A 144,179-nucleotide genomic window follows, 5' to 3' on the forward strand; every position below is an offset into this window, starting at 1 on the left:
ATAGTACTATCAATAGTTTTGCACCACTACGTCATGTGCCAGAAAGGAGAAGTACGGAAAGGGGAAAATGAGAAAGAAAGAAAGAGAGGGACGGGGAAGGTGAAGCGTTTGCTCGTTGGCTTGTGGATGACATCGATCTTTAGCCGGTTTTGTGGCCAGCGCAGTTTGTGAGCGTGTGTCTTGCGCGTTCAACAAGCATGCTAATAACGGTCACAAAATAGGATTCGAGGTCGCGAACAGACGTGTCCAAGAACCTTAGGTAGTACCGTTTCTTGTTTGTTTCTTGTATTTAGTCAATTTATGATCCTATATACCCGAGGAAGTCAAATTAGAACCAAAAAATTATATCATTTGGGAAATCTGGATATCGTGTGGTGCGGCACTTTCCAAACAGGTGCCAGGCTTAGGCATCACTACGCGGTTACTTTGTTTTCACCTGACATCTTTGCGCCCATATCATCCTCGAGAAGACGTCAGTTCTAGGCCTCACTGCTGGTTGTTCTGCTCTGACCTGGTATATTTGTTTCAAGTGTGCTGCTCTCGTACTGTTTTGGTTGAACCATTCCATAGCCAAGCTTCGGCTTTTCCCTGGCTCGTTAAGGCGAAGGCAAAGTACCATAGCTTTAGCTTGCCTTTTGGATCAAACCCCTAACAGACCCATTTAAGTTGCTAAACTTGGGTCATGTTAAGCTTTACACTGACGCGCGCTCCCTGGGACTTAAACATGAGGGTCATGTCGCAATTGTTCCCCTGTGAGCTTCAAAAGTAGATCCCCGTAGTCTTGGAGCAAAATTTGGCTCTTCAAAGGAATTATGGGTTTTGGCAGGATATGTTTTTTTTTTTTATTAACACCTGTTTGAGGAATGGCCCTATATTTGAAATATTTCGTCTGATTCCTATTTATTAAGCAGGAAAAGTTACAAACCTTTAGTTAATTACATAAATTTGTGACTGAAGTTTCACCGACAGAAAGTAGTAAACCATATACCTGCTAACGTTCATTGATAACATTTTTACAAGGTACTCTTCACTCCAGAGTTATAACGTACCAATAAAGGTAATGTGTATATATATATTTTTTTTCAAGATAATGTCTCAAGAATGTTTAAGGTAGCCAGACATTTTAGTATTGCCATCACGACACGGAGGAATATCGAAAAAAAAATTAAATGTATGAATCTGAAATATCACTGGCTAGATAGAGGTTATATCCGGGATGTAGCTTTGATCTAGGGAGTCAAAATTTTCCAGTGATATAGAATCAATGTAATATATATATTTATCGTTGACTATTGGTGAAAATGGAAAAATCAGGCGCTCTTATAATAAAGCACATTAGCCGTGAACTGCGAAAAGATAAGCTCTAAAATTTATAAAAAAAGCTGGCATTGGAAAAATTATTATCGCCAGAAGGAAGGTAAAAACTATATCAAGAACAGACATGGTATTGCGTGAAAAGTGTTAGTAAATAAATAAAACCGGAACAGAATATTTATAGCTCCACCCAGAACGCTCTTGTCTGATCTTTTTGTAACCGAAGGAAGCCAAAAATAGAAGCAGCCAGTTTAAGACAAAAACAAAAACTTTTTTTCAGATTCACGCACGGATTGATTTACTTTTTCTAACCGCGTACTGTGTAAAGGCGTCGTTTGATACAACTTTTTAAAGAATTAGATTTGTATAGTTTAGAGCATGTATATAATTCCTTTGGCATACGAGCGATAAAGGAGCATTTCCATAGGCGATGATTATCACGTGGCGCTTTTGCTTCTAAATAGAAGTGAGAAACCAAAACCCAGAACACGAGGAAACGGAAGCTACGTCCCCGTCAATACGTGAATTGTTCGGCTGAAGCAAAACAAAAAATATAAAAAAGATATAAAGAAAATAAGAGGAAAAGTACTGAAGAGAAAATAAAAGCCAGTGAAATGTTTAGAGAACACCGAAATCGGTGAGGAAAGTGCAGATGTCACAAAGACGCAAAGTTTCTAGACAAAAACTCGCCAGCCTTTGCATAACTTCAATCGTCAGAATTTTAGGGGCGTAAACAAAACAAAATGGCATCATTTAATAAGGGTGGCGATGTGGGTTAGTTGGTTTATACTGACGAAAAGGCAAACAGCGCACAGTTAACGGGGACTAGAGGAAGTGCAAACAAGACAAGCGCTGACTCTCAACTGAAATTTAATCACATGAAAACAAAACAAAGAACTCCGCTCATGTCACATATGCTACATTCACCACGTGTCCAAAAAAACCATCTCTTTGCTACTCAGGCCCAGTGACCTTTGGCTTACGCAGTTCGTGCCTGCTTTTATAATTGCATGCGCCTCTAAAATTTCTCGATTAACTCTGTCCATTGTTTTGTTTTCATGTGATTAAATTTCAGTTGGCAGTCAGCGCTTGTCCTGTTTGCACTTCCTTTAGTCCCCGTTAACTGTGCGCTGTTTGCCTTTTCGTCGGCATCATTTATGCGGAACTGAGCGTGCGCTAACTACAGAAACGTATAGATGATTGAGTGATAAGCCTTGTGCTTTTGAAGTTAGGTCTCAAAAATATTCGCTCTCATAAATCTTAGCTCATACACTGAATATATATCTGAGTTTATGGGCAGCTGTTCGGCATAGGCCTTAGGATTCTGGTTTATCAAGTTTTCGACTGCAATGAAAAGGATAACTTTGAATATTGCCACTTGCAACCATTGATAAACTTTGTATTCTGTGATATCACAGGTGTTTTTTAATTGCCGTCATTGACATGTTTAAAACGAGGCTTGTTTTTGGTAAAAAACCGATAGCACATGCAGGAGGAAATTATTTCTAGAGTTTACATTTTCACGTACGAGGTGCGCCAAATTTTGTGAGTTAAATCTTGCTGATCTTCAGAACTAGCAAAAACGGATTGACGACACTTGGAGACACCGCTCAAAAACGTAATTATATCTAGCAATCAGCACTCTATGTAGCAACCATATGTTCTCACCTGCAACGCATTTAGCCATTACAAAACATATATCCTACCTGATTGCAGGTCACATACTTTTCCTGGTAATGAAAACACGGAGAGGTTTGGGCGGTGCTCGTACTTTGTTTAGGATCCGGAAGAAGAAAAAAAAACGTTATAAACTACCATATTTATTAAACAACCTATCAGTCTGTTCGTTGTAATTTATACATTTGCACAAGCTTAATCTGCTTTGAAAATACCGCAAAATGGTAATATTATGAAAACGGCTACAGAACGTATTCTTCGTTTTGGAGGGTTTTATTTCATTTTTCTATATGCATTTCCTGGCTGCACAGCTGCTCTTTTTAAGACCTGGACTATTGACCCGTCTAGTATTACAGAGACAGAGAGAGATTCTACAATCCCCTTCATTAGTATCTCTGCAAGGAAAAAAAGTGACGTTGCATCTTTTGTCATCACCTCTCGGAATTAAAGTAACAAGTTGTCTATACCAAGAATTTGTCGATGCAACATTAACTAACAAAAAAGGAGATAACCCGAACTCTTCAAGCGCTCAACAGCACGACACAAAACTTTGGCTTCCAGCGAATACATCCGATGGATAAATCACCATCTGCGTGTTTACAATCATACGCTAAACATATCACGCAAAGTGAATGTGGCGCAATTCTACGCTTTTTCTTTCTGTGCGTGAATAATTTATGAGGTGACAGCAAACCAGAAAGCGCACAAAGGAAACTGGCGCCATGACGAGGCACTTTTTAGCTGGTTTGATGGGGTCTATCAAATAGTAGTGTTCCTGGAGATCAGGCGTAATGTAAAACGGAGTTGCTAAGATATCTTTTGTAAAGTTATTGCTCTAACGCTTTTATTTAATGTTCCTTTTTTTTTCTAAGTCAATTGTTTGTTTGTTTTTTCAGTTCCTAACGTTTACGTTCACCACAATGCCGGATCGACATCTTATTGATTGCTTCGTATCAGGGCGTATGGCTATATATACTGCTTGGTAAGCGCTGTTTCACATTCTACTGCTTACTTTTAAGGCCACTCTCTACGGCGGGCGAGTTTGCCGGGTCCTTGCACTTACTTCTCCTGGTGTTTGCCTACCCCCTTATGCACCAAAGTAATTTTACCACCCTTTCTCCCGCCCTGCCCCCCCCTATCAGCTCAGGACGGTGCGCAATTCACTGCCACGTCATCGAGCGTTGCCTGAACATTCTGAGGATGGATGGATGATGGACATTAATCGCCAGTCCCTTTGTAATGGGTGGTAACTTGCGTCACCTGGCCTAAGTTTCTTTTTTTTTATTGGCGTGACACTCATTGTGCGGTTCTGATGCGCCAGACTCGACTTTGAACACTTGCTCGCCGTATACGAAAACAAAAATGGACATTGACCTCAAAAGTTCTAAAGCGCTTGATGTCTAGTATTTGTGAAGCAATTGTTTAAATTTGGTTATAAGTCGTTTCCTAAAGTAAATCACATTTTTATTGTCTTAATTTATGCGTCCAATTCAACATGAAATCTGATATCTTAATTGGTGCGATTGTCACGTGACGTCACTTTTACCTCTAAATTTAGCGGGAAACTAAATTGGCGCAATTGCTCCAGTGACGGTAGGTCACGTAATATTCCTCTTCACATTAAATTTATTGGGGAAACTGAATTGATGTACAGGTCTCATGACGAAAGGTCCCGTAATATCACTTTCCCGCTAAAATTAGCGGGAAATCTGGAGTGGTGTACAGGTCACGTGGCGTAAATGTCCCCACTAAATTTAGCGGGACATGCACGGATGGGCGGGCGGACAAAGTATTAGGATGCGGGGGGGGGGGGGGGGGGAGGGGTTCTGTTAAGATACATTATATGCTTTTAAATTAAGACATTCTTTAGAAGCGCAGCTTTCTATCTTGAGAAACTCACGATGGTAAGTGAGTGTGGCAGATAAACAACAAATAACGATAAGAGAGCGTACGCGGTGTAGCGGAACAGGACTATAGGGCGAGCAAAGAAAGGCGGGAATACCCGTGCGTTCAAAGCGCAGGGAAGACTACGTGCCCATGTCCCCAGTCGACAAAAGCTGAGCACAAAGGTAAGATCTACCAATCCTCTCTAGTGCATCAGTCAAGAGGAAGCGGGCAAGGAGAATAAGCAATTTAAAAACAAAGTCAACCAAACTACTTCTGTACTAGGGCTTCTAATACCAAGGCGAAGCAGCTGGGTACCAACTGAATTGACGCGGCCATGATTACAAGTTTATTGATTTGCTAAACGGCCTATTTTTTCTCCCGTTTCTATTTTCCCGCAAACAGTTACTTTCCTATTAGCCTTCAATCCCAAGAAAAAAGGCCAAGCTATAAGAACATCAAAGGCGACACAAAAAATAATCTTGCTCTTCGCGATAAGTCTCGGCAAGTATTGCGTCGCCCCTCCAATGACTCTCTCCTCTTACAGAAAATTTCCTATAAGTAGACTACGAAACGGGTGGGGGGGGGGGGGCGGGAGGGGGGAGGGAGGGAGGGGGAGGGGGACAAAGGGTGGAGGGGGAGGGGTGGGGGAACAAAAGCAACTGACCGAAAGGGTAGCGTGCACCTGATTTACTTTTGTTTGAAAAAATAAAACTATGTGGAAAATTTGTGTGTTCCAAGACGCTTTCACTTATCGAGGGGGTGTTGAGAAAAAAAGAAACAAGAAAGGAATCAAAAGTACTAAGCCTGAAGAAGCCGAAAGTTAAAAAAAAACGATCTGAACGCTGTTTTTGTATTTTATTTTAGCTTAACTGGGGAAAGATGAAGGGTGCCATTGGAGTGAGCAAATCGGAGCATTGGAGCAGGCATGTTATGCTTTACCGTTGAACGAACTCCTGCGGACTGCTGCGACCTGTTTGCTTTGTCACTCTGATTGTGAGGGCCGCATCGCTTGTTGATTTTATTTTATTAAATTACATTACATTATATTGTACTGTATTATAATGACCTTAAGCGTATTCAAAAGAGAATGTGCTTCCTGCCTCTTTATTATCTTTGGAGTAACGCAGTACATGAATGTATGAAGCATTCGTAGCTGCAAACTAACCTTCACGGCTGCCTCAAAAATAAATAATACCTGACTTTAACCGCTCCAAATTCAAACATTTAATGACCACTTTAACAGGAAGAAAAAGAACTATAGCAGTTGTTTATACACTTTGACAGCGTCTGGGAAACTTAAACAGCGTAAAGGTATTGATATTGAAACCTGCATCACGACCACAAATCGTTATATGGCCGCAATGACTGGAGAAACTTAAAGCGCTGTTCATGTACATTTCCCAACCTTGACAGCGTTCAGAAAACTTAAGGCAAAAAAAATGTCTCAGCCTGAAGGCTGCAACTCTAATTTGGGAAAGAGTAACTCCCAGTCGTTTTGCATTACAAAAGTAGTAAACTTCCGCTTGAGGAGTCGAAATAATTAATGTTTAATTATTTTATATTACACTATGCGATAATTAGTTTGCAGACATTCCTTTTATTTAACAGTTATTTATTACAGACGTCTGAAACACGTTTGACGTACAATTATAAATACGGTTCAGCGAACCAATAAATATGACATGAAAGCGTTTTTACAATTTGGATGAGCAATCCCCTGCTAATTTCTCGTCTTGATAATGAGTTTCACCCTGGGTATCACTGAAGAAAAAAAAAACATACTTTGAGACGCACATCTTAAATACCGAGTGTGCGAAAGTTTGTTCAATTACAGCTTCCGGACAGCAACAAGAGTTAGAAGATTTACACGATGCATACAAACGAATAATGTTTACAACCAAGTTATTAACGCAGGAAATTAGATTCGGTGCTGCAAAATATATATTTTTTCACGTGTGGTTGTTTTTTATTTGAAGGAGCTAATTAAACTTTCTGAAGTGAAGCAAAAAAAAAACATTATTGTTCGCGAGGCTCTAAATTCACCGCTTCCACCAACTTGCAGCCCCCCTCCCCTCCGTCTCATATTAATAATCTTCTGAAGAGAATTATGGGCTGTTATAACTTGCTACTAGAGTTGCACGCGAAATTTTCCACGCGTAGTTCTCGCAGCTCTTGAGTTTAAATTTACCACACTTGAGCACTCTCCGCGTTGACGTCACACTCGAAACTATAATTAATCCTCAGTCCTCTTCTGGGGTGAGCGAAATGTCCATCGATGTTTTGGCACGAAAATCCCCCAAATTTGACTTTTGACCATAAAATCTACAACTCGTGTCCGCAGCATATAGCTAACAAAAAATTGGAGCAAACTTCTTGCTCAAAATTACAGACGAATATCATTAATTAGCCCATGTTCTAAGTTGCGAGAACATGTATTCACCAGTCGCATCAGCATATTTTTTAGAAACCCACAACATATTAGTAACCTTTCAACATCTGTTTAGAAATAACTGTCTACCACTACGCAAATACTTTCAGTAGTGCACGACTTAGGCCTTGTGAATAATAACAAAGAACAAATTGATGCAATATTTTAAACCCATCAGAGGCTTTTGAGGGGGTACCGCATCACCTACTATTAACAAAATTGCAGCGGTTTGGCAATGCCCCTCGCCTTGTGACATGGATCGCTGCTTATTTGCAAAATAGAGTGCGATTTGTTGAAATCAACAGATATGAATAAGTACATCTTGACGTGTTGTCTAGTGTCCCACAAGGGTCGGTTTTAAGACCACTCTTATTTTTAATTTATGTCAACGACATAGCCGACTACATTGGCAGAAATGTGACTGTGAAAATGTTTGCTGATGACTGCGCTTTTTAGAGAACTGTAAGAAACACGTTGAGTCAAGTATCGCTTAACGAAAACTTCTGCAAAATTTACGAATGACGTGAGAGGTGGCCAATGGCTATTAATCACTTTAAAACATGTACTCTCATAAAAACACACAAAAAATCCCCTTTAGCTTTTGCATACCACATAAGAGACAAATACATCCAAGCAGTAAACGAGGTAAAGTATCTGGGCCTAAATCTCAAATTAAAACTAAATTGGGAAACATAAATAGACATTATAACTACAAAAGCTTAAAAAAAGTTTTGTTATCTCAGACGGAAGATGGGATCTTGTGACTCGTCGGTAAAACTTGTGGCATATAAAAGTGTAATTCGGTTACTGCTGGAATATGCGTCTGCTGTGTGGGGCCCGTACTTAATAAAATTAATTGAAAAAGTTGAGAAAATTCAGCGCCTCGGTGCTCGATTTGTTTCTTCCGATTTTAGGCGCCTATCCTCAGTGTCGGGAATGACACGCAAATGCGGACTTGAGTCGCTCAGATCTAAGCGAAAAATTGCTAAACTGTTTTTGTTTTGTTTATTTTTTTTTTTACAATTATGAGTGATTTAGACAAAACCTCATCCCTTTTGCCACAACCCCAGCGCCCTGCAAGGTTGAATCACACAAAAAATGTCAGACCATATGCTTCTAAAAATAACACGTTTATATACTCCATTTTGTGCCCACGAATTATTATTGGAACTTACTGCCCTCCGATTGTCTGCATGCCCCAAATGGTGACTGTTTTGACTGCTCTGTTCGAAATCCTATGTAACCGATTGTGTGCATGCCCCAAATATTGACGGTTCTGCTGTTCTGTTTGAAACTTTATGGAACCCTCTCCTGCTTGGATGGCACAAAAGCATCTGCAATTTTTTAATTAAAAAGAAATAACAGATATTTTTATTTTATTATTTTTGGTATCCCGTAATATTTTGAACGAAGTGTGTTTGCGGCCGAGGCTTGTGGCAAAAGCGTAGTTTGTTTGGATAATGAAACAAAATAACGGTTGTCCCCTTCAACATACTCAGCTCCCTACATATTCAGCGTTTCCTACAATGTTCAGTTGCTAGAAACAATGTTGCTGGACGCTTGATGTCAACCCATTCCTTAACGCTGCAGTTATCTCCTTTACCTGGTCCGCAGTTTATGGCGGTGGTTTCCAAAACTTTAGGAACTGCTCCTGCATTTGAATAGCAGTTATAGCAGCCCACCGCAAAAACCGATGAACGTACTAGAAAAGTTGATATGTCAGTGCGGAGAATCTCACGCGCATGTCAACATCGCCGGAGTTCTTACCTTCGTTTTTATGGCAGCGTGTATGTGGCGTGTGGCGATTTCGGCGGATACAAAACAAGGACGAGTCTGCGACAAATTTGGGGCAAAGCAAATAAAATGTTACGGAGACCCTGAAAATGATTCAACAAGTGTTTGAAGAAAAAAAAGCACGAGCCGCACACAGGTGTTTGAATCGCAAGCTCGGTTTCGGGCCGGTAAGACTTCCGATGACGATGACGAGTACATGGAGAGGCCCATCAATTGCAAAACGCTTAACACTGTTGCCAGAATTCAACAGATGGTTTGGGAGGATCGGGGTAGAACCATCGAAGGTTTAGCTGGTTAGGTGGAAATGGGTTACGGGACATGGCCAACGAATTATGACACTAAATTTAAACATGCACCGTGTGGCTGTCGAAATAGTGCCGAGTGTCCTGACAGTTAAGAAGCAGGGCCTTGTGTTAGAATCTTCGAGCGTGGTCAGATAATCTTTGAAGATGTAGCCTTTTTGTCCAGGGTTATGACTGGTGATAAAAGCTGGTGATTTGGTTGCGGCCCTAAAATCAAGCAATAATCCCCCAACAGAAAAGTCGAGGCTCACCGAGAGACAAAAGGTGAGACAGGTGAAGAGCAATGTCAAATCCAAGCTCATAATTTTTATTTGTATCAAGAACACTGTGCAAAAAGAGGTTGTCCCAGCAATCCAAAGGGTCAGTTTCACCTACTGCCGCAAACTTTTGCAGCGGTTGTGGAAACAGTGAAAACACATCGCCTGAACTTTGGCCACAAATCGGGTGCATCATGGCAATGCACCGTCTCACACGTCCGTGTTCAACAGGGATGTTATGATCAATAAAAACATCAGTGTTTCCCCCCCCCCCCCCCCCCCCTCACCGTACTCACCAGATTTGACCCCTCCGAGATTTATTTTTTCGCGACTGAAGCTGAAGTTGAAATACCGCCTGTTCGACACGATTGAAATAATCGAAGCAGAAACGCAGGCAGTACTCGAGACCTTCACCAAACACGACTTCCAGGATGCATTCCAGAAATAGCAGAAATGCCGAGGACAGTATATAAGTGCGGCTGGCGACTACTTCGAGGGTGATTGCAACGAAAATATCAAAGCCAAAAGATTTTAGAAACGACAGCATCACTCCCACAAATATTCGATACTACCTAGTATTTTTAGTCGAACCATATATATTTTTGTGCCCTTTTTTGCTCCTGCGAGGTAACTATCTGTTCCGCAGCACCTCAACTTCGCGGAAAAGGAACGTCTCCAGTTTATGCAGTCATGCAGCCGAGGGGAAAAATCGACAGCAACGTTTTGAGGAAAGAGCGAATCAATGCGAGATGCATTTGCGCAAAGATCGAGGGGCACGAAGCAACAAAAGGCAGTGAAACGGACCAAGAACGGCAACTTTGGCTGCAATGCAAGCGAGACGCTAAGAAAATAAAGAGTTGTGTTTCGAAATGGACAAAAGACGTCAACTTCGTCTGCAATGAAAGCAGAACGCTAAGCAGGCGACCACCTCTTCCAAACCTAACGAAGAACGCCAACTTCGGCTGCAACGCAATCAAGAAGCCCTAAAAGGCGAACACCGCTTCCCAAACGGACGAAGAACATGGACTTCGGCCGCAACGCATGCCGGACGTTGAACAGGCGAAGAAGTCCCTCGAATGTGGCAAAGCGGACGACGCCAAGCAGGCAAGACGAGCGTTGGCAACGGAACAGCGCAACGACGAGCGAATGAAAAACGTACGCTTCGGCCAAAAATTACTTTAAGAAGCATTTTCTCAACGAATCGTTCGGCGTGGAGTCCAACTTGTGTAACCTCCTGTGCTTTCCGTCGGCCGTTAATGTTGCGAAGGACCGCTTCGCGGCAGTGCTTCAAACGGCGTCCCCCGACAGGTCGGGAAACGGGTTAGTAGTGTACGCAATGTGCAAGACAAGCCTAAACATCAGTATGATGCTGACCTGCATCAACGCAGTACAAGAAGGTGCAATAGGCTATGGCATTTACTCGACAATCTGGGCAGCGATTTGTGCAAACATTTTTATACTGTGTGATGGAGTATTTTTTTAGTGGATTGACTGTCCCTTTTTTTCAAATGATGCTGGGAAATATACACCTTGTCACAGGTAATCATCAATGCTCACTAATGGGCGAGTGAATGCTGAGCCTTTGAAAACATTGTTGCGCTCCTTGACACAGACAAGAGGGTGGAACAATACAACACAATGTGCTAAGTGTTGTCTTGTTTCCGTGACGATTTTCTTCGGCCAGTCAGGCTTTGCAACGGTTTCTTCTACAAAGTGTGTACAAGTTTATTTTAGTGTGTCTTCCTCTTTTGAACGAACAAACCACTGTGAAAGCTTGGGATCTTGGTCTCAACAAGCGGCGATTAAGTATTGTGGTCATAGCAGTCAAGATGCAAAATGATAAAAAAAAAACTGCGACGCATTTTACGCGACCAATTAGATATGCGCAAAATTTGCACGAAATGGTGCCCAGGATCATCAGTTAGCTACAGAATTATCAGTTAGCTGCAGAAAGACCCCCGAAAACATATTTTCATTGATTCCATGGAGTTGCACACAGCAGAACCTAACTTGCTGGAAAATATAAACTCACGTTACGAGAAAAAAAAAAAAAATTGCGAGCACAATCTGTAAACAAAAACACAATGATTCTTGACATTTTAAGTAAATTACTCAATGAAATAAAGAAAAAATTATACATTCGAAACAGCTGGAGCGAAAATAAAAATGCACGTTTCCAAAATATTTAAGGTTGCAAGAGTGAAAGGAACTGAATATTTAACTTCCATTAAGAAAGCATTCAAACTTTTTACACTGGTATTAAACCCGATGTCCGTTATGGTCGATGAAGATATTATGAGAAGTTATTTCTTGGTTTCAAGTGCATTATTTTGAAACAATTCACCTCACTTTTTGTGATATTCTGTATATAGGTACATATATATAAAATCAATATGTTACAAATTAAAGGAAAGAATTGGCTGCACTTCTATGGTTTAAATTGGTCAGGGTATTTTTGCAAAAAAAAATTATATTATACAAAAATATCAAAAACCTTCTTGATGTTTATTGGCTCTTTATTATATTTTTGGCATGTAAATAATTATAATCAAAAATATCAAAAACCTTCTAATGTTTTTAGGCTACCAGAAAAAGAAAGCGTATTTTATCTCACTTCGGTACTTGATGAAATAGAAAGTAACCGATCTCCTTTAGCAATACCCGGCGACATCGATTGTGAAATGGTTCCCTCCCTCCCTCCCCCCCCCCCTTTCCTACCCAAATAAAAAACTCAGATTGACGTGAGGCTGCTGATTTTTTCCTCGGAGTTTCTTCAATATATTGCACAACCATGGTGTCCCAATAAACTTCCGAATAAGTGCCCTGACAACTTCTTGAGGCACCCCTTATTAAATCAAGATGTTCGCTGTAGGTTTAGAAACGCGACCGCACCACCGATCGGGGAGATTGGCGCAATGCCCAAGAAAACAATGAGACAAAATAAGAAATATTGAGCCTAGCAATCTTCTGATCAGGTAGAATTTAAAAAAAACGCAGTGACTAATAGGGAATGGCTGATAACACATCGCACACGTCGCAATTCCTTGTCACTGTCATACATTTGTGACATGGGCAGACATACAGGTACGCGATTTCGCCACAAAGTTAACTCAGCCGTAGCGCGACATTATTCTGCCTAATTGGGGCGAGCAATTCCCTTGGCGATAATAGCCTGATTTCTTCGTTGCGTCAGCGACACCGCGGTCTTGGAAGAAAGGAACCAATTCAATTAGTACCCAAAAAACAGAAATATAACTGTCCATATACCCTAGCGAGAGAAAAGGAAACGCAATGGCGTCTGATAAAGAAAAGTACACATACAAATTCGTGATGGCGGCTCGATCGAACAGCAGGACTCTTCCACTAAGATTGAATGGTCTAAGTGTCTAATTGAGGAAAGGAATGTGGCTGGTATGGTCTTAAGGAAATAAAGAGTAAGAAAATATTGACATCTTCTGTCGTACCGCAAGGCAAAAATTACCCCCATAAAACGTCGCGATTATGTAGATTAATTTTTCAGAGAAATTGCAAAACCAATGTAACTGCTAAAGGCGGGCTCGCAAATGTAACTTTTCTTTAGCACAGTCTAAAGACAATTTTTGTTGCCTTCCTGATGCCGACCTGTAAGCAAAAAAAAAAACAAGCAGTCCACAGACTTCCGTGTACGTACCTTAATCACCTTTCAAGACCAAACAACAACATTTGGTAGCTTCGTGCGAATTAGATCTCAACTCAAGATTACATAAAATATTATTTTACCTTTTTTTACAGATTTTGTAAGAGGCTCCATTTGCATGTTTATGCTATCCTTTGTTATTATAAACATCTAAAAAGATATTAAATTCCCGAACTTGCATTAGGTTACTACTATGAGAAAAGTGCTCAGAAACAAATATTTTGCCAAACCGCACTCATCGTCAGACGCGTTAATATTTCTGGCAATATCTTGCAGTGCTTGCATTCGCTTACGAGATTTGTATTGATATTGCATGTATGTGTGTTGAATATTATGTCAACATATAGATACAGCAACACAATTCCTGAGTAGTCTTATACAAAGACTTCTAAAATGTTCATTCGCTTTTGATAGAATGTTTTCATTAAACCAAGTCCAAAAAAAGAAATTTATTTTGTAAATGTACTTCACGCATATCGCTTGTAAATTGCAATTGCTATTTTATGTTATTGGTGCATATTTATGCGTAATTTTTGGCAACTCTATAAATAAGTATAATTATTGCACTCGAAGAGCATTCGAGTTAGCATTTTTGTTGCGTTGACATGTGTAATCGCAGATTTGCCTTTTTTTAGGGGAAGGGGTGGAGGGAGAGGGGATTCTGGATCTACAGTGACTTTCCAAGTATAACAACCTTCTTCTCAAGGCATTTGCATAGTCTGCGTAATTGACGATGGATCCGATCCGAGGCTCCTTTAAGTGCAACCCTTTTACATTGAATTTTTTGAGTAAGATGGTTTTGAAACGTTTGAACACATTTTCAACATTTTTCAGCATATATTTAAAATGTTTGAATTTAGTTGTACAAACGACCCTCGAACAAGTAATGTCAAACAGCCTAGTGCATCAGAAAAAAAAAAATGAAAGCCATTTGCAACTCCCTGTAATGCCGAATTAGAGCGCAGCTCTTCAGGAGGAGGAGGGAAGGGTACCGAGGGTCACGGGTTCTCGGGGCGGGGGTCACGTGACCTCGGGGGGGGGGGGGGGTCGCACGTGATTTTGGGGGGTCACGTGACCTCGGGGGCGGGGGGGGGGGTTACGTGACCTCACGGTTACGCCGACGCCGCTGAAGCCGGAAACGGGCGCCTAAGAGCTGCGTTCTAAAACAAGGCTTGCTTTCTGCGGTGCTTTGCCGCAGACCACACGAAATCCTATAGCGTTGCTTGTCTTGCATGAAGGCTATATTCTACAGATTATATCGCGATGAACCCTACGGTGGGTCACGAAGCATGAAATGCCAAGAAGTGTTTTGCTCACTATGCCGTCGCTTCTATTCAGCCATCAGCTATTCTTCCCGGTCCTACTCTTACACGGTTTCGAATTTAGTGCACAACGCTGTAAATGCTGCTGGGGCGATCATGGGGTTCAATATCGCGTACCATTTGCACGAGCTCTCGCGTAAACAAAACCACATATAATGCCACGGGCTCGCATCAGTAGCTTTGAAAGCGTTGTATATTTTGCATGAAAGGGACTTGAGTTGTGTGTCGTAAATACTGCAGCCTATTCAATAAGCACCTTGTACCGGGACCTGCACATGGGCGGAATGAAGAGAGAAGAACATCTGTGCAAGCGGTTCGATGTGATGACCAAAATTCTCAAAATGGGTGACCTAAAGAAATGTTACCCCCTTTAAAATCAAATAATGGTATAATTTACATTCGTTATGCATGATTAAGTACTTGCCACTAAACAGTTACAATTTGTGTTCTCGTTTTTGTTTGAGACGACATTCTAAAAAGTTCTGAACTTTCGTAGCGGCATTTTTGATTTCGTATTTTACCTTTGCACAATATAAATTATAAATTTTGAGAGATTTTTGTGCTCTTTTATTTAAAAGTTCTTAAGGACCTAACTGAAAAACATCCTTTGCCGAGAGAAGAAAAACAAAACAAGAAAATATTAGGGACACTTATGAGTAGCCAGGTTTCTGTGGGTTTTCAGGATTTGAGAGGAATTTACTCGCAGCTAAAATATTTTCTCACGCCCGGCTTTCATTTTGACTTGGTATAGCTTAGTCGTTCCGCACAACTTCCACTCTCCTAAAACAGAGCAGACAAGATTTACGGCCTCATTCCGCTCGAGGCGTAAGTTGACCAAGGAAGACTCTTAAAGCAATCTTGAACACGCGGAAGCGACGCAATCTAGCTCTACATTAAAATTTATGACCACGGACTGTACCCGCGCACTCGCGTGGTCCGATACCGAGTTAAATTTGCGAAAGAATATGCTATAATAATGCTTGGGTAGGTGAATATCGCATTATCTCCAGCGATCATTTTTCACTAGACATTTTTAAAGTACGCACCATACAGAAATGTAGGGTAAACAAGCAAAACAGGTTTTTGATATCTCCTATTGCATATGTCTATAAAGGAATTATCATTCATATTCATTAGTTATTGCCCGTTAACCGTCCAATATAGAATAGCAAGAAGTCCGCGTCACGTAAAACAGTGTGCGTTTTACCTAAGGTAGATTTCGTAAATTGTTTTAGCATATCAGTTAATGCGGTTATTTAAGAACAGTACACAACAAGAAGAGAGGAGGTCAGTACGACTAATTTGCTCGAGGAAAAAAACAAATGACGGATCTCTTCCTTGGACTGCTTTACAATACTCAAATCGAAACTTTTGTATTTCAAATTTCAGTTCTTGTGATACCTTCTTGTATGAATTAAAAAGTGAACAAGATCAGCCAGCAGTTGTTGGCAGCGGTGCTGTTAATCCATCCCTACGCTCCGATTGAATTACAAAATATTAGGAATACTTGATAGTCCGAAGCCCAATCTTGATGATGTAGCCTTCGACAGAATACATTTCCCTACCAATCCCTATTTTGTTAAACGACAGAATACATTTCCCTACCAATCCCTATTTTGCTAAATAACGATAAACTCTACATGAAAAGGAAACATACATTTCACAACGAGGAACCTATTTTCTTGCTTTGCTTCAACATCATTTGTGTAAATTTAGATAAGCTCGAACAGAGGATGGCTCGTCGACATTCGTAATCCACTTGATAGTTTTATAAGTCAATGCGTAAAGTATAGTATACACGATACTATACATATTGTTGAAAAGAGAGCAAATATCTAGGTACAAATTACATACTGGATCATAAATCCACACCAGCATTGATGCGCACAGAGTGTCTGATCATGTTTCATGATAAATAATTTAAGTATTATTAGTGCAAGTCCATTATGTTTTAGAGACAACGTATCGGTGGAGGTAAGTCAATGCAAATCATAGTAGTGTGTAATTGCGCTACATGCATTTTATTAAAAAAAAGCTTTATCTACATAAATTTCTCTTGGCGGGCCTGCATCATATGACATATACAAATGACACCAGCGAAATTTTTATTTGTGTTTTTTTTATTTACGGAAGGCTATAAAATAATATATATATTTACTTCAAGAAAACTGTGTCTGGGATATTAGCTCCAAAACACGTGATCACCCCGAAAACGGAGAAAATAATAATCCTGACAGTAACTAAACAACATACGTATATTGTTGTGAATTCGAATCACCTGCTTTGCTCATGTGGACCTTCATCCTCCTAAAAACACCGGTTGCGATATAATATTGAGGAAGATTACCAAAGCGTTTCTACGGATCCCCCCCCCCCTTTTTTTTTTGCTGCAAAGAAAGCGATTCTCACTGCTAGTTTTATCAAATTTAAAGCGGATTTTAAATTAGTATTTTAATTCTGCAATTAATGGGTAAATAAATAATTACCACATGAGTGTGGGAAATGATAATCGACAATAACTTAAATACAGATTGCAAAATGACCGCTTTATAAAATAGTGATTCGATCGTGCTGGCCGTTGGCCTGTAATAATACTGAATTTTTCCTTTCTATGTGTAAACAGCCCAATCATGTGAAGAAGAACTAAACCGATAGTACTTTTTCAGATATAAAAATACTTTATTACATTAGATTTGCCGAAACGTTAAGGTTTTACCTTCAAAAACATAGCGTTTGCGCAATAAGAATTCCTCTAACAGAACCTCGAATTTTTGTCCAACTTCATCAGCATCATGTTTCACTTGAAATAAGGGATGTCTATATCCTGTGATTTTGAGGAAGACGATTGGGATGTTAACCATTTTGTTCTTAGCCCAAGACTGAGGCAGGAAAAGAGGAAAGTTTCAAAGTAGAAGCAAAATGAACAGTCGAGGACACGTCTCTAACACAGCTCAAGCTGTGTTAGAGACGTGTCCTGACGTTTGGCATACCTGACGCGTACGTCAGGTATGCCAAAAAACACCAAGTTTGTCCTGCGGCTCCGATTTTCAAGGTCGTCTAGTCTTGCTTCCAGCTTTCTTCTATTTACTTCAACATCTGAGATCCGTTGTTCAAATTGCTCGTTTTTTGCAATTAAATTCTCTATTTTATTGTGAATCTCCGTTTGTTTTCTTTCAATAACATTTAACTTCGCGAGGACACTTCTTTGACCGTTTTGCAGTTCAGTGAACATAAATTGTATGAGTTCCATTTGTTCCTTAGTTGCAGGACCAGGATTAGTTTCTACGTCGCCACTCAACAACAGCAACAAGAGCACAAATATCACTTTTTTCTTGTAATAGAGTTTGCGTCTATTACCCACTATGGCATGAAAGTGCTTATTTCTAGTGCTCGCAATCAAGAATAGTTGGTTGGGTTGAGCTGGCAGGAAACTACCAACAGATCGGAAAGGGCCAGATGGCAAATCACTGACCTGCATCAAGAAAGGTTTTCGTGAGCACATGGCCTCGTTCCTGCCAGCTCCGAAACCCAGGGATTCCGTGACACGCGTCGGCTTATATGCTGACTCGAACAGTCCACTCGGTTGACTGGAGGGTGGGACGGGTGGAACCCTGAAGAACTCCGAAGAACTTGGAATCGTCTGACGGGAAGGCTGATAGGTCGTTGACGTCGCATGCAGCTGACGCTGCGCTGACGTTGGACTCAGGAAACTGATGCCAGCGGTGACGAGGCAGAACGGAACAATCGCCTGTATGAAGAAAGGTTTTCGTGAGCACATGGCCTCGTTCCTGTCAGCTCCGAAACCGAAAAGTAGTGGTAACACGTATCTTACGTGTCAATGAGACGGAAGGATTTCGCAATACATTTCTTGACATTCCAAAAGTTTGCATATGTGATCACTCACTTGCATAATTCTGAAATAACTTGAACTATTTCCCATCTTGTGCGAAATACAATTGAATACAAACATTTCTGGGACAACCGTGTTTCGATAAGCGTGCGGTACTAAATTAATACGCAAAATTGTCCTTAAAACACGACTTCGTATAGCTAATATTGATCGGAGAAGAAAACATCACCAAAAAGGCTATCGCGAGAACAAAAAAAAAGTAAATATAAACTACGTGGACGAAGAATTATGCTGTTGTTCTACGGTTGCTAAGTCCTCCAGTTGGCGATATTCCCGTCTAATTGCGGGAAGGGCAGTCAGTGTTAAAAGAATACATTATTCACTTCTTCTGATTTGTCTCATTTTTTTGCACTGTTTCTAGCGTTTTTTCTTGTTCGTATCATGTGTTCATCATTGTGATTCGTGGCGTTTTGCTTGAGATCCACCAAAGCAACCAGAAAGATTGCATTATCGTATCACAAAAGTGGCGGTGGAGAGGCCTATGAGCAGAATGTCAAACGAGAACAGATGACGAATATTTTGGCAATTAATGCTGTACTTAAAAATTACACAATGGGAGAGCTGAAATGTGTTGTACAGAGGCATCATATTTTTAATTAAAAGTTCAAAATAAATAGTCTCTTTTCACCGTTAAAAAAAGTAACACAAACTTTTTGTCGAAGTGATTCGGGGAGGGACATTTTAATAACTTTAAGATAAATACTTGAAATGTGGTTAAAAATTTCTTAAAATCATTCACCTTAAACTTAGCTAGAAAAGGCCTGAAGACCCTGGCAAAGATAAATTAAGGAAGCTAAGATCGAACATAAGTAAATAACTTTTAGGTATAAGTGTTCACAAGAAAACGAATAGAAAAAAGTTATATTCTATAAGGTCTGAGTAATATCAAAAGACAATTCATAGGTAAAAACGATTATCACCACGGCTCACAAGAAACAGCGTAGCGAATCAAACTCCAAAAAACTGCCATCATTGGGGCTTGGGCAAAAACGGGAGTGTATCTAACCGATAATTTTTAAAAGGTAAAAAAAAAAAATCTATTCTACGAACGGCCCACCACGCGGTGGCACGCCCATTCCATGGCGTCGGATGTGAATGCCATCACCATTCGCACGTATTCACGGGAGGCGAACTCAAAATGAAATTCAATCGCGTCTCCGAGAAAACGGGTGCGACAAATTCAAGGAGTGGCGAAACGGCAACTCCACGAAACGAACGTATCACCATGAATAGACTTAGTCCCAGCGCACTCTGGCATTTGGGAAAACGAATAGATTCAAAGCGACGCACGAGCAGCATTCTTAAGAACAACCGGGTCGAACGCAAACGCTAACACTAGAGCCCAACGGGTCCGGTTGCACCCCAGGACTGGGCGAGCCCAGGTCTTCGAACGACACCACAGACACCGCGGAACGGACTGCCACCGACAAAAAGGGGTGGAAAGCCGTCCCTCTCAGAATGAGACAAAATCCTAACGCCAAAAACCGAAACAACAGGGAGAATTTAATGATTTCCCCGAGCCTGAACCCCACAGCTTCAGTCGCGATCAGATGCATTGCCACCAAAACTGCCCTTGCGCCGGCATTCAGGCAACAGGTGTTCGGAGAAGATTAAGACAGGGGCATGTGCCGCGAGTGCGTCGTGCTAGCAACCCCAACACACCAAGCATGGGAGTGTCCAATGTACTACAAAGCCCGGTAACGGGCTCTTGGAGAAATACCGCAAGACCAGCGGCCCTCCAACTACCCGGAGGTGATTTTGCCGTATTACGCGATGCCCGGAATCGTGCACCTTCTGTGTCCGAAGCTCTACTACTACGTCCAGGTCGACGAATGATCGGGGCCTTAATACTACACACGTTTAACCGCCACTTCTCATGTCGTACGGAAAGAGCAGTATTGATATGGCAAATTGGAGATGTTTCAAAACGAAAACCGACCAATAAAAAACGGGATTATAAGACCATGCTCTCCTAAACTTAGTATGCTAGAGACCATTCGCAATAATATTAATAAAAAAAAACGTTTAACGTATGAAGCTGGCTTACTTAAAATATGGCAACATTCCGAAAATGTTCCAATATTCATATATTTAAAATAAAAAGAAACAAGTAAGCATAACAGAAAATACTTTCCTGCCAAAAGTGATTGGCGTGCCAACAAAAAACGAAAAACCACGGAGGTTTTCCTTGCGAAATGGCCAGACTGTCCAAACAGAAAATAAAATGCAGTGAATTGGCTCAAAATCGTAAGAAAAAAAAAAGTCTGGCGCGGTAAAGCCAGAAACATTTCCAAAACCTCATGAATATTTCAGAAGGGGGTCTTCCTGCTTAAGTAGCTTTCGCTGTCTGCCTGCGCTTCGAACCCCAACGCTGTTATAGGGAAAGGGGAATAGAAAGAGAAAGAGAGGGGAATTAAACGATACCATAGGCTGGCTAGGGGTTTTCTTAGGCAGCATGCGACCTTCTTTCTGTAGGGATGCTTTCGCAGTCGTACGTTTTAGTACCGGACTGCACCTCGATCACAGAGTAAGAAAACAGCCTGGTTCTGGTGTTTTGTCGGAACACGCTGAGGGAGGCCAATACAATTGAGAACCTTTTAAAGGCCAGCAGCGTACGTTCTTGAACTCTGCCACAAACCCAAAATATTATGCAGATCAACTATTTTTGTAAAGATATGATTTTTCCAAACGCCATAAATTACTACAATTTGAAATATAACTATTCAGCATGAAATAAAGATATTGGGATTCAAGTTTAAATGATTAACTTATTGATTATGTGTTTTTGTTTTACAGTACTTCATGACTTTGAAAATAGTTCATTGAAAGCGCTGTAGATATCTGTTTCCAATAAATTTATAACCAAATTAATTACGTCTATTACAGTACACCTATAAAGATTGCGCTCTCTTACTTCTCGCTAATGTAGAAATAGTAATTGGGTAATTAAAGGTGCTACCGATCTATAATTAAGTTTACCGAACACACAAAGTAAATACATGAGGCAATAAAAAAAATGTTCTTTGTATCTGCCACGGTTTTTCTCAAAGTTTACTACACCATAAGTTGAATATTTTATAACCAGTAATAAAGCAATCGCTTCACAAGGAGGCTAAATAATAAGCCTCGTTCATCGTTAACTTTGACATGGAGCTCATTACCCTGTGAAGGGTGCTCCACCGTGTTATTACCCCTCGTGTGGTAAAGCCATCAGACTGCAACTTTGGTCAGAGTTAATTATGGTTCGAAACTACACTTTTGCAATATGTTGTATGATGACTACCAATTCAGGATGAAAATAAACTTCTTCATTAGTTCCGGTAACCTAGCTTTTCTATTTTATGTTGCCTTAGCGAAGCGGTTCTCAGATCTATCATTCCAGCGAAAGCTCTGTGAAAGTTGTTACTTCAATACATTAAAATTATCCTTGAGTCAAAGCGAATTTTACGTGAAAACAGGCCTTTTCACAATATCGAGCGCAGTCTTCTAAACAAAACGACTATTTTTTTTTTTTTTTTTCGGCTGAGAGTGTTGTTTGAGTCAAGTGATTAGCGACCGCCCCTCTCGGTACGTATTTTCTGCCTGTGTGACCAATCTAACTTCGGAGGGTTCTAAGTCGCTTAGACCCCGAGCGTGCGAGGAGGATGTAAAATAGCCAGGTCAAAATGAGAAGGTGGAACGGAGGAAAAGAGAGAAAAATCTGCCTAGAAGAAGAAAGTATCGTTCATCGGGCTTAAAAGTAAAATGTAGTGTACAAAAGATTATTATATAACGTGTAATCGGAACAGTCATCTGCCGCCGCAGACAGTTTTATAAGGGCACGGCATGGCTTTTAGTGTTCACGCTTCTTGCTTCGGGATTTGTTCTAGGTTTTCTTTGATTAATAATTTATAACCTCGATCTCATTGGCTGCAGAGCCATAATTGGATTCACGGAACTGTCTACACTCCGCGTTCTTTAACTTGACTGGGACAATACCAGCATACTTGACGCGGTGTCCCTGACAACAGGTAGGATAACAGGGTAGCTCAGACAGAACACAAAACATCCTTCGATTTTTTTCCGGGGCACAATTTTGCAACCCACGGACTGTAGTTCTCTTTGCGCGCTCGACTGAGCGTGAGCTACACCGTGTCCGACCTCAAACGCAGGAAGGTGTTCTTTCTTCGAACAGCCCTTTGGGTGAGATTTCAATCAACTAGGCTGGACGTGAGATGTTAATCTCGCCACCAGTGTGAGCGTGTAGCTCCTTTCCCTGTTCCCCATCGCAACAGGACGCTCGAGGTCACGCAGCCGCCGTATGCCTGACAGCTCTGAGTGGCGTATCGAAATAATCTGCCCCTCAGAAGTCACGTCCACAGCGTCCGTCTGCTTATCCCGGATACCAGATACCGCGTCACATGGAGATAGGTTCAACCTTATTTTGGGTTCGGTATGCCAAAACCAACAGACGTCAAGAATAGCATTGGATCATGGTCGCAGCAGACGATAAACAAAACCGGCAGAGCGCAAACCCCCAATATAAATACAAACTCAAGGCTCGGGAGCGAAAGAAAACATAACTAAAAGAGGACGGCAGAGAGTTGTATGTTTTGGTTGCTGCCTGCTCCCGTGAGATGTAAATGTCTAGGATAGCGTTCAAGTAACCAGGAAGAAGAAACAAAAAGGACGAAACTAATCTTGTAGAGTCGACGACGTCTGGGGCAAACACTAGAAAGGCGGACGGATAGTTTGTCGGGTAAAGACTGGCTGTTTATGTTGACAGGGGGCAGTAGCTATGTTTTCATTGGTCATGTGTATTCATGACTCCTGCAGGCTTGCAGGATCTTGTATACATTTTTGAGAAAATGGATCGAAAAACAAACGAAAAAGTTAACTGTGGTCTGACGATCACTCAAAAGCTATTTACATGAAATGTCTGAGCTGTGAAATTCCGTCTCTCGTGAGCACGTACCACCGTGTTGGGGCAGCGATCTAATTTTAACAACCATAGATATGAGCCCGAACACTTTCACGTAACGTCTGTTGCTTTCTTTAATATATATTTTTGCAGTACTTCCGTCTAGTAAACAAGTTTAGAAAAACTGTGGGGAAAATAGAAAAAATATAACACAGCGCAAATGAGCTACGTTGCATATTTAAAATGCTTGGAATTGCGCGCAATTTCAAGTTTTTATGAAAGAATTATTAGACTAAAAACCGTTTCGGTCTGCTTTTCATGAAATATTGACTGACAGTTCTCGTGACAGAATGACTAGAAAGCTTAATATTCTGATGTTTCGACTTCACTTTTTCCCAAAAACAGCACTGGGAAGAATAAAGTAAAACATTAAATTTCAGTTTAGAAGAATTACACAAGCCGTATTTGACACTCAGGAAATGACCTCGAAAACAAATGCAGGGCTGCCAGAGGTGGTAAGAACAAACTCTCAAACGCAACAGAAGTCACGTGCTAGAGACAGACCTGACATATATTTACGTATTATATCTATATTAAAGTAATACCGGCCTAATACTGTCAGTTAAGGCATAAACTACAGATTTTCCCGCTCATTTTAATTTAAATTATGGTAAATATTTTCCAAGTGCCATTCAATTTATTTCAAGCGCCATTCAATTTAATCCCAGCGCTACGCAATTTAAAACCGGGGTCGTTCAATGTAATCCACAATACATACGTGCACGCTTTTGTCTTCGGTGGTTGTGTTTCGCTTACACTTTTCATAAATTAGAATAATTATTTATACAATTAGATTTTGTTGGGGACCACTGGTATAATCACCACTATTTCAATCACTTTGATTTCATAGTCGCACGATTGACATGTGAATTACTATTTTGGAAACGTCGAGTTTTAGTGGAGCACTCGCCTTAAGCTCATTCAACGTTTTGTTTCGTCGTTCTCATTACTTCGACTTATTCTTGATACAGTTCTGATGATATAAGTATAATTGCAATTTGTGATTACTCTTTTATTACTTCTGGTATTATCGAAACCGCTGATTTAGAATCACTTTTATTTCTAATGACTTCGACCTATTCATAAAACAATGTACATAATTAAAGTTCAACAAACATTTGTATTACTCTCTCGGTCACTTCAAGGAAATATTGTAAAAAAATACAACTTCGTAGAAACTCATTTGATGTTCTGATTACATTTTGAATGTATAGCTGTTATTGACACAAGCAACTTTTAGAAGCAAGCTCTTTGTTTCTTAGTCAGTCACTGAATTAATATGGACAAAGGCGACCTCATATAAGTTCAGCTAAGAGTTTGATTACTCCTTTGATATATCCGTGTCACTATTCACCCAACAAAATTTAAATTAACTCAATTAACTGAATTGTTACATTTTGTCTTTTTACAATTTATTAGTCACATAACTGAGTTCAAATCAGTACTATTGACATCTTGTTAACTTTGAGTCACTAGTGACCTATTTTCTTTTTATATTGGTCTAACTGACATAATTCTCACTCTAATATTACTTTGAGCTTTGATACCACCGAGTGATTTGTTCTCAGCTCAGTTCCCCTTTTGATCACTATTTTGATTACTTCTCTTTACTATTGACACAATGGAGTTTGATTTGCCCTAATTGATATCATGATTACTCTTGACATTACTTTGAGCAAAATATAAAGTGTCCGATTTATTAAGAGCACGAGTGATATTATGTTAACTCTTCTGATTACTTCGAGTTACTCTTGACCCAATGGAGTTTCATTCGCCCTAATTGACAACTTGATGACTTGATTACTTTGAGCTAATATTCAACCATTTGGTTTGTTGTAAACTTAATTGATGTTGTGATTAGTAGCTCAAGTACTTAGAATTACTATTTACTCAAAAGACTATGTCGGCTAATTCTCATTGTTGTGCCTCTCTTGATTGCCTCAAGTTGATACGAAACCAGTTCATCTATTATTAGCTCAGTTCACAATATTATTACTCTTTTGGCCCCTTAGAGTTACTTTTGACCCATAGACATAATTATGGCCTAATTGACATTACGATGATTCTTTTTTTACTTTAAGGTAATATTCTGAGAATTTTTTTTATTATGAGCTCAATTGGCATTATGATTACTCTTTTTATTACTTTGAATTACTATTGACCCAATTAACTTTAATTCGGACTAGGTGACATTTTGGCAACTCTCTTGATTACTTTGAGTTAGAATACCACCAGCAGAGGTAGGCATTTTGGCTCGCCCTCACTCAGCGTCACCCTGACCGCCACACTCTCCTAAGCCCCTCATTCACCCTAACCCTCACAGTTACACATAGCTTCAACCCCTCACTCACCCTCGTCCTCACAGTCACACTCACCTTTAGCCCTTCACTCACCCTCATTGAACCTCACGCCCCTCACGCACTCATACAACTCACGCACTCATGGCGTTGACGCCCCTCCCGCACTCACCGTCCTCATGCACTTATACCCCTCACGCGCTCACCGCCCTCACGCACTCATACCCCTCATGCACTCATACCCCTCACGCCCGGCATGCACTCATGGCCCTCACACTCCTCATGCACTCATCGCCGTCACGGCCCCCACGCCCTCATACCCCTCAAGTTTCTCACGCACTCATAGCCCTCACGCCCCTTACGCACCCACCACCCTCACGCACTCAACGCCCTCACGGCCCTCACGCATTCGAGGCCCTCACGCCCCTCATGCACTCACTGCCCTCACGAACCTTTCCCCTCACGTCCTTCAGGCACTCATGGCCCTCACGCCCTTGACGCCTCTTACAGACTCACCGCCCTCACGCACTCACCGCTCTCACGCACTCACCACCCTCACGGCCCCATATCCCTCACGCGCTCACCGCAATCACCGCCCTCACGGCCCTTCCGCACTCATACCCCTCCCGCACTGATGGCCCTCACGCCCCTCACGCACTCACCGCCCTCACGGCCCTCACGAACTCATACCCCTCACGCACTCACCGCCCTCACACCCTTCACGCACTCATAGCCCTCACGCACTCACCGCCCTCACGGCCCTCACTCACTCATACCCCTAACGCCCCTCACGCACTGTTCACCCTCATGAGTACTATTTTGATTAGTTTGGATTACTAATGACCCAGTTGACTTTAATTAGGCTCAATGAACATGGTTCTGACCGTTTTGATTACTTTGTGGTGAGAAATGTCCTTCACGCACTCATGGCCCTCACGCCCCTTACGCACTCACCGCCCTCACGCACCCATACCCCTCACGCCCCTCACGCATTTATGGCCCTCACGCACTCACCGTCTTCACGGCCCTCATACACCTCACGCACTCATGGCCTTTGCGTACTCACCGCCCTCACGCCCTTCACGCACTCACCGCCCTCACGGCCCTGACTTACTCATACCCCTCACGCTCCTCACGCACTCATGGCCCTTGCGCACTCACCGCCCTCACGCCCTTCACGCTCTCACCGCCCACGCGCCCTTATGGCCCTCACGCACTCACCGCCCTCACGCACTCATACCCCTCATGCACTCACAACCTTGACACCCTTCACGACCTCATGGTCCTCACTCACCCCACACTCATAAATTTTCTTGGTTCAGAAACTCACTTACCCTAACCTCACCTGTAAAGATGAGGGTGAGTGAGGGTGAGTGAGGGCCCTCATGAGTGAGGTTTGCCGAGATATGATCACCAGTCCATCTCTTACGAACTCAATTCACATTATTATTATTATTTTGATTACTTGGAGTTACTATTGACCCAGTTAACTTTAATTTGGCCTAATTGACATTGTGATGACCGCTTTAAATGCTTTGAGCTAATATTTAATGAATTGAACTATTATGAGCCAATAGACATGATGATTGCTGTTTTGGTTACTTGGAGTTACGTTTCACCCAATGAACTTTAACTCGGCCTACATGACATTTTGGTGACTTTTGATTACTTTAAGCTAATATTCAGCCATTTGATTTATTTGAAGCCTAATCTGCTGTATGAGTACTATTTTGATTAGTTTGGATTACTAATGACCCAGTTGACTTTATTTAGGCTCAATGAACATGGTTCTGACCGTTTTGATTACTTTGTGGTAAGAAATTAACTAATTATGACCCCAATAGACATGATAATTACTTTTTGATTACTTAGAGTCTCTACTGACCCAACGGACCTTAATTAGGCATAATTGACATTTTGGTGACTCTCCTGATTACATTGAGTTATTATATCACCAATTGATCTATTTTGAGCTCAAATCACATCATTATAACTCTTGATTCCTTCGAGTTACTTTTGACTCAATGGACTTTAATGCGGCCTATATTACATTTCGATGGCTCTTTTGATTACTTGAGCTAATTTTCAACCAATTAATTCATTATAAGCCAATCGACATCATGATAACTTTTGATTACTTTGAGGTTTTATTAACCCACTAGCCTTTCATTCGAACCAATATACATCTTAGTAACTATTTTTATTACTTCTAGGTATACAATCAATTAACCTATTGTGAGTGGAATCCACAGTAATATTACTCTTTTGATTACTTCGAGTTACTTTTCACCCAATTGACTTTAATGCAGCCTACGTTACACTGAGTTCACTCTTTTGAATATTTTCTTCTAATATCCAATGAATTGATTTATTACGAGGCTAATTGACATGATAAGTACTTTTTATTACTTTGAGTTTCCACTGACCGAACAGACTCGAAGTCAAAAAAAAACTAACGTTTCCGTAATTCTCTTCATTACTTCAAGCTACTGTTGGCCTAACTCACACTGCAAAAACGTTTTGATTACATTGAGCTAATATTCAACCATTTTATTATTTACTACTCAAAGCAATTAAGAGTAACTGAAATCTGAATTAGGCAGAAATTTAGTTTAGTGGGTTAAAAATAACTCGAAGTAATCAAGAGTAATATTAATGTGAAGTAAGCCCGTAATAGAGCGATTGGTGATATATCTCTAGTAATCAGGAGAGTCGCAAAAATGTCAATTATGCCAAATGAAAGTACATTTGGTCAATAGTAACTCAAAGTAATAAAAACTGTTATCATGTCTATTTGGCTCATAATGAGTGAATTGGTTGAATATAATCTCAAAGTAATTAAAGAGGTCATCACAATGTAAATTAGACCAACTGGGTCGATAGTGACTCCAAGTAATCGAAAGAGTAATCATAATGTCAACTAGGATTATAATAGGTGAATTGGTTGAATATTAGCTCAAAGAAATAAAAAGAGTCATCAAAATGTCATGTAGGCTGAATTAAAATCCCTTTGGTCAAAAATAACTCAAAGTCATCAAAAGAGTAATCATCATGTCTATTGTGATCATATTAAATCGATTAGTTGAATATTAGCTCAAAGTGGTCAAAACGGTCATCACAATGTCAATTGGGTCGAATTAGGTCGAATTAAAGTCAACTTGGTCAAAAGTAACTCGAAGAGAACAAAAGAGTAATAATATAGTGGATTGAGCTTGTAATAGATGAACTGGTTGTATAGTAACTCGGAGTAATCAAGAGAGTCTTCCTTTTGTACTGAAAGTAATAAAAGAAGTAATCATAATGACAATTGAGCTCATAGCATATAATTTGGCTGAATATTATCTCAATGTAATCAAAAAAGTCACCATAACGTAAATAAGGTCATATTAAAATCTATGGGTCAAAAGTAACTCGAAGCTAATAGTCAAAATAGTAATATTATTGTCATCAATATATTATCAAAGTCACCTGTTGGCTTTGATACATCCGCAATACCAAACTTTTCTTTGCTGGTAGCGATAAACAATTATTATTAGAAGTAGTATAGTAGATTAACTATTTGCCTAATAATTCCAAATAATTACAGGGGCACCACATTGTCAATTGGCTAACATAAAGTCTGTTGAGTAAATAGTAACTTCAAGTAATCAAACTACTAATCCTAATATCAAATAAGATTATAACAATACAATTGGTTGAATATTAGCTCAAAATAATCAAGGTGTCAGGTTTTCATTTAGGGGAATCAAAGTCCATTGAGTGAATATAGTAACTCGAAGTAATCAAACGAGTAATGATAATGTGACTAAAGGTCTTAATAAATTGGTTAGTCTATAATTTGCTCAAAGTAATTTCACTCATAATTGTGATGTCAGTTAGGCCGAATAAAACTCCATTCTGTCTGTAGCAAGTCGAAGTAATAAAAAAGTAATAGAAATGGTAACTGAGCTGAGAATAAATTACTCGGTTGTATAAGAGCTCAAAGAAATCAAGATGTAAATAATGTTGATATAAACTCAGTTGAGTGAATAATATATCGGCTTACAAAAAACCGATTGGTTGATTTAATATAGTAAATCAATTGGTTAATAACAGTGCTTATTAGGCATCCAAACTCTGGGTCGTAGTCTTGTCTAGACACGTTGGTGCATGTCCAGTTAACGTCTCGATATATAACACCATTATCATGCATTTGTATGTTTTAAACTCGACAAATGATTATATCTAACTTTGCGTAACTACGCGCGAAATATTACTTAATTAAACTCTTTGCAATTTTTTAAATGTATATTTCAATAACAAAAAGATATATTCTTTCCAGAACATAAACCGAACGCCGACCTAGAAACGTTTATCGAGAGTAATGGTAGCGCTCTTCAGTCTGACACATATTCGAAATTTTGTTGCGTTTCATATAAAATTTCTATAATGAGCCTCGCGAATTTCGCTACTCATTAAAACAACGCTAATTACGCGGTCAATTTGGCCATATTCAAATTTAGCCCATTTCTTACCCTGTTTTTTGGCACCATATCTCGTATCAAACTTATAAGTTAATGTTAAAACAATTAAGTGAATAATATAAAAACGCGCGACGTGTTTTTTCTTCACAACAAAAAAGAGAGATGGTTTCAAGCCTGTGACCAATCACTGCCGTTTATATATTTTTACTTGCCACCATACTAGCAAAATAAAAAGTAATGCACGACGCGCACGAATATGCAGCCGCTTCCCTTTGATGTACTAAGATTGGAAGCAGGGTGTGGTGCGTCCCAAACGCCCTATTATCGCTCTTTGAGCAATCAAATTGCGGTATTACCCGATAGGAGCACTGAAAAACCAATCACATAACAAGGAGCCGCGCACTGACACTTTAAGCTTTTGGTGACCAAAAGTCACCAAAAGCTGCCAAAAAGCAGGTTTTGGCCACCAAAAGTTGCATCCCCTTGGAAACTCATGGACTCTTCCAGGCCATCAGTCAGTCAAAAAAAAAAAACAACGTTTAATGCCATCGAAGAAGAAAGTAAAAGAAAAAAAGGAAGAAAGGCTAAGCGAGTCAGTTGCATTATGATTGTATTTTTATTATTTTGACATGAACCTTATCCTTAACCTCGTTTTATTCTTAGCTAAACATTCCGGCTACGAGACAACGATGCCACAGTTCTCTTCCAAATTATGAATGGTTTCTTACCAGCACCGTCGGCAAAGCGTGGTTTCGACATCGTCCTTGTCAGATTGGACTATACGCAACGTAATTGCCACGAGCTTTCGTGCATATTATGTGCAAAATTATTCCTTTAGCTTCACGCCCCCCTCCCCATATTAATCAGTGGTTCTCGCTGGAATACAATTAGAGAGCTATATTTAGTTTGAGGCTGGTATAATATATCGAGTTCCGTAATATTTGTCTCTCTGAAAAGATTGCGCGACAACAGGGCAGGCTGGAGTGTTTTTCAATCTGAGAGCACTTCGGATCTTGGCTCATATTACTTCCCAAGTCATAGATCTCCATTTGGTGTTTTTGTCGTTTTGTGTAACACTTGTTTCTCAATTCGTTTTAACCAATCCCCCCCCCCCCCCCGCGCACGTGCGCAGAAAGCAGACACGTGTGAAGTGGAGCGCACGGGCGCGCGCCGCGCCGACAGCAGCGCTATCGCAGCGATGCCAAGTCAGAGCCGCACGTTTTTGGTTAGGTCCACCAACAAACCTGTTTAAAATTCTAACTTTTAAAAAACTTTTAAAACAGAAAAGTTAAGATCTATTTATTTCTTATGTTTAACGTTACAGGTCATGAATTTCATGAATAATAGGTAAAAGCAAATACGAACAAATAATCAATATGAACCGCCACCAATTATAGAAATTTGAACTTGTGATTATTATTCAGGCGATCCCCGAGGTAAACCTTTTCTAACTTTCCACGTTTTATTTTTTTTTTTTTACATTTAAAAGAATTCTTAATGCGATTCACACCGCTGTCGTAATTTCACTCCGCAGTTCCATATATTAGCTACGTGAGCCCCCTATCGACGCCAAAGTTAGCGTCGACAAAGGGAACCCAATACGCACTCTCCATTTGTCCATCGCAAATCGTTAGATATCTGCATCTCAAAAATCAAAGTTCTCACCAAAAAAATATTTTAATACTCTCGACCTAAACAAAAAGCGCGCCTCATTTTTCTTTGAGAAAAATGAGGCGCGCTTTTAATTTTAGTAATTAAGAGTAATTAATTAAGAGTAATCGAAATCTGAATTAGGCAGAAATATAGATTCGTGGGTTAAAAATAACTCGAAGTAATCAAGAGTAATATTAATGTGAACTGAGCCCGTAATAGAGCGATTGGTGATATATTATCTCTAAGTAATCAGGAGAGTCAAAAAATGTCAATTATGCCAAATGAAAGTACATTGGGTCAATAGTAACTCAAAGTAATAAAGAGTGTTATCATGTCTATTGGGCTCATAATAAATGAATTGTTTTAATTTAATCTCAAAGTAATCAAAGCGATCATAACAATGTAAATTAGACCAACTGGGTCGATAGTAACTCAAAGTAATTGAAAGAGTAATCATAATGTCAACTAGGATTATAATAAGTGAATTGGTTGAATATTAGCTCAAAGAAATAGAAAGAGTCATGAAAGTGTCATGTAGGCCGAGTTAAAATCCCTTTGGTCAAAAGTAACTCAAAGTCATCAAAAGAGTAATCATCATGTCTATTGTGATTATAATAAATGAATTCGCTGAATATTAGCTCAAAGTAATCAAAACGGTCTTACAATGTCAATTGGGTCGAATTAGGTTAAATTAAAGTCAACTTGGTCAAAAGTAACTCGGAGTGAACAAAAGAGTAATAATATAGTGGATTGAGCTTGTAATAGATGAACTGGTGGTATAGTAACTCGGAGTAATCAAGAGAGTCCCCATTTTGTACTGAAAGTAATAAAATGAGTAATCACAATGACAATTGAGCTCATAGCATATAATTTGGCTGAATATTACCTCAATGTAATCAAAAAAGTCACCATAACGTAAATTAGGTTATATTAAAACCTAGGGGTCAAAAGTAACTCGAAGCTAATAGTCAAAATAGTAATATTATTGTTATCAATATATTATCAAAGCCACCTGCTGGCTTTGATCCGTCCGCAATACCAAACTTTTCTTTGCTGGTAGCAATAAACATTAATTATAATTATTTTAATAGATTAAGTATTTGCTAATAATTCGAAATAATCACAGGGACACCACATTATCAATTGGCTAACATAAATTATGTTCAGTAAATGGTAACTTCAAGTAATCAAACTACTAATCTTCATATCAAATAAGATTATAGCAAAGCAATTGGTTGAATATTAGCTCAAAATATTCAAGGCGTCAGGTTTTCATTTAGGGGAATTAAAGTTTGTTGGGTGAATGTAGTAACTCAAAGTAATCAAACAAGTAATTGTAATGTGACTCAAGGTCTTAATAAATCGGTTAGTTTATAAATCGCTCAAAGTAATTTCACTCGTAATCGTGATGTCAGTTAGGCCGAATAAAACTCCATTCTGTCTGTAGTACATCGATGTAATCAAATAAGTGATAGAGATGGTAACTGAGCTGAGAATAAATCACTCGGTTGTATAAGAGCTCAAAGAAATCAAGATGTAAATAATGTTGATATAAACTCAGTTGTGTGAATAATATATCGGCTTACAAAAAATCGATTGGTTAATTTAATATAATAAATCAATTGGTTAATAACAGTGCTTATTAGGCTTCCGAACTCTGGGTCGTAGTCTTGTCTAGACACGTTTGTGCATGTCAGTTAACGTCTGGATATAACACCATTATCATGTATTTGTATGTTTTAAGCTCGACAAAAGATTATTTATAACTTTGCGTAACTACGCGCGAAATATTACTTAATTAGGCTCTTTGAAAATGTTTAAATGTTTATTTCAATAACAAAAAATGCATTTTTCACAGAACATAAACCGAACGCCGACCTAGAAACGTTTATCGAGATTAATGGTAGCGCTCTTCCGTCTGACACATTCGAAATTTTGTTGCGTTTCATATAAAATTTCTATAATGAGCCTCGCGAATTTCGTAACTCATTAAAACAACGCTAATTACGCGGTCATTTCGGCCATATTCAAATTTAGCCCATTTCTTACTCCATATTTTGGCACCACAGCTCGTATCAAACCTATATATTAATGTTAAGAAAAATTAAGTGAATAATAAAAAAAACGCGACGTATTTTTTCTTCACAACAAAAAAGAGAGATGGTTTCAAGCCTGCGACTAATCACTGCCGTTTACATATTTTTACTTGCCACCCTAATAAGAATATTGCAAAAGAAAAAGTAATACACGACGCGCTCTACCGTGCAGCCACCTCCTTTTAATGTACTGAGATTGGGAGTAGGGTGTGGTGGGTCCCAAACACCCCATTATCGCTCCTCGGCCAATCAAATCACGGTATTACCCGATAAGAGCACTGAAGAACCAATCACAAAGCAAGGAGCCACGCACTGAGACATCAAGATTTTGGTGACCAAAAGTCACCAAAAGCTGCATCCCCTTGGTAACTCATAAACTTTTCGAGGCCATCAGTCAGTAAAAAAAAAACAAAAAAACGTTTAATGCAATCGAAGCAGAAAGTAAAAGAAAAAAAAAAGGAAGAAAGGCTAAGCGGGTCAGTTGCATTATGATTGTATTCTTATTATTTTGACATAAACGTTATCCTTAACCTCGTTTTATTCTTAGCTAAACATTCCGGCTACCAGACAACGATGCCACAGTTCTCTTCCAAATTACGAATGGTTTCTTACCAGCATCGTCGGCAAAACGTGGTTTCGACATCGTCCTCGTCAGATTGGACTATACGCAACGTAATTGCCACGAACTTTCGTGCATATTATGTGCAAACTTATTCCTCTAGCTTCACGCCCCCCTCCCCATATTAATCAGTGGTTCTCGCTGGAATACAATTAGAGAGCTATATTTAGTTTGAGGCTGGCATAATATATCGAGTTCCGTGATATTTGTCTCTCTGAAGAGATTGCGTGACAACAGGGCAGGCTGGAGTATTTTTCAATCTGAGAGCACTTCGGATATTGGTTCATATTCCTTCACAAGTCATAGATCTCCATTTGGTGTTTTTGTCGTTTTGTGCAACACTTGTTTCTCAATTCGTTTTAACCCCCCCCCCCCCTGCGCACGTGCGCAGAAAGCAGACACGCGTGAAGTGGAGCGCACGTGCGCGGGCCGCACCGACAGCAGCGCTATCGCAGCGGTGCCAAGTCAGAGCCGCACGTTTTTGGTTAGGTCCACCAACAAACCTGTTGAAACTTTTAACTTTTAAAAACGTTTAAAACAGAAAAGTTAAGATCTATTTATTTCTTATTTTTAGCGTTACAGGTCATGAATTTCATGAGTAATAGGTAAAAGCAAATACGAACAAATAATCAATATGAGCCGCCACCAATTATAGAAATTTGAACTTGTGATTATTATTAGGCGATCCCCGAGGTAAACCTTTTCTAACTTTCCACGTTTTATCTTTTTTTTTACATTTTAAAGAATTCTTAATGCGATTCACACCGCTCTCGTAATTTCACTCCGCAGTTCCATATATTAGCTACGTGAGCCCCCTATCGACGCCAAAGTTCGCGTCGACAAAGGGAACCCAATACGCACCCTCCATTTGTCCATCGCCAATCGTTAGATCTCTCCATCTCAAAAATCAAATTTTTTTACCAAAAAATATTTTAATACTCTCGACCTGAACTAAAAGTGCGCCTCATTTTTCTTTTAACTTTTTAACATATTTCTTTTTCTTCTCTGCAATTTTTCTTGACAATGACCGTCTGTGGCCACCTTAAAAATGCATTAGACTACTTCAGGGAAATTGAAAACTTCAAAGATTCCAGGAAGCACTTAACTTTTTTTTTGTGAGCTAGCCTGAATGAGACAGATCAAATTTTATAACCCGACAGATGAAGTCTTTTCGACCAATAACTTCTGACGCTGTTACTTTTCTTCCTAGATTACGCTGGGGGGCAAATTCGAACCTACCGTATTAATTTTAAAGAAACTATTGTGGTCAGATAGTCACAACTGAAAAAACTGATACTTTCTTTCTTTTTTTTTCAAAAGGGAGGGGTGAGTTAGTCAATGACACAAGGGAAATAAATTAGCGCATAACAAACACGGGGGGTAAAGCGCCAAAAAATAGCAGACACTGAGCTTCACTGGCTGTACGGCTCGGCAGAGTATTTGTCAGATAAAGTTGATATTAGGAACCCTAGTTCTCACGATGTGGACACAGCCTATTTAATTATGCTGGAACAATAATATTGTCCGGAATTGTACTGAAAACAACCAAGGATATATGGATGCCTTCAGTGTACAACTGAGGATTAAAGAATACAATCAGAGGAGCAGATATTGGTGTTTTAAACACAAATTTCACAGCTTTTAAGACTTTTCTAACTAACCTGTGAAAATTTTCTTGGGCATCATTATCAAGGCATCACGCTGTTCATGAGCACAGAAAATAAACACATGAATGAATGAATTATTGTAAGCGGTACAGAAATTTCAGTTACATGGGGCATGCTTTAAAAAGATACTGAACCTAAGAATAAAAAAAAAAAATGTTCCTGGTTAGGATATGCATGTCACAAAATAAATGTTCGTTCAACAAAATTTGTTTCCCCATTTTTTTTTTTTTTGTCCCAAGAGAAAGTTTTTGATTTGCGGCCAAAATTAATGCTGTACTTCTTTTGGATTATGACGATAGAGTTTGTGCCCAACTAGGGTGTGTTTTGAGGTACAGTGAATTGAGAGCTCACAATATTTGGGTACAAACGCTATCATCATCATCCCACAGGGGTACGATTTCGGTTTCGCTGCGGTGCGAGTAGCGCGTCTCCGACTGGTGTGTTTAGCGTCCTATCCCGCCCATGCATCAAAAGTTGTCTCGAAGTGACAACAAATGACGTCACAGAAGCAGGAGTGGCATGCTGTTGCCCCGGCACGTAGCCAGGGGGGGGTGCCCATGGAGCCCGGCCCCCCCCCCCCCCCCCCGAAATCGTCCATTTTGCTGGGACCTCTTCTCCCCCCTCCCCCTCATACAGCACGTTGTCATGGCCGAAACAAAATCCTGGCTACGTGCCTGAGGTTGCATGTCGCAATCCTGGCGGTTGGCCGTCGAAATGCTGGCGAAAAGCACGAGCGAACGCGAGTGTCGCTGTCGTCACAGAGTCCCAGTAAGGAGGCTCTAGTGAGGGTGGGTGCAACTCAAAACCTGGAGAGCGTTTGCAATTCAATGGCGACGCCTGAGGGAGAGGATTCGAGAAAGGATATGCGTCAAAGTTGCCTGCACGAAAGCAGACGCCCGCTCTGTTGCAACTCTGTTGCTCCATACGCCTTTCCTCCTCTCTCCTCCCATTGCAAGCAGCGAACGCCTTGGCGCAGCATCTCTCGCTTCCTTCTCGCTCCGGGACTTGCAAACGTTGAGAGGAGAAAGCAGGATTGTCAGACAAGCAGCAACGTCCAAGATGGCGAAATTTACCATTTTTCGCTTTAAAAAAATACTTAACCTATCGCAACGAAACTGCTGGTTACGGAAAAGTAACAATTTATACCTTGTGTAAAATATTCAAGCACGTTAATAGGCTCTTATGACATAAGTTAGGAAATAAAACGACACTTTGCCCCATAGACTCCCAGCAAAATTTAGCAATTAAATGGCGTCCATGTCCCGTGATCCCCGATCTAGCAGTTTCACCCACCCTCACTTGAGCATCGCTACGTCCCAGGCAGGGTGTAAGAGAGAGAGGTGGGGAAACGAGAGCCAAATGAGCGACCGCATTGTGTACCCCTAGGTTTTCTTTTTTTCTGTGGCGCCATCTATGTGGAGCACCGCGAACTCTCACTCCGGGTGGGCAAGCGGTGGCGACCGGCTAAACTGATGGAGATGGTTTCTCGTGGATTTTAAATGGAGGACTGTCGTGCTCTCGGTTTATTTTGCGCACTCTCCCATAGAGTTCCATGCAAATCCGATTCCGATTTTTTTCCTCTCGCCGCGGCGCCATCTGTCGCAAATCGGGGGTACCCGCAAGCAGACGAGTACACAATCCGGTCACTGCGCTGCGGTAGGTTTCTATGGGCCGTTTCCCCACCTGTCTATCTTACAGCCTACGTCCCAGGCCTCCCAACTTCCTGCTCATGTAGCTTCCGTGGACTGTTACAGTGGAGAGCGACCTGCAGCAGAACAGGCGTCTGCCACAGCCACCAGGGCTGTTGGCACACCACCAGGATTGCGGCGGGCGACAGCGTGACACTTGTATGACGTCATCAGGTGGAAACCGAAGGACCACTTTTATGAATGCGGTAAACACACCAGTCGAAGACGGGATTGTAGGCACTATAGTTTCGCCCCCCCCCCCCCTCCCCAGTCGATAAATTCATTCTCTACCATAAATAATGGCCCAAAAAACATCTTTCGATTAACATTTATTTTGAGGTGTGCCTGTCCTAACAAGGTAGAAAACCTATTCAGTTTTAATTGGTTCATTACTCACTTAAAGAAATAATACCCGTGTGTCTTTTCTCATATCCCAAAGGTGCACTGAATGCATATACCATTCATAGGTCCTCAATACGGTCATGATTTAACCTGACGCCACGGATTCACGTTATGTTAGGTCGCCGTCAGGAAAGCACGCGATCCCTTAACCTTACGCGATGTGTCTTCAGGTCACGTGACACCACAATTGTTATGTCACCTTACGTACCACTACCTTCGCGATGTTTGTCACCTCAAGTAACCATCGAGAAACCACGCGTGGTCACGTAACCTTACGAGACGTGACAACGTGACGTGACGTCAACTCAACGTTACGCCACGATATCGCGTGATGTCCGCGTCACTAGTTCCGCCGTTACGTCACACTGTGCCCTCATAGTGTGACGTAACGTCACGTGGTACATCACCGTGTCACCTGACGCCGCACTGTCTCGTTACGTCACGGTGTTGCGTCACGTCACATTGTCACCTGAGATCGAGGACCCGAGAGTTTCCTCTCATAGGACTCACCTCCGTTCTTAAACCTCTTGTGAGCACCTTGAGGTAATTAGCGTGACGTCATCCATCGAGCAGTAACCAATTTCAATTCTACCCCAGGTGCGGACGCGGAAACTCTAAGAGATGTCTCTAGATGTGCAATGGGATTTGTTTTTAAACTTTCTTTCGGGACGAGGGGAAACTTTCAGGAACTTAAGCCCACCATGAAAGAATCCCTATAGACAGGTGTTTAGCCTCAAAACTATCAACGTCGCTTAGAAGCAGTGACCATTAGAGGGCAGCCAAGCCTTGCCATCTATGAAAAATATAGGTCAATGGCCAGGCCGAATTAATCCATTACCATACTCCGTTTTACGGTGCTGCGGTTCGAGGGACCCAATCAAGCAGCACAATAAGCTCATCGTCACGACGCTATTTGTCTTTGTGCTTCTGTTGAGCCTGGCTAACATAATCAATCACAACGAATGCCTTGAAATCACACGCTTTTTTGTTTCTCCGCGTGATCGGTTTAAACGTTGATAACATGCGTGCAAAAAAGACAAGCGCTGTGCACATGCACTACCGTCAATGTCAAAACGTAGCACCGGTCGCAGTCGGATCTAATGTGAAACGGAGTCCCTAAGGAATATTCCAATATTCCACTTTTTCGTACTCACATGTTTCTACAGCGGAGCTGTTAGCAGCTAGTTTATCCAGTATCGTGTCCGCCAGCAAACAAATGATACAAAACATGTGGACAGCTACCGACATCTATGAGCGACGGCGGTGACCAGACAACCGGCAAGCCGGTTGTCTGGTTGCCGCTGTCGCTCATAGATGGTGGCAACCTTTCCAGCCTTTTCACTCTGGCTTGCCTACTTTCGGACGGCCATTGCTTCATTCCCACCACAGTACAGATTCGCTGGTCTTCCTTTTTCACCAGAGTGGAAAGGCTGGATTTTTTTACTTTTTTCCTGAACTGTGGAACGGTTTCTTAATATAAGCAGTACCTCAATTTTTTTTTTAGATATTAGACGGCGCTAGTTTGTTCGCAGCCTGCGTGAGGGGCGCTAAAAGGTTCCATGCATCGCTCTTATCGCACGGGCGATATGTGCTTTGCCACCGGAGTGTGGCCGCGGAGGTGGCATGCGATATTGCACGGGGAGAGCAACTACGCGCGCTCGAACCACGTTCCAAGACTCGAAAGCCAACCAAAAAACAACAAAAAAAAAAACAGCGTCCGGTGCTGAGAGCCGATAGGACCAAGTAAACATCGTCTAGAAGAGCGCAACGTCGCGCCACCGTCAGTTTTTTTTTGTGTGTGTTCTTAGCGGCTAATCCAATCAACGCAGATGAGGTATCGTCTTCGACTATTATATGTCTCTTCGCTCGAAGTCCCGACGCCGCCGAGGCTACGAGCCCATGGTATCAATGGAACAGCATGAAAAGCAGAAGGGCATGGCGGTCAGGACGTTTCTCTATGTGTTCTTTGATCGCTAAACCAATCACGTACGGAGAAGGCACGGTGACTTGCGCTTTTATTATGTGTGTTCGTGGTTGTATGTTTTCTTGCCTTCGAATGCGCTCAAACTAATGGCGAAAAAAAAACAAAAAAACAACCTGGTTTGCACGAATGTTTCGTGTTTCTTCCAGTCTTTGACTTCGCCTTTACTTGTAACAAAAAACGACATACCCGGTGCAAAATTGCAAACCTTAATATTGAGAAAAAAAATGCTGTATCACTGAATCGCAGCGGTTTGCTCGCCAAGTCCACTGAAGGAAGGCTACTTGCCGAGGCACTGCATACACTGCAGTCGCAGCATGTCAATGAGTGTTTCAGAAAGTGAAAGCCGCTTTTATTGGCCCCTTGCAAGGATGCCCCTTCATCATTTCATTATAAGTCGGGGGCAGTCACGAGTGCATACAAGCACAAAGTTCCACACACCTACTGAAGGTCCAAGTGACGGAGTTGTTTCTCCGCTCTTGATTCGTTAACCCGATAATAAAACATTATAAAAAAATGATGAACCCAAGGACGCTGCGCTTTTGGCACTGTTTAATTGTTCTCATCGGCACGTGCGCCGGCTGCACTATGACGTAAGGAACAAAGGCTCACATTTCTTGTTTTCTTAGTGTAACCCGAGAAAAGAGCGTGCCTCGAGACAAGTGCTTACGTTGACTAATTAATTTTGTTATGAAGCGCAGGCAAGATGATACAGCGACAAGTTGACATGCTTCAAAAACGGCGCTCAAAATTTTTAATAAACCAGACGCGTTTTCTATTACCAAAGTGAAAACGCTCGGGGCAACGCTCTTTATGCCCGCAAAAATTGGCGGGAATGTTATTTTTCTGACGGACTGGTATCTGAAATGACGACAGCCGCGGTGCCTCTCAAACACTGCGTTCGCTGGGCGAGAATATTTTATCTTTTACAAGCTTCGCTCTTGCATTTTCACTTTTAAAGCTTCCTCTCACCTTCATGTCGACCCACGGGCTGCGTCAAAATTTATGCCTATTTTTTTGGCCCAGATGGAGTAGTTTGTCTGCCAACTTACCTGATTTTTTTTTAAAGTTAGAGCGTCGAGATAAAACGATCAAGGCATAATATTAAAAAAGAACAAGGGCTGTCGCCCTTTGCAACAGGGATCAAGAAGATGAGGTTCTTTTCACTATGATGTTCATCATTTTTTTCATATTCACTTTGTTCTGAAGAAAATGACTGACGAGCAACGAATGCTCCAGATGTTGCCTAGGTTGTCTGCATAATTTCTGTTAATGGCACCTGTTAGATTTTTTTTGCATGTTTTCTTTTTTCTACAATCAGTTTTGCTTCTACGGCTTACCCTACTCCTTTTCTTCAAAAGATTTAAACAACGTTCTTTGTTGTGAGTTTTTCAATGTTTTAATTTATTCGGAGGTGTAAGGGGCCTTTTAAACCTTCGACACTGGCGATTTGCGGCAACATTTCTACACCCGATATTAGATTCATCGTATTTCGATATGCAAGAATATTAATCTGTGCAACTGAACAATTTTCACGAAACACGAACTGCTCTCTTCTATAATATATTTAACATACACTCCCAAGTTAATATTTCAATGGTTCTTTCAGCGATAGCCAATATTTAATGGTAATTGCATATTTTCAAAGTTCCAAAATCTTCCCGCAATACCTACACTTTTCTGGCAGACACCCTTTTATATATACAGACTATTAAACTTAGCATCAACGAATAATCTATAAAGATAAAGTATCTCATCGCCCCCAACTTTATTTTAGACGATTGACCAACCTTCGAACCATTATTTCTTGAGTGGAGAACTCAGTGAATACCTAAGGCGTCTGAGTTGACTTTCAACAGCAAACTTCAAAATATCGTGCCATAGTTTGCCGTACGTTTTTACGATATTATACTTTAGGAGACAAATGTATTCCTCATTCTCTTAATAGGATTTCATAGAGAACGTAAGCATACATGTTTATCTATGACATAAAAACTTGTTTCCGATGACAATAGAACTGCGTAAGTTACCAGTGTTTTCTTTATAAACGCCATAAAGGCCTGTATGGAGGGAACGCATGGAGGGAACGAAATCTCTAAAATGTTTGAAAACAAATTTCAGAAAATAGTAAAAAAAAAGTGCACCAGAGCGATAACCCTCTTTTGGCGTTTTGTCATTTTCGCCAAGTTTCTAGGCACGTGATACATTGGGTGCATACGATAGAAAACTATATTTTTATAAAGCAATCTTTGGAACCAATATTCAGTACAATGCCTAAAATTCTAGAAACTATATATAGCGCGTCACAAATGCCCAAACTTGGCTACTTTGACATTTTTACTTTATATGTGTGATGTATTATCTCGTAGCGCCATTAAGACAAAGCACTGAAACTTTTTTTAATACATTGTTCGCATCAACGTCTATCGTCTGTACATAATGTGTTGCTCTATACTTTGAGTCAACTCCTGCGCTCTACATTGTCAAGGCTAGCCTAGCATTCGTAGTGCTCCAACTCTGTCAAAGCTATTTTCGACGTCAACTATTTTGTGCTACGTCACCAAGGCTAACGTAGCTTTCACAGAACTCCAACTCTGTCAAATCTATGCTTCATTTCAGCTTACGTCCAGAAGCAGCCGACGTCATGAGCTAATAGGACCACTCAAGCAGCGTCACAAGAGCAAACCGCCAGGCTTTTCTGTTTATGATTGGTTCAGCAATGACAGAACACGAACAGAAACATGTCGAACACTATCATGGTGCTCTTTTGATGCTCTCTGATTGGCCCCATCAGCTCGTAGAGTTGACTGTGTCTCAATTCAAGGTGAAACGAGGTATAGTTGCGCAAGCGCCTGCGAATAAGGCGAAAGATAAAGCCGAGCACTTTTACAGCCACGCGGTATTGCAACACTGCGGGTTTTATGCTGGCCTTAGTAGTTTACGCCGAGTATAGTTTATAAAGAAAACTATGTATAGCGCTTAAAACTTAACCCAAGGTAAAAAGTACCAAAACTTCAATGTGCAATCTAACAAAGAAAAGAAAACATCTCTGATGTCTTTTTCTTAGTTGATGCATCTCCTACCATGTCACGGCGTTTTTTTTTTTTTGTATCAAAAACATGTTGCAATACGTTGTCTCAGTCTCAAGTATAGCGATTTTAAACGCACACATTTCTTTAGTTCGGCGGTTTCTTTATATATTGAGATTTATCATCTGGTAGTGTTCTTAACATATGAAGTATGATTTTTTTTTTCATATATTATTCACATCAGGGTATGTTGTCTGTATACAAGTTGTTGCTCTAATTTATAAAGAAAATATTTAGAGCGCTTCAAACATGTATATTGAGGTAAAATGTCTCTCAATTTAAAAGTGCAATTAGCAAAAAAATCTTTGTTTTTTAAGGTGAAACATTCTACATAATATCGCCGTGTTTGTTTTATTCAAACATTTTGAATTATTTTGTCTCCGTCTAAAGTATAGCGCTTGAAAACACGAACACAAGTGAGTACCAATATTGAATTCAATATTGGTGAGCTGTTATAACGTGTTTATTTTTTTTTTGGCTCTGCAATTAAATTTTTTTTCATATATTCTTGTCTAAAGTATCCATTACCTAGATCTAGGGTCTCCAAACCCCGGCCCCTGGGCAAGATATGGCTCGCGAAAGTCTTCCGATCGACCCACGACTGTTCGCGATCCTTCCAATAGAGCCCGATCCGCAACCCGGTTCCAGCGGACCCGCTGCTACCGGCGCAAAATAAAGTGCACGCAAAGAAACGGCGCCACAACGCTCTTTAAATGCAAAAACGAAGACACCAGAACGAACGAGAGAAAACTGCATCGTAACGGGGGTCGTCTCGCTATAATACATATTGAACACTGTCAAAGGCGTTAATCCTCTGCTTCGTGTCTCTGTAACTCGGTGAAAGTTTCTTTGCGTTCTCGTGTACATCGTGCTTATAGTGTCCTTCGACACAACTATTGCGTCTTGCCAGCCATAGTTTCATCTTTCCCATTAGTGCTTTGCACTGAGCGAACCTGGCAAATTTCCCGAGCGCTTTGATTTATGCCTGGTGAACTTTTCTTGGCCACAATTTTTATGTAAGGCCACCGTTACCTAAATATTAAAGCTCAAATTGAAGTATTAACGGATACGCATTCATCCACGTTACGTTGCTGTTTTTAATACTCACTCTAACAATAATTTCTGTGTTCGAATGCTTATCTGTGTGCCGTTTAAATACTTCTTCGTCTTTTATAATTAGTTATTTTTTCCGGCTCCCGAGTCAACGAGAGATCTCTAATCCAGCCCCTTAGTCAAAACGTTTGAAGACCCCTGATCTTGATGCGAATTGCTGCTATACTTTGTAAATGAAGAATTGAGACCGCTTCAAAATTTATCAGGGTTAAAAGTTCTGCTAATTCAGCATGTCATAAAATGTTTTTAATATTTTACTTATACATGTATATATATATATATATATATATATATATAATTTATGTAATGCATTCTACACATTATCGCCGTATTTTTCCGTTGAAATATGTTGCATTATTTTGCCTCCGTCAAAAATGCTGTTTTTTTTAATCTACCTGCCAGACCGACATTCCATTTCTCATTCATAAAGAAGTTTCGAGGTGTTTGTTTACCAAATACAGATTTGTCCTAGACAATAAAAGCTACACAAATTTGACATGTGCTAGTGAGTCATACGGCCAGGCATGCATTATGTTCACGGGGGATTGCAATTATTAGATGACTGATTGACGAAACGTCAGTAAATATATTTTTTTTTAATTTGACGTTCTAAGGCACATGGAGATACTGAATCAATTAAGCCAATTCATGTTGAAGACCAGCTTAGATTTTATAAATCCTGGATCGAGCATGCACGAGTTATTCATTCCCGAATTTCGCTCTGGTCATCTGTCAATACCAAAGCCAAACGCGCGCGCGTTTGGAGATTTTCAATTTTTGGAGAATTTCAATTGTATGGAGATACAATTTTAAAGACAGACACTCCGCATACTTGAAAGTTAAGTCTAGCCTGGCTGCTGACCAAGCGGTTTTTACGTAGACGGCTATTCCGCCCCCTTTTGCTGCATTACGTGTTAGAAAAAAGGCCTGAAAACCGGGCAGAGAAAATTGCTGTTGCGAAACGCCTTCCTCCACAACGTTAATTTGTGTTAAAACAAATACGTCTACCGTATCTTTCACTGATTCAACGATAATTTGGAATTCTTCCCAATACTTTCTTATACTTCTTATATTTACGTGTAGGAGCGTAAGCGCGCTAGCACTTGGGGGTAGTAGATCTAAAAACGATGGGAAATCTGAAAGTACAACAGTGTCATTCATTCCTAGACTATTTTTTCCAAGTCCCTAGCGCTAGAAACGCGAACAAGTGTAGCGTTTTCATCTTTTTTTGCGAAAATCGTGCCGTTTTTTACCCAGACAAACCTATACGATTTTTCTTTGCCTCTGGTTCTGGCTCGCCAGAAGAGCTCTTTGTTGGTACTTGTTAAATTGTCGTTGAAATATATTTTTGGTTCACCTTGCGAACGAACGAGTCTGACCAAATTCTTGCGGGCTTTCATCCAGTGTTCTTTGACAGAAACAGACGCAAACTGAACTAGTATTGGCGGCGCCCCGTCGCGTCTAGAACGCAGACGGTGGCAGGCCACTACTTCGGCAGGGCTAGGGATCTCGAGATTCAGTTTGCTGGCTAACCCGTTCAAAGTGACGCTGAGGTCTTCATCAGTTGTAAAAGGCACACCATGAATTTCCAAGTTACATCTCCCGCTGTATTGTTCTGTGGCATTTATGTTGGTTTGGAGATTTTCAATTAATTCGGTTTGACCAGACACTGTTCCCTGTAGTCTCTCAACTTCCGTTCGAAGCAGTTTGACCTCCTTGTCGTTTTCTGTGACAAGTGCTACGATAGATTCGTATTTTTCCATTGATGCTTGAAGGGCACAGATCGTTTCCTTTATCGCATCCATTGATGTCTTCAAAGACAGAAGGTCATCTACTTTTGCTGGAAGGTCGCAAAGACGGTCGACATTTGCCTTCAACGAAAAAAGCAATTCCAGTTTCGCGCTTATATCCGCAAGTTGCGAAGAAACCGTGTCGTCATTTGCCGGGGTCCCAGAATCGCAGGAACCACCGACACTTAGCCTACTTTCTCGATTCCTGCAGGTGCGGCAGTTCCATTTTTCACGTTTTGCGTTCCCCATCGATTTAAAGGTTGCCGGAGCAATGCCGGAGCATTTTTCCAAATGATAAACATGATTGCAGGAAACGCATTTCATGAAGCATCCATCAGTAGGAATTGACTTAAAACGCACCATGCAATCAGTAGACATGATTTGCTGAATGGACAAAAAAACAAGACGAAGTTTGAAACGTACAAAAAGAAAAGGAAAACCTTTTGAACAGGCAAAAATCAAACAAGAAAAAAAAAACACTTGGGGCAGTCGACGGCGGGGAAAACGTTCTTAAGATATGACTGCGAAAAACAAACTCTCACCTGCCAAAAATGACAGTATTAGCAGTCTGCAGAAGCAGGCCGCCGACTGCACCGAGGAAAGGCGTGGGAGCTGTTCTTGAAGGGTCGAGTCCGGTTGCCCGGATGACGCTCAACCACGTGGCCCTCGGGTAAACAGTCGATGGACGCTGAGTCAGGCTGCCGAGATCTTCATCAGTTTGGCCCCTTCCACCAGCGGCCGCGAGCGATGATGACGGACTCAGCAAAAAAGCATTCGGGGCCTGCCAAAAATGACAGTATTAGCAGCCTGCAGAAGCAGGCCGCCGACTGCACCGAGGAAAGGCGTGGGAGCTGTTCTTGAAGGGTCGAGTCCGGTTGCCCGGATGACGCTCAACCACGTGGCCCTCGGGTAAACAGTCGATGGACGCTGAGTCAGGCTGCCGAGATCTTCATCAGTTTGGCCCCTTCCACCAGCGGCCGCGAGCGATGATGACGGACTCAGCAAAAAAGCATTCGGGGCCTGCCAAAAATGACAGTATTAGCAGTCTGCAGAAGCAGGCCGCCGACTGCACCGAGGAAAGGCGTGGGAGCTGTTCTTGAAGGGTCGAGTCCGGTTGCCCGGATGACGCTCAACCACGTGGCCCTCGGGTAAACAGTCGATGGACGCTGAGTCAGGCTGCCGAGATCTTCATCAGTTTGGCCCCTTCCACCAGCGGCCGCGAGCGATGATGACGGACTCAGTAAAAAAGCATTCGGGGCCTACCAAAAATGACAGTATTAGCAGCCTGCAGAAGCAGGCCGCCGACTGCACCGAGGAAAGGCGTGGGAGCTGTTCTTGAAGGGTCGAGTCCGGTTGCCCGGATGACGCTCAACCACGTGGCCCTCGGGTAAACAGTCGATGGACGCTGAGTCAGGCTGCCGAGATCTTCATCAGTTTGGCCCCTTCCACCAGCGGCCGCGAGCGATGATGACGGACTCAGCAAAAAAGCATTCGGGGCCTGCCAAAAATGACAGTATTAGCAGCCTGCAGAAGCAGGCCGCCGACTGCACCGAGGAAAGGCGTGGGAGCTGTTCTTGAAGGGTCTAGTCCGGTTGCCCGGATGACGCTCAACCACGTGGCCCTCGGGTAAACAGTCGATGGACGCTGAGTCAGGCTGCCGAGATCTTCATCAGTTTGGCCCCTTCCACCAGCGGCCGCGAGCGATGATGACGGACTCAGCAAAAAAGCATTCGGGGCCTGCCAAAAATGACAGTATTAGCAGTCTGCAGAAGCAGGCCGCCGACTGCACCGAGGAAAGGCGTGGGAGCTGTTCTTGAAGGGTCGAGTCCGGTTGCCCGGATGACGCTCAACCACGTGGCCCTCGGGTAAACAGTCGATGGACGCTGAGTCAGGCTGCCGAGATCTTCATCAGTTTGGCCCCTTCCACCAGCGGCCGCGAGCGATGATGACGGACTCAGCAAAAAAGCATTCGGGGCCTGCCAAAAATGACAGTATTAGCAGTCTGCAGAAGCAGGCCGCCGACTGCTTCTGCAGTCGGCGGCCTGCTTATTATAATAATAAAAACAGATCAGCAATATTCTTCTTTATATTTTAAACGGAATTATCAACTCAGGAGCGATTCCTGCTTTATTCAAAAGTGCGCTTGTGAGACCACTTTATAAGGGGGCACACGAAATAGTGTAGAAAGTTACAGGCCCATATCTATCCTTCCGTGCTTAGCCTTAGTGCTTGAAAAACATATATTGAACACCATGACCTCGTTTCTTACAAAATTTAACGTGTTGTCCCCGTCGCAGTATGGCTTTGTCCCAGGGCTGGGCACAGACTCGTTACTGGAGGATCTTGCCGATACGCTACACGCGACTTTTGAAGGGAACAAGTATGCTTGCGCTCTTTTTCTAGACGTTTCAAAGGCCTTTGACTCTATTAGTCACAAGGTGCTTTTGAAAAAAGTGTTCGATTATGGTTTCAGAGGGCCTTTTTTTCACCTTCTCATGGATGTTTTGACACAGAGGTCACAACAAGTTTCGATTTGCGGTATAAAGAGCACAAGGGCAATTTTGAGATCCGGTGTTCCACAAGGTTCCGTGTTATCCCCACTTCTGTTTAATCTTTACGTGAATGACCTCGCTAAAACTATATCGGGCTGCGAAATATTTCAATACGCGGATGATACCCTGCTAGTGTCACGACATATAAACCTTCACAGTGCAACTAGTTTGCTGCAAGCTGATGCAATTCGTGCTATGGATTGGTTTGAAGCAAATATAATTAATATTAACGTTCATAAGACAAAACTTATCTGCTTTGCTAATCCATTAAAGCGCAAATGTCTAGATATTCCCTTTTTATTGCACCCATCAAATTGTGAGCACTGCAAGTGTTCTCCTATCGAATATGTTAATACAACCAAGTACCTCGGAATATATTTTGACAATGATTTATCTTGGAACTCTCACCTTACATATGTAGCTAAAAAGCTCCGAAGCATATCGTGCATGTTATACTCAACCAAAACCTTTCTTCCAATTTCAGTCAGAAAAATGATCGTAAATGCCTTGGCTTACGGCCTCCTACGTTATGGGATAACTCTGTATGCCAATTGTTCCTTATTTTGGCAGAGTAAATTGATAGTATTTTAAGGGGAATTTTGAAAAGTGTCACGTACAGCCCTACAGGTGTGCCAAGCGACGAGTTGTTTTCATACCTATGCCTCCCGAGTTTCTATGCGCTTTTCAAAAGATGTGTGATTTCTAAGCACTACTGGCAGAGTCCTTACAAGATTCCTCGTGTCGCCCAACGTACCCTAAGGGAGGGCGAGCGTTTCGCGGTGCCACGTGTGTGCACGAGGTACGGAGAGCGACTGCGCTCTTACTATGTGCCTCAACTTTTTAACGGTTTGCCTCCCTTGTTTTTCCACGCCAGCTCAAGGCGTCAATTGAAAAGGCTTTTAAATAGCGTTTGTTAATGCTCTGCTCTCTCAGATCGAGTTTAGCCGTGTTTCGTCGCGCACTGGGCTGGGCTGGTGCCGGGGTTGCGGGCCGCTGGGTCCGGCTGCTGGCGGGCCTGGGGTCACGTGGTGGCTGCTTCGCCATGTAACTATCGGCGGAGCGGTTGCGGCGTGTTTGCGGGCTGGCTTGTGGTTGGATTTGGCGGCCCGTGGCACCGGCCTCCGGTACAGTTTGGGGTGAAACGGGGTATGTTTTCCGCGAATTTAACTCTCCCTCTGTCTGTCTTTGTGCGGCTGAGGATTTTGAAAGCGAAGGTTGATTCTTTTTTACTCCGGTTATTTAGTTATTCAGTTTGCCAACATGCTTTCGAACATGCTTTTGTTGTTTCTTTTTTCATCTTTTATTGTTGTCAATATGATCTATGCCGACGCAACAATTTATGCTCTCGAATCTTAGTTCTGCGTTTGAGATGTGTGTTTGCCCATTTGCTTTTCCTCTTATGCTGTTATACATTTTTTTGTTCATGAGAAGCGCTCTGTTGGGTTTTTATTTCTTACGTCATTAGTCATTTGTTTCGTGAGCTGCACTTCAGCTCCAAGACACCGTGTATGGTAGTCTGCATGTAACTTTTTGAATGTTTCTATGTACCACATTTCTACGCCACTGCCGGGTCCAGTCATACAAGCCGTTTTTGGCTTCGACGGACCCGCATACATGTATTGATCATGCAAAAGAGATGCAATAATTATTATTATTATTATTGTTATTATTATTATTATGAAGTAAACAGTTTCGTTCTCTGTCTGTTTTATACTTTCTGTTATCTAGTACATCTTACCAACACGCTCGTTATGAATATAATATCCACAGAACAGCTCACTTCTCTGTGTTTGTCTTTCTGTGCGCTGTTCTGTTCACTATGTCATCATACCAACTCGCCCAACTTACAACACTTCAGCAATTTCTTAACCTGATTCACACTCACGAGTAAAACGTTGTTTGGGGATATCACGCAGCAAAGCAAAGCAACTTAACGTGGCCGATAATGCGGCTTATCGCTTTAGTTGGCCAGCCACGAAACACCGACTGGAATCAGCTCTGGTGTGCTGTAACGCAAAATACTGACGCAATTTCGTCCTTAACAACTGACCCTCCGGCGTAAAATGTGCGTTATCCTTACGGCGAGCATCACGCGTTTAGCATCGGTATCGACATATTCCCATATTTCCAAAACAAATTTTTTGACAATGAATACCTGGAACTTCGTGCCAGGATTCTTAATATTCGGATTGCCCTTCAACGTTGATTGCCTCCATGTCTTTACTTTCGGCATGTGCCCTAAACCGTCTAATAAAAAGTTACTAGTGAGTGTTCGTTAATTAGTCATCTATTAGTTGCGCTCTCTCTTAGATATAATCTCCGATTGGGAGTATAACTCAATTGCGCTGATTGCATTTGTGCTGTCACTTCTTTTTTCTAGAAAAAATCGGTGTACGATAAAAACGCACACTATATAAAAAGAAAGTTATCGTAATATTTGCTTTCTGTTAATGTGTTCCCACCTGAAATTTTTTTATATCTGATACTATAAGCACGTTCATTAAGTGCACCCTATAGACTTCCGGCAGTCATTTGATGCACCAGCACACACCCGTGCTGTGACGAAAACGCCTTCGTCCTTGTTCTATAGGTCGCCACTAGGTTTACGCGCTAATTTTTTGGAAAGAATCAACTGCTAACTCTCGGTTCCACTAAGATTAATTCGGCTCTTTCCCCGAAAGCACAAAACGTAGGTGTCGTGTTCGGTTCTTTCCGGAGAGTAGTGTTTCAGTTTGCGCGTATACCAAGCGACGAACTAGGGAATAATCACGAAGGCGGGTTCATCACAGAACAGATGCATGCTGATGCTTCGAAGTTCGAACTACTGCCCGAAGTTTATAGGTGCACTTAATGGATGCGTCTAGAGTATCCGAAATCTACAAATTTGTACTTGAGCAAACAGTTTAAAAATATTACGAGAACGTTTTATATAAACTTCCTTATAAAGGACTAATTCAGGCCGCGGGCTGTGACAAAAAAAAATCGGTGGGGAAGGTACGTTTAAAGGTGCAGTATTTTTGACGGAGACAATATATTTGAACACTTTTCACCCTGAAGACGGTGAAAGGAAAGAAAGGACGAATTAATCAGCATGATTTTAATTTTTAAAAAAACACGAAGATGGTGTGTAGAATACTTTACTACAGCCTTAAAAAAAGTTTGTACATTGAATTTGCATAATTTTTTTCTCTTGAGACTTGCATGGAGTGTTCATAGATTAATTTAGTCGTTCATTTATTCATTCATTAATTCATTTCTTTAGTTTTTGTGCTCCTGAACAACTTGACGCTTTGATAAGGATTCATAACAAAATGTTCACAGGTTAGTTACAAAAGTCTTAAAAGCTACACAATTTGGGTTAAAAACATCAGTATCTGTTCCACTAGGGGTATGGTAGAAGTGTTGGATACAGGTCATAGGACTAGTAGGGATGATGTGAATAACATGGAAGGTCCGAGGGGGGGGGGGGGGGGGGGGGGGGGACCCGCGAAGCTCGACTCGGAACGTGAACATTAATAGCAGATGTGAGATCTGGGCAATCAATTTATCCATGAATACATTTATACAGGAAAACAAGATCGCGCTCACGCCGTCTAGAACTCAGAGTAGGGCATTCACATCGTTCCAACAGTCTCGCATAAGAATAATAAACAGTACAACCAATGTAACGATTATAGACAATTAAAAAAAAACGCTTTTGAACATTTTCGATTATCTCTTGGCTCGCAAAACTAATACAATTCCAGACTACAGAAAAAAATTACAACTTGGACCGGATTAACGAGAAATATAACCGTAGAATACAGGTTGATGTGGAGAACTCACGCATGAGTTCTAGATATAAACTAGAGCAATCGTTTATATCTAGACGATTAATCCTTTTGAGAAAAATGTAGGAGAAAACATTTATTAGTAAAACTTGAAAACGTTGTTAGATAACAGCTCACCATGATTGGGTAGATTTGTCGAAACAGCCAAATGTGCGGGTTTCGAAGTGCTCTATTTTAGATAAAGCCAAAGTAATGCAAGATGTTTTAATTTAATATGTTTTGCAAGTTGAAATTCGGGAACTTTTTACATTGGGACATACTTGAAGTGCTGTAATTATTTTTCTCTATCAGTTAGAGCAACAAATTATATGCATAAGACAGACCCTCATGTGTAAAATGTACTTAAAAATGCAATGCTATATCTGAAAGACACTACAAAATTTAAAAAAAATGCTAAGAAAAATGTTAAAGTAGCCCAATGTTTGCGTTTTGAAATGCTATATTTTAGAAGACAAAATAACGTAACATGCTTTATAGGAAAAATACGGCGATATAGTGTCGCATATTTCACCTAAAATTTAATAACAATATCAAAGATGTTTTTTTAATTGCACATTCAAGTTACGGAAATTTGTTCATACTGAGACATGTTTAAAGCGCTGTATTTTTTAACTAGAGCAACATATAACATATAGACGATATATCCTTATGTGAATAAAATATGAAAAAAAAATTCAAATGCAAAATCTTAAAACACTACAAGATAAATCACTAATATTAAAAAAAACTAAAATCAGACAAATGTGTACATTTTGAATTGCTACACTTTAAAACAAGACAAAATTACGCAACATGTTTTAATGGAAAATGCTTCGTATTAATGTCGCGTGTTTTACCTATTAATTTTTAATCGGATATTTATTCTTAAATGCACGTTGAGGTTGCGGAACTTCTTTCCACATTTGATCTTGTTTAAATTGTTGTATATATATTTTTATTTATAAGCTAGAGCAACAAACTGTAGATAAGCGCTAGACTCTAATGTAAATAATATGTGAAACAAAATTTCAATGCTATATCTCCAAAACACTACAAGATAATCAATCCAAAATACAAAATCAATATGTTAAAATAGCTATGCTTGTGCATTTTTGACGCACGATATGTAGTCTACAGAATTGTACAAATTGAACCAGATATTAGTACAATAGAGTACTACCTAAAAATATTTTAGTTTTCTATAATTCGCACTTTGTGTGTTACGTGCCGTGAAATTTGGCGAATATGACAGAACCCAAATAAGGGGCTGCCGCTTTTATGCAGTCCTAATTTCGTACTTAAAAATCCTTCTGATCCTGTTCCCCCCGTGCATAGGGGAGTAATATCTAAAAATATTAACTAATTAAAATATTTCAACCAGACACGTGTGCATCATCTTATCTGAAAAAGCCCATCAGTGTGTTGTTGAAAGACCTTGAGTAGTTAATTTAGAAGTTTACATTTTAACTTTTATTTAAAGAAAACTCTGCACGTAACCGAATACCGGGAGTAATTACCAAAAACAAAATAAAGCATTCACAAGCACGCCGAGTTACCCTTCAGAGTCGAATGACCAAAAATATAACTAAAACAAAAGAGCGCCAATGAAAATGCGGTAATTCCCCTTCGAGACTTCAGCTAATAAAGCGTAATGTTCGCGAACAGACGGTTGTCCCACTTCTGTTTGGTTTGTTTAAACTTGTTCTTTTTTACGATGCATTTTGGGCTACGCCGTTTTTTCATTCTCCCTAATTTGCATACTTCAAACTCAGTCATTAAATGTGGAGGGAAGTGTTCGCTCTTCCGTATCACTATAGCGAAAAAAAAAGCATAAGAAGAAGATGGGAAGGAAAGTTTGCTGAAGAAGATATTTTTATACACAAAAACAAAACGGGGCTTTTAATATGATAAATTATTTTCTGTTTTATTTTAGCTCCACCAAAAAGCTGTGTAAAAATATTTTTGTCTTGTGTGCACGTACGCATATTTCTTGTTCGAAAATTCGTACGAACAGTCCGTAAAACTGCAATTTAAATTTCCTGGGGTTCACCAAGTGTGTCGTAAATTGTCATTTTCGCGCCTGCGTCGTACGTGTAAAGGCTTGTTCACAAATTTCCGTTTGAGTATTGACTTGTTGCATTCATTTGCAATTGCTTCGGTCAACATAAACCACGGGAGCCAATTAGCCGGTTATCTTTGAACCTTTCTGTTTTGCGTATATCTCCACATTATTACGCATCATTTCCCCATCGTGGACTTGAACAATTTCTAAGAATGTTATGAGCAATGAATTCTCGTAGAGAGGGCGTAGATTTCATCACATGCACAAATACTGCGAAACCTCCAACCTAGTTCTATTTGTCGAAAGTGTTACACGACATCCAACTAGATAGCTCCAATGTTCTAGTCTCTTTGCTCGCCGTATGCAGTTACTGGCAGTGGCAAGGCAGTCAACCTCAATTGCATCCTGCGCGGCAGTAAGGCCTATTGAATATAACACTTCAGCCTTGATATGTTATGGAGCACTCTCGGCTTTACAAACCCCTTTAGCCTATCAGACCACCTCAGCCTTGCAACCCTTTAGACAACCAAATGACTGAACAATATACTAAACGTTTATTAAAACGTAAATTTAAAGTTCATTTTAGAGATTGAATTTTACATGCATTTTGAAACGTAGACAGACGGTAAGCGACAAACCGGGCACAAGAAGTTCTGGACAGAAGCGATCAGATCATAGAGCAGCAACTGAGTTCTTTGTCGCCAAAAATATATATCGAGTAACTCACAAGGCATCTGGGAAAATTCCTGCGATTTACAATAGCTCAACTCTTAAAGCCAATCGAGTGCACCACACACACAAACACACCGTCACGAACATAGTGAAAACCCCGAACGCGAAACCAACATCCGCCGCTGTTGACCAAAAATCGTTCACATGGTCACGTTGTCGTCCCTGTTGCCATCGCGGTGGCGTTCCCGCCGGCGTCGTTTTCACTCGCGAGATGCGTTTCTGATGCCGGACGGACAAATAGGCCCCAAAACACCGGGCACGGGGATACCTCCTCTTTTATCCGTAAATTGAGCTACTTTAGAAGATAAATCCACGCGTGGGACGGGAAGCCGACACTGAGCGACCGTCCGTTGCGGCCGCCCGATACAACATAGTCAAGCGTCTTCCCCGACGGATATATCGTAAAATGTCACGTGATATCTCTAGCAGGCTCGTTAAAACAATTTTGACCGGTCACGTGCTTCTTCGAAAAAGACTACAACAGACCTCATGGGCGTCTAAAAATATCTGAAGAACTTCCACATCCCTCAGAAATGATTGAAGGGTACGTCAGACCTCTTAGAAAACTTTCATGAGCATCTCAATCTCTCAACGTTTTTCAAGAAACATCAATACCTTTCAGAAACCTTAATGAGCCCAGAGACATTTTTTTTAATTGAGCCTTTATTACGACAAAGACTTCATGGTAATCCGCAAGGCATCATAAGGATAATTCGTCAACTACTTTAACTAATTCATAAATCAAAGAAACCAATAATTGGTGGGACAAGTGCACAACAGAACACACTAGGATTTTTGAGGGTCAACCAATTGTGCCGAAAATAAAACATTTTAATTTTCCGGAAGAAAGCAAATGCAAATTGGCGACCACAACTTTGTTTTACTGCAGTCGTGCATGTTTTTCTTATGCTTGAATGCCTCCAGTTGTCTACGAAAAAAGGGGATCAGCGATGATCTTAAAAAAGAAAAATTCAAAAAGATGACGGTCCATCAATGGCGAGCATACCAGCGGCGCCTGTCGTGCCGATGGGAGCGCATAATTAAATTACCGAAACCGCGATACTCCTTGAGTAACAGATAGTTGAAAAAATAAACGCAGGGTATGGGGACGCCTGAGCATCTCATGCTCGCTCAACAGCCAATGAAAATGCAGAATTAGCGGATACGGACGCAAAAAAACTAATCGCGTAGCAGGAGTTACGATCATAATAAGCCACACACTGCGCTTCGTCTGTTCTCAGTGACTACAAGATGCGAAACCGTCACGAGGCCAAAAATATTTTCCAGAAAATGTATTTTCTTTTCGTTGTTTTTTTTGAGTTGAGAAAAAAAAACAATTTTTGGAAAATTCTACCACTCCTTCAAAGTTGGCGAAAGAAGCAATTAGCACAAGTACGGCATGAGTTCTTGTCCCTTATCTTTAATTACGAACTGAGCACGAAAGGCCCAGCGAACAAGACCGAAGCAACGACTTTATTCCGGTTGGCACCCAATTAGTCCCGAGCCTTTTTTGTTTTTCCGAATACCGTGGGTTATTTTACCTTCGGAAAATTTCGTAGGAACTGTAGACGCGCCGCTGCCATTCCGACTCGTTCACCCCCTGAGCTGCGAAATCTAGAGAAATATTCGCAGAAATTTCGCAACTTCATATTTGTTTAGGCCGAATCTTTGAGTCAGTGATAAGGCTTCATCAAATTTTGGTTTATTACAACCGTCATTGTCATATATTTTTTTCCTAAAATTCGATAATATAGCAGGAATTTAAAACCACGTTATCTAACAAAGTCTACATTCGGGCTCTCCTCCATCACCTTCATTTTTCTTAATAGCCCTCCCCCCCCCCCTCTTCCTTCCCCGCTCCCCCTCCCCCCCCCCTCTCCGCCGCCCTCCACCCAAAATAAAATAAATAAAGAAGATTTAAACACATGTAAAAATATAATTCCCTGAGGCATCAAAGTTGTAGCCTCGTTAAGGTGTCAGTATTTTCAAGTTCCAAGTGGTTCTGTTTGCCAGCCTTTTACAAGATTTGTTTTTCCTACTGCTCTCAGCTACATTCGTGTTTAAATAAAAACCTAAAAGATTACAAAAAGCAAAGGAAGGAACAGTACAATGTACTCCACATGCTGAGTTCCTGGTTTGGTATAAAGTTGCGGCAGGAATTGCATTGTGGCAAATTTCTGGCAAAACGCTGTGGGATCACTACCTGTTCCTGTTACAGCCAATCGTAAGGCCGCAATTCCATTCACTGACCCCTTCTTCAGGGTGCCCTGCAACTACTTTTTCCCTGGTTTCTAATTTGCGCCGAACCTGAGCACACTGAACGTAGTAACTTAATTAAACATTTCTTTTCTCGAATTCCGCTTTATTTCAAAAGTTATAGGCAAATTAAAACTACAAAAACAACCAGAATATAACCTCCTTCATGACGTCCTTGTTCGCTTGAGTGGCCGTACACTAGGGGAGGGGTAGTGAGCTCAGCGAGTGCTCACGGCTGCCGCACTCCGTGTCGATGGCTCGAGAGGGCTCCACTAAAACATGTACTGAATAGGCTGGATGAAGCGCGCGGCCTGGGGTGCTCGCATTGCATTTGCTGCGCGATTAAACACTAATTCAGCATGACACTTCATTGGCCACAAACGACAGCAAACACGGGGTAAAGATCAGTTTATAAAGCGAGCCACTTCGCGCTGCCATACCGCCAAACGGCCAAACCTCAAGCCAAACCTGCTTACCAAAGGCCTTCGAAACGCTCGGAACGGTCGGATCCTCGAGCCCGTATACGACCGCAGCGCTGCCGCGTACATCAGGGACCTTTCTACGTTCGGCGCTCGTCGGTGCCTTACTTATTCCACTACCCCTTTCTAGTATGCGCCGGCTTTTCCACCGCTTGGTGGCGGGTATGTCGACGGGTCGTTTCTTGTTTCTTTTCTGATCTAAAATACTGAACAAAAACTACTTTCATAAATGATTGAAACGGTTCACGCCACTTATATTTTGTTAATTGTCAAAAAAAAATAAAAGAAACTTTGAGCGGCTCTGTTTAGTAGTAAGGCCAGGACCAAAGACTTCACATATCGCGCGATTTCAGACCGCGAGTCCCCCCCATAGGTGGAGGAGGTTTCCGCGTCGTCCGGTTAAAATATGACGCACTGATCTTTAGTTACTCTCTCCGTGACTCCTGGCTTGCCCGAACCCCAAGACACGAGGAAACCGCAAAAAAACAAAAAAAAAGTAGACGCTTAAATATGATTGCAGGGCCCCTTTAAGCTTGCCTTACACAGCCTTATCAGCGTTTCGACTATTTATGCCGTTAATAAGGTTATTCTAACAAAAAATATGATGACATAACCAGCCTGTGGCAGTGTCTTAATAACTATTATGATCCCCTGATTTGCGTAAACCGGAGTCATAGCATGCTGAGAGTGTTGCGTTCACAGAGAAGGAAAGCCGACACCGTACAATGGATAGTTACACATTTAATTGCTAAAGTAAAGGTAAATGACACTCAGAGAAAAGCAATGCGCTCACAAGGTGACGACGCCATCGTTCCGTCTTTCCGTGCACGTTCCAGCCGAGCGCCTTCTTCCTCTTTTCTCCCGATCTCGGCGTGCAAACTTTCTTTTCTTCTCCCTATATGGGTGCTTGGTAATATTGTCCCTTTTGCACTTTATGGTTTCAACAGGGAGAAGCCGAAATGAATAAAACAAAGATTACTCATTCTGATGAAGGACTGTCTTAGAATTGCGCCTTTGATGGAATCATCATGAATGGCCGATTTTCAGGGAACCGTACAGAAGGAGGAGAAAACATGCTTCAACTCAAGAGCTAGTTTATTCGAAGGCATGCGGGCCTGTGCTACGAGAAGCGGAAGCAAGAGCAAAAAAAAAAAAACCAGAACTTGCGAAAAGATCTTCTTCACGCTGGACAGAATCGGTCCAGGACCAAAGAAATATTATGCAAACTTTAAATGTATATTTAATCAAGAAAACATTAAAAATGTATCAACGGCGTCACCGCACGACCATTTCTTTCAGACAGCGCTTCATTCGAAATCTATATGGTTCCAAAAACGCGTCTCCTCCGACCGCTGTGTTTATAACACGTCCAAAAGAGTGGTCTCTCGATTTCTGCCTGATGACTTCATAGAAGTGTCACATGCTGTCACCGGCCGCGATCCTGGCGGCGTCCCAGCAGTGGTGGTGTATGTGACGGATGCCTGTTCTGTTGCAGGGTGCTCTCGAGCTTGGCAGACCGCGGAAGGTTCGACAGCCGGGAGCTGGGACGCCTCGACGACAGCGACACTCACGTTCGCTTGCACTTTTCGCCATCATTTCTATGACCAACCGCCAGGACCGCGACATCCGACGGCATTACAATCCGGCGTTCGTGACGTCATTTGTCGCCGCTTCGGAATCGTTTTCGATGCGGGGGCGAAATGGGAAGCTAAACACATCAGCCGGAGACGCGTTCCACGCACCGTAATAGGGATGCTGGATGGATGAATGGATGGATGCTAACGGCTGTAACCTTTATATTGGGCGGTATCTTGCGCCACCTAGCCTATTTTTAGTTTATTCCCATGTTGATAGACTCAAAACCCGATACTATCTACGACACGCAAGAACGCACGTAGAATACTGTGTACTGGTCATCACTTATGAACGCAGACTACCTTACGAGGGTGAAGTGATTTCTTCGCTTTATCCCTTCAAGATATCACTCGTCTACAAATAAGTTTTTATAATGATTAATAGTCTAACCTTGTACAACAATTTTTTTTAATTACTCGCAAAGGGTGGTAGAAAGCGATTCTAGTACACCGTAATTTATTCTTCCGAGTTTTTGGCAGAGTTCTGGCCTTTTTCAAGTCGAACGATCGATTTTTTTAACCGGTTGCCCTTTCCTTCCTTTGAAATGACAAAAGAGGTATTTTCTGAGAAAGTAACATATATAAAGAAAACATGCTAAGTGTAAACTAATGCCAGACGCGACTAATACTTTAAAGGTCAAAGACAAAAAATGAAGCGGAATGAACTAGTAAGGACCAATGAAAAAGCAGCTTCCTTATTCCCCTTTTCCAATAAAATGGATATCGTTACAATTTCGTATCACTGAAACTAATTCTTTTGTTTCTCCTACAAGGAAGTTAAGTAGAGATATCTCGGTTCGCGCTTCATCATTCTCAATGTATGATACTTTAAAAAGCACGAACGACAAATATTCAAGACCGTCAGTTCCGGGGTTTCGCCTTCGGAAGCATAACCTTAGTCGATATTCAGATTACATAGCTGATAAATGAGCACGACGTCGTAACTACGACAGAAGCAAAATGTATAGTTATAAGAAGCAGATTAACGAATGGAATGAAAATTGAGACTTCCGGAAAAAAGGAACGTTTACATTGTTTAAAATAGTTTTCATGCTATCTGACCCTTTCAAATTCCTGACGAAATTTCAGCCAAAAAAATGAAAGCCATTTACAATTCCCAGTAACGACGGATTAGAGCGCAGCTCTTGAGGAGGAGGATGGAAGGGTACTGAGGGATAGGTGACTCCTTGAGGTCACGTGACCTCAGGGGGGGGTCACGTCACCTGAAGGGGGTCACGTGACCTCAGGAAGTTACGTGACCTCAAGGGGGTCACGTGACCTCAGGGGGTCGTGTGACGTCAGGGGGCTCTCGTGACATGAGGAAGGGTCACGCGACCGTACGGGGCACGTGACCTGAGGAGGGGTTTTGTGACCTCGGGGGCACGTGGCCAAGGGGTTGGGTCACGTGAACTGAGGGGGTGGCATGACCTCAGGGGGGTCACGTCACCTCAGGGTGGGGTCACGCGACTTTGGGGGTCGTGTGACGTCAGAGGGTCACATGACCTCACGGGGGTCACGTGACCTCGGGGGGTCACATGACCTCGGGGGTCACGTGACGTCGGGGGTCACGTGACCTCGGGGGTCACGTGACCTCGGGGTCACGCGAATGTGGGGGGTCACGTGACCTCGCGGTTACGCGGACGCCGACGGCGACGCCGCTCAAGCCGGAAACGGGCCCCTAAGAGCTGCGCTCTAAAAATTGCAGTACATTTTCCCACCTATAAAAATTATTCGTGCCTCTGGATTTTGTTAACAAGTATATCTTTTACAATTCATTCCGTCTGATATAATTAAACGAATTAAGTAATTAATTATTTAATGAGTTATGTCTCGCAATTTGGATTATATGTAAAGTATAATGTCTAGGAATAATAACAATACATTTGGAAAATAGTCACCATAAATATAAAATGTAAGTTGGAACTGTAAAACGCCAGTGCTGCTTCCTGTGATATATTGTCACGGGTGGTGACCAAAGGAACACTAAATAAACAGAAAGAAAGAAACGTTTAATGTGGCGAACTTGTGCCAAAAACTAAAAGGGTACAAAGATAATAACAGAGCGTCGCGGGCGTCGAAGTCGGCGTAGCAGCACAGTCGAACGCTGGGGCGAAACTGACTGCGGCTCGCCACGCGGAGCCCCCTATGTACATGCGTGGTCTTCTGGAATAATCGGCGAAGAAACTTCGACGCGTGGAACATTCGGGCCTGGAACAAGCAACATGATTCTCGAATTCTCCAGAACACTAAATTAGAGGAATAAACAAAAGACATGTCGCTCCAGGATTCGAACCCTAGGTTTTCGCGTGGGAGGCAGGCGCGATAACCATTAGGCCACGCGCGCGCTGCCTACTTGGCGAGCGCGCGCGGCAATATGTACAGGTTTTAAGGTGGTGTCGTAACTAATCACCTTGCCTTCTGAGTGCCCTCGCAACAACAGTACGGTTCGAGAAAAAATGGCCACTATTTACTACCTATAAGTATACGGAATAAGCATTTTGTGTAATGTAGCCAGGAAGATTTCGAAATAAGAATCAACTCACCAGCCAGCAACAATTAGTAGGAACATGAATATACATGAATTTAATATGAAATAGCAACCAATAATTGAACGAAGGTTTTTTTTTTGTATATTAGCCCTCAATACTTGAAACTGTTTATATTTTTTTTTTTGCGAAGTATAGGACGAAAACCAAACTAAACATAATATTCCCAGTACTTGAAGCTTGGCGTTCCTGGTACGGTTTGCTCCAAGCACACAACATCACCAATATTGCAGCCCTATATCTCCATATTCTCAAAGGGACCGTGAAGAAACCATAGAACAGTGAGACTGACACTCGCAAGAAGCTTACTGCTACTGGCAACTTAATGTTTACTGCTTCTACCAAGCCCAACTTTATTTATTATTATGCATGCGGATCAAACAAAACGAAAAAAAAAACAAATAGGGAACAATACCAACCATCTGCCAGAAAAGTGTAGACTGCAAAATATCTCAAAACTTAATGTCCCCAATCACGCCTTCACATTATTTATTGTTTCTTTTTAGGCAACGGTGTTGTGCGATTGTTGTAACCGTGTAAATTTCGAATAAACCGTTGTTAAAAAAAACACGTAAATGCGCCAGTATATCTTAGAGTTCACTGCTATTGCAGACCGGTATGCAGAATAAAAGATAGACGGCAGCTCAGCTCATTTTCCTATTCTTTTTTACCTGGTAAACTGAGAAACACGAAGTCTACAGTGGTACGAAACATGTTCAGCTATGATGAAAACCTAAGGGCTTGATCACATTTCTTGAAAGTGCACCAAAATCTACGCTCAAACATGACAAATACACCTTAGCACTTTTTTTTTCTTATTTTGATACAGCGTTTCAATAAAGAAGGACAAAAAGAATAATTTATTTTAACCAACCGCTCAGCTGAGATTTGCTAAGGTTGCCTTTCAAACCATTTGGTTTTCTAAATTGAGCTGTCGTACTTGTTATATTACTTATACTCACTTTCAAACTACGACAAACCGTAGCCGACGATATAATTCGACGTACCGAATCAAGCAAGAACCAAAGTTTATCGTTACGGCTCTAGTCTTATTCATACATTTGTTAATCCCGGCAATACCGATCACGCATAGTTAAGGCCCCACGATTATTTACTTTTCTCTGTGCGTAACTAATAAACTCGTTGATAGTATGAACCGTGGCGTAAAGCGCAAAAAGGAACAGACGCGACACACAGGTGGCACACGCACGCAGGCGCCACTCACAACTATATTTGAAACGCGCAGAAAAGAAAGAAATATATATATATATATATATATATATATATATATATATATATATATATATATATATATATATATATATATATATATATATTGTCTCCTTCATCACGTCCACGTGCACACGCATGGCCGAGGTATACACGCCTTATCATCCATTCACAAAAACGTATGTTTCACTTACGCATTGTACGACTCCTTTATTGATAAATGTACGCTTCCATTAACTCTCGCGCTTTCTGGCTCTTGCTCTTACCCAGAATCATAGTCTCAGAAAGACGCGGCTCAAGCTTACATTTTTTTCAGTGTTCCAGGGGAATGAGCCCCCATCATTCGTCTTTAAATGTTGCGCGTTTCATACTATGAAACGCGCAACGGGAAGGTGTGCGCAAGTCGGTCATTCGCACACCTTCTCGTCTGTCCTACGTAGGACCTTCCACACGTAAGATGGATTTCGGACACCAACCCCGTGACGCATTCAAAATACGGCCTGACATGCTTTGAGGTGCAACCTCGGCTTTTACCGCCGCCACCGGCAGTGCGAGAGCAGGATTGGTCGAGTTTGCTCGGAGTTGAAAAAACGGGAGGTACACCAAAGCGGTTCGCCACCTTCTCGAGGTTGTGCGACATTTTGTGCACATACAGTACCACCTCAGGCCTTGTTTCCCTCAGTGCCGTTTTCGTATTTCCCGTACCGGTATGTCCTTGTTTTCTATTTAAAGTATGTTTTCTACCACTTTCGTCACGACCGTTTCAGTGTAGCTCACTTAAAATAGCCTGGTCACTTGGTTCTTAAAGCTTATCTATATCCGGCGGGCACACGACTTTTTGAGGGTCCACTCAAGGCAGAGCGTGGCGATTCCTCCTTTTATTACATTAGAGTGCTCGGAAAGATAAGGCATAAGTTTATTTTGGGACAGCAGATAGTACGTTCAAAACATGGGACCTTCAAGGAGCTTAAAACTCAAATCTAAAATCTGTAGACTACCCAGCTAAGGCAGTTAATAGGTGAAAGTTACTCCGTTCACATGGTGTCTAAATGCCTAAAATACTGAATTCACCTCCTCGAGGTACGTTAAAAGCTATCGTTCATTAAAAACAAAAAAACAAAATCAGCTACGTCTCTAAAAAATTTCATAACTTTAAAGACACTCAGAATATTTTCGAACGTCCGATTCATTGTTGCTACAAAAAAGGCTACACAGCAAGGAGGGCAACGCATGACCGAATGCAGATGCCTCTTCCTTTGTAAAAGAAGCTGGCAGTCAAACTAAATAAAAGTGCTGTTAAGGTGCGCTTCTATTGCGGTTAGAAAATTGTCAACTGTCACTCCTTCGTCATTCTGGAAGGGGAACGACGCCTCTGTCCTCTATACATGCGCCTACGGCCTCAAGCAGTTCACAGTGTGGAGCTGAAGAAAACATACATTATATATTAATAAAAAAGGCATACCCTATGCGTTGGCTGTTCTTAAAGAAATCAAGAACCTCATTATTTATTTTTGTTATGAGGAAAGGGTCTGTCATTCGCATGCTGTTCAAAGCTTTTAAAAGATCCCAACTTACATGTAGGTACCAAGCGCTATTTTCAGTCACAATTGTCCGGATAGGTACTGCACAATCGGTTAATGGCTTTTAGCGAGAAAAAAAAAAACACACACACACACTCTTAACGCGAAAAGAGTCAAAGTACAGGCTAGCTGGTGGAAGTCAACCATTCCGTCGTTTACCCTGAGACTGGGTTTTTTTTTAGAAGAGCAGAAGTAACAGAAAAAACAGACAGGTCTCAAACTCAGCTACAAGTTTATTTCAACAATCTCCTCTTATATAGTTCGTTCTCGTCGTCATCAACCAATCACATACGACTTGTCCTCTGCACCGTGACTTTACAGGTTCCACTCAATCACAAAAGAAGCGGACACTCCCAACGTTTCCAAGTGCATCTTAACGCATCGTTTTCGCACTTAAAAAACATCCCTCGCGGACTTATGGATTCTACGCTTTTACGCAAATTGACGAAAGCACATTTCACTAATGAAGCCTTCGTCTTAGCAGGGGCAAAAATTTTTCCGTATAATAACGTCCGCTTTTTACCGAACGCACCTTTAGTTAGTGCCACAAACACACCTTCTCTTGCCGGACTGCAGAAGGCATATGTCATTAACTTTCAAGTATGTGATCACGCCGTGCAAGTTATTGTTAGCACTACCACCCACACGTTTTGAGGTGCACATAAAGAGACATTCCACATCTTCGAATTGAGAGCGTTCGTGATCTAATTTTCCTGCCTCGGTAGCCACTCTCCGATACAGCGCCGCAAGTTTATGCGCCGGTATATTAGGGTCAATACTTGGGTATTTTTTCTGGTAACCGGACAGGAGCTCACCGGACGGGAGGTCACCGGACAAAAACTCACCCGACAAAAGCTCACCCGTTTTATCACAAACCCGGACAAAAGCTCACCTCTTTTTTTTTTTTTTTGCTACCCGGGCGAAACAACGGCTGGGATAAAGTGCGGACGATATGGACATTGCACCAGTGTTAGGATAACTTGTACCCTATCCCCCGAAAAGGTGTTGACAGATACGCCATAACAGGCAGAGAAGCAACGATTGGGGACCCAAGTTTAGGTCACTGAAACCGAGAGTGGAGTTGATAACATCAAGCTTGCTTGACTCTAAGGTACGCCGGAGCACCCTTGCGCGACGCTCAAAAAACTTTGTGAACCAAAGTTTTTAAACCCGAAGAGTGACCGAAGTGAAATCATCCACAGTGACCTCGCTTTTTTACTGTGCTTATGTCACGCTAAACGCGCAGATAAATGTTACTCCCAATGTCTCTTCATTACTAATGCATGGGTTTTCTTGGGGTTCAGGGTAATATTTGAAGTGAATGACTAAGGAAATAAATTGTTTCCGTCATTGTGCGTAGTAGATGCATCTGAAATGAAGGGTTCTCTCATCGTAATGTGAAAGGGAAACTGAAGCAAAACTTTAATATACACACCAATGAGTTGCGAATTTAAAAAAAAAATATATGTATATATTGAGGGAACGGGAGTACGGCCTAATGGAAAAGTACAAGACCGATGACCAATTTAGAAAGCTGTACGGGATTTTGGATAGGCTGGCGTTCCTTCCACCACAGCTTGTTCCCGAAGGACTAACCCACATCAAAGAAATGTCTACCGGTGGCCATGGCCTACCGGTGGCCGTGACGTCGGTTCCCTGCTCGACTACTTTGATTGTACGCATGTGAGCGGCCCATTCCGTTTTGCTTCTGTTACTTCTGCGGCGGCACCCAGAGAGAATTCTTCCTTTTGCTTGACTGCGCCGACGACGACCGGAGTTTCCCCCGGAACGGTAGAATATGTACGACGCCGCTCTTCAAGATAAAGACCGTACGAACAACACCTGCGAAGAATGGAATACCGGGTTCCAGAAGCTTATTAGACACGCCCATGCAAGAGTCTAGAGGCTGATTGAATGCCTACAGCAAAATCAGCCGCTCGTTGCCACGGCATCGACACAAGACCGAAGAGGTGAGCCCCCAGTGAAGCAGGTGCAGAAAACCACTCTGTGCCTTCAGAATTGCCTTTAAAATATCTGCGAGGCCTCGCAGTTAGTGAAACCTACCAAGACTGCTGGAGCTACAAGGGAACTGCATTTGTTTCTAACCAATCGATAAATAAACTTGTTTCTACTCTATTCAACAAACCATGTGCCTGTCAGCTTTAATTTATCGTTGCCTTTTAGTGTAGCACACCTGCACCTGAATTGTCCTCACACGTGTTAAGATCAACATGAAATTTTTTCTGGTGAACTTCTGTTCGGGTCTGAAAAAATGAAAGCCGTTTACAACTCCCTGTAACACCGAATTGGAGCGCAGCTCATGAGGAGGAGGAGGGAAGGGTACTGAGGGTCACGTGTTCTCGGGGCGGGGGGGGGGGGGGCCATGTGACCTTGGGGGGGTCACGGGACCCCCCAGAAAAATTTTTCCGCTAGATTTAGCGGGGAATTTTTTTAGCTAAATCTAGTGGGGAAAATTTTCCCGCTAGATTTAGCGGGGAAATTTTTCCACCACATCTAGCGGGGAAATTTTTCCGCTAGATTTAGCGGGAAAATTTTTCTGCTATATTTAGCGGGGAATTTTTTCCGCTAAATCTAGCGGGGAAAATTTCCGCTAGATCTAGCGGAGAAAATTTTTCAGCTAGATTTAGCAGGGAAAAGTTTCCGCTAGGTTTAGCGGGGAATTTTTCCCGCTAGATTTAGCGGGGAAAATTTTCCGCTAGATTTAGCGGGGAATTTTTTCCGCTAAATCTAGTGGGGAAAATTTTCCCGCTAGATTTAGCGGGGAAATGTTTCCGCTAAATTTAGCGGGGAAATTTTTTCCGCTAGATTTAGCGGGGAAATTTTTCCGCTAGATTTAGCGGGGAATTTTTTCCGCTAGATTTAGCGGGGAAATTTTCCACTAGATTTAGCGAGGAATTTTTTCCGCTAAATCTGGCGGGGAAATTTTTCCGCTAGATTTAGTGGGGAAATTTTTCCGCTAGATTTAGCGGAGATATTTTCCGCTAGATTTAGCGGGGAAGTTTTTCCGCTAGATTTAGCGGAGAAATTTTTCCGCTAGATCTAGCGGGCAAATTTACGCACAATGCACCGCGCGGTTACGCCGACGCCGACGGCGACGCCGCTCAAGCCGGAAACGGGCCCCTAAGAGGTGCGCTCTAAAAAAATGGGAGAGCGTTCGTCAGGTGAGCTTTTGTCCGGTAAAATTCTGTCCGGTGAGCTTTTGTCCGGGATTCCCTTTTCCTATTAGTTTTGTGATGCTCTCTGGTATTTCCTTGTGAATATTTCCTTCGCTTATCGCCGCTTCTCCACCCCCTCGCTTGTCTCTCTTTGTACTTTCAGGTGAACGCGGTGCCTGGCTAACAGTGATATTCCACCAGTACACCGTCATTTGTGCAGCGAAGCATTTTAGCTGTACGTAAGACACAACACGTAACCAGTCATTAGGCATACGAACACTCCGCCATAATTCAGTGAGGATAAACTGGCAGATTTGTTTTTGATGACCCCGTGACTACATAAGAATCCCGGAAAGAGCACTTACTTCTTGAGGTGTCACGCCTTTTTGAAGAAGTAGTCGAGGTCACGAGCGCGGCAAGACGCACTCACGATGGTGACTCACGAGCGTATCGACGTGTGAAAGTTCCGAAGAAACACAAAAAGTAGCGCCAATGTAAAAGAAACGTACTGTATAAGAACTTGCAGTTGGACTAGTTGGTGGACGCTAACAAGCAAGGTATAAGGCGCAAAAAACAACGGACACAAGAATAAAAACACACTGGTGCCACTCAAAACTATATTTGAAAAGTGCAGAAAAAAAGTGAAAGCCGTTTACAACTCCCTGTAACGCCGAATTAGAGCGCAGCTCTTGAGGAGGAGGAGGGATGGGTACTGGGGGGGTCAAGTGACCTTGGGTGGGGGTCACGTGACCTAGGGGGGTCACGTGACGATCACGATGCCGATGACGTCATCAGTAACGATGACGATGCGGATACCGATGACGTCATCAGTGACGTCACTGATGACGTCATCAGTGATGATCACAATGACGATGCAGAAGCCGGTGACGTCATCAGTGATGATGACGATGACGATTCGGATGCCGGTGACGTCATCAGTGACGTCACTGATGACGTCATCAGTGATGATGACGCTGACGATGCGGATGCCGGTGACGTCATCAGTGACGTCATTGATAACGTCATCGGGGGTCACGTGACTCCGGGGGTCACGTGACTTGGGGAGCCACGTGACTTTGGGTGTCACGTGACCCTGGAAGAGGGGTCACGTGACCTTGGGGAGTCACGTGACCTTGGGTGTCACGTGACCTTGGGGTCACGTGGCCCTTCGGGAGGGGTCACGTGACCTTGGGGTGACCTTGGGGTGACGTGACCTTGGGATGATCTTGGTTACGCCGACGGCGACGCCGCTCAAGCCGGGAACGGGCCCCTAAGAGCTGCACTCTAAAAAGAAGTACATATACGCAGGGTGTTGGAACGAAATGTTTTTCGTTCCGTTTTCATTTTCGTTCCATACAAAAAAGTTCCGTTCCGTTTCCGCTCCGGAACGAAAAAAATAATGCTCCGTAACGGTTCGTAACGGTTTCTTTCTATACAAAAAAAAAAAAAAGAAATCCCAACAAAAATTAAAAGGAACGTAACGTTTATTTTTACACAAAAATAGATAATTCAGGCGCTCCAGAGGAATCCGCGGAAACGACATTGCTTCTGAGATCATGTTCATTGCCTTGAGACTGAGATCATGATCAAGGCACCGAGCATGATCTCAGAAGCAGCGCGTCATCAAGTGTGCTCGGTGAAAGGCAGGACCTCTGGTCCGATAAAATAAATTTCAGCGCCGAAAAGGCCCTTAAGGCCCATAGGGATGAAGAAGTACACTTTTGCAACAGAGTCTCAGACCGCCGTATCCGTAGAAAAACAAGATGGACTTCTACAACGCCGGGTCACAAACTTCCCGCGCTTGCCGTGATCTGTTGTCTGTCTGTGTCGTCCGAAGAAAGCATGGAGGGAGGGGGCGCAAGAGCCAAGGAGAGCATAGCGAGCGTGTGGAGGCGTCGCGTCACCGCGCTTTCATTGGTGGGAAGCAATGGCGCCTTGCGTCATGTTTTTTGTTTCTCGTTGTATTTTTTGTCTTTGTTTTTGCTATGCTTGTTCGCCCGGAGTTTAGACGCGGGGGCGATGGCTTGCTTGTCTTCTCTTTAATTATGGTAGAAACCAACGGCAGTCTCTTCGCTGCGTGAAACGAATTACTGAAATACCTGATATTTTCCCTTGAACCGAAAACCGATAAGAAAATTTTTCGGTTTCACTCCGGAACAAAATAATAAATAACGTTTCGATTACGTTTCCGTTCCGCCAAAAAATATAGTTTTTTTCGTTTTTCGTTTTTGGTTTTCGTTTTGTTCCGATACCCTGCATATACGTCACCGTCATCACGCCCACGCATGCACGTTTCCGAGGGATACCGCTTTATCATCCTTTCACAAAATTGTTATCTCACCATTATACAGAGCAATAAATGCTTCACTTCCGCATTGTGAGTTCCTCTTTCACAGCGAAGCTGTTTATTGCTAGGGTTCCGTGGATATTTCGTGTGTGTGACCAAAAAAGTGAAAGCCATTTACAACTCCCTGTAACGCCGAATCAGAGCGCAGCTCTTGAGGAGGAGTAGGGAAGGGTACTGAGGGGGGAGGGGGTCTACGTGACCTTGGGGAGGGAGTCACGTGACCTCGGGGGGGGGGGGGGGGGTCACGTGACCTCGGGAGAGGGGGGCCACGTGACCTCGGTAGAGGGGGGTCACGGGACCTCGGGAGAGGGGGGTCACGTGACCTCGGGAGATGGGGGTCACGTACGTTGGCCCCTCCGCGAGGTCCTCCCGAATGGACCCAAGCTTCTCCCAAGGTCCTCGGGGGGGGGGGGGGGGGGGTGTCACGGTTACGCCGACGCCGCTCAAGCCAGAAACGGGCGCCTAAGAGCTGCGTTCTAAAACTTTACGTTCGCAACGCCGCACGGGCCGCACGCGCACTGCTTCCCCGTACAAAAAAAGATTCAAAGTAAATAACAAAAATATTACATTACTCTATGCTTTCTCCTTGATGCCTGGGTAATTTAGCAATAGGTATATTTCACTCCTCTTCTTTTGTCGTAATGGGGAAGCCGCGTATAGTCCGGACTCCCAAGGAGCAACGCGCCTACGAAGTACAACGGCGGGAACGGCACCGAGAATGGCAGCGGCGGCGGCGGGCGGCAAACACCACACATGAAGATCGTGCACAGAATGTCAAGCGCATGCGGAAAACCAGACAAGACGACGAACGTCTCGGAACGGAGAACGCATCAAATAAATGCGTGTGCATATTCTTTGGTCACGATGATCACCGATGAGGACAATAAATGTGTTCGTACTTTTGTTCCAAATTTTGTGTCACGTCCGTGTTGTGTGGTAAACAGCTTCGCTGGTCATCTACCTTCACATATTAGAATGGATCATGTTTTTTTTTTTCTTTTATAAAGTATGCGTCTATTAATTTGCGGGTTTTCTGACTCTTGCCCTTACCTAGAATTGTTGTCTCAAAAAGACACGACTCACACTTAAGTTTTCTGCATCGCCATGGCGATACAATTTTTGTCGCGGCTTCATTGGCTACATCAGATTATATTATCGGCTGGTGTGGGACTTGATGTGTAACAAAGAATGGACAGACTATTTCATACTGGAAGCATAGTCAGCTGATCCATGAATGTTCAGCCACAGCTAAACCTCTTAAGGCCCTAATACGTGAGAAATCATTGTTGACAAACATAACGCTGACTACCTCGTTAGCAAGGAGGCAGACATCCGAACACAATTCCTCTGGGTCTTTTCTAACAAGAAACAAGGGCAATATCGAACAAGTCTCAATACCTACTACACCGTGAAAAGAAAACTTCGAAACAGATTCCAGCCCAATACATTAAAACTATAAAAAAAAACTCCTGCGCACTCGGTAGCTGCCGTCACCAAGGGGAACTGTACCGACATCGCACATATACACCGCATTCTAAGAATAAAGATGGCTGCCATCTGGGGGTACTCTACTCGGTGGACTAAGCACAGTCTCTCTAGTGCCCTCTGAACGCCACAAATCGTTACTTATGTTACGTAGGTACGTGGAAGAGCTTCGCCTTGCGGAAGCCATCGGATTGACGTGACCTCATGAACACTAGCACTTACGCTAGAGTAAAAAGATGACCAGCTCCCCCCGATCACGTCTTATGTCGATGCCTAGTTGCCTTTTGTGTTGATGCTGAGGTTTAGCGCGGATTTTTCTATTATAGTTATTTTTTTAAGGCTGGCTTTCTCTACCATCTGCCTGAAATATTAGAAAGAAAGAGGAATGCAGTGTGGGAATATGCTTAAGGATCACGCGACACGCCTTGATGATTGATAAAAAATACATTTGCTTAGCAGATGATTAACTTTCCCGGCAGGATGATTTCCTAAATAATTTTTAAGCCTTATTATAAAAACCTGTCCCTCTTTTTTTTAATTACTGTTATGTGTCCTTTGTTTTTTGAAAGAATATCTGAGCTTTGGTAAAGCCCAGGCAAAATATACACAAAAGACAGCAATGCAACAAGTCTTCCACTGAATAAAAGTAGGGGACGAATAGGTAAAGATAACGAAAAGGCGATATCACTTCTTTTTCGTTTTGCGTCTGTGAAGTTTCCAAAGAGCTCTGTATACACTTAGGCACGTTCACGTAAAACCACGTTTTTTTCTCAACTTCTCCGATAGATGTTTCAAGTTGCGCACCAACCCCTTACACCTCATTAACAAGTAGGATGCTCAAATGTGTGTCATTCTGTTGCTTATTGGTTACTAATATGTCATGTCAATATATATGCACCGTGTTTTTCTCTGTGTGGTGTTAAGTACTGTCAAAGTTACGCCCGCTTTCTACTGATAGTAAAGAATGTATGTCTTCTTTAAGATAATGAATTATGACTTCAAAACTTAGCTTTTGTTTTTCAACTTGTGCTTCTTCTGTCACTGTATTACTGTCTTTTCTGGAAGACCTGTAGACAATATCGAGCGTTCTAATTTTATCATATTTAACACAACTTGCTTCGTTTATACATTGTACATGTAAAGAAACTTGAGAGTTCCTTCGGCTGGAATTGGAGTGCCTAGCGAGAACCTCCAGCTATACGAACATTCATATTATGATAATAGTACATTTTTATGGAAAGCAGAAATCAGCTTGTTTTATAACTGTTTTGAATTATATTCTTCAATACCTTATTATATCAGCTAATTTACCAAAACTATATAAATTTCAAAACGTATACGTGCAACACTGTCAGCCCGCTGCAGATCTCTCTTCATAAAAGACAAACCGAATAAACGGAGAATGTACAAGCACTTTAAGGCTTTTATGTCGTATAATTAAACTGGTTATGTTCGTAAAAATTTATGTTGTCTGATATTGACTTGCTCAATTCAATTGCCGGCCACCTGCTACGATCCGGCGCGCCTTAAGTCAGATTTGAAATTGAGTTTTGCTTTGCAGTACCTCAAGTAAGTACTCCAAAACGCGTTGTGTTAGTCTGCAATGATGCAATTCTATTGGCAGAAGGCAATCACGCATGGAGGTAGCAGGGCTCCATCTCAGAATAAAAATGTTTTTAATTTAGTGTCGCAAAAAGAAGGATGACCAGTCTCTTAGAAAAAAGAAAGATGTAACGTTACATAATTTACATAATGTCTAATAATCAGGTTTGTTAAATAGCGGAACTGGCTTTAAATAAACACCGAAACATGAGGCATACTTAGTAAAGATCAAACAGCTCTTTCTGAACGGCAGATAGATAATATCCTCTCAGATTTATGTTTAGAGATGAGATAACGTATGGCAGCAATTTAAAGCTTCCGTGCGTAAATTTAAGTTATCTACAGCGAATATAATTAGATTTATTTCAACTAGACGTTCAAGTTCCGCAGCAAACATTTGGCAAGGTAACAAACATTTATAAATGCACTTATTTTTCGCATCAAAAGTTTGACCAAACTGAGTCTGACACCGCGTTTTACATATCCATTTTAATCAACAAGCGATCCCCTTCAGGATTAACACGTTTATTGTCCAAATTTGCAAGATAAAATAGAAACTCCCAAGTACACACAAAAGAGACGGCGCTTCGCAGCCCATTCAGCGTGTATTTACAACGCGCGACGCCCGATCAATATAGGTTTAACAAGTTCTTTAGTTGTCCGCACGCTAACTTGCCTTGTTCGCAGCGCTTATCCGATCCGCCTTTTTGGAAAGCCACCCCTTTGTTCTCGGAACATTTCCCAACTGATAAGAGCCTCGATATAGCTATTGTCTACACTGTATACCCAGATTAAACGCAATAATTAATCGAAGCTCGCTAAGCACACCGAACGTGCTAATCACGACAGTGACCAGAATGAATCACGCCAGCAAGTGCAGGAAAAGAGAAAAAGAGAGGGAGAAGGAAGGAGCAACCGAGAATTTAGAAGAAAGCGAGAGTTAGAGAGAGAGAAGGAGACAAAAAGAGTGTGATGTGATTAGTTAATAACACGGAAAGCTCCAACTTTCGCATCGTTAGGTGAAGATATCGCGCCCTCCCCCTTTCGGTGATCAATTCAAGTTTCATGGCGGGAAGGTACTCACGATGTAGAATGATGCTTCGTTTTGCTTTCCACGAGCAGCGTGTTTAGGCGGTACCAGCTAAAAGACAAGGAATGATTGTTTTTCTTTTTTTTATGCTTGTGTGGTTCAGCCGGCGATAGCAAACCCAGAAAGACAAAGAGCTCCGTGATGAGGCACATCATTTGGCGCTGCGTGATTGACTCCGTCGAATGGGCTGCGATCAGATTTCAGAGTGGATTCCTGCCGCGTCGTCTTGCTTTTCTGCGCGTCACCGCAAACGCGCGACTTGCGGCGTCACACAACGAGCGCGATTCTAGCACTTGCCGACGCCAAAAAGGCATGCGTCCGTCGCCTTGCCCAGCGTATACACTTGTAGAAGGTTCAGCGTGGTTTTTCGCTTAGGGCGGGTCGGATGTCCACTTGCAGTGAAGTAATGAACAGGACGTAGCTTTTGGCTAGGTTCTAAAAAAATATTCACTGTTTAATAGGTTTCTTTTTTTTATTGAAAGTTTTGCAGCACCCTCTTTTCGTATTTTTAAGATACCGGGTCTTTGAGAAGAAAAGAGAACCGCAATTTTCTCAGCTTGTACAAAGATAAGCATTGCGGAGAGCTGAGTCTTCGTGAGTGTGTGACTGATGCTTGCTGCGATGCTAGAACTGGAAAGTTTGCCAATGCGACGTTAGATCAGAAGCTAAAGGAGAAGACGAAACCTCTTTATGAAGCCGACATCCACCTAAGCCTAATGTTGTCAAAGAAGCAAATGATATTGTGCCCGATTGTAGCGTTTTGTTTATGTGGAAAAAGAAAGTTGTCAGCAAGAAAGAAAACATATTTTTCTTCGTGCCAAGTGTTATAAACTTATACAAATGTCACATTCGTCTTCGATGTCATTTCTTGTTTTGACCATGTTTGCTAGGCTTATGTGCAGGTCGGCTCATCAAAACATTTCGCCTTTCTCTTCTTTTTTTTTCTTTTGTTCACATACGTAAAGTCATGCTTTTGAACTTTCGTATTCTATCACCTCCCCATTACATTTTCGTAGGGTTTTAGCGTTCTGCGATGAGTAGTTTATTTCAGCGGACCGAAATACGCTGTTCTGTTTTTTTTCTCGAACACCCGGTTTCTTTACATAATGTGACGCGATTGGTAATTGCTTACGTCATAGCATGGCGTTCCCTCCAGGTGTTCGCTTATGTTTCACAACCGATTAGCCTTGGTTAGCTCTGGTTGCCTGAAACGGGTCATCTATTTTCTACTTATTGACCACTTTAGACGTTGGACTGTTCAACTCTATTAGGCAGCCGTGCCGTCACTAACCATTCCTTCGCCTTCGCCCCCTGGGCTGAAATAATCCACGAAACAAAATAAAGAAACAAAACTCCAAAGGAGCACGCACCATATTATTTATTTTGGACAGTGTTCACAAGAACGTGACACCGCGAGGCTTCGTCTCTCCAACCCAAGTGACCAGAGCCGACCCTTGACAAGAGCAACAAACCTGACATGACGGCTTCTGATAATACGTGCGCACTTGCGTTTTTTGTTTGTTTCTTTCTTCGTGCGAAAAGCGAGTTACTTCCACAAGCATCAGTTTGAGGCTGTACTATAAGTTGTAAATGCAATTAGCGAAGAGTAGAAAAACAAGAAAACAATCCACGGTGAGCTGCCTGCATTATGGTATTCATATGAAGATGCCTTGCTAAAGCACTGCTCGCTTTATTGAACCATGTCATGCAGCGGGCCCGCCTTATAATTTCGCTGCCCAATCTAGTTTTGGTTCAGTTGAAAAGCTTAAGATATTGCAGAAAATCTAATTTATGATCGGTAATTTTGGTGACATGGAGTACGAAAATAACCGCAGGTATGCAGTTAAGACCAATCATTAAAACATGCGCGGTCCCACATTCATACTCACACCAAACTCTACTTGATCACCTGTTAGAGAAGTGAACCTCAATAGAGCGATGATCAGATAACCGCGGACTATCCTCAATTTTTCGCCGTCAAAATTACGTAGATGCCTACGTGCGCGATAAGTACGTGTGCACCACTGCTACGAAAGACGAACAAAAAACCACATGTCTGAGGATTTCCACGACTGGCACCATCAATTGAGACCCTGTACTGAGCTCTGTCTTCACCCTCTATCTATCAAAGAGAAACATATCAGTAGTAAACGTGTAAACATCACATTTGCCAAACCCCGAAACCTCCTGTAGAGTGAAAAAAATATTTAATATCTGTAACGTTAAAAAAAAAGAAAACAAGGCCACTATCAATATTTGTTTTCCTGCAAGCCGAACATCGTAAGAAGCAGGAGATCCTCGGAGGCGCTACTAAAAACAAGGCCAACGATGTTTTTTTTATAGTCCTCCATCAATATATATAAAAACCACCCTGAGCTAACCTGAAGAGCAGAGTATTTTGCCCTCTTAGCCTCTATTTCCCAGCGGCTATAGGGGACGCCTGCAGTGGTTTTCGTTGCCCGGTTTACAGTCGACCGGCATTATGAGCCGACCTTATCCCCAGACGCCCCCAATAAACCTCGATGCAAAAATCGTAAATGTTTAATGGACCTCGGAGTAGCAGACGGTGTTGCCAGTTATACGGCCCTGTAATATTGTCAGCCATGCGTAGTCATCAAGGCGGCTTTGCCGTATTCTCATCTTATAATGTGGATTACTAGTCAGAGCTTTCATTCGGTCCTAGATTCTTGGACGTAAGCCCTTGTTAGGAGTTCAGATTTTAGTCAATTTGCTAGGATTGGAGTAGCTAGTGCTGTTTGGTGATCAGTCTATTTTGTTCTGGGTTTATAATCATTCAGCCATAGGGAATAAATCTGGATTTGAATGATGTTCAACGAGTCTAGATTGTAAGTATTTCCTAAATCGCCGAACTTACGTCGCAACTATTTACAGCGTCAATTTGTTTTTATTATAACAGTTGAAAAAATAGATGGCGTTGGGAACAGCGTCGGAAGGTAGCTGACTAGCGAAAGGAAGCAGAAAACACGCAGACGGAATTCGTTTGCAGCAAAAGCGCCGTCGTTATGCAAACGTGATTTTTTTTTTTTTTTACTTTAAGTCTTTATTTTATTCTCGGCATATGTTTTTAAACTAAATGTAAATTACAAACATATTATGTTCATGTTAATAAACCACGCTGGTCGCGAGCAGTTTCGATAAACAGTCAGCGCCATCTATCAAAAGGAGCGCCAAACGCGCCCCGCCACTCGACTTGGTGGTCTACGTCGCCGCCCGCCGTTAAACCTGGCAAGTTCCTTGCCCCATTTTTTTACAGAAAGAAAGCTATGCTTTGTAATTTTACAAGAAAGAACAGACGTGTGAAATACACCTCTGAAGAAAAGTTAAGATATTTACGTACAAACATGGATTTTTACGGGCCATTTTAGATCGAGCCTGGTTATTTGGGACACCCTATTTATATATAAATATATATTGCCTCGTGCTTGACCGAGAAGATACGCTTCTCCGTACATCTAGAAGATTCACGTACACTCTTACCCCGAGCCAACGAAACTCAACCTTGAAACCTCGGCCGCTGGCATCCACCGAGGCTGAGCTAAATACCATAACAACGCCACCCTTTAGCAACGGGTTGACACATAATATTTGCTTTATATGGCTACTGCTAGAGTTACTGAATGTCCCCAGAGTACCGAAACTGCCAGTGCTCCAGATGCCAATTGGCAAATCAATCTTTTTTTTGTTTTTTTGCCGTGGTCAGCATGAGCGTTTAGAAAGCATGTTTTTCCGTAAAAACAAACGAAAAAACTATTTTTGAGGGAACTTTTATTGGAGATTAGTACAAAATGACAATAGCGTAAAGTTTGCATAAAATTTTAGATCACAGGGTTTGGCGACAAATATAATGTTTTTATACAGCCATGTCTCACAGGTGACTTAAGGTAGCGATTCCCGACCTGGGTGCTTCCTAACCCTGGTAAATATTCGCGGCGCGTCCGTTCGGGAGACAGGGGTTGCCAGCACTCTTTCTTACTGTACACGTTTCGGCGCCATAATGGCCGATTACAGCCAAAATAGCACAGTCACAGCGGAGGCTATTATAAGCGATACTAGCGAACCAATACAAGCAGCCGCGCGTGAGAAATAGCGGCGTTGCGATCGCCATTAGTTCGGTTCTCGAGTACAGATCATTGCCACTTTTTCAGAACAAGCTCTATGGCGATTTCCGAACTGAGTTGTTCTGGTAAACAATAAGGAAGCCAAAAGGACCTTGTCTTTTCAGTCTCGCCCTCGCTCTTTCCCGAACGCTCTAGGTTGGATATTCGAAACGACGAGCATAGTGAATAAAGAGCCGAGAGTCGTACTGCCGAATCATTTAATGACTCTTCCTAGCGACAGCCAGCTGTTACGCCGATATGACGGCACTTGCTGCTTCCGGTGTCGACGTTCGCTGCAGCATTCTCGATGTGCGTTCCTTTTCGTTTCTGGAACAAGATCGCCCCCATTAAACCTTTAGTTCATTCTGTTTTCACCTGCCTCATCATCTGTCATTCATGACAACATATATATATATGAATATAATGACGCTCATCGGAGAAAAATTAAAAATACACTACATACACGTAAAACTCGTTTAACAAAACGCACGAAAGGAAATGTACAGAAAATCACCTCTATATTCGAAACGAGCCCAATGCAAGTGTATGCGCGGATGCATGAACCAAAAATATAATATAACAAAACTTACAAAATGCAAAAAAAAAAAAACGATGACGAAATTCACTTAGCTTTCACCACCGTTGCGGCAAATTACGTGTCTCGCTCTCTGTCTCGTCCAGAGCGACGAGATATGTCGCGGATTCGGTGTCACGGATGATAATCTCTACCTGTCAAAAGAGCTTTCCTTTTTTTGCTTTTCTTCTAATGCGTGGCCAAATTTGTGCCTTCATTCTCCACTTCCCGTTCTGAAAACCGCCAAAAATATCCAGTCCTCCTCCCAAAAAGCTTTAGCAAGAAGATATGAAAAAAGTGCCGGCTGTCGCGACGACGTTAATAATTGGAGCGCTGAAAAACGTAAAATCGAAAAAAGTCGAAGTGACAGGTGCATCAAGGACGAAGCAAATCAAGAATCAAGAAGGAGCATATATTAGCACATATACACAAAACATATACATACATCAATCAAATATATACGTATGAACATATATATGCTGCTTTTGTACGTATGCTTCTTTTCCTTATAGAGGTGCTTGCAGAAATTAGAGGATTTCAAATATTTCCTATAGATAAATGCATATCTCCACATATATGCGTGGTTCCGCTTGCTGACACACTTCATGCGCTCACGGTGTATTCATTCGCCTCCCATTTGAAGAACACACACTTCAACTTTCAACCTATTCCTCGATATAAATCTGAAAATATACTGTAAACGTAGGTGAAAAAAGACATCTCAGAAGCTGGCACGTATGTCGATCAAAATCATATACAATTTTAGTGGTGAAAAAAATGCAAACGACCACACCAAGTTCGCTTCGATTGATAGCGACAGCTGCTGCGTTGTGGAAAGGCATGTAGAAGGAGATTCTTTTTCAGCCAGTGCGCTGTAGAATGTCGGCAAAGGGTCCTATGATTTCAGAGGAATTGATGTAGGAAACTTGTGTGATTATAAGTGTTCTCTGAAAGGACGATTGTGCGAGATGTTGCACGTGTTCGAGAAGTACACAGAGACCAACACCTCCTAGAAGACAAGGCCGTAGCGCTCTACTCGTGACGTCGCGAGGGAAGGCCATCGGGTTCGCGCGGCGAAGCGAAGGCAACGCGCGTGGATTGATCGTCGTAACGTGCTTTTAGTCACATAAGCGTGTCTTATTAGCTAAATTGAAAGCTGCGCATAGCAACGGGTCTCGAAAACATTTCATTACACGGGCAAAATATTACACCGCTAAGTGATCGATATGAAATGGTACGAGGAAGACGTATAAGAGAAAACATGGATTCACGGAATTATTGCTGCAGGAATCCATATTTTACGCAGAAATACTTCGACAAAATGGCAAGACATGCAGCGATTGGACACAGCAAAACAGGTCGCATTGAAAAATCAGGTAGACGTAGTCAACGCGGACACGGCTAGAGGAATGTCATTTACGATCATGTAAGCGATGTTATCACGTGCAGTCACTGAATTCTTGCATCATACCCCGGCCAGATGGCAAAAGTAATGTAATTTCAATCGAATGAATATATGGGGCCAACAAATAAGCTTGCGACGCTAATATAATCACTCAAAACAGCGAGCTAATTAAATCCCGTATTATTTAATCCAAATATATTATCTTTTCCGTGTGGCAGGGGTACTAAACTTACTATTTACAGTCAACTAATTTAATTCTTCCTATGGGCTCGAGGTGCCTAGCAACAAAATATAACCTATTCTGTATACAATAACACTATTACCTTAATACAGTTAAGATTCTAGTATAAACGCGGTGAAGGCAACAAAATAACTTTAGTATAAATAAACACATAAGCACAAACAACGCACTTTCAATAATCACACAAACTTGTTATTTACCTTCCAGTAAAAACTAGAATATTACCACGCATAATTATAAATGTCGACGCAATAGCAAACGGATAATGACGAAGAACATAACTCCAGTCTATCACGATATTTAAAAACAAATAGACTGCAGCACTTTACTTGCGTCTTGCATGACCAAGAAAGCCCGTAAATAAGTTGTTCCTCACCTGCCGATCGTATCCATACGTCCCACACGATCCATCACGAAAAACTTTTAACACGAACTTCAAGAAGTCTCTCTATCGAGGGAGGTCATCGGCCAGTGTCATCGTTGACTAGTTGTCACACACGTCAGTCAAACCGTAGCACGACTTGTTTCGCGAATCCACGTAAATGCGGTAGTATCAAGCGAACACACACAAAAAAAAAAGATCTACCCGAGACTGCGGTGACGACAAAAAAAAACGATGGGTATGGACAAGACCACACACACACACCCACACACGCAAACACGCGAGAGGAGCACCAGCAGTGCGGGACGAGAGGCTTAACATTGTCGACCCATCTCTTCCTCGTGTGCGCTCCCTCCCAGCGGCGATGAATGGATTTTTTTTCGGTTCCTTTCCCCTCTGAAACGTCTCAGCGTACCTTTGCATGCAGTCAGCAGCTCACACGCAACGTAAATTTACCAAAATCAGAGCCCGTACGAGGGAAGATGTCGCACGGAAATTCGGAGCCGGTTCATTCGAAAAGTGTGGGGAGCTGCGGGACTGCGCTTAGTCCCGCGGTTACGGGGATTATCAAAAATATAAATTTGGTACTTTCAACCTTGGTAACGCGTTGTATATTACGTTTATATTATATATCTATAATAAATTGTACAAGACTGCGCTTTTAAAACGTGTATTAATGTCGGATAAACGCGCACGAACATTACTGCGCCAATACGCGTCGACAGCGGCATTTTCTCACGTAGTTGCGCCATGGCCTTGCTTCCTCCGCCATTGTGACGTGCCCGCTCGGAGCGCTATGGCCTTCTCTTCTTGGAGGTGTTGCACAGACAAGGTTTTCTTTGGGGGGAGGGGGGGAGGGGACGGAGCCGTTCGTTTAGAAAAAGAGGACGAAGGGAGGATGCCCGTGACCGCGCCTGGGGCGGAAAAAGCGAAAGTACGTACGCGAGCTGTTCTGTAGAAGCGCGGAGAGTTCCCAAAAACGGAACCTGGGCGGCGGCAGTGGGGAAGCGAGGGAGCGTGTCCGCACTGCGCGCCTACGTGGGTATTTCGCAACGGTGGCTGCCGAAGGGGTGGGGAACGCGACGCCGTAGCAAGAACAGTGGTGGCCTACAGGAAGGATAGGGAGCGGGGAGGGGAGCGAGCGAGTGAGCTTCCGTGCGTGAGGAACAAAGAGGAGAGGGGAGCAGTGCCTCTGCTATAAAGTGGGGTTGTGCGTTCGTACATGAGCATTTTTGTTTGGCCAAGAAGTGGCACTACCATCATCTACTGCCAACAGGAAATGGGCAATTCCGTTTGCCTACGTCCTGCTATTGTGCTCTGCCCGAAAGAGTGGTTTTGTGCTGGTAGGAAGAACGCGGGTAATTTTGGCAAAGATTTCTGCAAAAGTCCCGCGTGTGTCCTAAAAGTATAACGCAGTTTCCATTATTGGGCTGCATACGTTCGAAAAAAAATTCATCTAAAACGAAATTGAAGCTTTCGAACGCGGTTGGGATTAGAGTGTGGGAATTTGATCAAAGACACTGCTAATACGTTTATGCGGAGCACAAGTTTGTCGGCTTCTTGAGCAGGGGTTATGTAACGTCAGAAGGACGCCAGCCCTGATTGGCTATGATTGAAAGGATAGTGGGTAGATTTCAAAGCAAGCCGCCTTGAAGGTCTACCGACAAACTTTTTTGGCGTTCGCTGTGGCTGCAAGCAGTCGCACGCTCACGCGCTCGCTTGCTATCATGCTCCCGCAATCGAAGGACGGTTCCGCCGACGCGCCTGAGAAGGCCGTTCTTCAGAAATATGTATGTGGGTTGTGCTCAAACCGTTTCTATGGAAAGCAGCAGTATTTGAGATGCTTGGCCGGCTGTAATCGCCACTTTCATTGTAAATGCATCGATGTGCGAAGCGAAGACTACAACATGTTCATGGAGGCTGGGGTCAGCGCCTACAAGTGCACACCCTGCATTCGTCGCTCGCCACAATCAACTGACATCGAAGAAGTGGATGTCGTGACCAACGTTGAATCAGCAACTGCAAACACGTCGACTGTGAACGGTGAGTTGCTTCCATCAGAGGCTGTTCTTATGCTCAGAAATATTCTGAATAAGTTGGACCTGCTCGTGACTGAAGTGAAGTGCTTGACGGCAGATAATAACCGCATTCGATCCGAGCTGTCACAAATCCGCAAATGCCTTCCGAGTATGAAACCGACACCGGCTGTTCCACCCAAGAATTATGCTGCTGTCACTTTGTCACGAGTGCTTTTCCGCCTGCGATGTCTGCGCCTGTGAACCTCGGCCATCCGTCTTCGTCGGCTCCGAGCGCTTCCAACTTCAGCGGACGACATGGGGCGCTGAACTAGCAAGCCAGTGTGCAGTTGGAAGGTACGTCGACGAAAGCAAACCGGGAGAGCCAGCTCTATCAGCGTGAGAACGCCCATACAGTCACTACCGAGGACGGTTTTAGGCCGTGGATGTCTCGTCGCCGTGCTAAGGCCTCTAGTGGAACATCCAAGACCTGCAAGGTAAACACTGTACCGTGCAAGTCGACGTCTAAAGCTCTGTCCGTGTCTAGATTAGACTTGGACGCTTCCGCAGCAGATGAGCTACACATTATCAAACCTGTTGTGAGAACAAAAGTGGCAACCTGCTCGACACTTAAGACAAAGTTCACCTCTTATGCTTCTTTTCATATATCTGTGGATGACGAGGCTTTCGAGCTGCTAAATTCTCCTGATGTCTGGCCGAAAGGTTCCCTGTTTAACGAGTTCTTTGGTAAACTAGATGTCTCGCGCGTCTCCGAATCACTAGATCACAATGACAGGAATGGATAATATATTTAAGTTATACTACCAAAATGTCGGTTTCCTCTTTTGACATTATCTGTCTCACTGACACTTGGTTATGTCACGAAATTCTTGATTCACAATATCTTTTGTCACATTACACTGTATTTCGTCGCGACCGCGACTATGGCGCCACTGGTCAAAGGTTCGGCGGAGGGGTGCTAATTGCAGTCTCGAGCAAGTTAAAGGCGATCCGCAGATGTGACCTTGAGATTTACGGCGAGTGCGTATGGCTTGAGATTTTACTACGCAACCGTTCTAATTATCTTATTGGAAAATAATATTTCCCACCTAAAATCGCAGTGCGCACCTTTTGTTTCAAACTTTGACGCTATGACAAAGGGAATTAATTTTAGCAAATTCAAAGTGCAAATATATGGCGACCTTGACCTTCCGTGCGTAAACTGGACTATTGGCAGTTTCGATCATTGTTATTACCTTACAGAAAGCAAAGGTTCTTGGTTTTGGCCGATTGTCAGTTTTTATGGGCTTTACCAGCACAATGATCTCACGAATGTTGCAGGCAATACACTTGACCTGCTTTCATCGAGCTTCCCTATCGGCACGCTGACTGCTTCGTGATATCTTTCAGTGAAGGCTGATGCCCATCACCCGCCCTTCGAGGTCGATTTCTTTTTGCCTTGCTTATCTCAAGAACTTGCAAAAATCATTTATTGCTATAAAAACGGAGATTACTTGAGCCTCTTTAAATATGTCGAATCATACGATTGGCTTGAGTTACATGCTTCAAATGATGCTAATTTTACGGCCAGAGACTTGACGTCGGTTATGAAAGAAGCTATTGTCAAATATTTACCTAAGAAGCTTGTTAAACCTACCAAATTTCCAAGCTGGTTTTCCAAGGAACTGAAGATTTCTTAGCGGAAAAAGTCTCGTTTTCATGGCCCATTCAAGAAAACGCGCCAGCAAGTATGGTACAATAAATTTAGCAACTTCCGATCGCTAGCTAAGATTTTGCATGCGCGTAATAAATACGCCTACAAAAGACGTGTTGAAAACATTTCATATTCTAACTCCAAATGTTTCTGGAAATTTGTAAATGGCTAAAACGCGGTCGTTTTCCCAACATCCATCGCTTTGTCCTACTCGTAACGGCGCGGTTAGTTATGTTTCTTTGCCTAAAGACATCGCTGAGGAGTTTGCCTAATTTTTTAGTAGCTGTTATTTAGCGCCCACTCGGTTCATGAGATCACACCGAGTTAATGAACCCACTGATGGTGGCGCTCTCTCCCAGTTTCGTGTTACCACATGTGATGTCGTCGCGGCGATAAAAAAAGTTAAAGCCTAAATTGTCAGGTAGTGCTGACGGAATTCCACGTTTTATCATTAAAGGCTGCTGTGGGCTGATAGCGACCGCACTAGCTGCTATTTTTAACATGTCATTGCATTCCAGTATGTTTCCCGCGATATGAAAGGAAGCGGTGGTGGTGCCCTTTCATAGAGAGGGCGATGCCTGCACTGTGTCAAATTACCGCCCTGTGTCACTTTTCTGCGGTTTTGTTAAAATATTTGAAACCATCGTGCAACAATGTCTTTTCTCCCATTTATCAACTTATCTTACGCATCAGCAGCATGGCTTCATTAGAGGACGTTCCGTTGAAACTAACCTTCGTACATTTCGTCATTACGCAGCCCCGGTCGTTTCGAAAAGCGGTAAGATTGACTCATTTTACCTCGATCTTTCAAAGGCTTTTCATAGGGTTGATAATTTTTTGCTTGTACAAAAATTGGAACAATATGGTATTGTACCTAAACTTTGCAATTGGGTTTCTAGTTATCTGTCATCGAGAAGAGACTTTGTTCGTGTTGGCAATGTTTTATCAAGTCCGTCCTCCTCAACTTCAGGGGTATCCAGGGGTCAGTCGTGGGGCCACTGCTATTCCTTGTATTCATTAATGATATTTTAAAGTGTATTACATCTGCCAGGATGCTTTTATTTGCTGCTAATATAATGTTATTTTCACATATTTATTCCGAAAATGACTGTGAAGCGCTACAATCTGATGTGTTGAGCATTTCTAACTGGTGCCTGTCAAACCGCTTCCCTTTGAACCAACAATCCCGTACACTTTAAATACAAATTGGTTAACTGCACCATTGCTCGAACTGATGCAGTCAGGGACCTTAGAGTGCTAGTAGACTGTAAACTATTGTTGAAATCTCATGTCAGTAACATTTGTGGTACCGGTCTTAAAGTGCTCGGGATGATTTCACGTCTGACTCGACACTTCGAGGCACCGATACTATATTACTTTTTTTTTTTTTGTGCTTTGGTTAGGCCACGACTTGAATTTGCGTCTGTTGTGTGGAACTTTCTATCATATAGCGATTGCAGACGCATTGAAATGGTACAAAAGCGTCTGATACGCACAGTCTACGATAGGCATTTTAACAGCAGACTCTATTTCGAGTATAATTTTCTTGTTAAAGTTTTATACCTCAGAACCCTAATTGACCACAGGCATTGCCGAGATGTGGTGTTTTTACAGAAACTCATACAAGGTCGTTTCGATGTGCATGATATTTTGTGTAGTACAAGCTTTCGTTTGCCAGCTAAACATACGCGACTCTGCGAAACGTTTTATCCTGACAAGCAGATTGAAGGGTCACCAATGCATAGAATTTAACTTTTTTCTAATAGCCTTGTGCAGCATGATTTTTTTTTTCATGCATTATTTTACTTTGAATACCGAGTTGTGTCTGTAATTTGTTTTATTAGGACTGATGTGTCTCTCCTGTATTTCTCGTCTTTTGCATGTTGTACTCGTCTGTGACTTTTATGTGCATAATTATCAAAGCCTTCACGGTGTTTTAGGCACGCAATAAATACCAATACCAAAAGACTTTCAATCAGAAACAGTCATAGCTTGGCGTTCTGACGTCACCACAGACCCCTGCTCAGGAAGCAGATGAACTTGCGATCAGCATTCACTGTGATTCCGACCCCAACCAAAGCTACGATCAGAAAGAACCAATCAAGGTGCGCCGTTTATCTCGGAAAGCTCAATCACGCACAACCAAAGCGCTGAATCATGCGCTTTTTACAGTACGTGATTGGTTCAGTAGGCGTAACGATTAGATTAGCGTCAGCTGCGGTTGGAATTGAAGTTAAGCGAGTTAACATCCAATCTTTTTACACTGAAAAATTTGCAAAAGCTAATCTTCAACGGAGGTCAAGGTAACTTAAACAAACTGTTGATCTAAACAAAACAAGAATTATCGTTAATATGGGGATATTAAAAAGATGTAAGAGTACGCTAAACTGGAACAACTATCTGAATAAGGAAAGCCATATTCACATTTTAAAAAAATATGCATTTATTTATTAATTTATTTATTTATTCATTTTACCCTCAGCCCACAAGGGCATTACAGAGGGAGTGGGGAATAATAATAATAATACAAAAAGAACAATTAACAAAAAACGCAAACAATAGGGAACATGAGGTTGGCAATAGAAGTACAAAAAAGAGCGTGGACAGTCATTGATGTGAGAGATGCAGGTAAGCAGTTCCAATCATTAGAAGTTATTGGAATAAAAGAAGCGTAATAAACGTTAGAGTGACAAAATGGTACACCAACTTTGTGACAATGATCAATGCGTTATAGAACAAAGATGGGGGGATTATCATTTAGGCTTTGAGGTAAGGAACATGGTGATAGATTTTATGAAAAAGGGAGATTCGAAAAACTATGCGACGATGTGCGAGGGTTGGAACATGGTGATAGATTTTATGAAAAAGGGAGATTCGAAAAACCGTGCGACGATGTGCGAGGGTTGGAACATGGTGATAGATTTTATGAAAAAGGGAGATTCGAAAAACCGTGCGACGATGTGCGAGGGTTGGAAGTAATAATATGATTTTCATTGACGTTAGGTTTGCGGTGCGGTTATAGTTGGCCAGTATAACACGTGCAGCTCTGTTCTGAACACCTTCAAGTTAGTTGGTGAAGTAGATCGTTAAGAGATCCCAGATGGAAGCTGCATATTCGAGCTTAGTCCTACCAAGTGTTTTATAAAGAGTCAGTTTTAACGACGATGTAGCTAAAGGAAAGTTACGTTTGAGAAAGCCAAGCATTCAGTTGTTAATCACATAGTTAATATGAAGTTTCAAGGAAAGGTCGTCGCTGAAGATCACGCCTAGGTACTTGTAGGAGGTCACAAGTTCCAGGGGTGGGTTGTGAATGTTATAAGCGGTAGTAAACTTGGCTTTGCGGGCTATGCGCATTATTTTGCATTTGTTAATGTTAAGCTCCATTGACCAGAGTTCGCACCATCTAAATATAGAGTCGAGGTCATGTTGTAGTTTTTGCGAGTCCGAGTCATTGGTTATTACACGATAAATATCACAATCGACAGCAAAGAGTTTAATTGAAGAAGAAACCATCTCATGCAAGTCATTAATATAGATCAAGAAAAGTCAAGGCCCCAAAACTGATCCTTGGGGTACGCCGGAACTGACGGGTGCGAAGGAGGAGTTCATGCAGTTATTATTTATTAAGTTAAATCGATTTATTAAAAATATTATTAACCAGTTAAACACATTAGAATCAATGTTGAGTCTACTTAATTTATGAAAGAAAAGTCTGTGCGATACCTTGTCGAACGCCTTGGCAAAATCTAAGAATATGCAGTCCACCTGAGATCCCTGATGAAATGCTGAATGAAAATCGTTAGTGATGGAGAGTAGCTGTGTTTCACAGGACAAAGATTTTCTAAAGCTATGTCGATTTGAGGAAAAAATGAATTAGACTCTAGGAAGTTAACAAGATTTGTATAAATTATATGTTCTAGAACTTTACAGGGAGCACTGGTTAGCGATATTGGCCTATAGTTGATAGGAAAGTGCTTATCACCAGATTTACGCAGAGGAATAACTTTACCGATTTTTCCGTCGAAAGGAACCAATGATGTGTCAAGTGATTGCTGAAAAACATGGGCGAGAATAACAGACGAGTACTGATTAATAGCTTTATGAAATTTCGAGTCAATTTCGTCAACATCAGTTGCCGATGACAGCTTTGGACCATTTAGAATGCTCAGAACACCATCGGGGCTGATTATGATAGGGTCCATCAGTGGTAAAGGATCAACATTATAGCTTGGGTTCACATTGCTTAGGGTGCTAGGAAAAGATCTAATAAACACTTCCTAAAACATTGTGGCACTCACGGATTCATCGATCAAAGTTTCATCGGGTGTTTTCAATAAAATAGACGAAGGCCTATCTCGATGGGACAAAACATTTCAGAACTGACGCGGGTTATTTTTTAACATGGAAGGTAGTAAGGTGAAGAAGAAGTTGAACTTAGCAGACTGAACAGTATTCTTGTAGCACTGAGCAGCACTGAAATAATTTTGCCAGCGAACTAAGCAGAATGTGAGCCTCGCAGCTCTAAATAAACGCTTCTTTTTGTTTGACAATCTCAGGAGCTCCCTGTTGAACCACGGATAATTACAGTTTACGATTATGGCTTTCAAAGGTTATGGTTTCGATGGTTATGGTTTCGATTATGGTTTCGAATTTCTCAGTGAGCGAAATCACCTTTTCCTTAAAGCGCGTCCAGTTGGATTCAACACAGCATTCCGAGAAGTTACCCGAAAAAGTACATAAAAAACTGCATAATTCAACATCAATGGCTTCATAATTAGCTTTGCTGTAGTTCCGAATGACGTTTCTTTGGTTTTTAACACAAATTTAGGAACACTCAAGGTAAAATGTAATAAATGGTCACTGAGGCCAGGTAGGTATGCGATTGGACCAATTAGTTTGGACATCATAGTCAAAACAAGATCCAAAATGTTTCACATATTGATAGAAACTAAATGCTGACAACTATAGGACCAGTTGCCTATTGATTCAGAGTGCCCTCAGGTTAATATTTTACTGTTTATTATTCACTTTCGTTAGTAATTTGCGGCTCTAATTTCTGAAATTATTTTATGTAACAAATGAGCTTGCTTACCTGGCCAAAATACCCGGGATTACAGAAGTTCTAATATGCCTCGACTTGTGCACGAACCCTTCAAAAACTGAGTGAAAACCAAAAACTAAACCCGGTGGAGACCGCACGCCGTGTGACACCTTGAAAAAAATTCTTAAAATTAAGTTCAAGCACTTTTTTTAATATCATGATGCAGTATTTCTTTATATTTAGAAACACTTCTTAAACTTTTGCAATTCAGGGCGATGTGAATTAGGAAAGCATTTTGTTATCTTGTGCACTATGTTTGGATGTGTCATTAAGAAAGTCGAAAAGAAAATTATTTCTTAAGTTTTTGTTTCAAGTGAAAATCATTATATTTTTTCAGAAGGAAGGAGTATAAAAAATAACCTAGTTTTATGCATTTCTTCAAATAGTCAAAATCAGTTTCAGTCTAATGATCAATGCCTGTAAGTTTCTTTTCGAGTTCTTCATGCACAAACAAGCTGTTCGACAAATTTCACAGTGAATCTAACCAGGATCTTAAAAAATGACTGCATGGATGGTAATTTTGCCAAACCCGTTTCAAAGCGTTATCTTTATAGGTGTGTGGAACTCTTAGTTGGGGGTGCCTAGGGCAAGTTGACCCTTAGTCTTTCAATGTCAGGTGTGGGTGGTGCTCCCAGTGCAGGTGGTGCCTAAGGCAGGATTTCGTTCTGAAACGTATTACGCCACACGATTGTCTATCTGTGACGCTGCGCAGGCTTCCCTTCAGCACCACCCCAGATACAAAGCCTTTCTGCTGAATTTTCGGGGTCACCGAGAAAGGGGAAGCCCGCTTTTTCTACCTTACCACTCCGTGCTCCGCGCTTTCCTTCTACACCACCTGTTTCTGCTCTTCTGTTTATTGTCCTTTCCACCCCTCTCCAGTCAGCGCGCTTTCACACATCAGCTGCCTCCCCTTTCATGCGCGCTATGTCCATAGCTTGGTCGGGAACGCAGTCGGCTTCCACACCGGTGACGGAGGTTCAATCTCGAGCACCGGTTCCCGTTAATTTTTTTTTTTATTGTTTAGCGGTTGCGGATTGACCGATCTATAGACGCGGTCACGGGTCAAAAGAGAAGTCAAAACTCTTCTCACTTTTTTTCAATTTCATCAGTGCGAACGTTGGAGAGGTTGGCTCGTCTTCTCCGTTCGCTCTGCTTAAGGGAAAAGAGGTGGGAGGCACATTTCGTGCTTAAGCGGCTGCTGAGTGTGGTTGGAATCATAAAGCTACCACTTTAATAAAAGTAGGTGTACCGAGAGGAGTAACACTGAAATCTGTCATCAGGAGCCATGCATAAAATACACAAAACACGCACATTCAGGGTCGTTGCTTAGCACGTTTAACAGACCTGGTAACATTTCGGCTGATATCAAATCTTTTCTTACGTAGAGCACCTCGAGTTGTCGGTGCCGATAACATTTGTTTTGTATCAGTCAGCGAGAATATATGAACAGTCGCAGTACCTAAATCACCTCGAACATATGCAAGCATTTGGAAAATAACAATACAGTCGCATCGTGATGGATGCCCAGTGGTCTTGAAAATCATTTAAACTGAACGTTACAAGACCGCGCCAATTCTATCTATGATATAATACTACATATAGAAATATTACCTACAGTATTACTGCGTTGGTATACCACGTTAAACTACAGTATCGCCTTGTTCCTTGTTCCTAAATCGAATATTTTGAATCTCAAAAATTGTAGCACAGATGTGCGATAACACACTTTTACTTCGAAGAAACTCCCAAGGAATGAAGACGTTCTAATGTCATCAGTCCTCGTGTTTTTCAGCAATCATTAAAGGAACGTTAAACAGAACCTACAGAAAATATTAAACTCGATGTTGTATTTTCCCCTTAGTATAAACAGCTCACTTCCCTCGTTAAACGCACTGGTCTGTCTTCTTGTCTTCCCCCCCCCCCCACGCGCCGCCTGCGGAGTTTGTTCGAACGATTTTTTCGTTTGTTTTTATCACTTGGAACCTCAGGATACGAGTATTGCGGTGATTTAGACTTCAGACACGCTAGAATGCCTAAATAAATATGCAGCAATCCGCCATCTCTGATTGCCTACTGCTTGAGTTTGGTCCGTTTTGCATCGAGCGTCTGCTGGGTCATTCGCATCTTCTGCTTTTCGGACCGTTTCGCGTCTTCTTTACGCCGTTTCTTTCGTTCGGCTGTGTTTTTAGGCTCCCGGGTCATAAACATATCTGCTTCTCGATTATCTCCGCCAAAAATGAAACTGAAACCAAAAACAAGTGTTAATATATTGCTGTACACCAACACATTATTGACCAACAAGTCCGAGTTGGCCAACACCATGTGTGGACAATGCGCGAGCACAGAAACCATACGTCAAATAAAGCATCTGCGCATGCGCCGCACCGACAGCAGCGCCACCACAGCACCGTGACGTCAGAGCCGCACGTTGCGTATACATATATATATATATAATATTTCCTTCATCTTTAGACACGTCATAACATATCCGGTATGCCGGACGAGAGAACAAGCGAAACATTACAACTTCGAACGAGTAAAAATAAATAATATAAAAGAGGAAAAACAAGAATGAGTGACTGTTGCGGCTGAGAAACGGACATTTCATGTTGGCACTGCAAGATAGACATATATGTAACGCGTTACTTGTAACGAATTTTATTGCCTAGTACTTTTTTGGTAACGAGTAAGGGATTTAGTTACTTCTTCAAGAAAAAGGAACGAGTAACGTACTTAGTTACTTTTAAAGGCAAGTATCGAGTAACAATATTTCGTTACTTTTGAGGAGTAACGTGTACGACAGCGTTAAACAGACTCGCTTTAATTTTAACTCGAGTATGCGTCTATTGCGACAAAGGCAGATGGGCAGTCAGAAAAAAAAATACAGTAAGACAGTATAGGGACGTTTATCGATGAACACATCAGTCAAACTCTACATTTGAGAATGTCCTTCACCCGTAGAACACAGTCAGGTTCGACAGTTGAACCTTCTTGAATCGTCTACCGACCAAATGGAAACGCGGAGGCCACCAACACGGGAAGGCAGAAAACCCATTATCAACTTGGAACTTTCAAAGCAAAGAGAACAAAAGAGAGAGAGTAGAATCCCCGATTTACCAGCTCTTCCTGATGGGCAACACTGCTGTTCCTTCGAGCGACTCTTCAGTAGAGCAGTAGAGCGACTCTTCAGCGTCTCCGGATTTGCAAGGAAGCGTGAAGTTAAAACTGATGAAAACTTGAAGAGGCAGCTACTGCTTAAGTGCAACGACTGCAAACAAGTAAAGAATTAACCATGAAACAAAAACAATTGTGTCTCTGGTCGTCGAAGTAACGAGAAAACTAACCCGTTAGTTTTGAGGTAAAGTAACACGTTCCTTTTGATGATCGGTAACTAGTAACTTGTTTAGTTAGTTTTTGAGGAAGTAACGAGTAGCGGTATTTAGAAAAAGTTTGGGTAACGCGTACATGTATGTGGCAAGGCCACAACGGTTTTTTTTTTTCGCATACCCGACGACCCGCCATTCAAGATGGCGCCGCTCGAGCAGAAAAGGGCCGCTCGGGGACTAGAGCAAGAAACTCGCGCGAAACTAGGCAGGGTCCAGATATGATTTCCGATGGGAGACGATTTCGTTTGGCCAATCAGAGCCGTCGGAAGCAGAAGCCCACATCGACCTCTACCGCCGTATTAGGACCGGATAAAGCGGGCGAAAATGGGCAAAGGATCGGTGGTGGCGAGAACAACATCGAGCATCTAGCGCCTGTTATTTTCTTCTTCCCTATCTCCCCCCCCCCCCCCCCCCCCCCCGGCCCTGTTCGATCAACAAGACCTTAGCGGAAAATATGTGCGTGGAGATGACTTCCTATTACCAGTTTCGTGGGGGTATCGTGGCCATGATGCGTATTGATTCTTCTTCCCGGCTTAGAAGTGGAGAAGGGCGTTCCTTGTACGTCAATGCGTCTGCCGGTGCGTCTCGGTTGAAGGAGCCGTGAAACGATTTTTCTGATTTCGCTAAATATTACCTAAACTCACTCCCTGACGTTGATAAGTGAATAAACATCCCTTAGTTTTCCTTCCCAGGCAATGTCAGTCACCGAAACAAATTCGAGAACAACGAGCACGGTTCATTCCCTGAACTCGAAGCAAGAACAAGCGGCCACGTGGCCTGGTGACTTTCCTATGCCGCCAACGTTAATCATAGCCACGCGCAGGGGGTTGGCAAAGTAGAAAACGATTTGCTGAGCTACAGGCATTGTTAGAGTTCGGCTATTCTCATCACCGCTGTGGTTAGACACGAGCCGCTACCCGGGTGGCCGCCCAGGCATTGATTGACACGAGCCCAAGCCGAATGCTCACGCAGTTATCGCGTCCAATCCACGAGCCGCGCTGGACTATCATCAGGCGGCTGGTTTTGATCCCACAATTACGTCATCGAGCTTTTGATGGCAAGACTGAAAGAAATAGTCCCTTTTTACCCCCCCCCCCCCTCCCCGATTTCGCCGCGACCAAGGAGTTTCTCAATCAGTGGCTGTATGTGCGAGTATATAACTGCGCCTGACTATACCCTGTTTCACCTTAGAGTGGACCGCACAGGACGCTATGGGCCAACGAATCCGATCCAACAACGTGGGAGTGTTTGACTTCATTCGTTCACAACGCTGGATTGGCTGGGTCAGCTCATAGCCTCCGCTGCGGTTCATCGCAAGGTAAAACAAAGTATGGGACAAATGCGCCTCTGCAAAGTCACGAACATTCCAGCCCGATATCTTTTCATGGCCCCTTCAAAGGGCAGAATTGTGCAAATACCAATACAAAGCTTGCACTTACGTCACAATGTGAAGTCAGTGCAAGCAGCAGTAAAGACATTGTGGCGGCCTAAAAGCTCAGCGGCACACCTCCTGCGGCATATATACTGTACACAATCAAGTTTGATTTTTCTCAGCACGAAGAAGCAGAAATAACCAGAAGCATGTTGTGATGACGTAACATGCGAGTCATAGACAACCTCATGCAGGCGACCGTGCGTCTTAAAGAAAGACGTTGCTGAATTATCCTCTACTGTCCGACATGTGTTTGAACAGTAAGTAGAGAAAGAGGTCGCTAGGCTTTGTGTCCACCCACTGATCATTCCAATTAGAGCTTGGGGCCCCGATGGCGCCGCTGTCTCTCGTCTCCTCCCCCCCCCCCCTTTTCCAGGAGTTTTTACCTATATAAATGGCCGTATTCTCGCACACATTGAGTGCCGACCAATTCACGCTGTGAAGGTTGTCGGCCAGCGAAGCTGTGGTATCACCTGCAACGATTGCCCACTGCACCATACCAAATGATTGACACAAGAAAAGTAAATGTACTGTATCCAAACTTTTTATACAGACCCTTTCTGGTGGCAAGCGAGTCGGTGCTTTAGTCTCTGACGTCCTAGAGAACTTCCGGTTTATAAAAGAATGAAAAAAAAAATCACTTTAACACTGCCGCTTGAAGTGTCAATGAAATGTTTAACCACCAATTCTCCAGGTGAACGCCACAACGTGAACACAAAACGTGAGATATGTTAAAACATTTTCGAATATTCTTGTAAACCAACTTGCCTCTTCCAAAATGTTAAATTGTGCATTTGAAAGCCCTCGTTAAATCTCTAACTTTGTTGTTCCTGTAGCATATATGTTTTCAAGCAAAGGTGACATAAGCAAGCTGGGCAGGCTTGCAAAAACGGAGCAACCAGAAGTCGCTTGGGAATCAAGTGTCAGTTCATGTTAGGCTAGTGACGCCACTACCCACGTCGCAAGCTGCCGTCACCGCGGCAGCTTGCGCAACAGTAATCTTTACCGAAAAACGTATCCGGTGAGCACTAAGCGCATCGCATTTTTAGCAGGAGTACCTGACGATCAAATATATAGTTCGGATGCTTGTTTTGTGCTTGTTTATTTTTTATTGAAACAAATGTTGTGTTGTATGTTGTATGCGTGATAGGCATTTTTTGCTTCAATGGCTGAAGGTCTTTTTCCCGTGAGGACACCGACAAAAAAAAATCTGACCTATGAGTCATACATAGCTTCGTTGTAAAGGCGGTCCTCACATTTGAAACGCTGGCAAAAGTCTCCGACCTATAGGCTCACGACATGTTCAATGAGTAGTTTGCTCTGTTTGACATGTTACTTAAGTAGTTTTTTTTTGTTTTTTTCTTGCATATTATATACTGCAAACGCAATGCGCGTTAGTTTGCATTTCAATCTCTCCTCCAACAACCCACAGAAATTCCACCGAAGGCAACTAATCCAAGGTGTAAATCAAGTCAACAATGGGGCATTCGCGAGGTTCTTGGATAGGCTTTGTGTGAGCACACAGGTTTAGACCATCAAGTAGTTTTTTCTTTGTGATTTTTTACTTCATTACACGCTAACTGACACTTCTAGCAATATATAGTCGTGTATCCTATTCATTTATCATTTGTGTTTCTAGATGCGTTATGAGAGTTCAGGGTGAGGACCCCATGGGTTCCATTCAAATGAATTTGCCCTCTTTGAACTACTTGCTGTGTGACTGCGGTTTTAGGTGACTACGCGTAGTGTATGCTTAAACGGTTTATCGTAGCGCTCGACGTTAAATAGTGTATACTATACGTTGTCTAACGGGAGCCATTGAATAGACAATTTCGCTTCCGGGCAGAAGAATGTGGGTGCAGAAGCATGTCCAATACCTAAATTTTAATGACGTGTGTTTTGTTCTGCTCTTTGAAATGTTTAGATGGTGCAAAAATAGACCATAATGCTTTTAGACAAAAAAAAAAACTTAATTTACATGAGTGTAATTCAAAGATATAGTTCAATGCTTTAATTTGTTTTTCGTCAAAAGAAAACTATGCTGACACAGAAAACGTAATGTACACGTAGGGTAATCTCATGCTGTCCCATTATAAGTATTTTTTCTAAATCATTCTAAGACGGTCATAAAAAACGCAATAAAAAAGGAAGGGGATTATAAGAATTAGGCTTAAGTTTTAAGTAGTAAAGGTAGAAGCACCTTTATATTATGAAAAGATCCCAAATATATTAGTTGCACCATTTCGATGTCAAACTCTTCCAACACACAAAACCTAAATTCCCTAGAATTTGAGACACTTTGTTTCCGAACCTAGCCTGCACGTTTCTTGTTATGGGAAGCAACATATGTAATCCGATAACAATATAATTTTAATTAAAATAAATATGCATTCTGTCGTCCCAACACTTGCTCCTTGTAATCCCTCGGTGAAACAAAAGCTTCCGGTTTCTACATAAAAGTCTTCACTCCCAAAATACAGAAATATAAAACGAGCTGCCATACTCTTATAATCCCGAAGAAAAATATTGTCTTTAATGATAGCCCGTGACACTATAAAAATGTGTCGCGTATAAGAAATGATAACAAAAAGATGACTTAAAAATTATGCAAAATTAAATTAAGCACAAACTACTGTAGCCATTACCCACTACATCCTTTGTTGTATTCCGTTGTCCCAACTAAGCGTCTTCAAACTGTCTTGTTTATTGTTTTTTCTTCATGCAAACCAAACAAAAATTTTATTGCACTGTTGTTAAAAAAAGGAGTTCATTCCAGCCTAACAAAAACAAGTCGGTTTTAAATAGATATAAATTGCAATTCTTGAGCGGGCCGGCCAGGGTAATTTAGCGAGTACATCTTCATTAAACAAGCCGACCACCTTTTTTCCCCCTTTTATTAAAGACTTGTTTCAGTTTGCTTTTATAGTTTACTTGAAGTTCAAATGTAATGTTGCATGACTAAAAAAACAATAAATTATTCGTAAAAAAGCGTCCCGTGAAACAAATCCTAACCATAAAGTATTCGCAATTACCTCTACAGGACACGGAACAGGAAGGTTCTAAGGAAAAAAAATAATTTTAATAACTTAATAATTTCACGGCACCAACTTTCGCAAATCCTAGGTAGCTTCCGACTCTACAAGCGTTATAGACACACGATTGCCACAATTTATGCTATTAGAAGTCAAAACATGAAATATCAAATTAGTGTTCTTCAAAAATGCATTAGCAATACATAGCGCAGCCTTCTTAGCTTAAACAAACAATTCCCAAGTCTGTGTGTACTTATTTGTTTTTTTTAGAACGGATAGGTTGTTTTTTTTTTTTCTCAAAACTACAGCAGCCGTTGAGAGCGACCATTCTCGTCACGACCCCCCCCCCCCCAAGCGGCACATTTCTGTATCTTCCATTGCCCAAGTTAATCATAACCGCAATTTCGAGAGCTTTGTTGTAGATAGAACATTACTCTTATCAAAACTTAATCTCTTTATCTAAAAAAACTACTGTAATGTTCATTAACATAAATTACCTACGGTCGTTCCTTAGGATTCACTCACTAGGGGTTTAAGATACGAAGGGTGTGGCAAGATCTAAGCAACCTATTATCGTTCCGACACCAATCGTCATGGGGGATTGGCCAATAACAAAAGCATAGAAATAAATCAGGAAGCAATATGCGTGAACATAAGACGCCATGCCTTTTCGTTTTTCTCACTGTCGCTAACTCTAGATTCTGACCAGGATGAGAAAAAAAAAAAAATGAAGAAACGCTGGGGCAAAATACGAAAACAAAAAATACGGCCACGGTAAGAACACATACCATAGTTTTCTTAGTTGCACGAAGGATGACGCATTTCGCTTTATTTCCGTTATACCAATACACTTTCGAAATATATGCCTATTGAGCAAATGCAAAAATAAGGCTTTGTGTTGTTGGGTTACTTTTTCTTGTCTTTCTTCAGCTGTATCTTCCCTACCCGTGTTGACAACTATGTGCATGCCTTCGAGACGTGTGAACCACTAGATTGAATTTTATGAATAGAAGTAGAGGACGACAGCGGAATAGGGATAGTGGAATAGTGGGAACATAGCGCAAGAAGAGCCAGTAAAGTGAGACAACCAAAATGGCATCCCTACATGAAAGGATTCTTGTAATGTGTAGAAGAGAAAATACATTCCGCCCGGCGCTTGTCTGATCTCCCGATCTTTAGTTGCGTCTGAATGTCAAATGCGCGGCACTTCTGGGGCGAACACTAAATCGGCATATTTCTGCACTTCTCCTCAGAGAAAGTGCTGTCGGGCGTCAAACCGCCTATGTTGCTGCCGCGTAATGAGTACATTTCACCGCACTGGTAGTTTTTAACACAGAATGTTTTGTACCAGCCGACTTTTATAGAGTTCTGTAACGTTCGGCTGTAAGAGCAGGCTATAACAAAATACCGACACGGAAAAGCGTTATGCCCATATGGAACCATAGAAAAAGACTTCGGTCCCCCCGCATTATTTGAGCACACCATCTTGAAATTGTGAGCCAAGTGTTTTGTCGACTGAGCTATCCAGACTCGGTAGCAGAAGCACACAGAAGTGAACTCGTTCGCTCGGTGCCCGAAAACGTGGTCGCACGCTTCGAGATCATTCCTCAATTGCTGCGTCATCTACCCAAGTGTGTCAGGGAGGAGAGCAAATCTTCGGTAGGTGGTACCTTTCAGACGTCCTTCTGTTCTTCCCCACAAGGTCTATCACACATTATGTGCATTCCAGTTTTTGTACGCATGGTCACACTTGTATAATTGTTTCTAGAACCTGCTCAATTTGAAAAGAATAGCAAAAATTGGCCGCCTCTTTAAGGCGTCCTAGAAATGAACCTTGGCCGCAGCCCAGACGCTGCACACTGCTGCACTCCGGTTGTTAAGTTTAGCGGAATTCTATCCCGCTACATTTAGCGGTTGGTGTTCACGTTACACGAGAACGACACATGCGCCATGACATGATGGGACATTGTAACTTAAATTGGCACCATAACATTACATGACACTTAAATCCCGCTAGAGTTAGCGGAGAACGTTCCTCGCTAAATTTGCGAAGAAATTCTGCCGTTTAATTTAGCGGATGAGCTTTTGCGCGGAATTTAACGGGGAAATCGTAATGTCAAAATGCTACAACTCTTTGATTGCCCGCACAATTTGGGGGAGAAACATTTACTCTATATTTAGCGGATGGTGTTCAAGTGAAAATGTGAAGTCGCTTTGTACCATAACATCATATGCACTAAAACCCCGCAACATTTAGCAGAGAACTTTCACCCCTAACATTAGCGAGGACATTTTACCGTTAAATTTCACAGTAATTTTCTGCTCTGAATTAAGCGAAAACATGTTGACGTCACAATGTAACGACAGATTGATTACCCGCTAAATTTAGCGGCTTAGGACCTACACGAAACAAGCACCGCGTCAGCTACGAAACTTCCCCAATAACGGCCGTTGCCATGCAAAAATAAAACTGGCGATCGCTCCTTCGCACCAACAATGTCGCGCTGTTAAACTTCTGCAGCTCATCAAAGTCTAATTCATTGGTGTTAAAGCCGTCGTAAAAATTTCATGAGCACAGCAACCTAAAGACCAAATAAGCTTTGTCGAACGCCGATCACGTTTGATGGCGATGCCGATTGCTCGCGCATTACCTCCTCCGCTTTTGTGGCGGGGCTTGTTTGCTAGACTTTCTATCGAATGGTGTAACACAAAAAAAGTGTATTACGGCTAAAAATTGTACAACAAAACAGAAAAAGGGTACGTAGATTCGTCTTCTTTCTTCTTCAGCATTCAAAGCGCCAAGAGTACGCTCTACATGTGCTTGAAAAAAAAAAAAAAGGCGAGCGCAGTTTTTCTTTTTTTCCGTGTACTGACGACGGGCTTGCTTGGTTACATGGCTTTACTTACTCCCCTAAACTGTGGGCTTATATCATTTCTAGATAAATCAAGCAAGCACGTAACGTGCACTACAATAATAACATGTTTTAGAAGTAGAACACTGAGTTCTGATAAACCCCTAACAAAAACGCGAAAGCGAAATGATTTCGGAAGCTTAAAGCAAGCAACGAAATATAGTGTATAGTAACACAGTATAACAATGCACGCAGTTGTAATATTTAGCCAAAAAGTGTCAAAAAAACAACAAAACGTGACAACTAAAAGCTGGCGTGAACAGAAGTGCGTATGATGCAAACACAAAATCATCATTAAAAAATAATTCCTCCCAAAGCACAGTTTTTCATTTATTTTCGTACAGAGTGAGGATAAGCTAGGTCGCTGTTTCTATCAACATCCTTTAGTGTGTCTCATTCTTTCACACTCAGCCGTTATTAAGCCCATGTCACACAATGCTACCCTACTCAATACTTTTGATGTTTGAACTTTATAGCCAGTATGCAAACAAAACATTGTGATTTAACTTCCATTTTTGGCTGCTCCTTGGTTCTAGTTTTATTGCCACAACTGTGCGAGATTGGGTGAGTTTCACAAAAGCATCAGCCTAGAAAGCGTCCAAACTTAAGATAAACGATTTTTTTGTGTATGTGTGTGTGTGTGTGTGTTTAGGCGGGGCGCGGACTTTTTCTTCTTGTGCTTATGGCCTCAAAAGCGCTCTGTAAGGTTTGAATGCGAACGACATAATGAAAGAAGCGCAAAAGGTACACGAACAAGTTATAAAAGCATACAGGACGGACTAACGATGTTGATCAATCACCAACTAGAATAGCAATTCACTATTTTGAAGCCGATTTGTGGATGCTACGAGAGGCTGTCTTCTCTCAGGCCATGCGTCATGTTGAAAGAATGTCATAAGGGTGAATCAACTTGGTATTGAGATGAAGTCAGTGTACTTCATCCGGGTCCCCCACAACACCGTTAAAAAGGTTAAAAAGCCTAAACCATACGAGGACTGTGAAGAAGACACAAAGAAAACAGCGTCTGTCCTATCGTCTCGGTGTCTTCTCTGTCTTTGTTTTGTTCGCAATTTTTAACCGTTTATTCCTTATGAAACAATTAATAAAAATCTAAGTTTTGACCCACCAGCACGTTCCTAGGGCAACACTTATGCGCCACTTGCAAGATTAGGCGCGTCGTGTGCGTTATGTGAACAAGATGCGTTTAGCTTACCCACAACAAATAGACCATAATAAAGCGAGCAGCTCTACATTCATAATGAAATGAAGAGCGAAAAAAAAGATATGAACGGGTCACAAGAATAGTTGTTTTAATGAAGATAAAAGGCATATCTGATACTCATGACAATTAGCATTCAATGATCCGTATCAACTCCTTATTGTATATGCTATGAAAGCTTCGTTAACTCTTTTCCTGAGACCGCTTTCCATTCACATCTGTTCCTCTTTCTAAAAAAGAAGCGGTGTCAAAGACTATGCAGTCGCTTTAATCTTCAAACGGTCGGCACACTTTTTTTTTTTTTATGAACATGTAAAAACAAATTAGTGTATTATTTTAAGCTTTTTGGTTGCTAAGGATTGCTAAGCGGCGGTTTAGCTTCTGAAGAGAAAATAAGCTATAGCACTAATCTAAATATATATATATTTTTTATCGAGCCTGATGTATTTTGTTTTGACATATTTTTCCGTGTTTTTCCATGCAGTAGATTTATCCAGTTTCCATAAATATACAAAATTACACGCGCGCCGAAGTTCCGTTTTTCTACAGATTGCTTTATGATTACTCTCATGTCCATTGTTTGGCAATCAATGATCAAGGCTTATAGCAAACAATGTGATGTTTGTAGAAATGTAAATGAACAGCAAAAAGTAATTCTAATCAATTTACGCAACGTTCGCTTTCGGGAGAGTGCGATCGTTGTCGAGTGCAGGAAGAATATTATTTTCGCATTTGGGTGGCTGTCTCTTGTAGAAATTGCATTTCTTCGATTATCATTCACTGTTTTTTCTTTGTTTTTTTTTTTTTGTTTTTTTTAGAGAAAATAGATTTTAAAAACATTCGTCTTTCGTTCCCGTTTTAGGAATCCGAGACACACAAAGACGTAGGTGTGTGTCAGGTTATCTGGAGTTAGAGTGTTCTATTTTTGTTTCAATTACACGCGCGCTCTTGGCACTTTACAATTAATTTATTCATTTGGTATTTATTGCTTATGTTTCTCTTATTCTCGCCAGAAGCAGCAGGAGAAAAAGATTTGGCATGTTGTTTGAACATCATAAGAATGTGCCTAATGAGGCTAAGATTTTATACCGAAGAAAATGTCCCTCTATGTCATTAGAAGCTCTAATTTTAAAATCAGCAAAAATCGTAATTGTATACTAAGAAAACAAAAATAATTCGATATCTATATCATATTTTCTATTCAACACTAAAAACAATAAAAAAGTCCATTGCGAACGACGCGAAAGTCTACACGCTACTTTTCATAATAGAACAAAAATGATGAAATAACAATCAATACATTATGAACTGAGAAATACATTACGTTACATTTTATAATGTTCTGTACAAAATCCAAACTAGAAAACCAAAGTAATAACAGATGGTTTGTACAAAACCAACAGAGAAAACAGAACTGGTTGAACCATGTAACTTCGTTTTAGTATATTATTCTCATAATATTTACTGGTTATTTTGTGACAATAAAGTATCTTAAATTTTGTTCCTTTCATCGGACTTCTGCAAAAACAGACTTGGGTTCTATAATTGAGGAAAAATACTTAAATCGCTTTCTTTTGGCGTCCTGGATCACGAATACTGAGATTATGTTTTTATATATATATTTTTTTTAATATGGTGTACGGAAGCTGCAAAATTATTTTTCAAAGTACCGCTAAAACCCTCCCTTGCAGAGCGTGACATCATATCAGGAGTTTTCGGGAATGTCCCTTATCGCGCATCTTCAGCACCTATCAAAGCTACGAACGCACACTCTTGTCGCTATTTTCAAAAAAAGGTCAGAAAAAGACGTCACGACCGATATCAGTGCGGGGAAATATACCTCGCAAGCTCGCAATTGCACGCGCTGCCCACACGAGCGACACGCGCTTGGGGCCCGAAAGATGATGGTATAACCGTATAAAGTAACGACTGGTCTGGAGGTTTTTCGTGTTATCTAGCGTTAATTTACATCTTCGGGGAAAACGATCCTAATATTGCGATTCACACCGATAAGACTCCACTAGATTCAACCTATATCTAAATTTTTTCAAGAACGCTTTCAGCTTTCCTTCAAATTGAAGTTGGCTAAAGTTGAATGGAATGAAAATATAAAACATATGTGACCATATAACTAACATTGAAAAATTAGTTTCACACAAGCTTGCGTAGAACTTTCCTTAGCCCCCTTTTTCCGCCGCGCCACTTGAAGGAATCCTTCGACGTTTCTACTCTTGGTTCTGTTATAAACAAAAAAAAAAGAACCTTTAAGATAGTTGCAATAAATAATTTTGTGCTTTTAATTTAATTGAAACACAATGCCCGTGCCATACGCAGCAACCGATTGTACCGTTCTGTAGGTATGTGTATTAACGTTATTAAGCTACACGCATACCTAAATCAAATGTTTGAGCATCAAAAAAAGCCGACGTAAAATTATGTATGGTTCAAAAGTTCTAAAATCCCCGTAAAAAGACAGGGGCTTATTTACCGCTCAACATAAATTAGTGACGCTTTAGCCTCCCCAAAAGCAGAATCTGCAGTGACGGCAAAATATTTTCAAGTATGGCACCATGAGGGCATGAAAAGCCGAACCTAATTAATTTTTTTATTATTTTCCTAATGCAATCGCACACTTCCTAAAACATTGTTTATAGAAACATCTTACATATCGTCACGAACAAATCATTAGTTAAAGGTAGGCATCCCCCATTATATCAACTCTGCATTTAATGCCTCTACTCTGTTATAAACCTCAAAATATTGGAATCGCCTTCCCGCGCCCAAATTCTCAATAACTAACGCTGCTGATATTTAAAATTGAGAATACTAATTTTCTTGTTGCTCCTTAGCCATTGTTTCTAGTTTTGCCTTGTTCGCTCATATAAGTGATCAACCGAAACTTTCGAACATCAAATTCGGCAAAGTTCGGCATATGTCGAACTTTAAAGGAAAGTTCGGCAAAAATTCGGCAAACATTCGGCAGATGTCTGCGCACGCGCGAGAACGCTATGGGGCCATGGATTATTGCAAATAAACGCCGTGCGGTCGTGCGGTTACCATCGTCCAGTGTAGTACAACCAGCAGTTACGGCGAGGTGTGAAGTAGGCAACACGGTAACTGTGCGTTTGTGAACCTTTGCGAGCGTGGTTGACTTCAACGTGTTCCACCTCAAGAACAGAAGATCGAACAATAATTTATGCAGTTCACTGCGCAAGTGACAAATAATAAGGTACATCTTGGATGACATGATTTTCATCTGGCCTTTCCAGTGATGCAACGAGGTAGTTGAAACATTAACTGACAATTGCTTTAAGGCATTCCTCGCCACTACAACAATCCTATGTTTAACTCACAAAGATTTTGTGCTAAAAAAAAAATATATATATACTGCGTTTTAATTAGCGTGATTTTGAAGTTTTCATGTCTCTGCATAAAACTAAAAGCACAGAGCTATGACGCTTGACGTTGCACATCCGACATTTCTAACTCTTCCCACCTTCCTAAACGTCCGTGTGTGTCCTAACACCAGAAACCGGTACTTTAAACGTTAAAACGATACGTTGCGTATATGAGACTCACACCTCAATGAAAAGTTGACGTCAAAAGACTCAAATCGAGAAACAATGATATTTACAATAATATCGTTATCTCTTCCGGTGAAGGCTCAACAACCTTTGCATTCGTTTTCGCGCACGAAACGGTGACTCCCACAGGAAGTAAAAGCGCGGTGTCATCGCCTTTATTTTAACAATGTGCACAGACCTGCAGGCCTGCGCTGACGAGACATCAAAACCGAAACTCTCGAAGCGCGATTAATGACTGCGCACGCTACTACCCAACCTCCAATGTCACGCCACTTCTACAAGAGGTCACTGTAGAATTGCCAGTAAATACACACAAACGACAGCGATACAATTATCTTGTAGAATAGCACTCTATTTAGTAATTGTTTTAATATGCATTACATGTTCCATTTAAGTTAAGGAAAAGACTACATGAAACCTTTTTTTTTTTTTTTTGCCGGGAAAAAATAACTGTTGACGTGAAGTCTGGCAACAATGTATCTTAGCCAAAGTTTTAGAAACAATTTCCGCAAAACTTCGGCTTTTCCCAATCCCAATATCCGGCGCCGAATTTTTGATTTGGCAAATGTTCCGCCCATCACTACTTCATATACGCATATATATTAAAGCGATAGATTTATAAGTAACACTTTGCAGAGATTTTGTCCTTGTCGAAGAGAGGGAATTCGGGACTCTGTCCGGCGTCCCGCGCGAAGCGAGCGAAAGCAAGCGAAGGGGACAGCCCTGCCACCCCGCCAAAACTTGCGCAACGGAGGCATACGGGCTCGAAACATCGTGCCGTCTGCTTGGAGGAGACGACACGACGAGTCTTGGCGAGAAGATAAATCGTGTCGTCTGCAAGCAGACGACTCGAATCATCGTGTTTTCTGGTTGAAGGACTTGCTTGAAACGTGACTCGCGTTGTGCGAAATTCTAATTTGGGAGTATGCAGCTGCTACGCGCAATGTCGGATCGTTTTAGGAATCTTATACCGCGCTTACCAACTTACTTCACGGGTTACTGGTGGCAGTCGTCAGAGGCATGCACGACGCCAACCACGACGGCCACGAGAATTAATCACGTCGCACCTCCGTCCTTAGGTACGTGACGGCTCCATTCCACCCGCTTTGCGCGACCGTGCTACAGACATCGCTTTCGTTTCTTCGCACATTGTGGGCAAACAATACTACTCTCGAGACCGGTTATATCGAAGTCAACGGGAATCGGAAATCACTTCGCTATATCCGCTATTTCGTTACAACCGACTTTGGTTATAACGAAGTGCAAAAGGAAATGCGAAATCGTGATCACTTCGCTGTAGCCGCTATTTCGTTACAACCGACTTCGGTTATAACGAAGTACCAAAGGGAATGGGAAATCGTAATCGTTTTGTTGTAGCCGCTATTTCGTTATAACCGACATCAGTTATAAGTAGTATTCACTGGGCGTCATATTTGTGGGTGCTGTCTAGAGCGCATGCTCAGAATGAGCCCCCATTAATAAGCTGGTAAGACAAGACGTTTTGACGGTGTGGAATGCACGTTGCAAAAGAACCCTGGAAGCTAGCCATCAGCACGCGCTCAGCAGTCGCGCACACAGTTTTGGCCGTCAGTGAATACTTCCTATAGCGAAGTACAAAAGCGAATAGGAAATCGTGATCGCTTCGCTGTAGCCGCTATTTCGCTACAACCGCATTCGTTATAACCGGTCTCGACAGTACTTTTTTTTTGTGTTAAAACTCACTTCTTTCTCTAACGCCTTCGGGCCCTGAGACAAAAAGTAAACAAAAAAAAATAAAGTTCATTTCACGTCAAGGTGGAAGTCGACATTTGAAAATGGACTATTGTTTCCAAGTTGCTCGTTGCTATAGACCAACACGCGGCTCTGACGTTACGCTCCTGCGGTGGCGCTGTTGTCGCCACGGCGCATGCGCAGAAGCTTAACCTCATGCGAATCTGGTTTCTGCGCTTGCGCAGTGCCCACACCTGGTGTGGGCAAATGCGGGCTTGTTTGTAAACAGCGTGTCGGTCTATACTCCTTTTGACTTTAAGTTCGACCGGAGCTGACGGCGCGAAAAGTGCATCGTCATGGCGCTCATCCTCTCTGCGCGTTTTCATTTACATCACCGAGTCAATCACGCGCATAAAAAAAAAAAAAATGCGCAGGTTACACCTCAGGCAAAATACGAAGAGTCTACCCAGAAAGCAAGCGAAGAAGACAGCTCTCATTACAACGGAAGTTCCGAATCGCACGTGGATATACATACACGATCTGGGAGAGTTCAAGCTTTGTCGCACTAACGAATGCCCTCATTAAGGAAGTCGGGCCAAACCCGCGCGCACAAAGGTCTTCCAACACTTCGCGTCTTATTAAGCGCGAACGCAAAACTTCCTTCCGCTGAAGGCGGTGGGGAGATGCAGTACCTCCGGTGGAAACAACACCGCCGCTCTTTAATTAAACCGGTGGGAGCTCGATTGGAGGATCCCACTTTCGCATCGCGACGCCGTGCAAAGATTGATGTTAATTTCCCGTTTCGGTTTGATCTAAGTAGGAAAAACACGAATACACCCCAATTAAATCTATTTTTAGTTAGAAAACTACAGGTAACGAGAAAAAAAGCAACTTTATACAGCTTTATGTTATGTCAAATCTTGGATACAGCATCCACTGAACCGTCCACGAGATTTCTTCCTTCCCTCGGGAGGAACACCCCTTAGCTCTTTTCATTCTCTTAAAAGTATATCAGGACCTTTCCAAAGTATGAAAAGTGGCAACCGAGAATGTCACAGGAGCTGGCGCGTCATGCTGTCTGATGTCTCGTTTCCTGGCTGTTGGTTGTAAAAGTTCCGGCAAAGATTATAGAGTGTCGCTGTCGTCACGGCGTCTCAACTCATGGCTGCTGAAGCTTTCGTGGTCTGTCAAACGGGAAGGGGACCTGCAGCAGAACATGCGTGTGCCGCTTTCACATCCTCTGCTGTTACGCCGCCAGGACCGCGTCGGGCAACAACATCAAAACTTCTCTGGCTGTGTTCCAAAAGTTATTCCATCCGACTGCGGAGAAAACGTTTCGTACCGTTGCGTTTCGCAACTTACTCGCGCTTACTCGATGACGTCAGAACTCAGCTTCCAGAAGCGAGTTGTTTACTCTTGAGTAAAAGCTCACGTTACCCTCCGATCGGAAGGTATCGTCTGATAAAATCGTGTGGATACGTCAGATAATCTATTTGCCGCGTGCCCGTCGTCTGCTTTCTGCGCCCACAGCCGTCAAAGCTCGTCTGCTTCGATGGCTTTGGTGGCAGACGTTCGAAATGGCAGAGAATGATGAGAGGCGGCCATTTATGTGTGGCTATTGCGATTTATTGTCTTCGACGCACGAATTGGCTGTGCACCACATCCAGATTGTGCACCTTCCGCAGGTAGGTGTACCTGCTGTTATCATCGAAGTGCCGGCGAGAACAGAAGCTTCTTCGCACCCTCGTCCTCGGCGCCGGAGAGAACTGCATATTCTTACGTTCAAGGCTGAACATTTTCGAGCGCAGTAGATAATGTAAAAAAAATGTTTTTCTTTTTTTTTTTTTTTGAGTGTGCGTAATGAGAGGATAACGGCAGTAAAGCAGTGAAGGCTTCGGATATTTTATGTGCGTGATCAGTCAACAACTGCACCTCCTCTTCCTCCCCAAGAAATTGCCTATAGCGGTTTGGACGTCCTCTTTGTGATTTTGTAATCATTTTCGCGTCGAAGTGAACGTCCGTTACGTATCACTGTTGAGAAAGCACACTGCGTTCTACCCCTTCACCGTACGGAAGCGGATTCCAAACTTCTGCAAAAGGTAATGGGTGAAAATTACGATCCGTGAAACGTATGCGTTTATGACACCTTGTCAACAATCGCGCTGATTACTTAAAACAAATTTTTGATGTCGTAACTGAAAGGAGTAAGTAATTTTGACCTCAATATACAACCCCCCCCCCCCCCCCCGAAAAAAAAAATTATGAGCAAAAGGTGCCACCTAAAAAACACCGCCTTGTTGCTGTCAAAGGAAAACTTCGCTGCGGTTAATATTATTGTCTCTTCGAGTGCTCCCTCCATGATAAAAAGAGATCGTCCGCTATTTTCCGCCATCGCTGCTGTTTTCTTTTTGCCGTAGCCGAAAACGAAGCCAATCCGTGTAGTACCCAGGCGATAATCCCTTCCGCTCTAAAATCCAGTCGCTGATCGTTTACTCACGATGTCACGGGGTATTACCCGATGACGTAGAAGACAGGATACTCGGATAAGATTTGTAACATAGCCTATGACGTCATCAGGGGCAAATCGAGGGACACTTTTGAGGACGCGTTAAACTCAACGCTCGCAGGCATTCGAGGCACAATAGTTCCGTTTGAACCCACATTTAATGGCTGCTTGTTTGTCATTTCTGAAATGCAAATGCATCCCTCGAGAGCTGGAATATTTTGTAGTCAAATTGAAAAAAAAAAACTACCCTCTCTGATTTTATAATATTGCTCTCTTTCCGAATCGAAGTTCCAGCTGTCAGTACAGGCGGCCATTCGTAACGGTTATTTTTGCAGGAACCTCTGTCCCGCGTTTTAAAACCACAGTTGTTTTTTTTTGTTTTTTTTTAGCCCTGGTTTACGTAATCATTCTCTATTGCTTTGTTTATTTTATTATTATATTTTTTTGCTCCAGACACCTGGTCCTGCCACACTGACTTGGAAATCAGGACGCTCCACTTTTAGGCGGGAAAAACGATCGGAGAAGTTGTGACAGTTTTGACAGAGCTTTCCACTGGCCGTGAACGATCTAAAAGTTAAGAAGACAACCAACCGCAAACACAAAACAAGCAAATACGAAATCGAATGTCATTCGTCGCTAACTTCTGGGTTGCCGGCAGGTTAGAAAACAAAATTTACAGTTTAGGGTTTTTTTTTTTTTGCTTAAACATTTATATATAATTTTTTATCGACCATGATGTACGACTGTCCTATGTTATTTATATATATTTTTTGCCTTCAGCTTTTCTTAGGTGTTTTAAATAATTCTTTTGTTTTCGTATCAATTCTTGTGACGCAAAAGTTGAAGTGAAATATGGCACTGAATTTTCTTGTTCGGATTTCGACATGCTTCCTCGTCAATGAAGGTGCACAAGATGACAAGATTTTTTTTTTTGCAGGAGTTTTTATAACATGAGATACTTGTGAATTTGTTCTGTTACATGTAGATTTTTTCTTCAATTGCTGTTCAGTGCCGCAAGTTTTAAACAGAGATGGATGCTAGCTCTTTTTTAGATATAGTTTAGGCGAGGAATTTATACGTTCAAACGTCTGGTTTCAAATATCGCTTACACTTTTTAGAAGCTTCTGTTTTGCGTGGTGACTTTCGTTTTGCTTCAGTCCAGTAATCAAAAACTGGTTTTGTGTGTTGTTTTGCATCTTGCATAAAATTTGCAAAATATTTTCGTAAAAAGTTTTTTTTTTGTTTTTTTGTTTTGTTTTGGAGTGCAGCTTTTAGTTGCTTGTTTCCGAGTTGAGCGGCGTCGGCGTCGACGTTACCGCGCGTTGCATTATGGGACGTTTTCAGAATGACGTCACACGTGACGCCATGTCTGACATCACGAGGGTATAATTTCCCACTAACTTTGGCGGGAAATTTTTCGCTAAATATGGCGGGAAATGTTTCTGTTAAATCTAGAGTGGAAACTTTTCCGCTAAATTTGGCGGTGAAATGTTACTCCCGTGACGTCGCACGTGACGTCACGTGTAACGTCATTACAAAGTAATGTCACTATGACGTCATTATGGGATGACGTCATCCCACAATGACGGCACTCCCAGTTCAAGAGGATGCAGACGGGTAGAAGTGCCATAGCAGACGCGCTAAGCAGAAAACAAAGTTTTCAGCATATTTGCGACTCCAGCAAAACAGACGCCACCAAGCGGGAAAAACGGGAACCAGCCGGACCAGGTCGCTCCGCGCCCCTCCGCGTCTCTGGTGGCTTTTGCGGACACGTGTTGTCGGCGCTGTGGCGAACAGTGTAATTTCACGAAGGTCCGAAAATATTTGAAGTTTGCCTGAGTATGTGTGCTGAAGCCTCAGTGGATTGTTTCCTTCCATCACGTGTTTGAAAGCCCGTTTACTCCACAACACACGGTCGCGTGCTTTCGATTTCTTGGATGGGGAGGAATCACGGAAAAACGTTTTGATTTCTTGTCTGTCTCGGATCATATTCAAAGTGACGACTGGTTGGTAGCTGATAAGTGGTTTCTTTATAAGGATGCATAAAAGTGCACTGAGGACGACCGACGAGGCATTTCACTGGAGGGAACACCAATGTTGCAGTCAAGTGAATGGGAAGGTTCAGGGGGATCGGTGGCCGAGTGGTCTAGCGCACACCAGCTCGGAGCACGTGGAGCGAAAGCTCGCGCTGCAGAACCCAGGGATCCTGGGCTCGAGCCCCACCCCTGCCCGCTTCGATCTGGATGAGCATCGCACCAGCGTGAGGTCGTATATCACTACTGCGTGATGCACGTTAAAGACCCCAGGCTAGCGGTTGAACCGCACTGGCTAAATTTCCCATCTAGAGATGGGAGACTCGTCGCCCTTTGCGGCAGGCCAAGTTCTAGGCTGTATAAACATACACACAACCCGATTATTAATGGGAATTTTCGATAGCTGCATTTCTTGAGTTTGGTTGTGTTCAGTTAGCTTCAAGTTTGAGCCACCCACGCCGGTCGGTGCGTTGGCTATTCATCCGGGCTGCTTTTCGCCGAAAGAGCCTCCGGACCACACTGAAGGAGTTGGGCTGATTTCAAAATTACTTTATTCAGGAAAACCTGCTCGCTGCAAATGATGAATGAGGGAAATTATTTGTTTTCAAAAGGTGGGGGGACGAGTCTCGCAACTTTAGAAGCTGTCACGGCATTTTGATCTATCGCGCCTCCAATATTTATATTCTACCCCCGTCGAAGTCAGCAGCAATATACGTCTACATTGATCAGGTTGACCGGCCACAAAACATACTCTTTTTCTCCGTTCAGGATTCGAAGCAAAGTTCAATGCAGAGAGGTTCTGCGTGAATCTCCGATGAAGACTCTCTTCAGTTTGTCTCTGTGCTGCCGGCTAGAACCATTTGGCTAAATTTAAGTAGTATCTTTCTGTCTGTCTTATATATAATTTTATTCAGCAGTTCACCTAACAGCTAGTCAACTAAGCTCATATTTCAACCCGAAGAATATCCTAATATCGCTTTAGAGGGACATTGTACGTAATAGAATACATAACCTGCTCGTCAAAATGACTTCTCGATTGCTACTTAAACGTGAATTGAAATACGAGTATCAGCTGCTTAGTGGGACGCCGGCGGGTTAACGTGGTCCTTGGCTCAAGAAGCGCTTGCTTAATTTTTGTAATTTTCCTGCAGCCTGTGTTGTTGACCGAGCAGACGATTGGAGCTGTTTCTTGAACGCGGATACGCGCAAAAAATCGATTTCGCAGACAGGTAAGTCGCATGGTCGAGGCATGCGAGTTAGGTGAAAATTGCTCTCGGTGAAACAATTCTGTAGTCATCGCCGCTTTCCTTAAATAATCAAAACTGATTAGTATTACCGTCTCTTCGGAGCCCATAGTTTCGGTTTTGAACGAAATCTCCGAAACGAAAGTTTGACATCACAAGAACAAAAAACACCGGGAAAATAAAACTATATGCTGTGCAAGTTTATCTGCACCGGCTACACTTAACCGTCTATGTTCAAATACCTATAAAATTGAACATTAAACAAAATAAAATCTGTTAAATTGAACGCGCCACCTGTTCAGGCGGCCCGGCCGAGCCGACGCGACCTGGACTCAGCCGCCATGTTTGTTTGGTGGTGGCGCCCCCTATAGGTCGCTGGAGTCGCGAATTCCTCACAAACTAAAAGCCGAGGACCAAAAGTATTCTTCAGCAGATTACCTTGTGGCTTGTACTAGATGACTATGAAACATTTAGAAGAATATCTGTCAGCAACCGGAACCCTAAACCTCAGCAATCACGGCTCATTTTCACTCCCTTGTATTAACACAAAGCGTCTCTCAACGTCCTGTCCATTCGCTTAACTTCCCCTTCGTCTACAAAAGCCAGGGTGGGGTGCAATGGCGACAGCAACGACCTCATGTCAGCCCCTCTACGAGAAATAGGCTTAGCGGAGGGAACGAAGTACCGCCGCGGGCGAAGCCGAATCAAGCCTAATTACAAAATGCCAGGAGGTTTCCTGCTCTCCCCTCTTCTCTTTCACTCAGCATCCAAGGCCGATATACAAAAAGGGTTTTAGTGCAAAAGGCAACGAAAGAAACAAATACCGGTAGTAAAGCAAAGCTATTAAGAGAACAATGATCTCGTAATCACGACCGTTCCCATTCGGGAGGCATTCAGCTGCTTCGGGTTAGCATCAGTATCAGCAGTAGGACTGTATTGGGGGAGCCTCTTTCTTAATGAGTTCTCTCCTGAAAACGTACTCCAATTCGAGCAGAGAGGTTCGAGTTGCGCCTTCCCGGTATTTAGCTTTGCCTGTCTGGCTCTGGTTCTCTCGTAGTAATTTCGTTATTTAGCAGGCCGCGTAAAGACGAGGGACTAATAAAACTAGCCTCCATATAGTTTGGCGTAAGGAATCGAAGCTTCGTGAAGCCCCTAGCACCGGAACACAATATAAACTTTAAAGACGTATGTCATAATTGAAGCAAACCTCCTATACCTCCACGGAACATATGAGGTAGGTAGATTCACTTAATCATCATCGTCCATCATTTCCTACTTCCCTTATCCACTGCACACTCTGAGTCCCACCCAGCCAGAAAGCCGGTTTGAAATAAACCTAGTATGATTATGATGATCATCGAATATTAACCTCCGAACTGATTCTTTTCTTTCTTTGACCGAAGATCGCAAGTCGACGCTTTTGTCACTGCTGCACTTGTTTCTTATTAAATATTTTGTAATACTTTATTTCCACCCGTTTTACACACGTCTCGTTAGACTGTGCAAAACAAAATAAAAAAAAATGTTTTTTTGTTTTCCCAAATCAAGTAAATCACAAATATTTTAAGTCAGATAGTTTGTATTTAAATGTCATTAATTTGTACTAAATCAAAGTAGCTAGAAAAACGTGATTTTTTAACACTAGCTGAATGATTAAACATGGCAGATTGACTGATCAATCTGTCTGATCAATTAAACAATAGCAAAACAATAATTATCGTATATTTAAAGTACAACCCTTACAAAAATGAGCAATGAGTTTCAATTGAGCCTCTAATGTGTTTTTATTGAGTCAAATGAAACTCATAAGAAACTCATCGTTAAATGAGTTTTATCATTACCCACTCCATATCTATTCCTTTGAATTTACTCATTACAAATTCAAGTGAGGTTTATCGTTACCCAATCAATATCAATTGTTTTGAGTTTACTCATTACAAATTCAAATGAGGTTTATCGTTACCCAATCAATAGCGATTCTTTTGTGTTTACTCATTACACATTGAAATGAGTGTTATCAACAAAAAAAAATCAATAAATCTACTCCCGACTGCATTGCACCCGAAGCAAATAGCGCGTCGGTGCTAGTTCTGATATACAGATTTATTTCCTGTGCTTAAAATAATAACTGTATTCACCCTCTTTTACTTTTAAAGGCTTATTCAAACGATGTATGTCTTCAACGCGCCACAGTTTAGCGAAACCAAGATTTCGCGAAATCGGCCGGTTCACACGTGGAGTTTGACGCGCGAAACCTGTGACGTATTGACTCACGAGAATTTCGCCAAACCTTGTCTGCACCGGGAATATTAAGCGTCTCGCATCAAAATGATATGAAGTACGCACAGTGTGAAGAGACAGCCTGTTTTATTAATGCCACTCAATGAATTTCGTCAGATTCGGCTCAACGGGTTTACTAGTCCTGCCAAACCCGGGAAAAACCGCGAGATGATCTCGAAGCATTTCGGACATTTTTGCACCGCTAATAAAGAACGTTATCTCCAGTCATCATGTTTATATACGGTGCTTGCACCCGCCGCGACTGTTGACGAATCTGCACCGCGCCCCCAATCCGTACTGTAGGCGCCGTTCACACACCTGCAACCGAGTAGGACCAAGACTCGTCGCCCGTATGCACCGCTTCGCCGCTTGCCGCATAGGGGCTTGTCGCTCGACATGTTTGTTTTGTTTTCTCTCGGCTTCGGCTCGGATACGGAATCGGCCAAAAATCAGACTCCTCCAAAAGCTCGCTCCTCCTCGAAGGTCAGACGTCATAGCGAAGTGGAGCGGCCATTAGCAGCGTCCGCGTTTCTCCTTCGGGAGATTGACGGGCGTCGGTGAAGTTTCAGCGAAAAATTGCTCCAGAAGCGAGAAACACGCGCCACTTTTTCGGTTGCGTTCAGACGGGGAATCTGTTTCCCGAAACCTAGTTTCGCGACACAAGATTCGCCAACAAGATGCATCATGTGAACAGATCTATTTACGGCGCCCCTCTATCGCGATTTGGTCAGTTTCGGTTTCAGTATTGTAACTTTTACTGGTTTCGGTTTCATATTTTAAGGATCGCGTCTTCAACGCCCCATCGGTAGCGACACCAGTTCTTTGTTTTTTTTTCTTTTTCCGGCATGGTTTCGTAAGTTTTGCGACCGTTGGGTGTGTCGTGGGATGGAAATTCCTTTAGACATGGAAATGTGCTAATTTAATCAAGTTTACCTATCTGTGAAGTTTTCTCTTGTGATGATTATGTTCAAGAAGAGCGCGGAAGGCCGACGACGCGACAGAACGAGCAACTCAACGCAGTTGGTAAGCATACTTCTTTGTTTGCATTGTACGCGTTGAACGAGAAGTGAACATTATGGAGTTTTAGAATAATCTCGTGGCTGCTGTGCGTGCGCAGGCCCAAAACAAGCTTCGGACTCGAGCTTTGGGGCCCGTTATTTCTCGATAATAGCGTGGGTACCGCAAAAGGCGGCGTACCGCAAAAGGCGGCGCCGACATCTCTGTTGATCGCATCTTCGACGCCGTCGCCCGCTCGGGAACTGCGTGAGTCGCACTCGGCGACCGCGGTCGGTATGGTCGAAGCGTATTGAAAACGCCACGGATCGCTGGATTCACACAAAGCTATCGAGGCGCGTGTACTTACGATCGCGGCATACATGTAAGCATGCCTGGGTAGTGGATCGTCTGGGCTTCGTAAGTACAACCGAGCAGCTTGGCAGCGACAAAAACAAAACATGCGGCATTGAGTGTAAAAAAAACTATAAAAATGTTACTCTGGACAAAAAGCTTGTTTAATTTTCAAGATAAAACGTTCTAACTTTCAAATAAAAGCTGTCCCGACATCTTGGTGGCGTTTTAAACACGAGATGCTTGCGTTTGGGGGGGTCCCCTTCAGAGAAACGCTATTCTAAGACTCTTCACCGCAATCCTTGCTATTTTGCCGTCCGCAACGCGCGGTAAAGTAGCGCCCGATATTCTGAAACTCCCTATTTTCTCGTTAAGCTAGAATGTTTTTTTTTTCTTTTTTTTTTAACTAGTTGGGTTTGCTTTATCTGTCCTAATGTTTGGATCTATGTGTAGCGTAATGAAAAGTTGCCACTCATTCTGTGTATGGTCCGAGAAAGTGTAGCTCATGTCAACAGAGCAGGTATTGAATTCCTAATGCTACTTTCAGTCCGTTGCTTTAGGAAATGTCTTATTGGTCTAGCAGTGTACTGATGTCTTTCAACTATAAATTGATTACATTGATAATACTTCATTACATTTCTGAAGTTAGACTTCCTTGGAATTCGGTTCATGCAAAGACAATATTCCTTTTCAGTCAAAATGGTTGAAGAGGATATCCATCTTTTGTTTTGAAGTTATGGAAGTGGACTAAATTGTACTGTTAGGACAAACTTCGGTCCCCTGGCTTTCTAGAATTGAACTGGGTTTACATTTGTCGGTTAGAACTTTTGATAAAGCAGTTGTTCCTTTTGCCTCTTTTTTTTTTTTCTCTTTCATTTTGCAATTGTGATGTGATCAAGCCGAGGGCCGCAGTTATTCCCAAATGAAGCAGCAGCAGTGTGTTCCCAGCTTGCGTCACTTCGATTAATTTCAAAGCATGCCACGAAAGGAATGCCCCTGTTCATACACCGTTGGAATTGCGACTGACTTCAAAATGCAGTTCGACACAGTGTTTAAGCGGTATAAGACGTGTGTTGAATGACCTATGCGGTTGTCACAGGTTCGTGGTTGGTCCACCCGAAACGCTTGTCTTCCTCTTCCCATTGGTTTGAAGCTCGGCCGGCATTATACTCTGTTTCATACTTTGTGTGCAACGCTGTCAAAGCTACTGGTGCGAGTGCGTGGCTTCATCTACGGTTTTGTTTGCGCGAGAAGGCGTGCAAATGATCAACAAGATCAAGCCCCACGCTCGCGCCAGTAGCTTTGACAGCGTTGCACCTTAAGTATGAAAAGGAGTATAGTCTCATCCGAGCTCAAGCCTTTGACGCTCAGGTAAACATGTGCGAGGATTGTAATTGACCCTCCCCCCAAACCACCCTTAAACAGACCAAAATGACAAAAAAGACAAAAATTGTGACAGCGATGTTCGAGAGAAACTGCAGACGTTTAATTACCCTGCCTGAAACTTTGCAAACATTTCAGTGTGGTTGCAGCTGTGTGGCCGAGGTAAATCCAATATGAAAACTGGACCCTGAAGCGACGCCTTCAGGATGCCGAAAATAATTATGGTAACTTAGAAATTAACCCACTAGTATACTTCCTAAATATTTGGGCCGGGTGTCTTAACCCAGTTAATTTGTCACAAATATTCAGGCATAATATCTTGAAAAGAATGGAACTGCAGATGTTCCAAACTGGCTGAGGTAAATCAGCCTTGCGGTGCACCAAGGTTTACACTGAACATACTTTTGTGTATTGCCCACGAGGTGTAGCTCTTGCATTGAAGTTTTATGTTGTAGTTTCTTCGATGTTGGAACTTTCAGCGTGCCAGCTGGGTAGTGTGTAAATGTTTTTTTTTTATAGCGCAAGCAATATCTTAATCCTGGTGGCAGAAAGTTTCGGCTAGCAGTTGACATGGTTGGACAACGGTGTGCATGCTTGCTTTCTCTGAAGTAGCCAATGAAGCGAAATAACAGCATGTGCGGATTGTCCATGCATTTAATTTTTTGTTTGTAGTTCGTTTCAGACTACATGTGCTCCCAGTACAAGGGGGTGGCCCTCCAGGCGCTGACGACCAGCATGTCATCTCTGCTGTGCTGTCGAGGGAAATTTAAAGGGTAAATATTGCAGCTGCAGTTTTTTTCTATTCTGTCCCTGCTACACTTCCTGTGAATTTCTGTGCATACTTGGTTTTTTTTGTTTTCATTGTACTGTAAACTTTTGTTATAGTCCGTTGCGACTATAGAATAGCACAAGCCCCTCCCACAATTCCCTTTGCTCGCCATGATTGGCGGTGTCCTCTCGGCTTTCCTCCTCTCTAGTGTTTGCTTATTAAAAAGAGTGAAGGGCTTTGTGGGAGGGCCTTTTGCTATTCTAGAGTGGCAACAGAGTATAATGACCTCAGTTAATTTAACCATTTCGAAGAGTCCTAGCGGGCACCCATGCATTTTTATGGGAAGGACTCTGCATCATATTTTGAACCGAGAAAATGACCCCACAAACGGGAAAGCACGGGCTTTCTGCTACAAAATTAACCGAACCAAACTTTGTTTTCAAGATCAGACCGGAAAAAGTCGACTCCTGTCTTAAACGGCGAGTAACAGAAATCCTGTGCTAGTCTCCCCACGTTGGGAAGCTAATGCTATGACCCCCATCTTGATTTTTTTAATGCTTGTTATGGCTGTTTTCACATCTGGTATTTTCACTGTTCTTTGGCCAAAAGTGAGTGGCAGGTCACTATAGGTTTCCAGAAGAGAGTGTTTGCATATGCAGAAATTTTTAGCAAGTTCGTAGCGCAGTGGCACTTCGTCGCAACCGAGGAAAAACTATGGTATTGTTGGTGCAAAATATTAAGCCTCACGACTAGCAGCAACGTAATCATGGATATACTGCACTGTACGGCGTTTATTTGAGCTCTACTCCACACAAAATATTACAGGGGCACTTAGGTATCCCTTTATGGATTGAATGCGAAAGCATTGCCATTCCTAACGGCACTTTCTTTTTTTTTTCCTCTATTGTTAGGAATGGCAATGCTTTCGCATTCAATCCACGTAGGTATAACTAAGTGCCCCCCTAATATTTGTATTACGTTACATCACACGGCGTCACACATCATGGTACGTCATGTCGTCACGTGAAGTGTGATGTCATCGAACCGAGGACATATTTCTATGACCATCTTTCGGGCACATCAACGCCGATGCCGTCAAACATGATAAAAAAACAGCCTCAGATAAACAGGGACAAAGAACGGGTAAAGACATGCCATCTTTTGCTGTAATGGGACAGGCTTCTTTTTGAGGGGAGAGTAATGTCGCATTCAGAAGCGGCTGAGATAGCACAGCAGCTAGCATGCCCGGCTCTCACGCAGCAGCACCGGGTTCAAATCTCAGCTGTGGAAGCACATTTTATTCCTTCTTTTATTCCTCTGTTAACGTTTGGTACAACTCGGATTTTCCGCTCCATGGACATATAATGCTTTGGCATTAAAAAGGCACATCCAGTCAGGAATGTGCCTTTTCGTGTGGTAGGGTCGCACAGCTGCTCACCACTTTGAAAATCACTACTGAAGTACGAGGGGGCGCTAGTGATCACCAAATTAGGTTCACGCCATTCATAGGTGAAGGATCCTTTTGGGTGCACTGAAGATTTGTGTGGCATTTGCTTTCGTTGATTCATTGGCACATCTCGCCGTTGATCACAGTCCTGCACCTTGCTAGCTCTAACGGGCAGGATGGACAGCTCGGCAGTCTCGTCGGCTGAATCCTCCATGTGCAGTTAAGCGTTGCCCTTATACTGCTTCAAGTAGGGATGCATGTGAACAGTGCGCAAAACACATGCCTCTTGCCCACGCTTCTATATTCATTGCTGGTCGCGGCGAAATAGCCAAGTGATGTGCGGCCATGCTTGCCCTAAAAAGTTTGTGAGACACTTTGGATAATGTCGTAATATTTTGTTGTAAGTCACACAAAAGTTGCGACAAATTTTGTTTTGTTAATATGGATTTCTTCTCGGATTTTGTCATACGCAATTTTTTATCGCAAGTTTGCTTTTTGAACTCGGCCTCTGATGTCTCGATCCTCCCAATAATTGAAACTTAGTGTAGGGGATCCAGACCTTTGTTTTGGGGTGGGTGGAAAATTTTTCAGGATACTATTCTCCCATTTTTTTCTTGTGCAAGGGGGGTCCACTCATGTCCAATTGCCCTCCGAGAAGGAAAGGGAGGGAGGGGTCCCCGTCCCCCCCCCCCCCCCCCTGGATCCGCCACTGTTGTGAAACCTGCAGTTGACACTCACCCATTCGGAGCATGGCTTTATGATCCGCATAGAACCCTATTACCGTTTCCTTCCTGTCCGTTGTGATTAAAAGTACTTGTTCAAGATAGTAAACAAACAAAAAAAATAAATAAAAATACACAGGGACAAGTGGACATAAAACACTGGCGCCAGTGTTTACCACCACTTATTGTCCATGTGTTTTTTGCAGCGCTTGTCTACGATCATGGATCAGTTGGCCCAAATTACCATGTTAATTCTGCGAGATGCTTATAAGTCTTAGCTTCTCTATGTTCAAATTTGGTAAACTTCATAAGCGATAACATCTGCTCGCTTATCTTTGGTAGACCTTTTCAAAAGCCGAAATAAAAGAGTGCAATGCGGCGGCAAAAACAGTGAGCGATTGATTCTCACAGACTCGGGGGCAAAATATACTTTTGCATTATGGTGCCCCTGACAATGTTATTAGTGTCACTCATTAAACTATCAAGGTAGTTTGTAAATTAAGTGCCTGGGTGAGCAAAAATGTAGGAATTTCGAATGTGACTTTCTGCATTTAGGGCTGGTTCACACATACAGTGCAGTGCTAACACAGTCCTGTTAAGGCAACGAGTCACAGCTACTTCCATGGCTTGTATCGTGTGTTCTGAGGGTCCTCCTTTCCTAAAGGTCTGATGTCCCGGTTTGTAATACTGATTCAGCGCTGAGGTAGTGCTGCGCTGTGAACAGGATGCCTTGCGCGGACATTGAAGTTTAGATAAGCAGATCAACGTATAACTGTGCATCTTTTTTCTTTATAGGTTACCAGTACAAGGTCTCCCATGGGCATGAAGGCAGTACAAGGTCTCCCATGGACACGAAGGCAGTACAAGGTCCCCCATGGACACGAAGGCAGTGTACCGTATACTCGAATTTTGCATTTTTAATAAACCAGTTATTACTCCTTCACACGGTTTTATGCAGGCATTTTTCGAACACTGCATGCGTATAAGGCATACATAAAAGTGACACTTGCACTCACTTTCCCCTTCCCTCAAAACAACGGTTAGATCCGGACCACATCTCATGCAACCTATTGCCGTCTTCCCTCTTAGAGCCGTCTATCTACAAACCCACGCTAGGAGTATAATTTCTAATACATTTCATTTGAAAGTCTAGATACACTGCTTTGAGTCTCTGTTGAAAATCAAATGTTATTTTTTACTGTGTTGCAATTCAGGTTTTGATGGGCCATCTCATTAGGTATATTCCGACTCGTCAGAATATACCTAATGAGATGGCACGTCAAAACCTCAAGTACAACGTGGTAGAAAAAAACATTTGATTTTCAACAGAGACTCAAAGCAGTGTATCTAGACTTTCAAATGAAATCTATTAGAAATCCTTATGAGGTGGCACGGCTGAACCTCAATTGAAACGCGGTGGCCAATAGTTTTCGTAAACTCCTTAGGGACTCGTTACAAAAAATCAATTGTTTTTCAACACAGACTCGAAACGGTGTCAATAGACTTTCAAATTATACTCATATGAAATACATTAGAAACTTTATGCGCTAGCTTTGTCGAAACATCAACTGGAACGCGGTGGCCAATAGTTTTCGTAAACTCCTTACGGATTCGTTACAAAACTCGTTTGCATTTCTATTGAGACTCAAAAAGACACAATAAGTAGACTCCATAAACTTTCAAAAGAAATTCATTAAAAATTTTTGTAAGGGAATTGAGTTCTAAAATTTTTATTGATATAAACCGCAGCACGCTAGAACAAGTGCAGCTCGATTATCATTTCAGTTATGAACACCCCTATTCGCTTTTTCCTTCACGTTACCATTTGCTTGGAAAATGACTTTTTTTCTTGTTTTCGTTTTTTTCTTACGCTTTCTAACTTGCTTGCGATAAGACATGACGTAGCTGGCGAACGAAGGGGAAGGTAAAAAGATAAGCTCGACCAATACCCTCATTTTCATAGAAGAGGACCGCGTTTTGCTCATGTATAGCCTGGTGTAAATATCTTTTGCTTGATGATTCTTTATTTTAAATACAACAAAAAACAGCGAAAAAGCGTCAATAAAGAGACTAACTGCAAAAGAGAATTGACGGCGGCCTTTGATTCTAAGTTCCTATAATCCATGAAATGCAGCATATGGGGAACGATCGTTTAAGCTTCATTAGACGACGTTCAACAGTCGTATCTGGGAGTAAATAATGTATATCTTTATGAAGTTTTCCTCTAAACTTGAAAGGTAAACTGACCTGGTACAAAAGTTACGTGACGTCATTTTTTCAGTCAAATTTAGCGGGGAAACTACATTGGTCTGCAGGTTTCAAGACGCCAGGTGACGTGACATCAATTTACCCGGATAAATTTAGCAAGAAAACAGTCATTAAAAAAAGCAAAAGAAAAGATAAAATATATTTAGAAAAGTACATTTAAACATTCATTTAACAACACTCTGAAAGAAGTTTTAGTTAGAAAAACACCAAAAACCCGACATATTTAAGGGGGATTATTAAGATATATAAGTCATTTGTCAATTAACACCGCCAATGGGCACTGACACAAGCGTCTTCGTTAGCTTTAATCGTCATTACCTCGTATAGTTCCCTTGATCTTTTCTCCCGGAACCGCCTAACGACTTTCGTCCGTGTTAAAGTCGGCATGCAGTAAAACTCTGTCATAAACTGTGAGATTATGTCAATTTTAGTGACCAAGCCCGTTCGCTCAACCTGGTGTTCAATCAGCGGCCTTACTGCCCCACCTACACAACGTACACCTTGCGGGATTTTATAGACTACACCACTTTGGCCCGTTACACACGTTGGCATATATTTTTAGGTGTTCGTGCTCATGTCTGTGTGTTTCCTTCTCACTATTTATTGCTCATTATGCTTATCCAACTAGACCACCTAAACATTTTAGCACAGCCATTTGTAGGTCGAGAAAGACTATCGGTTAATAATTATGCGTGGTTTCGATAACTCCGAGCTAACGTGTACTCTTTATCAACATCCTGAAACATCACTCTGCTGAATACTTTAAATAAGTAAGGAAACTTGATGCTATCATATATATACCGCAAAAGCTCGTTGAAGCAATAGGCTTCTCAGCGTGGTTTGTACGGGCAAAACAACTCTCATGTGGCCCTAGACACGTTCGCATGAAAGCCTTTAGGCGCATTTCCCCCACCATGCCATAAATACATCGTTGTCTGCTAATCAAGGCAGGTGAATTTACAAATGAATGGGTGGATGGATGGATGAATCCCCCTTTGGATCGGGCGGTAGCTCACTCCACCTAGCCATTTTATTTTACCATTTAAGCTTAGAATATTTAAACGTGAAAGCTATAATTACTCCGCACTGAAAGGAAGGTGAGGCTATAAAATCCCCTTGCCATTAGTTAATAAAAAAATACCTAGTTTTCTAAGGTGGCGCATTTCATCACAAATCAATGCGGTGGAATGCGCCGGCTAGCGTCATCTCCGGGAAATTCGGGGCAGCACTTTCACCGTCCTCAAAATGGAACATTTATCAATGACAATGCAGAATTTTAATATTTTTTTTCCAATATTTTTATTGCATTGTTGTTATTTTCTTTTGCATTGTCTGCGCGGAGTATCGTTATCATCGCGCTGCTTCTAATGTGTTTGGGGCGTCGGTCTTGTGAATCGGTCTCTGTGAATAAGAAAAAAAAAAGAACAATAATTCTGTGTTTCATGAAGAGAAAAGAGGTTTGGAAATTGGAGCATTTTTTTTTATTCCTTTGCATTTCAAGCAGGGAGAAAAAAAAAAAAAAGATCTGACAGCGCGCAAAAGCGTTTCACGCTATGACGGGTAATTTTCAAAACTTAAACTTGCATGACGAAAAAATAAGCTAGGACAATGTTTGCAAGGAACCGCGCGCATTGCTTTCTTAAATCTCTTCGCATTACACTAAGGATAAAGGCCTTCAATATGCCCCCATTTCCAGTTTCGATTTTGACGCACAAAACTCGGAACAAAAATCATAACGGAATAATCTTAGCAAATAGATAATAAGTAAACATTGGACGTAACGTTTCATGCTGCTTTTTTTTAGGAAGTTAAATCCTACAGAAACGCAAAAACGAAAAAAAAATATAAAAGCGCCTCAACGATTAGCAAACAAAAAAACATTAGAACAGGCGTCGTCTGCACGTTTGAATTGGCGCAGCGACTCCTCGATTGCAGAACACGCGAGCGGCTTGGGCCTCTTAACGGTATCAGCATTTCATTTCTCGTTAATTATCGCACCGATAATCAGGCCAAAATAACTAGTTCTTTCTCCGCTCAGCTTTTTGGAGCCTTCGGCGGGGAACTATTTCGAGGAGGCGGATGCATGCTCCGCGAAAACTGAGAATCATTAATTACGCTCGATGCTCGAGGAGACAGCCGGCAGAAAGTTTCGTAGCTGGTTCCGTCGTCTGCAGTGTCTCTGCTCAAATGATTTATTTGGCTTGTTGCTCCCTCTCTTCCCCCTCTCTCTCTTTGTCTTTCTCTGACTCAAATTCCCGTCTCCATTTTACATAAACTGCGTTTAGGGCTATGCGGGGCGCACGTTCGTCTGCTTTTTACACAGGGGTTGGGATGATGCGAGGACTCCGAGCTCTTATTGGCTGATAGAAAAACAAAATAATGGGTACGCCTCAAGGCATCTAACATTGAGACCTACCCATTATCCTTCCAATCAAAACCAATCAGAACTCGGCATCGTTTGGACGTCACCGCAACCCCTGCTCAAGAAACAGACGACTTGCTCTCCTTATACGTTTTCCAGCGGGAAGTGTTGGCGGCAGAACGTTACAAGTGGCGGCGTTACCTGTAACGCATTACTTTTTTCGGTAACGTAGTAACGTACTCGTTATATTTTAAAACTAAGACGTAACATACTTATGTTACTAATTTCAAGTAACGGGTAACGAAGGTTCGTTACACGCTACTTTTTTTCCAAGACCTGAAAAATGTATATTTAGATTGTAGAATTCAGTTTCACTTTACGTCCAGAGGCAGCCGAGGATACGGGCTCATAACACCAAAAAGACAGAGTCAACAGGGCATCATCATGGTGTTCGTTGTGTTTCTGCGCCTGTTTTATTATTGCTGAACCAATCATAAACAAAAAAAAAGCCCAGTGAAATGCGCTTTTGACGCTGCTTATTGATATCATCAGCTGGTAGCGTCGGCTGTGTCTGAACTTAAGCTCGAACGAAATAGAATGTGCCATTTGTCTAGGTCACCCAAACTGCACCGCACTGTCTCGTTTTGAATATTCTTGAGGCGCCAAGTCATTCAATATTGCACTCATTTCACATGCCGTAAAAGTTTTTGATCTTCTTTTGTCTACGCAAAAAAGTCCCACTTTAGTAAAACGCCAACGTCCACACCTTTTGCGCCATTGTAAAAAAAAGAAACAAAAAAAAAACGCTGTCGCCCAAAACAAACAAAAAAACAAAACGCAGTTACCGTGAAATTATGAATACAAATTAACAAGTAACTTGGGTTTATCTGTAACGGTAAAGGTAACGCGTTCCTTTTCTTTTGAAGTGACGTAGATCGGCAATACGTATACGTTGATTTTACAAGTAGCGAGTAACGTATTTTATTAGTACTTTATTTCGGTAATGCCTACAACACTGCCAGCGCGTATACCTCGGGCGAAAAATGCTTAGTCACACAGCACTGGAATCACGAGCCGCGTCTCACGTTTCGTGGAAGAAAGCCACTGCGCACGCTCAGAACGCCTATTCACAGCCCGGTGGACAAAGATGGCGGCGCCCAGAAGGCGATTACTGGAAAGATCTATGCGGAGCGAAAGTTCGTCCGCTTCCTGTGCATGGGTTGCGATGACGTCAGAACGACGCCGAGCTCTGATTGGCTCCGATTGGAAGAATAGTGGTTCCGATTGGAAGAAAGCGGCTAGCAGTGAGGTCTACCCGCTATCCTTCCACTGATCGGAGCCAATCAGAGATCGACGTCGTTCTGACGGCCCCGCAACATCTGCACAACAAGCAGACGAACTTGCGCTCCGTATAGTCACTGAGAGACCAAGAAAAGAATTAGCCAAATAAAGTGATGGCTTTATTATAATTTTTCAATTAGTTATTTAGGAAGAAAGAAATATTCTTCATTCCTAGAATGAAGAAATACTTATGTGGTCGTATTTCGTTCTCATACTGGATATTCTTGAACGTTATTCGGGCGTCGAAAAAAAATTCTATAAACCAATGAACGGAGCAGACTGAAACTCTTCATAAAGGTGTCCTTAGGCGGGTGCATTTTATCATACTCAAATTATATGACTGTACATTTTAAAGGAAAAAAATACTGAAACCTAAAATCTTTCTTTTTTCTCTTGACAGAAAAGGGAACGGCGAAAATTCGTAAAGTTGCTATTCTCCGTTTTGCTCTAAGTTTGACCGGCCGACACTACCCATCGAAGGATCCAATTGAGCCCCGCTAAATGTGCATCGTCACGGCGTTCGTCGTGTTTGCACGCCTGCGATCAGCAACTAAACCAATCACACACGAGAAAAAAGAGCGTAGGGTCATGGGGCTTTCACCGCGAGTGATTAGTTCAGCCGGGGATTACAATGGCAAGGAGACGACTAGTACCATGACGATCTACTTTTAGAGCTGCTTGATTTTCTCCATGTGATCGTGGTGTCAGCTGCAACCAAACACTTTGAAAAAAAAACGTTTGTTGTATTTTATTTTGTTATTCAGGAATTTGTGGCAGGTGACCCATGAAGACATCTCTGAGCCCGCGTATTCGTGAATCAGTGACCTGGTAGTACGCTCCCCATCGTGTAAAGAAAAAGCGGAAAGGGGGGGACGCTTAAATGAAAACTGGAGAGGTTCTGTGTTTAAGAAAGCACACATCTGAATCGTCTTCCTCTTGGGGCACAGATAGTACGAATATCGAGAGAATAGTTCCGATGGATGCGCCAAGCAGCCATTATGGCTCTTGCAAACTACCGCTGAACCCCTTTCTTCCCGACGCGTTCATTGCGAGGGGGGAATCATGAGGTACGATCCAGAGACCTCAACATTTCTGCTCTTTACGCCGGTCTTATCCGAGCAGTGAAACACGCGGTTGAGGGTCGCCTCGTTAGATCGTCACAGAGGTTAGCTCGCGAACATTGTTAGCGAACTTAGTGCGTCTGTTTACTTGTTTCCGTGGTGCCGCAGTAGTCTATAGACCACCGTGACACCGCGGTGGTCTATATTTAGAGCTGACCATGGCTATATACAGCCGTGTGGTAGTTCTAGGCGAACATTGTTAGCGTAGTTGGTGCGTCTGTTTACTTGTTTCCGCGGTGCCGCAGTAGTCTATAGACCACCGTGACACCGCGGTGGTCTATATTTAGAGCTGACCATGGCTATATACAGCCGTGTGGTAGTTCTAGGCGAACATTGTTAGCGTAGTTGATGCGTCTGTTTACTTGTTTCCGCGGTGCCGCAGTAGTCTATTGACCCACGTGACACCGCGGTGGCCTATATTTATAACTGCCTATGGCTATATACAGTCGTGTGGTAGTTATGCGGAGGGCAAGTTCGTCTGCTTCTCGCGCAGGGGGTAGCGGTGACGTCAGAACGCCGAGCCCTGATTGGCTGATCGCGACCCCCTATCTGAGCGTCGTCTGCTCCTTTGCAACGTCGTCTGCTCGCAACGTCGTCTGCCTCTGTCCTACCTTTCCTGAGACTTTTGAAAGTTTAAAGGTCAGATTCACGAAACGATCTTACGCCAAAAATGTGCGTAAGACGTAACTTAAGAACAAATTCGTATCCACGAAACGAAATTTTCGTAAGCTTTGCGCAGGTTACGACGAAATCCTACGACAGCTCCGAAGCTGTCTTACGCACTTCTTACGATCAAATCAGCATGGCCGACCGCGTCGCGGTCGCGACGACCCACGGACGGTTATTTTTCTACGTGCGCTTCTCACGCGTTCCGACTTCAAGCAGCAAGAAAAAAGTAAAAAGTACTTAAAACAGACCACGACGAACAAGAACGCTGGATCCACGAACACCCGGGAAAAGCTCCATCGGCCACGATTCCACCGAACGCGATCAAGCGAGCACGGCAGTTAGGCCTAGCAGGCACTCCGCGACTCGGCGACCGTCTGCCCACGATCGGCTGGTGTGCTGAATGGAATATGCCCGCGCGACCCTTGTGAACCCTTCCCGTATTATACTTTGATCGCTGACCTCAGTATTAGATTAAGAGGTCAATTTCTTCCTCTTGTTATCTCCTTGTTTCTCGAGGCAACGGTGACTCTCGCCGGTGAAAAAGCGGTGAATCTCCGACAGACGCAGGAAAGGTAAAGCAGCCATCGCTTTGACTAGCAGACGTAAAGCAGACGACGTTAACTGCGCCAACCCGCCGACGCCGTTGAAGAATGAGGGGTCTCGCCGCACATGAAAGGAGGGAAAAAGTATTTGAGGGGGGGGGGGGGGGGGGGGGACTTGTGGACACTAACACGCACTCTCGGTTCTTACCAAACAAACCTCGGTGCCTCGGGACACCTCGCCCGTGAGTCCTTTGACTTCCTACCTTGATGCGCGTCTGCTAGTTGCTAGACAAAAACAACGTACCGCTCGAGTTATTTCGTCTGCCCTCTCTGAAAGGCGAAGTCGCACGAAAGGTAAGACAGACGCAGACGACGCTGCGAGCAGATGACGTTGCAAAGGAGCAGACGACGCTCAGATAGGGGGTCGCGATCAGCCAATCAGGGCTCGGCGTTCTGACGTCACCGCTACTTCCTTTCTCGTGCGCAGAAGACGAAAATGAGCCCACTTGCGAGGCGTATAGGCTCATGACTTACTTCCGCGGTGGATGATGGCGTGGTTTCACCACGCCGTTTTTGTGGGTGGCGGGGTACGTTAGCGCTCGTGCACCTCCAACGCTTATCGAGCTATGCACAGTTATGGTCAATAGAAATACGAACAACAGAGTGACGACCGTACGATACCTAGGGTGCATCATACAGGCGGATGCGGGGAGTATTTAAACCGAAAAATATCGGTGAAAATATCTCTATTCATCGAGACCAATTTTATTTTTGCGACTTACCGCCAACGGCGCTGCCTTTACAATGGGCTATCGAGTGGCAGGCTGCGATAATAATGCCGCTTCTTCACAGAATTTCCTGGCTTCGCAGCGATTGATCGCGCCGCCGCATGAGCTGAGTATTTTGGTCAGAGAGTTTTGTCATTTTAAAGTCAGCCCATCTCCATTTAGAAGAAGCGTTGTTCTTCAATAATTTACTGCCACCATAGACATCGTACGCTATCAAGGCAATAATTACCCCTCAATAAAAGACGACCTTAGCTATTCGAAGCCAAATTTGCGCCGTGAAATTACTCCGCACTTCAGATGAAAACGCTCAAATTGTGCATGCTCTCGTTTCCACGCGACCACTCACGGCTCTTTAATTACACAGAGCTACAATCCAAGGGTTACAATCCAAGGGTTACTTGGCTACATGGAGAGCGACACTCGCCGTTTTGATGGTAGGTGCTACCATCAAAACGGCGAGTGTCGCTCTCCATGTAGCCAAGAGTGAACATAATACGGCGCGAAAAACCGATAATAGTAATCTATTCAGATAGTCATCACCGAGTTCCGCTGGAAGGTGCTGTTGGCTCAAAATGGTACGCGCTCCGCTGTTCGTATTTCTTTTGACCATGACTGCGTTAATTCTCTGAGCGCCACGCCTTGAGGTCAAATCCAGATCAAAATCAGATCGAGTCCAGTTTCAATCTAGATTAAAGTCAGATCAAATCTGATCCCAACTGGGCTGTCACTTTTATTTTTGCGTATGAATCCACGTTTTGCCTCCTAATAACAGCACGTGGAAAGTTTCGTTTAAAAAACTTCCGTCTCGGTTGGCTCCTATGGTATTCCAGAAAAGTGAGTCTGTCGTTCAGCGTCGCATTTTAAGGCAAACAGTAATATCTGGAAAGTAGTTATAAACTAGTATAGTAATAAATCAAGTAAAAAAGTTAAAGTTCCGTAGTCTCGGAAATAATAATTCGAGAAAAATATCCTAGATAAAAGGTATCAGAATATCTAAATTTGGCCCGTGTGCCTGTGACAAAAGAAAATATGTTTCATAAAGTACGCTACAGTTTTTTTTTTTATGCATAGGACCAAAATTTAGGTTACACATGTGGGAATCAAAAAAAAAAAAACGGCACTCAAAGTGTTAAAGCGAACAGCGTCCGCGTAAAGGCAACTTCTTCAGCCTTGCCGCGACACACGCTCTCTTGCGATCTACACGAGCAAGGCAGCTAAACCTCTGGGCATGACGTCGCACCTAGTAAATTTTCTTTTGTAAGTTGGGGGAGGGAGGGTTCAATTCTAGTAATACGTTCGGTTCAAATGCTCGTTCTATTGGGATTCACAATACTAAAACACCTTACAATTCTCCTCCAACTCATACTGTTCCCAAAAACCTTGTCAGTCTATTTTTGTTTTGTGTTTTTAGTAGAACAAGAAGGAGGTTCCGGACCTCTGGGAATAAACCACCGGTCTAAAAATGCGTATTCAATATAGTGCTGGCGTATAGAGCACTTTTAACCACTCCTTGGGAAACCATTGCATTATAAGCTAGAGCGGGTTTGTTGAGGTGCCCCACAACCGACGCAATTATGGGCGTGAATATTAAACGCCGCCCCAGGGAATAGTCCCATCCCCAGCTTGGTTACGTCCGCGTCTCCCTGAAGGCGAGATGATTAATCATGGACGCTCGCGCACTGAGAATATAAAGGAAAGGGTCGAAACGCTGACTCGTTAACGCGAACGTTGCTGGTGTGGCGGGAATGTTGATGACACACGACCGCGTAACCGGGTGTTGATATCGAACGTCCGCGGCTGGCCTGAAATATTATCAGTTAATGGAATTGTTGATGACGCACACCTGAAGACAAAAGTAATGTTGACGTTGATTTGGCGTTTTATATATAAATAGGCTCGTAGCTATTCGCTTAGCTTCACCAAACAAAGCAGAAACCAGCCACCTTTGTCGACTTCAGCGATGGTTTCAAGACCTCAAAAATTAATTTTGATGCTTCTGTCTTCTAGATCTGACCATGACGTTTGTCATAAAAAGGAGCCCTAGAAGTGGCAACAATAAGAAAGCGACCGCGCTTTTTTTAGTCTTTGTGTCGATTTTAGAAAGTGAAAACAAAAAACCTTTATATTTGTATCCTCGTTTGTTACGAACCTATGGCATAATGTTCTTATTTGGTTTCACGTATTGAATAGATGTGGCGACATATTAGTCTATAAAGGTACTCTTAACGAAAGTACGGTTCTTTCAAGGCACAAATAAAATATCTTTATCTGCTAAAAAAGTGTTAGCAGGAGACGCACTTCCTCCAGAATGCATACTGCTGAATTGTCTCTAGTGCGTTACTAATCGGCAGAGACATATTGAAGGATTATTACTTATCATAAAAAGAGTATACTTGAAAGTAAACATATCATGCCACCAATTGTTACTTGAAACAATGAATTCCAGAAGCGTATTTGTTACAAACCCTAGGAGGAAATGTATTTTTAGAACGTATGCTGTGACCGACCTAAAAACCACAGATCCGGCGAAAACGTCAAAACACGCAGTCATTAGGGCTCTTAAGCTTAATCGCTGAACTAGAGAGTGGTACATGTTAAAATTGCGCACCAATAGAAAATAACACTGAAAAGGGAAGAGAGAAGAGACAAGTGCAAACTCACCACTCGATGTATTGAATGAAGAAAAATGAACAGCCCGCGGTATCAGCTCGAGCCGAGGCCACACTCGCAAGGTGGCACCCGAGCACGTGGAGGATAGACACCATCAACTACACTCAAACGATTGTAGAAAGGCGATTTCCTTGTCAGTTAAAGTCACAGAAGGATGGCTGACACAACGCTGGCCTAGGCGGAGTATACTGAATGCTTCAAAAATTTCCCTACTGTGTTTTTCGTGGACTCTGCCAATTATCGAGGTTTTTTTGTAAAGAATGTGTACACTTACACGCTTGACAATGCAGACGCCCCCCATTGTGGAATTTAGTGAAAGATTGTGCTCCCTTAACCGGCCATTAATACACCGTCCTGTTTTTCCTACGTAGGATCTACCGCAGGAAAGGGGAATGCTATAAATCACTCTGGTTGAACAGGGCACGTAAGGTCGGACGTGTTTTGTTCGGCACCTCTGTTTTGAAATAATTTTTACTTTTGCTCGAACTTTAAAACAAATTTGACCCTTGTTTTCTTTTTTTTTTTGGTGTGGGGGGGGGGGGGGGATGGCATCACTAAGAGGACTCCGTAGCTATTGGCTACCTGTTTAAGATTGTGAGAAATTTTGTGTATGTACGGAACCACCACCATTCTTTCTTTCTTTTTTTTTTTGTCGACATTACGGGCAGCTATTTCACATCCTTTTACTTTTTTTATCAGAGTTCCTACCACCTCAGTTAGCACCTGCGTTGGAAACCCAGACGCTGTAAACATCTCGATTTGAGCATTAAAACTGCCTTTGATGGTGTGGAGGCATGACTTTTTTAAGGGTGAAGTAAAACAGGAAATAGCTATGCTATTTTTACGACTTTTGAGTGCGAGGACGTATAGTGTCGTAAACCTTTTTTAGAACGGAGTGAAAATGACCAGCGCAGGTGGTTTGTTTCCAAAGATAGGGAAAGGTATAGAAGTTTCAACACACCTTCGCTATAATTTTCAAAGGTAAAAATAAGTCCTGAACCGCACGTGTGGAAAATGTCCATGATGCTACTAATTACATTATTGTCCAGTGTCTTTCGGTACACTAGCAGGAAATCATCCACATATCTAAACACGTAAAGAACTGGGATAGACGCTATGGCCATCTCTTCTCTCTTCCCTTTTCACTGTTCCGTTCTATTTGTGCGCAATTTTAACCATGTTAAATCATTACCAACTCGCCCAGTTAACCACCTTACTAAAGAGTTGTAAACGATAAGTCTATGGATGATGCCTCTATCTCTGAATCCCACGTTTTTATTTAGGAACCGTTCGTTCAGTGTTGTTTTCCTCCTATTTTTTTACGCCGTGAAATTATTTATGCAGATATTTAGTCAGAATTTAACTACAGCTACGGTTATATAAGTTGAGGAAGGAACATCACATCGTTTTTTTAAAAATGCGGACTCATGGCGATGTGCAATTTTGTATGCGATCAAATAAGCAAAAACATATATTCATGAGCGTCTAATAATCTTCATTTTACTTCTTCAACATCCCTTGGAGCAAAGACTCCAACCGTTTCAATAAAATTATTCTTTCTCTTGTGCTTTTTTTTTTATTTTGTTGAATATAATACAGCAACAAGCACAACAAATGAGAAGACATTAACCCAACAAATAAAAATATATTTTCTAGAAGGTCGATTTGTTTATTTTTTTATGGTAAATTTTGAAACTAAAACCGCAATGACAGTTATTCCAAAGTTAGTTCTGGTTGACGAACGAAATTTACAAATAATAAAAAGTAGTAGAGAACCGTGCTCATGGCACTAAAACTTCCGTATTGAACAAAAAAAAATACTCTGCAGCTACATTTTGGTGGAAACACTAAATATTTTGTAGTTAAAAAAAAAACAGAAAACGGTGTCCTATGTTTCGTTGCACAGTACAGCGAGAAGATATCTCACATCAATATAAAAAGAACACATATACCACCGGATAACTTCATGAATAAATAAGAAACGAAATATGGCTAGTTGTCGGCTCTGAACAAGATGGGAAACAAATTCTGCCTATATTAGGTAAAAATATTTGTGTCTTTGTTTTTCTTTTTTTACGAAACTCTTTTTTACATTCAAACACAAGGGAAGCCAAAAGTTCCATACAAACATTTCCTGACGTGAACAGAGGCGCCACCGATTGACAATCGCGTGAATTAATGCCAGCCTCCATCCCATCTTGTATGTACTCAACGCGTTTACACCGGTCGTAGTTTTACTTGCTTTTTAGTACCGCACGTAAAGGTTCCTATATGGACGTCGGTCCTTTTAGGCGAGAGGCAGCCGAAGTCTCCTTTTCGCCAACACCGGAAGTGGAGCCCCCTTCCGTCTCCCGCGGGAGAGTGCTGGCAAGCGGAAGCAGCGAATAGTGTGGGGGAGTCAGAACCGGAAGTCGTCTCAGGGTGCGATCGGATGTTCGGTGTTCTGCGACGGCATCTTGATCTGTTGCCCGAGCTGTCGAGCCTGGAAACGCGACCACCCCAACGCCGGCCTAGGCCACGGGGCCTCGGACATAGCCTCGAACCAGATTCTATTTTGGTTTGAACGATCAGATTATATGTTGTTCGGTCTATACGAAGCTCAGAATCAGGCTAGATAAGTCGCGTTGCAAACCGTGAGGTGCTTTTTGACGCTACACGCTAATCCCAAACTTTTGTCCCTCCGTCCGTTGACTGCCCCCTAAATTTAGCGGGGAAATTTGTATCAAGAGACATATACATGAATCCAGTTTCTCTGCCACATTTAGCGCGAACATTGATGTCACTTGTCCAGACGTCACGGGACATACAGACCGATTCAGTTTCCCCGCTACATTCAAGGCCAAAATTCACGTCTTTTTACCAAAACATCAATTCAGTTTCCCCGCTAAATTAGCGGGGAAAATTCGCGTCTCATGACTTAGACACCAATCCAGTTTCTCCACTAAATTTATGGGGTAAATCGACGTTACTTGACGCCTATACAAACATTCAGTTTCAACGCTAAATTTAGAAAGGCAAATATACTCTATGTGACACACACACTTCATATAATGCATTTTATGCATTATAGGACCTTAGAGATAAATGTCGCTAATATGTTTTTTTTTGTTTTTTAGAATGAACAAATTTATACGAAGGTAAACGTCCTGAACATTATGCTTTAATTCACCTTAAAAACACAGCAATGAAAAAAAAAATTTTTTTAAAGAGCATACATGGGACACGCATTTGTTTTTGCAGTTTTTCCACCAGAAGAAAAAAAATCGCTCAATATTTGCGTCGTTTGAGGCAATTTAGGTGGAGGTCCCGGACCGCTTCAAGCCCCGCCCACCCCCCCAAATCAGTTTCTCCGCCCATTATTACTGGTTATGGTTGGCTGCTCGGCCGAACACGCTGACAAGCCTGGTGTCTTCCTTTCACGACGTCCAGTGCGTCTAGTTTTGTGTCTGACACCACCTGCTAGTCGTGCGAGCAGACGGGCGTCTGGCATCATGTTCTATTACACCACCGTGTATCATCGTCTTCCATGCCCGTAGAACGCGGACATGAACGCTGCCCGTCGGCGTCCGTTTTCGCCTTTGTCTGTCTGCTATGCTGCCCCCTCTAAAAACTTTTAGAATGCTCGCAAGGCTCGACCGTGAAAGCGGCGTTCTAGCGTTTCATAATGTGCGAGCGACGGTTTAATACAAACATTTGTCAGCATCTGTCAATGCGCGGCGAAACGCGTGCGAGAGGACTAAAAAAAAGGGACAAAATAAACACGCAGTCGTTTCAACTTTTATACTCTTTTTATTTTATTATATTGTCGCGTGGCATCCGCGAGCAATGTGGGAGAGCGTCATAACGCAGAATTAAAATGCGATCTAAATTTATTCGCCTCGGCGTGCCAGGTGCACGGCAAAACTTGAGGCCTACTTACTTTCCTTTCAACGCAAAATGACGAGAACATACCTGATCTTAATTGATACGAGACGACCGCCCGATTGCCTCCGGGAAAATACCTCGCAAACTCTAACCTGTGTAGGTAACTTCTCGGTATTGAAAACATGGTCGCAATCAGGACGGTTGCACACTTCACAAAGCAGCGGGGCCGCTTTTACGCGAACCAACATCTTTATTCCCCATCAACACGCCCAAAAAAGAGTAATCAAGCCAGATCAATCAAAAGAGTCAATCTGGGACGCTAGGCTTAAGACAGTCCCGCTACGAAGACAGGCATCCGCACAGCGCTTCCGAAGGCGCGTACCGGCGACAGTTGTTTGCTGCAAGCTGTATCGGTTCAGGTGATCTTCCTCTTAACACCTGCGTGAACTCCAAACCACCCACACTCATAAAAATTTACCAGCTCAAGGACCTACGCTCGTTCAGCGCTCTGCAGATGCAGGCAGCCATGTTTGTCACCGTTTGAAACCGAAGCGGAAAGGCAATCTCGAGATATCTTTGAAAACAAGTTTGACTCTATCTAGATTATTTCTTTTTCAAACATAAAAAAAATAGTTAATTAAAATACTACTACGGTACGGTAAAACAAATTTACGGCCAACCTTCATCTCACCAGCAAATGAGAGATGTAAACACTTTGTAAGCATGGGGCGGAGCATAGCGGTCTGTGACCTGCAAGTTGTGCATTTAAATTGCGTCTAGCTGCGTAAATATTGCTCGGAAAAAATGTATACCTGGGTACTATTTTTAATATACCTGTTCCTTTATAAAAAAAAAACATTTTTTATTGCAGTGTTTTTTTTAAGGTCAGACGCAGCCGACACTACGAACGGATGGGACGCATCAGGCAGCGTCAAAAGCGCATCATCATGCTGTTCGTCATGTTTCATCATGTGCTTTATTTTCTCTGACCCAATCATAAAAAGAAAAGGGCACAATGACTTGCGCGTTGGACGCTGCTTGATTAGTCCCATTACCCGGTTGCGTCTCGACCTGAGCTGATGCGAAGTATAGACAAGGAGAGAAACAATCGCTTTTTGCACGGATAAATTGTTTCACTCACGTGCTATTAGAGAAGTCGTCTGAACACCTGAAGGAACAATTGCATCGCTCAAAGGTGAAACCCCCCCAATGCTACCTAGAAAAAAAAAACCACCCCCTTCATTCCCGAAATGTCTTCATTAGTCGATCAACGGACAGCCACCTCAACAAGCGCGACTTGCAACGTCTTACAACGAGCGGGGAGCTGGCACGCTGCATGCGACGCCGGACAAACCCACCTGGTCGCTTTGCAGCGCACTCTCGTCAAAGCTTCAGCGTGTTTTACCGCTTGATATGGGTGCGGGATCCAGTGGCGTGGACGTCCACCGAAGGCCTTGTTTTCTAGGTAGTATCGGTACGTCAGAGAGAACCAATAAAATGTAAAACTAGATCTGGCCCGTAAGGCAAATCTAACAGTGATAACAACTGCAATCCCAGGACATATGATCTCGTTAGGCCCAGTTACAACGACTCTAATATCCAAATGGTACCAGACGTGCCGAGGTACACCGCATAGATGCGGGACACTAAAGCACCCATGTATGCGCAACTTCGAGAATCACACAGGGGTTAGAAGGCTGAAACATTGTCCATGAAAATACACTATGAGGTGAGAGAGAGGGAGAGAAGGAGAGAGAAAGAGAAATTAAAAACAAATAACAATGCGTTTTTTTAAGTTTAGGTTTCGCACCCCTTGCCAAAGATTGCGCAATATCGGTTTGTTAACTCGTGATTCATCTTCACTATACCCGCTTTTCTAAGCATGCTCCATACTGGCATCGTATTTTACACGGTGATGAATTCATTAAAGATATTGAAAATGTTTCTCAAAGCTACGGGGTCCTGCTGCTGTTAACGATTGAAAGACCTGACCTCCTGCCATGATTTGAGGTGCCCAGAGGGTTAACCCCACAGTTCCTGATAGGGGGCGTAAATCTGGGGAAGCCATTATCATAGGTGGTACTTTGTTTTTCAGGCCCTGAAAGGCTTCGTAAACATAGCTAATCCGCAAGAGCGATGAAGATAAACGTGTAGTGTTGGGTGGGATTACATTTTGCTACCAAGTCGCGTTTACTCTAACGTTGAGCATAAACTTGTGGTAGCTTTTTAGCGAAGCCCGTCTCGCGAAAATGATCAATCAGTACGAAACGTGATTTTTCGCGGCGGAAAACGCCTGTTTGTTCATTTCTAGCTAGCGTGATTTAAACGTTCTGCAAAGTACGAACCTGCGCTTGCACAGAAATATTATGAAATATGTGTTTCCTTACTGCGATACACGTCTGTAGTATGAAGATAGAAATTGTTTTTTGTTTGGCCTTCTGCGCAACAAAGCGGGTCGTTTTTCTGCAAACACTAGTATAAAGTACAACAAAAAACTTTCAAGGAGAGGTTTGCTGATGAGCCAGCGGAAACAACTCCACTTTTTTCGCTCCCTTTCTTTTTATATTTTAAAAGTGGCAATTTGGTCCACTTGGTTCTTGATTACGTCAGTTAGCGCCAGAAACGCAAAAAAAAAACACACAGAAGAAAGTAGACAGACAAGGGCGCCAAGTAGAAAGACAAGCATTCTTGTCTTTCAACTTTCTTGTCCCTGTGTGCTTTTCATTTTTTTTTCTTTTGGGCTTAACCACGTGATTTTATATCCTCTCCACTTTTTACTTTTTCCTAACTTGGGCAGCTTAGGAAGAGAGAGCGATAACAGGGTTGTCTTCACTGCAGAAAGCCAATGTTGCACTTAAAGGGAAGCTACGGAGCTTCTTGGAAAAAATGAGTTAGAAGTGAATTCTAGTGTATTTTTACCCCGTGAACCCGAATACCCAAACCATTTGCTGCGTAAGTATTGTTAAACGCGAGAAAAACGCGAAAGACTGTCGCTGTCCGTGACGTCATCGACGGCTCTTTTGGTTGCCCAAGGCTAGGGGGGCGGGGCTTCAGCCCTATTTTGAAATTGCTCTTGTGGCTCTCCGGCGCGTCGCATTGAAATATAATTTTGATATCTGTTATTCTAAAGGCCAAATGAACGCAATTCAAGCGCTTTTTCTCAAATGTAGAAGTGCCCCATCTTCCCTTTAATGATTATAATGCAATTACATGCAAATGTGAGAGCAACCTTGGCAAGAATGGCGAAAATAATCCCTGGAGAAGGAGAACAAGGGGGACAATGTGCAAACATAAATCTCCTAACAGAACTAGGTCGCTGGAGCGCGACCGAAAAAATTCGCCTTGTCCTCGAATCGAAACAGAGACCTCTCCATTTCCAGAGGAGCTCTCTACTTGCACCTTTGAATTGAATTGCATTATATTCATAACCTTAAAATGCAAGCCGTTCCCCCTTTTTTCTGTTGTTAGAATCGTGGCAGCTGATAAAACCCGTTTGCTCTACTGAAGTCTAACTTCTGATTACCTCAGTTGGTAGAGAGCTCCACTGGAAATGGAAAGGTCTTTGGTTCGATACCAGCACCAGGCGGAGTTTTTCGGTCGCGCACTAGTCACCTGGGTTTGTTTGAAGATTTGCGTTTTTTCTTTGTTCCCCTTCTTCATGGATTAATTTCGTCATTCTTCTACGTCGGTCTTTAAACGGATTGTCGGAAGAATACAAGAAATCAACCAAAACACCAAAATTGCAACATGTTTTATTCAGATATTCAACACTTTATTTATTAACTACAGGTTCGAAGGCGGGGATCATTCAAAATTATGTTTAGCTGGCTTTTCAAGAAAACCTTTGCCGGGGGCTGCTTAATAGTGCTTCGCCGCACGTACTCTTCGGATACAGGAATGCATTATTTAGAGGGTAAACACAAAGAGCGTGGGAAGCATAACTGGAAAATTTGAATCTGCGATCTTTTGAGAATAATGATTGTTGGGGGAAAAATAGGTACAAGGGTTTTCGTATTCATATATTGGCCCTTAATTAGAAAAACTTTCAAAGCTTAACCTTCGGTTTTCGTAAGCGCGCTAACGTAATACAGCAAGCGCAATTTAAAGATTCTTTTTTTAAGAAACAAGGCAAATAATGACGCACATCAGCACAGGCAGAGAGAACAACGGCTTCGGGTGTGTTAAAATGTGAATTTTCTCTTCGTTTCTCCCGGCACCATTCTCCGGATTCGTCGATCGGTTTCCAGAGACTGCGCAAACAAAATGAAGTTGCGCTTCCTTCAAATTGTAACAAACAAGACCATTTCTTTTTGGTTTTGTTTATTTTGTACTATTTTTTCATAAATTCAATAGACCCCACGCGCATTGCACGAGAGCACAAGAAATTCGTAATGGATCTGAGCGCGAAACTGGGTCTTCTTAAATCTAAAAATAATTTTTTCTTTGTCGAAAAAGAAATAATCTTGGAATGGCATTTGCTAGGTTCGAATCGTCGAATATCGTTATGTGTTGTTTATCGCTGTACCATTTTCTCACTCATTTGTTTTTTTTTTTATTCGATCGTTCCATTGTACGCCTATTGCTTTTGTTCTCATTGTTACTATAGTATAATGGAGTTATTTTCATTTTATTTTCGACTCATTATCGTCTGTAATCAGAAAGCGATTTGCAAAGACGTCTTGCTCATTGTTTTCGTGAACGATAGTTTTGGTCTTTCAATGTTATTTTAGAGAATGTTGTTTAGTTATCGCTCCATTGTTTGGGGCATTTTTCTCGGATCATCTCGGAATGTTTATTACAAAGGAATATTTCAGACAGACGAAAAATAAAAACCTCCTTTTCTATCTTTTCTTAGGGACGCACCTTTCTCTCTTTACGAAAGGAAATTAGAATGGCAGTAACCATTCTTTCGGTGGCCGCGTAGAATGGGATTCTTGTAGTCACGTTTCATGCTTCGTTATTCGTTCTGCTGCGCTCTTATCAGTTAATGTGTGAATCTCATTAGCTGCGGAGCGAAAATGAGATGCCCGAAACCGCAATGGAAGAAGAAAGACGTGTCGGAACAAGGCCACAGAGAGTGCCGAAATTCCTCTCGGGCTTCGCGCTTTTCTCGGTAGGGGCACTGTCGGGTTGGGGGCTGGAGTGCGCAGGCGCGGTCGCTCGCCTCGCGGCCTTGAAAACGTGTGGGCAAATGAAAACGGGTTCTCGAGCTCCTGTCGTGTTGCGCCATCTCACGGCGTTTGTAAGAAATCGGAGCAAATCTCCGACACACTTGTTCCGTGGCGAGGTAATAGGCCAAGCGTTCGGGATTCCCTAAACCCTGCTTTTCTTAAAGCCTCTCAGTCAGTGTCAGTGTGAGTGATTACAAACCTAAACACATTCTCTCACGTTTTTGTTCAATCACTATTCTAAAGCATCGTCACGGACACGGACACGGACGGACGGAACACAGAACACAGAACACGGACGCAGCAGCGCTGCGTCCGTGTTAATTTCTTTATTCTTTATTCAGGGAACTCCTGCAGCGCCTAGAAGGAATTATTGCAGGGGGCGAATAATAACGAAAAGAACATATCAACATTTGCAGCACAAACTATACATTCCTGTAAAGCGTTCCAGTCCTTGACCGTCCTCACAAAAAACGAATTTTTGCAAAGCTCCGTCCTAGTACAGTATTCGCGTATCTTGTGCACATGATCATTACGTTTGGAAAAATAATTTGGTTTTAAGAGGTATGATGAGCTATTAATACCAGTAGCTTCATGATAAATGTTGTATAAAAATTTCAACCGTAAATTTTTTCGCCGAAGATCCAATGACTTCCATCCTAGTGATTGTTTCATGTTAGTTACACTAGAAAAACGGTCGTACTGGCCCAGGACGAAGCGTGCGGCACGATTTTGTATTTTTTCCAAGCCATCAATGCGATTTTTTTTGGAAGGGTCCCACACAGTGCATGGGTAATCTAGAAGTGGCCTTACATAGGCAAGATATGCTAGTTCTTTTAATTTTTGTGTAGCGTTTTTTAGGTTTCTTTGGACAAAGCCCAGTGCGCGACCCGTCCTCATAATGACATCATCAATTTGCGAATCCCACGTGCAGTCGGATGACAAAATGACTCCGAGGTATTTTACTTTATTCTCATTCGTTACTAGCTCATTGCTTAAATATTACTGTGTGTCAAATTTTTTTTTTTTTTACGTGTGAAGCTAACATGAACACATTTCTTTACGTTAAGTTGCATCCCCCATTCACCGCACCATTGTTCTATTCGATCTGGGTCAGCCTGCAGTTGTCCGGAACCCTCCCCGTTCTTTATACGCGTATACACAGCGCAATCATCAGCAAATAATCTCAGCTGGGAAGTTACATTGACATGAATATCATTGATAAATATTAAGAATAACAATGGCCCCAGAACCGACCCCTGTGGTACACCAGACGTAACTTCAACAACTTATTCGTCTGGTCCTCGTCTTTTCGCGCTGTGTTTAATTCCGAATTGTTTAATCACCAAGTGCAATTCGTGGAATAATTTCTGGTGCACTTGTTTCGATTCATATGAATATTTTATCGCTGGTCAAATGTAAGGAATACACTAATATATAAAAGTTGACACAACACACGGTCTTTTTATTTTAATTTTTTTGCTTGAGCGAATAAAAAAACAAGGCATCTCCGTTGATCCTTCGAGCGATATGATAAAACAAATTTAGTTCGCGAAAATTATATATCAGTTCTTTTTTTTTTCTAGGTACTATTAGAAACCAGCAGAATATGCAAAGATTCAATGTCTACGATAATGCCGTAGCTTAGAAATTGTCGCATTGGTTTGCTCGAGATACAATATTATCGAAACATTCTTGAATAAACAAAATTACGCGAAAAGAATGCTTAAATGTAAAGCTTGCGGGTGCCTATTGCAGTCATAAAGATAAGCAAAAATTCCAGAAATGATGTTTAACCTATAAAATGTCAAAGCTTACTTCCTTTGATAACCGTCTCATTCAACGTACCGAAACAGCTAACAAAG

The sequence above is a fragment of the Ixodes scapularis genome, unplaced genomic scaffold (genome assembly GCF_016920785.2).
Source record: "Ixodes scapularis isolate PalLabHiFi unplaced genomic scaffold, ASM1692078v2 PGA_scaffold6__148_contigs__length_123643588, whole genome shotgun sequence".
NCBI classification, from domain to species: Eukaryota; Metazoa; Arthropoda; class Arachnida; order Ixodida; family Ixodidae; genus Ixodes; species Ixodes scapularis.